Source organism: Lutra lutra, chromosome 5 (genome assembly GCF_902655055.1).
Source record: "Lutra lutra chromosome 5, mLutLut1.2, whole genome shotgun sequence".
Lineage (NCBI taxonomy): Eukaryota > Metazoa > Chordata > Mammalia > Carnivora > Mustelidae > Lutra > Lutra lutra.
Window position 1 is genome coordinate 91,404,006 of NC_062282.1, and position 106,475 is coordinate 91,510,480.

At 39.3% G+C, this 106,475-nt stretch overlaps 1 protein-coding gene across 2 annotated transcripts; it reads right to left on the minus strand.

Moving 5' to 3' along the window:
- Positions 1-29,282: 29,282 nt before the first annotated feature.
- Positions 29,283-104,533, minus strand: ELOVL7 (ELOVL fatty acid elongase 7). Of its 2 annotated transcripts, XM_047731336.1 has the most exons (8): positions 104,326-104,533; positions 55,566-55,663; positions 45,457-45,647; positions 41,942-42,022; positions 41,018-41,074; positions 38,559-38,664; positions 33,707-33,843; positions 29,283-31,177 (listed from the first exon to the last, which is right to left on the minus strand). In XM_047731336.1, exons 2-8 carry the CDS (start codon positions 55,627-55,629, stop codon positions 30,968-30,970), a joined length of 846 nt encoding a protein of 281 aa, XP_047587292.1. In that variant the 5' UTR covers positions 55,630-55,663; positions 104,326-104,533; the 3' UTR covers positions 29,283-30,967. The 2 variants fall into 2 exon arrangements, with proteins under 2 accessions (XP_047587292.1, XP_047587293.1); XM_047731337.1 differs by lacking the exons at positions 45,457-45,647; positions 104,326-104,533.
- Positions 104,534-106,475: the final 1,942 nt, after the last annotated feature.

Consider the following 106,475-nt stretch of genomic DNA (forward strand, 5'->3'; position numbering starts at 1 on the left):
GATTGGGACGGGTAGGGAGTGGAAATGAAGCCCGTGCATCTCCTCTTAAAAGTGGAAGGACAGGGGCGCCTGGGTGGCTCAGTGGGTTAAGCCGCTGCCTTCGGCTCAGGTCATGATCCCAGGTCCTGGGTTCGAGCCCCACATCGGGCTTTCTGCTCAGCAGGGAGCCTGCTTCCTCCTCTCTCTCTGCCTGCCTCTCTGCCTACTTGTGATTTCTCTCTGTCAAGTAAATAAATAAAATCTTAAAAAAAAAAAAAAAAGTGGAAGGACACTGAAACACTGGGTAAGGGGACTTGACCCCACGGAGTGTCAACAGCGTGTAGGAACAATAACGAGCTGGAAACAGTCCCTATTCAGCTTCCTGGTTGTTTTGTTTTTGTTTTGTTTTTTTTTTTCTTTTGGTAGAGTAATCCCTTGAATTCGAATTCTGTGTTTTATATCAGCCTGAAAATTTATGTCTTTTGCCATTGGGCTATGAGTTCTGTTTTACTGCTCAGAATTTTCTCCCTAGAAATTGCTGGTCTGATTTGCTATTTGTTAAAAGGGACAAATGAGGTCACCACTCTATACCTTCAACTCCAGTTCAAAGTTCAAATCTGGGGCCGGGGGGTTGGGGGCAGTTCATATCTGGTCACTTCAGTGAGTATCCAGGATAAGATACCATAATAAAAATCTGGGTAAGAGAAGCCTGGGTGGCTCCGTCAGTTAGCACCTGCTTTCCCCTTGAGGTCATGAGATGGGGGTCCTAGGGTATGCTTCTCCTTATCCCTCTGCCCTTTCCCCTCCCCCACCCCAATTCGTGCTCACTAGCTGTCTCTGTCTCTCAAATAAATAAATAAAATCTTTTTTTTTTTAAGATTTTCTTTATCTATTTGACAGAGAGAGAGATCACAAGTACGCAGAGAGGCAGGGCAGAGGGGTGGGGGAAGCCTAGCAGAGAGCCTGATGCGGGGCTCCATCCTACAACCTTGAGAATGATCTGAGCCACCCAGGCGCCCCTAAATAAAAATCTTTTTTTTTTTTTTTTTAATCTGGGTAAAATATCAGACTCCCACATTCATTCGGTGCATCCTAGAAAGCCCTCCAAAATTCTGAGATGACATGTGTGTATTACTTTTTTAATCAGAAAAAGCAGGGCGCCTCCATGGCTCAGTGGGTTAAAGCCTCTGCCTTCCGCTCAGGTCATGATCCCAGAGTCCTCTCTGCTCGCCGGGGAGCCTGCTTCCCCTTCTCTCTCTGCCTGCCTCTCTGCGTACTTGTGATCTTTCTGTCAAATAAATAAATAAAATCTTTTTTAAAAAGTAATAAAGGTAATATAAAGATAATTTTTACCTTCAAGGAGTGAATCCTTATCAGAAAGGACTCCAATGGGGCATAAGAGAAAGAAAAGTAATTTCAGAACCTTGTCTGTCACCACCACCAACCATTGTGGAACTGGAATCTGATACAAAAGGTTATGCCCTGCTTCCCCAATGTTTTCCCAGGAGTCCATCATGAGCTATAGACAAGATAATTCCTTTTACTGGGAAAAAAGCATATCTCCAAATGATCTGCATATCAGAGGCCACAGTCTCTGTGAATGCATTTTAAATTGGGCTGCTGCTAATCTACCAGTCTTTTGGCATCACATAAAAACAATTGGGAAATTTCTGTGCATACTCTTCCCTGCCATATTTAAGTGTAGGGCCATCAAGATCCTGTAGAAGCTTTGACTCAGCCTCTGAACATCTTTATAAGAGACACTGAGTACTGGCAATGTCACCATCACAAGCTGACTTGTCACTGACAATGGTAAATTCCAAGCTGTGGAGCAAAAAGTAACAGAGGTATCAAAGTTCCTGACTGCTGAATTCAGTCATCCTACTGCCTGGAAAGTCTCCCAGCTGGTTGGATGGGTTATTTTGGAAGAACTTGTCTGCTGAAACCCAAGTCATTCACTGCTTACATTAGACTTTAGCCATTTGGATTGTACTGCAACTACATTAAATTACGTTCCTTGGTATTTAAAGTCCATTTGTTGAGGTTCTTAAAAGTTGTAAAATCTGTGATTTGATTTCCAAAGCTTTTGGTCCATTCTGTCACCACTCTGTTGGGAAATGTTCCCCCAGAAACTGTATTAATACTCTTCACTCATAGGTGCATCATATTCTTTGGAGATATGGGTGACAGAGAAAGGATAAAAACATGTGGAAAATGTAAAACCATACGATTTCATTGAAACTGTTAAATCATATTTTTATTTCAGCATTTAAAAAATAAATACCACAAAAAATAGAGATTTACATTCATTCATTCACTTATTCACTATGTCTGTGTTCCTACAATGTGCTGGGCACTGTTACAGTCACTGGAATATTTTAGGAGAAAAGACAAAGTTCCTGTTCCCAGGAACTGACATCCTAGTTGGGGAGGAGACAGCAAGCCAACTGTACACATAAAAATATATATAATTTATCAGGTGGTAATTGAGTGTCGGAAAGAAAAGTAGAAGAAAAAGGAGAGGATGTTGGAGACAGGAATGCTATTTTGGCTCAGGTGCCCAGCAGAAGTGACATTTGAGTAAACAATCTGAGTCAAACAAAGGAGTTACTGTCTAGGGGGAGGACCTTCTAAGCTGATGGAATAACAACCCACATGAAAGCGTGAGGTGGACACATGATGGCCACGTCCAGGGAACATGGGAAGGAGGTCTGTGTTCTCTAGAGTGGAGTGAGTGAAAGGAAGAAGGGAGGAGATAGGTTTGGACACAAAGAGAAGAGCTCCTTAGGTTTTAGAATTTGGATCTTACTCTGAATTGGCTGAAAATGATTAGAAAGTTTTGAGAGTGTGTCAAGATCTCAGTAGGTTTTTTTAAAGCATCTGGCCACTGTGTGGGTAGCGGATTACAATGGGGGTCGGTGTGGAGTGAAAGCAGGAAAACCAGTTGGAAGCTTGCAATACTCTAGGAGAAAACAATAAATAAATGTGGTTGATAAAATGCTTGGCACATGGTGTCAATCAACAAATACTTGTTGAAGGAATAAATGGATAAGCAAGTAAAACTAAGCTTCATAAGTTATTCATCTCCTAAAGATTCATTCAATCCATTCTGTTTCTAAATATGTCTTACATACATATACTCTGCAGTATAATAGCTTTTATATTTTCAGTATGACCTATAAAATTTGCTACTGAACCTAATACTCTGTTGTTATTTTTTTTTTTTTTAAGACTTTTATTTTATTTATTTGACAGACAGAGATCACAAGTAGGCAGAGAGGCAGGCAGAGAGAGAGAGAGAGAGAGGGAAGCAGGCTCCCCGGTGAGCAGAGAGCCCGATGCGGGACTCGATCCCAGGACCCTGAGATCATGACCTGAGCCGAAGGCAGCGGCTTAACCCACTGAGCCACCCAGGCGCCCACTCTGTTGTTATTTTTAAGAATTATCTGCACTCGCTCCTTCCTTTTAAGTCTGAAAAGACAAAATCCATACCCAATGTCTTGTGCTATAATCACACACACACATACACACACACACACACACACACCTCCCCAGCCACTTCACAATCAAACCATTACAGTTCTAAGTTAGCATAATAAAACATTTGCCAGAGAAGCAGCTGAATGGAGTCTCATATTTGGGCATAGTTCATTTTCTTGCACATCAGGACAGGACTTCTTTGTTGCTATCACTAAGTATAATATCTTCATATCTAGGAAAGCCACTTGACAAAAATTTATTTTAAAGATTTTATTTATTTATTTGACAGACAGAGATCACAAGTAGGCAGAGAGGCAGGCAAAGAGTGAGGGGGGAAGCAGGCTCCCAGTTGAGCAGAGAGCCCGATGCGAGGCTCGATCCCAGGACACTGAGATCATGACCTGAGCCAAAGGCAGAGGCTTAACCCATTGAGCCACCCAAGTGCCCCGATGACAAAAATTTTAACCAGCATTGGTCTGGCCAAGGAATACCGAATAAATTCAAGGAACCAGATCATGCAAACAGGAAAGCCATTTGGAAGGTAGTTAAATAAATACAGACATGAAGATCCATGAGCAGTGGAGTGTTATGAAATCAGCTGCATAATATTGGACAAGCCTCTTCTCCTGTGTGTCAGTTTCTAATTTTAAAAAAATGGAAATAATAGTGGTATCTGTTTCATAGAGCTACTGAAAGACTTACTTAAGGAAGTACAAGCAGATTTCTTAGAGTTCTGCTTTCCTTGTATGGTAGGCAGAATTCCAAGACTGTCTCCAAGATTCCTAGACCTGGTGTCTCTACTGCTCCTCCCATTTTCAGTCAAACATGACCCCAGGTACTGCTGTAAAGGGAATGAGCCTATGCTATAAAGGTTCCAAATCAGTTGACCTTGGAATAGGGAGATTACGTAGATGAGCCTGACTTAATCACATGAGCCCCTGAAGAGAAAAGTTTTCTCCAGCAGAAGTCAGAGATTTGAAATGGAAGTGAATTCTGTCACCCTGAATGGACACAGAAGCAGATTTTCCCCCCCGAGCCTCCATAGGAGAAATCAGCCTGGCTGAGATCTTAATTTCAGGCTTCTAACACCTTTTAACACCTAATACACTCAGCAGAGAGCACAGTCACCCCACCTCAGACTTCTGACTTGCTGAACTGTAAGCAAATAAACAGGTGTTGTTGGTTTTTTTTAAAGATTTAAAGATTTTATTTATTTATTTGACAGACAGAGATCACAAGTAGGCAGAGAAGCAGGCTCCCCGTGGAGCAGAGAGCCCGACATGGGGCTCCATCCCAGGACCCTGGGATCATGACCTGAGCAGAAGGCAGAGGCTTTAACCCACTGAGCCACCCAGGCGCCCCAACAGGTGTTGTTTTTAATTGTTAAATATATTATAATTCTTCATATGACAATAAAAAACATACATCTTATATACATAAGTTCTCAATTAATGTCTGTTCTAGCTACTACATGGCAGAAGACGGGATAGTAGAAACATCAGGACTTAGCAAATGTTCATCTATAAGGGATGAGTTAAAAAGTCAGATGTGGCTCTAAATGTCACCTAGAAGACTGGCAGAAAGATTGCACCATTAGTCACAATGAAACAGGCTTTGTCTGGGTAAGCAAGAAGGAACAAAGAGAAGGGACTTGACTATTCCTAAGAATCACCACAGTAGCTTGTTTAAAATTTAGTTTTTTTGATTCCTCCCAAAGAGGTACCTACAGGTATCTCTACTCCATAGGTTTTTATGGTTTGACTCCTTACCAGTGGCTCCAGAGATCCATGACTTGCACAGATTTCTAGTTTTGATGAGGCAAAACCTTAAAACTCCCATCCCGGAGGCTGGTAGAAGAGTGTGTCATCCAGCTTGGAAGGGAGCCTGGGCCACCACCTAGGATTCGCCACTCGGTATGCCACTGACGTTCTCTCCCCTTCATGTTTATGCACACTGTGGGGAAATACTGACTGGTGTTTGAGAATTCACTGGTGTCACTGGACCTGTTCCTCCTAAACACCAAAGGCCAAAAGAAGTTGGGGTTTAGGAGCACCTGGGTGGCTCAGTGGACTGATTAGGCCTCTGCCTTCGGCTCAGGTCATGGCTCTAGAGTCCTGGGATCGAGCCCCGCATCATCGGGCTCTCTGCTCAGCAGGGAGCCTGCTTCCCCTGCTCTCTCTCTCTGCCTGCCTCTCTGCCTGCTTGTGATCTCTGTGTTAAATAAACAAATGAAATCTAAAAAGAAAAAAGAAGAAGTTGGTTGAAGTTCGGACATGCAGCATCAACTGGCAGTGAAACATCCAAATAGGGTGACCCGTGGTTGAAAATATTAGATCAAAAGGGTGGGGGGACAGACGTGGGTAAGCTGGAGCCCCACAGGTCCCTGAGGACTTCGAGGAAGGAAGAATATAGAGAGAACAGAAGCCTTCTCCACAGTCCCATTTCAGCCCTTTGGGCAGACTACTTCAACTGATCCGTTTCTCTGGCCCTCAATCCTGCTGCTTCACCCCTGAATCTAGGCTTCCCTGCACCCTCCCTCCACTTTCCTTATTTCCCCAGCCTGCCCTGAACTGGTGACAGCTTGATTGCTTCTTGAATTCTCGGTTCCTTCTCTGTAGGCTTAAGCTCTGGACCTCCATCAAAGACCTTCTCTTCCATTCTACTGCCAAAGGCACCAGAATTGAGTTCTAGCCCTGTCAGAATTACAAATCAATACATGCTACTGAACTTTTGGGTAGGGCCCAAGTAGTCAAACGATAAACTCCAGTCTTAGCAGATCACTTGTGTTGCCCCGCAGCACCTAAGCTCGCTTTGAAGAAACGTCTCAACACGAGGATGACATCATCTGCCTTTTAAAAAGATTCATCCCAAATAGCAACTGTAGTTAATATAGCCAAAGAGAATTCAATTTACAAAAAAAAAAAAAAACCCAGAAAAGTGGAGGAGGGGGAGAATGTGTAAAATTTTCAGAAAACATGGCTGCCAGATCTCACTGCCACACACTTGTAAGCTGTGTTCCTGCACGGTAAGCTCTTTGACGGGGTATTTCTGCAGCAGAGGATCCTGGTGGCCGAGGCCTGTGGACCCCCAAGAACACGGGAGCCCATAGAGTGAGAAGTGGGGCAGGACGAGCATTTGGAAGCCAGAGCAGGGGTGAAAATGAGACTGTGCAGCAGGAGCTGTTGGAACAAGGAAGGGCTGTGGCTGGGGTTGGGGCCGGCTGTCTGTACAATTTCAGCTCTCTTGAAGGGCTCACAAAGGCAACAATAGTTATTGTGTTTGCCTGGGACAACGCTGCTCTTCTTTTCTTTCAGAGTCAAGAAGCTGAAACTAGCATGGATACCTATTTTGAAAAATCATTTTAAGCATTTGTCCTTACTAATGATGATGATTTCATATTTCATATTTTTCTTTTCTTCATTCCTGACACAGATCCTCATCTTTCTTCCTTCCTTCCTGCCTTTCTTCCCTTCTTCCTTTCTTCTTTCTCTCCACTTTTTATTGATTGTAACACATATGGACAATTATCTGTAGAGGGTTTGAGGAATGTTCACAAACTGAACACACCCTTGCAACCAGCAATCCAATCAAGAAACAAAACATGGCCAGCATCTGACCAGACATTCTCACACCCACTCTGGTCTCCACCCCACCCTCCAGAATAACTGTCACAGGTCTTTGCTTATGTGAGGAGAAAAAAAAAAAAAGAAACAAGGAGTTTACCCCAGACCAAAGAGGGCACATGAGCCAACCCACAGATTACTAGGAATTTAGTCCATCTACATGATAACCCAAACACCAACTATGAAAGCGGAGGGGGAAGGGATCAAAGGATTTCATTTAGTGGACAAAGCACAGCATTCAGTTTCCAGCTTGACCGGATAATCCATTCATGACTTTTCATTTTAAATTAGAGACTTTCTAGACACTCAAACCTGTTTGACTACATTTTCTTATCTAGCTCTCTCTGGAAAATCTCTCACTGGGTTGCCCCTGGAATTAACAGTGGGACAATGTTTTGATTCCAGCCCCAAGGAGGGAATAGGAGCAAGAGTGTCCATGCAGATTTCACTCTAAAGTGGCCCCCCCAGCCTGTCCACACACCGGAACCCCCAAAACTTAAGAAAACACAGATGCCAGTCCTGACTCCAGGCCCCCTGAAAGTAGCTGCTCTGGGGAGAAGGGACAAGAGGATAGACCACAGAAACACTATTATCTGATTCCCTCCTCCAGGCCAGGTGACCACTGCAGGTAGGGTTCTGCAAGCTCTCCAAGAAGTGTCCCGAGGGCCTGGGCAGCAAAACAGGAGAGAATGCCTCCTGTATGTTCTGTGTTCAAAGCTGAAGAAGTTACCAGAAGTAGTATCCCAAAGGAAAGTTCAATAAAGGCCATAAGCGGCATTCAAGTCAGGCCTCCAAACTGGGCCAAAAAAAGTAAAGAACCCAAGGAGATGGGAGCAGAGGAGGTACAATGAAATAGGCTTGAGGCCTACTTGGGCTGGGAGCTTTGGAAAGAGACAAGGACCACAATACCATCTACCAAGGATTCTTGCCTCCGGCCCCCCAAATAGAACATAAACCTGACCACACCTCATTGTTATGATCCAGCTACCAATTTTCAGGAAATGTGGAGGATGGGAGAATATGTGGGGTTGCAACCAGCAAAATCTGGAATGTGGGAGAGTCTGTAATGAGATGTTTGCAACTGCAAGGAAGGGGGAGAGTAGAGGCTGGATGGAGATCACAGAAGAGATTTAAGAGACAAATGAACCAGTCACAATGTGTAGACATTATTTGAACTATAATTCCACCAACTGCAAAACTAATAAAAACTAAAAAATAAAAATAAAAATAAAAAAATTCAAAAAGCAAGTAGGAGCAATTGGGAGTTGGAACACTGGACAGATAGTTCAAGGTAATCAGGAATTGCAAGTTTAAAATTTTAGGTGTGATCACTAAACTGTAGTTATCTTTTCAAAAGCTCCTTAAACTCTTCTGGGCAGTGCTTGTAGAACCGTAGCATACATCACACCCATCTGGAGGACCTGCTAATCCAGATGAGTGGACCCTCCTCCCAGAGTTTCTATTCTGTAGGACTTTTGGGGGGGCCTGAGAATTTGCATTTCTACCTAGCTGGATGATGGATACATAAGGATTCCTTATTACTATTCTGTCTACTTTTGTTATGTTGGAAATTTCCATTTTTATTTTTATTTTATTTTTTTAAAGATTTTATTTATTTATTTGACAGAGAGAGAAATCACAAGTAGGCAGAGAGGCAGGCAGAGAGAGAAGGGGAAGCAGGCTCGCCGCTGAGCAGAGAGCCCGATGCGGGACTCGATCCCAGGACCCTGAGATCATGACCTGAGCCGAAGGCAGAGGCTTTAACCCACTGAGCCACCCAGGTGCCCCGGAAATTTCCATTTTTAAAAGTTGGATTTTTTTTTTTTAAATAAGGGAAAAGAAAAAAGCATTTGACTATGTCCAACATCCATTCCTGATTTAAACACACACACACACCCTTCAACAAACCAGAGAATAGAAGGGAGGTTTCTCAACTCAATAAGAATCTATGAACATCCTATAGCTAAAATCATAATTAATGATGATAGAGTGAACACTTCCTCCGTAAGATCAGCAACAAGACATGGATGTCTGCTCTCATCATTTTTATGCAATATTGTGTGGGAGATTCTAACTAGTGTAACAAGGCAAGAAATAGAAATAAAAAACATCCAGATTAGAAAGAATAACTAAAACAATTTTTACATCTAGACAACATGATCGTGCAGAAATTCCCATGAGGCCTCCAAAATAGATGCTAAAGCTAATAAGAAATGTTTTTCCCTTCTAAGCCTGCTTCTTATCATAACCTGGGCTCCCCAGATGGGTTGCTTTTCCTTCTCTGACAGATACTGGGAGTGAATACTCCAGTCCTCACTTAATCCTATTTCCACACAGATAGACTTCTTTAGGGTAGTGGTTCTCAACACTGTCTGTACATTGGAATCACCTGGGGAGCTTCAGAAACTACGGATGCCTGGAGCCTCTGGATGGTTCAGTTGGCTCAGCTCAGATCATGATCTCAGGGTCCTGGAATTGAGCCCCATATAGGGTCCCTGCTCAGCAGGGAGTCTAGTTGTCCCTCTGCTCCTCCCACTTGTGCTCTCTCTCTCTCAAATAAATAAATAAAATCTTAAAAAGCAAATAGACTGTTGATGAGTCCTCTTCCATACATGGTGCTTTAACTATTCTGGGAATGAACAGCCTCAGTATCAGATTCTCCAGAGATTCTAATGTGCAGTCTAGTTTGAGAATCATTGCCCTATAGGCATATTTCTAGCCTTGGAACTTCTCTGAACAGTGAGTTTCGGAGGTCAAACAGCAAGCATGGCTCAGGCCCTGCTGGGTTTTCTCTGGGATCTGCCTGCCCACAAAGTTGACCAAATCTGTTCTGTTACCCAGAATCATCACTTTTATAATAATGGGCCCTGGAGCAGGGGGCACAGGGAACAGGAACTGGGAGAAGCCTGTGGTTAGCCAGGCGTGACTAGGACAAGGTAAACCTATCTAATCTAGGGATAAGGAAGTTTCAGCAAGCCCTCTTAGTGACCAGGCTTAAAGCCATCTTATCCTAACACTTACCTCCCCAACTTTTATTTGGAAATATTTCAAACCTACAGAAAAGTTCAAAGATGAGTCCAATGACACCTACATAGTCTCCACATACATTCATCAGATGTTAACACAGTGCTTCATTTGCCACCCCCCAGCCTCCCCTGCTGAACCCCCATAGTTCCTTGGTATCTCCTAAAAACAAGGGCATTTGTCTACTTCACCCTAATACCATTTACCCTCAAGAAGGTTTTTTTGTTTTTGTTTTTGTTTTTTATTTGACAGAGATCACAATTAGGCAGAGAGGCAGGCAGAGAGAGAAGGGGGGAAGCAGGTTTTCCGCCGAGCAGGAAGCCTGATGCGGGGCTTGATCCGAGGACCCCAGGATCATGACCTGAGCTGAAAGCAGAGGCTTAAACCCATTGAGCCACCCAGGCTCCCCTACCCTCAAGAAGTTTAACATTGATGGGCACCTGGGTGGCTCAGTTGGTTAAGCATCTGCTTTCGGCTCAGGTCATGATCCTGGAGTCCAGGGACGGAGCCCCAAATTGGGCTCCCCACTCAGCGGGGAGTCTGCTTCTCCCTCTTTCTCTCCCTCCACTCTTATGCTCTCTCACAAATAAATAAAATCTTAAAAAAAAAAAAGAAGTTTAACAATGATATGTTAGTATTACCTAATCTATAATCCATATTTAAATTTCTCCAGTTATCTCAAAATTTCTTTTATACCTATTTTAAGGACCCCACTCTGCATTTACTTCTCTTGTCTCTTTACTCTCCATGATCTAGAATAACCTTCCTCCTTTTTACAAGACATTGATAAACATGAAAAGGCCAGGGTGTGTTGCCTGTGTTACACCAAACGTAATGATGCTTCCTTATGATTAGATTCATCATATTTAGCAAGAATACCATGTTGATGATATTGTATGTTTCCAACTGCCTCCCATCAGGAAGATCATGTCGGTTTGTCCCATTATCTCTGATGCAGTTTAATCACTTGGTTAAGGTGGCACCCACCTGCACTCTTCATTTTAAAAGTATCTTTTCCCTTCATACTTAATGAATAAATAATCTGTAGCTCAACTGATGAGACCATATGAATATTCTGTTTCCCTACAAACTTATACCCAATGGTTTTAACATTCCATTGGTAATCAGTTATTACAATGGTAGTTGCAAACAGCAATTTTCTAATGCTGCCATTTCTTCTACATGTTTTAGCTGATGTTCCACTATAAATAAGAGCCTTTGTCCCCTCTACTCCACGTCTGGATTTTTTTTTCCCCATCTGCTGCTTTTTTTGAGTATCATTATGGACTCATGAATCTTTGCTTGTTTAACAAATTATGATTCATTATTGTTATTTGTCTCTTTGAAACCAGCTCTTGTGGTTTGTCAATATGTCCCCTTTAGTCTTTAGGTAGCCTTTATTTTTACCGCCAAGATATTTCAAGCTGACTTTGTATATTCTGTACAGGGTTAAGCTGAGCACCCAGGATAAAATCTGAAGCAAAACAAAGGCACTTATGGCTTTCATGGAGCTTACAGTCCAGGGCAGAGAGCAAATACAAACCAGACAATCATACAAATATTTAAAAATACTGTAAGTGTGCTAAAAATGGCCCCCTATTCTAGAATTCTAAGCATACAACAGGGAATCTGATATACTCTGAGTAGTTTGGAAGGCTTTCTTAAACATATGAACTGAAAAATAGGAGGCACTCAGTTCAAGGGGTTTGTGTATGGTGCTACGGTGGTGGCCGTAGCAGAAGGTCAGGGAGGTAGTCAGTGGAGTGGGTTCCAGATAGAGCTTAAGAGAGGAACTTGAGAAACCAGAAGAGGGGGTGGGTCTTTATGCAGCCAAGAGCTGGGGTAAGAGACTATCTGTGCAGCAGGAAGGCTGGGCAGGTGCTAACTCCGTAGGGCCTGAGGGCAAGTCAGAGGTTTTCCTCTTTTATCCTTCAAGTAATGTGAAGCCATTAAAGGGCTTAAGCAGGAGAGTGAGTCATAATTAGATCTGCATTTTCCAATGAATAATGGCTAATCCAGAAAAGATGGATTGGGGAAAGGATGCATGGTAGCATCCAAATGGAAGGCTCTCTGCAGAAGCGCAGGGAGAGCTGCCAAGTAATAGGGCAATGGCTGTGACACAGCACTGTCACTTCCTGTCACTTCCTTCCATTGCAGCGAGCACACACCCATTCTGGGCTCTCTAGAGATTTCTACAGACAGTGGGGAATCTAGTTAATGGGCTCCTTCCTAAGCTCTCCCACCCAGCCGCCATCCTCTCTGCTCCCAGTTTTTCTCTTCTATCTGGTAGGGAAACACAAAGGTGAGATTAGAATTGATCATAGTGAGAGTTTAGGAACAGAAAAGGTACATATAAAGGCAAAAACAAACACTTCAAAAGTAGGGTGGAGGTCTCTGGAGGAAGGGAAGGAGACGGGATAGGGGCCAGAAATAGCTCTTTTGTGAAGAGAAGGGAAGGATGGAGGAGAGGTTAACAGGGGTGCTGAGCACCTTCACCCAACCCTTACTCCACTAGGACCTGCTCTAGGGCCAGCATAAGATGTAGCTTCACCCCAAACCTGGTCTGTCCCAGCTATGAAACAGGGAGCAGGCAGGGGTAATGGTGAAAGAAGAGCAGGAAAGAATGGGGTCTATTGGAAGGTAGAGGCCTGGAATGTATGAGAGATGAATTTTAGCAGTGATGGTTGGGAGGAAGGGAGCCGGAGAGTAACCTGAATGATTCCTTCAAACCACATACAATTCATAAGCTATTTGAAATTGTTGTAAAAGATTTTTAAAAGCTTTCCAGCTCCTTTAAAAACACTAGCATAACTCGGATACCAGATCTGACAGGCATAGTAAATACAAAGGGGAAGGAGGCGACGACGTAAAAGTTATTATCTTCACCATTTTGAGCATACAGTTTAGTCATGTGAAGTACATTCACGATGTTGTGCAACCAATCTGAAGAACTATTTTCATCTTGCCAAACTGAAACTCTACCCAGTCAATAATAACTCCCCATTCCTCCCTTCCCACAGCCCCTGGCAACCACCCTTTTACTTTCTGTCTCTGAATTTGACTATTCTAAGTATACTATATACATGGAATCACACAGTATTTGCCATTTTGTGACTGGATTATGTTACTTACCATAATGTCCTCACAGTTCATCCATGTCATTGCATGTATCAATTTTTTTCCCCTGCCCCTGGAGAGGAATGTACCACCTGGGATCAGCGCCCAGAGTAAGGGCAGACGCTTACCAAATGAGCCACCCAGGTGCCCTCCAAAAAAGAACTCTCTTCACTCTGATTCTACTGAAATTTTTTAGAGTAGCAGCTTTATTCTTCAATTTTACAATCTCAGTATATTAGAGACATGACTTTTTATTAAAAGTTCAGAGCAAAGCAACTAGAACCACTTAAATGCTTATTATTTATTTGATAACACACTAACTTTCCCTTTTTTTGGTGGGACAGAAATAGATGTTGTTTATCACTTATTTCACCCTGTAAAAGGGAATAATACCACATTTGGTAAAACATTACTGTATGATGTTTAAAAAAGGGAATCAGGGGCATCTGGGTAGTTCAGCGGTTAAGTGTTGAACTCTTGATTTATCTCAGGTCATGATCTCAGGGTCCTGGGATCAAGCCCTGCACTGGCTCCCCGCTCAGCAGGGAGTCTTCTCCCTCTCCCTCCACCACACCCCCCAATTCGTGCATGCACGCGCGCATGCTCTCTCTCTCTCTAATAAATAAATACGTAAATAATCTTTAAAAAAAGGAAAAAAGAACAACTCACGGGGGTTTCTGTGTAGGTCCTCAGCTCCAGTCTTGGCTCAAACTGGTTCATATAAGGGATTATAAGGCAAAAAACCTAGCAAGGGACTCTCAGATGTTAACACCTAGCTGGGCCTCCCCTTGGCTGGAACCATTGATTCTACAAAACAAAACACATTCTTTCCTGGCTTTTGCCCTTCTCCTCCTCCCTTCTGCTCAGAGCTTTTAGCCCTGATTTGCATAACTTCCTTACATCCTGGCTCACAATATCATTGTGCAATTGTTAAAATGGCTATTTTCAAAAGATAACAAGTGCTGGCAAAGTAGTGAAGAGAAGAGAACATTTCACAATGTTGATGGGAATATAAACTGGTACCACCATTATGGAAAACAGTACGGAGATTCCTCAAAAAATTTAAAAAAGAACTACCATATGATCTAGCAATCCCACTTCTGAGTATATATTTGAAGGAAATGAAATCATTATCTCAACAAGATATGTGCACACCCATGTTCACTGCAGCACTATTCACAACAGTGAAGATATGGAAACAACTTAAGTGTCCATGGATGGATGAATGGATAAAGAAAATGTGCTGTCTATATATACAATGGAATATTATTGAACTTTAAAACAGGACCTCCTGTCATTAGTGACATGAATAAACCTGGAGGATATTATACAAAGTGAAATAAGCCAGACACTGAAAGATGAATACTGCATGATCTCACTTGTATGCAGAATCTGAAACAGTCAAACTCGCAGATGCAGAAAGTAGAATGGTGGTGGCCAGGGGCCGGGGCTAGGGGTCCTGGGGAATGGGGAGATATCGGTCAAAGGATATAAAGTTTCAATTATGCAGATGAATAAGTTCTAGAGACTTAATGTACAGTGTGGTGATTATAGTTAACAGTACTGTATTGTATACTTGATATTTACTAAGAGCATAGATCCTAAGTATTCTCACCACAGAAAAAGAAAGAAAATGGTTATTATGTGAGATAATGAATATGTTAATTAGCTTGATTGTGGTGATCTATTCATGATATACAAACATCAAATTGTACACCTTAAATAGGTACAATTCTTATGTGTCGATTATATCTCAGTAAAGCTGAAAAAAAGAAAAGGAAAAAATTATACAAGCATACAATAATGAATTAAACAAAGATAGAATTAATTTTAGTACAGGTCTCACAATCCTAAAGTATTACAGACTATTAAGGAATGATGACAAAGACTCCTGTACAAAATGGCAGTGTGATTATGAAACTCAGATAACAAAAGATTCTAAAAGCAGTGGTTATATCAAGTTTGGAGACGTATGTGTCCCCCCAGGAGAGAAGACCAAGAAAAACCTGCATCATTCGTCCACAGTAGTCAGGAGTAGCCCAGAAGGAAGAAACTGGCAGTTACCAAAGTGGTAACAAAGTGGGGAAGGAGGCCACTAGATATGAAAAACAATCACATATCACACCACCACCACCATCCAGTAGCAACAGACCCTCCCTTCCCTCTTGTAACCAGGAACAAGAAATTAAATGCTATTCCCTTAAAGTAACTCTTCGTTTGATTTGACAAGGACAAAATATATTGCAGTTCTATGCAAAAGTGCTCTCCAGTGAATGAAGTAAATAATGACAAAGGGAATGTTGCAAAGATTTGTTAATGTATTAGAGTGAGAGAGCACTTAAGTGGTGGTAGGGAAGGACAGTAAAGAATCTTCAACCAGACTCCCCTCAAGCCCAATCCAGGAGATCACAACTGGAGTGGAAACCAAGAGTAGGACACTCAACCAACTGACCCATGCAGGCACCCCTGGGCATATTTTAAATGAGGAATTGCTATCTAGGCTACGTTGCCTATAGGTATGAAACTGATTCATACTCTTAAAATCACAGTCTTAAAGCATCTTTCCCGGCAACTGTGATTACTCTTGCAATGAGTAGGGGAATTGTGGAAATAATTTACCTTGATTCACCTGCAAAATGGTACAAGGAAGAAAGCTGGAGAGTTACACAGTACACAGGTGAAGAAAAATACCTGGAAAAGAACCATAATGTAAGCAATCAATCCACAGAACACCACAGGGCTATGAACTAACAGAAACCAGAAGAGACTTATTTGAGCTCTCAATCAGTAGCCTCAGGTTTGAAAGCTGATTCAAGACCTTCAAGATGTGAGACCCAGAGCAGTTTATTTCAATAAAATGGAAAAAATAAGACCAAGACTAAAATCCTCTCTGTGAGGACTAGATGTAATTTTACCATTATAAGTCAGACAAGATTCTTTGTCTACAAATTTGTGACTCCAAAAAAAAACTTTAAAAAAAATTTTAATAGTCCAATTTCTAACCCTGACCTTTATTCTTACTGGCTTGACCTTATTTATTTTAACAAATGAAAATATAACCTTAGTCCTTTCCAGGTTTCTCTAGGTATGGGAAGGTGGGCAGTACAGTGGGGAGGAGGGGTGGAAATGCTTTTTGTCATCTGACTATCCAGATGGTCCTTGTGATGTCCATAGACCATCCCTCCCTCTCCCCATGGATTCAACAGCTCCTTTCTACATTAGGACCATTCTAAAAGCCCAGTTCCTGGTCTGTTTGAACAAATGCACCTTGCAGCCATTTCTCCTGGAGTACTACCTCTCTAGAAATACTACAGAAGAAAGGTGAAGGTTCTCTCTGCTCTTAGGAGCCAAAGGTATCTCTCAGTCTCTTCAGAATCATTCCCTACCTGTCCCTAGAAAATTAAAATACCTCCATTCCCCCGAGGATTACTAAGTACATTCCAGGATCTTACTGAGGGGATTTGTTGTACATATACCGGATATTATTCAATGTCACAGCAGGGTTCAGGCAGCATCCCACAGTCAAACATTCACATTTCTGTGGTGAAATATATTAATAGTTTATTAATATATTAGTCCACATAAAGTCCACATAATTTATGTGGACGAATAAAAAGACCAGTGGTCTCTCAATGCCCAAGTCAGGCTTGACCCAAGCTTTGGGTTTCAGGGACTTTTGGATTTCATAATCACAGGAAAAGACTGAATCTGCAACTGAGTGTGAGTAAGTTAGATATGGGATGACTACCTGTGGTATAGCAAAACAAAAATTCAAAAGACGAAGGTGTTGCTAAGAGGGCTGATAAGATCTGTAAAGATTTTGAGCAGGAGAAAGCACTTGAAGAAAGACTGGAGTATCTGTAGAAATTGGCAAAGATCAGAAAATAAAAGGCATCCCATGTGAGGAATAAAAAGAACTTGATTGTATTAAATCATTTATCATGGGAAAAATGCAATAATATAAATAAAATAAAAACAATAAGAAACAGACCCCTTCCTGGGATTGAGTCCCGCATCAGGCTCTCTGCTCAGCAGGGAGCCTGCTTCCCTTCCTCTCTCTCTGCCTGCCTCTCTGCCTACTTGTGATCTCTGTCTGTCAAATAAATAAATAAAATCTTTAAAAAAAAAAAAAGAAAGAAAGAAACAGACCCTTAACTATAGAGAACACACTGAGGGTTACCAGAGGGGCGGTGGAAGGGGCAATGGGTGAAATTGGTGATGTGGATTAAGGAGGGCACTTGGGGTGAGCACCAGGTGATGTACGGAAGTGTTGAATCACAGCTATTCACCTGACACTAATATTACACTAAATCCTAAGTAACTGGAATCTAAATAAAAACTTGAAACATTCCCATTTATATGACATTTTGGAAAAAGCACAATTACAGAGATGGTATAGATCAGTGGATGCAAGGGGCTTAGGGTGGGGAAGGATTGAACCAGTGAAGCACACCTCTGTGTTTTTAGGGCAGGGAAACTATTCTGTATGATACAGTAATGATGAATATATGACACCACATATTTGTCAAAACTCAAAGAGCTTTAGAGCACAGAGTCAAACTTAAAAGACGCAAAGCTTATAAAAATCATTTAGAAAGTGGGAGAGTCAAGGAATGTAGAATGATAAAAGAACCTAACTGTATTAGAAATATATGAAACAACCTCATAGGAGAGGGTGAGGAGGAAAGGTGCTGACTTAAGTAATTGTGGAAATGAGTAGAGTCTGTCAATGAAGAACAAAAGGAACTCTGGTTGATAAAGTGTGCAATGGGTTAACAATTCTGAAATCAGTTTACACGTATATTAGAATTGAACTAGTAAGTAAATTCATGGCACATGTGACAGTCAGGTTTCTCACTACTGGAGTTAGAGGCAAGCAAGGAGCAAGGCTAGAATGATCCATGTGGTAATAGATTAGAACTGAGGGTATCAACATGACCTCAAGTTTACCTTAAGATGGTTACATATAGAAATATTTACAGGTGTGTGTACTAGTTAGTATATACACCTACATTTCTCTGCTGTCAGCTAAGAGGGCCTAGAACCAATAACCCTCCAGTAGCCATGACCACACCTATTGCCAGCTCTGGGCTTCTAATACCATTCCCCTATGAAAGAAATCAGGACCCCTTGGAGAATTGGCTGACTCTAGAGCCAGGGCAGGAAATATGCAAAATGAGTCTGGAGCATCTTACAGTCCTAGAAGGAATTGGAAATATGTCAAAATGACACAGAAACCATGCAGAAGAACTCTCAGTGGCTAAAACTGGAAGGATTTGAGCAATTAAATAAGTAATGTAGTATTAGATTATATTCTAATGTAGCAAATAGATATTCATGAGTCCACACTAACATAAATGGATCATTGAATAAATAAATGGGAGAGAACAGGCAACTAACCTAGGCAGAAGAATTCCAAATAATTTGTATAGATACCTTGCACTCAAAGGGTTATCCTTAAGTGTGACTACAGAGTGACTCCCTTTTAAAGAATAAAGTACAAAAGGAGAAAGAGTAACATTACCTCAACCAGGTGATCAAGGGTTAAAATCAACAGTGAAAAGTCCTATCGTTAGTATATACCCTTGATACGATGTGATAAGATACCTCTACTGTCTTCCTCCTAAAAACTAATAACTCCTACCTGAATTATGAGAAAAACATCAGATAAATTCCAGTTGAGGGACATTCTACAAAATACTTGACCAGTATTCCCCCAACCTGTCAAAGTCATCAAAAATAAGAAAAACCTGGGGCACCTGGGTGGCTCAGTCAGTGAGTGTCTGACTCTTCAATTTCCACTCAGGTCATGATCTCAGGGTTTCAAGACAGAGTCCCACTTTGGGGCCCCGTGCTAGGCATGCAGCCTACTTAAGACTCTTTCTTTCCCTCTTCCCCGGTCCCTCCCCCTGCTCTCCCTCTCTCTCTGTAAAATAAATGAATGAATGAATGAATGAATGAATGAATCTTAAAAAAAAAAAAAAAGGGGAAGTCTGAGAAACCATGACAGCCAAAACAAGCTTAAGGACACAGGACAACTAAATATAATGGCATCCTGGATGGAATCCTGAAACAGAAAAAGGACATTAGGTGAAAACTGAGAAAATATGAGTGAAGTATGGACTTCAGTTAATAATAAAGTATCAACATTGGCACATCAACTGTAATAAATGTATTAGATTTATCTAAGATGTTAATAATAGGGAAACTGGGTATGCATATATGGCAATTCTCTGCACTAACTTCATAATTTTTCTGTCAATCTAAACTATTCTAAAATTAGGTTTATTTTGAAAAAGAATGCCATGCATGCACAATCTAAGATTTTGAGGCTTGTGTCACATTGCTCTTCTCATTATTGCCATCCACTGTCTTCTTGGCTATATACCCCTATTCAGAGTCCTTAATCATCTAGCTCATAAATTCATTCCAAGACTCTTCCACATTCATGTGGATATTCCGTCCAATACCATGCCTAACACTTCATCCATCTGTTCAATTCCAATAACCATCATACACTTTCTGTACCAGCCACTCACTTCCAGAGCCATGTAGTACTACCTCCATACTTTGAATTGCTGACCAGACTACAGCCCCCACTATTTCTATTCACCTCCTTCTTCCAGAATCATAGAATCCCTGACTTTAGCCTGAAAGTCAGCTAGGATAGAATATTACTCCCCTGATTTCCTTCTGCTACATGTGACCCACATGACTAAATTCTGGCCAGTAATGTATCACATTTGTTAGAGGTCCTTAAACGGAGAGAACAGTTCCTTCTCTTACCCTCTTCCTTCTTCATACTGACTAAAATGTGTATTCATGGCTGGAGTTCCAACATCCATTTTGGATCATGAGGTGTCTACAGGAACAGAAGCCACATATGGCAGAACTGTGAGACAATCCCTGGATCTCTGATACTATAGTATACCAGCCCAACTCTGACTGCATACTTCTGGAACCTTATATAAGAAAAGACTTCTATATTAACTGTTATTTTTAGGTTTTTTTCTATCCTGGCTAAACTTAAAAATCAGTTCACTCCCTTATTCCATCAACTTTCTTGGCTGTATAGCATGATGGTTAAGAGCAAGAGCTTTAAAATCAAAGAAATCTGGGTTGACACCCAGCTTTAACAGCTAATAACTTCCTTATCTTGGTCAAAATGTATGTAAATGGTATAGGCATCAGTTTCCTTATCTGTAGCGACCTCATTGTGTCTATCCTGTAGTGATATTGTAAGGATCTTATTGCATGAGACATATAAGGAACTTAGTAAGCACCACTGTCCTTTGAGAGTCTCAGCTCCCATAATGCACCACTGTACCCAGTCTTGCTGGCATTGTCAATGTCCTCCCTTGTCCTGCTGCATCTTCCTTGCAAATCCCCACTTTGAGTAGTGCAAGTCCTCTCCATGCCCACAGGATTATGTGCCTAACAAATTCATGCAGATTGGGACCACTACAAATGTATGGTCTCTAGTCTCACTGGGATTCTGCTAGAAGCTGGGAAATATTTGAAATCCCTAAGTACATCCATTTCCGATAGTTTATGCAACTTTTTCATTCTTCAAGTCATTTCTAGAATAAACATGTTTATGCTCCTTTTTTAAAAGAAAAAAAAAATCCCTCAATCCATTTATCCTGTCCCCTCTGCAATCACCACATACCTTACTCCACCTAAAGTAGACAGAACCATAAATTCTGTTCTCTTTTGAGCTAGGGATTCACCTTCTTTTCCTCCCCATATAAATCTGAGTCTGTATTCTCTAGGCATATGTTAATATTCTTACCAATTACTACATATTTTTACCAATTGAAATACATTATTTCATTTAAGCCACAGAACAACCCAGCAAGGAAAACTTGTGCTATTGTTTTCATTTTATAGATGAAGAAAGAGAAGCTGAGAGAGGTTAACTGGCTGGTCTAAGGTCACCTCACGTAACATCCATGCCTCATGGTTTTAGATTTAGCCCACTTTCCACACCACTCTACTGTTTCCTTGGGCCCTGCTAGTCAACCCATCCATGGTCAGTCTAGATGAGACTCTCCCTTCAGAAGCTCTCTCACAGCCACCTTTCTTTCAAGGCACATATGCTGGCTCTCCTCCACTCATCCTTACTCAACCAATTTAGCTCTGTTGTTAGTGTCTAAAGCTGCCACCCTACCCCACCCCACCCATCCAGATCGCTCTTAAGGTGCTGCCTTAGATCAAACCTCACCTCCCTCAAAAACCACTGAATGCTCTCAATTTCCTGGAGAATCAAGCCCAGATGCCATAGCCACATGCCTCCATGGTCTGAGCCCACCTCCTTCTGGACTCCTCTCTCTGGGTCCATAGCAGGAAGCCTTGCTATAATTTGGTCTATTGGCCATTCCCTAAACTCTCCTTTCCCTAGACCTTGATTTGCTATTTCTTTTCACTTACAACACCTTGCCCACTAAACCACCACCCATTTTGAAGTTCTGTACATCTTAAGTACATAAGTTGTAAATCCTTCACAGTGCCTTCCCTGCTTTCTAAGTGACAGAACTTTCATGTATTGGCACCTAGCTGCTCTGTTACATAAAATCTTCTGTCAGTCTAGAGGAGGAGTCAAGATGGCGGAGAAGTAGCAGCTGAGACTACTTCAGGTAGCCGGAGATCAGCTAGATAGCTTATCTAAAGATTGCAAACACCTACAAATCCAACGGGAGATTGAAGAGAAGAAGAACAGCAATTCTAGAAACAGAAAATCAACCACTTTCTGAAAGGTAGGACTGGCAGAGAAGTGAATACAAAGCGATGGGAAGATAGACCGTGGGGGGAGGGGCCGGCTCCCGGCGAGCGGCAGAGCAACGGAGCACAAAATCGGGACTTTAAAAAGTCTGTTCCGCTGAGGGACATCGCTCCAGAGGCTTAACCGGGGTGAAGCCCAAGCGGGGTCAGTGCGGCCTCAGGTCCCACAGGGTCACAGAAGGATCAGGGGTGTCTAAGTGTCACAGAGCTTACCGGTATTAGAACGGGGAAGGCGGCTACAGAGACAGAGCTGAGGAGTGACTCTCAGCTCGGGGTTACCTTGAACTGGTCACAGGCTCGGTCAGCTCGGAGCGCGGCCGGGGGCCAGGGTGACGGGAGTAATTGGGCACTGTTCTCGGAGGGTGCACTGAGGAGTGGGGCCCCGGGCTCTCGGCTCCTCCGGGCCGGAGACTGGGAGGCCGCCATCTTCATTCTCGCCCTCCGGAACTCTACGGAAAGCGCTCAGGGAACAAAAGCTCCCGAAAGCAAACCCAGCAAACCCAGCACACCCGAGCGGATTACTCAGCCCGGCCCCGGGTAAGGGCGGTGCAACTCCGCCTGGGGCAAAGACGCTTGAGAATCACTACAACAGGCCCCTCCCCCAGAAGATCAGCAAGAAATTCAGCCAGGACCAAGTTCACCGACCAAGGAGTGCAGTTTCAATACCAAGGAGAGTGGTGGAATTCCAGAGGAGAAGAAAGCAAAGCACGGAACTCATGGCTTTCTCCCCATGATTTTTTAGCCTTGCAGTTAATTTAATTTTTTTTCTTTTTCAATTTTTTTTCTCTTCTGCTAAATTTTTTTAACTTTTACCGTTTTCTTTTTTAACGTTTTTTAAATAGTTTATCTAATATATATATTTTTTTTTCCTTTTTATATTTTTTCTTTATCGGCTTTCTTTTTATAATAGTTTCTTTTTTTTTTTTTCCTTTCTGAACCCCTTTTTATCCCCTTTCTCCCCCTCACGATTTGGGATCTCTTCTGATTTGGCTAAAGCATATTTTCCTGGGGTTGTTGCCACACTTTTAGTATTTTACTTGCTCCTTCATATACTCTTATCTGGACAAAATGACAAGGTGGAAAAATTCACAACAAAAAAAAGAACAAGAAGCAGTACCAAAGGCTAGGGACCTAATCAATACAGACATTGGTAATATGTCAGATATAGAGTTCAGAATGACGATTCTCAAGGTTCTAGCCGGGCTTGAAAAAGGCATGGAAGATATTAAAGCAACCCTCTCGGGAGATATAAAAGCCCTTTCTGGAGAAATAAAAGAACTAAAATCTAACCAAGTTGAAATAAAAAAAGCTATAAATGAGGTGCAATCAAAAATGGAGGCTCTCACTGCTAGGATAAATGAGGCAGAAGAAAGAATTAGCGATATAGAAGACCAAATGACACAGAATAAAGAAGCTGAGCAAAAGAGGGACAAACAGCTACTGGACCACGAGGGGAGAATTCGAGAGGTAAGTGACACCATAAGACGAAACAACATTAGAATAATTGGGATTCCAGAAGAAGAGGAAACAGAGAGGGGAGCAGAAGGTATATTGGAGAGAATTATTGGAGAGGATTTCCCCAATATGGCAAAGGGAACAAGCATCGAAATCCAGGAGGTTCAGAGAACCCCCCTCAAAATCAATAAGAATAGGTCCACACCCCGTCACCTAATAGTAAAATTTACAAGTCTTAGTGACAAAGAAAAGATCCTGAAAGCAGCCCGGGAAAAGAAGTCTGTAACGTACAATGGTAAAAATATTAGATTGGCAGCAGACTTATCCACAGAGACCTGGCAGGCCAGAAAGAGCTGGCATGATATATTCAGAGTACTAAATGAGAAAAATATGCAGCCAAGAATACTATATCCAGCTAGGCTATCATTGAAAATAGAAGGAGAGATTAAAAGCTTCCAGGACAAACAAAAACTGAAAGAATTTGCAAATACCAAACCAGCTCTACAGGGAATATTGAAAGGGGTCCTCTAAGCAAAGAGAGACCCTAAAAGTAGTAGATCAGAAAGAAACAGAGACAATATACAATAACAGTCACCTTACAGGCAATACAATGGCACTAAATTCATATCTCTCAATACTTACGCTGAATGTTAATGGGCTAAATGCCCGAATCTAAAAAGACACAGGGTATCAGAATGGATAAAAAAACAAAACCCATCTATATGTTGCCTACAAGAAACTCATCTTAATCCCGAAGACACCTCCAGGTTTAAAGTGAGGGGGTGGAAAAGAATTTAACATGCTAATGGACATCAGAAGAAAGCAGGAGTGGCAATCCTTATATCAGATCAATTAGATTTTAAGCCAAAGACTATAATAAGAGATGAGGAAGGACACTATATCATACTCAAAGGAACTGTCCAACAAGAAGATCTAACAATTTTAAATATCTATGCCCCTAACGTGGGAGCAGCCAACTATATAAACCAATTAATAACAAAATCAAAGAAACATATCGACAATAATACAATAATAGTAGGGGACTTTAACACTCCCCTCACTGAAATGGACAGATCATCCAAGCAAAAGATCAACAAGGAAATAAAGGCCTTAAATGACACACTGGACCAGATGGACATCACAGATATATTCAGAACATTTCATCCCAAAGCAACAGAATACACATTCTTCTCTAGTGCACATGGAACATTCTCCAGAATAGATCACATTCTTGGTCCTAAATCAAGTCTCAACCGGTATCAAAAGATTGGGATCATTCCCTGCATATTTTCAGACCACAATGCTCTGAAGCTAGAACTCAATCACAAGAGGAAATTTGGAAAGAACCCAAATACATGGAGACTAAACGGCATCCTTCTAAAGAATGAATGGGTCAACCAGGAAATTAAAGAAGAATTGAAAAAATTTATGGAAACAAATGATAATGAAAACACAACGGTTCAGAATCTGTGGGACACAACAAAGGCAGTCCTGAGAGGAAAATATATAGCGGTACAAGCCTTTCTCAAGAAACAAGAAAGGTCTCAGGTACACAACCTAACCCTACACCTAAAGGAGCTGGAGAAAGAACAAGAAAGAAACCCTAAACCCAGCAGGAGAAGAGAAATCATAAAGATCAGAGCAGAAATCAATGAAATAGAAACCAAAAAAACAATAGAACAAATCAACGAAACTAGGAGCTGGTTCTTTGAAAGAATTAATAAGATCGATAAACCCCTGGCCAGACTTATCAAAAAGAAAAGAGAAAGGACCCAAATAAATAAAATCATGAATGAAAGAGGAGAGATCACAACGAACACCAAAGAAATACAGACAATTATAAGAACATACTATGAGCAACTCTACGCCAACAAATTTGACAATCTGGAAGAAATGGATGCATTCCTAGAGACATATAAACTACCACAACTGAACCAGGAAGAAATAGAAAGCCTGAACAGACCCATAACCAGTAAGGAGATTGAAACAGTCATCAAAAATCTCCAAACAAACAAAAGCCCAGGGCCAGATGGCTTCCCGGGGGAATTCTACCAAACATTTAAAGAAGAACTAATTCCTATTCTCCTGAAACTGTTCCAAAAAATAGAAATAGAAGGAAAACTTCCAAACTCATTTTATGAAGCCAGCATCACCTTGATCCCAAAACCAGACAAGGATCCCATCAAAAAAGAGAACTACAGACCAATATCCTTGATGAACACAGATGCAAAAATTCTCATCAAAATACTAGCCAATAGGATTCAACAGTACATTAAAAGGATTATTCACCACGACCAAGTGGGATTTATTCCAGGGCTGCAAGGTTGGTTCAACATCCGCAAATCAATCAATGTGATACAACACATTAATAAAAGAAAGAACAAGAACCATATGATACTCTCCATAGATGCTGAAAAAGCATTTGACAAAGTACAGCATCCCTTCCTGATCAAAACTCTTCAAAGTGTAGGGATAGACAGCACATACCTCAATATTATCAAAGCCATCTATGAAAAACCCACCGCAAATATCATTCTCAATGGAGAAAAACTGAAAGCTTTTCCGCTAAGGTCAGGAACACGGCAGGGATGTCCGTTATCACCACTGCTATTCAACATAGTACTAGAAGTCCTAGCCTCAGCAATCAGACAACAAAAGGAAATTAAAGGCATCCAAATCGGCAAAGAAGAAGTCAAACTATCACTCTTTGCAGATGATATGATACTATATGTGGAAAACCCACAAGACTCCACTCCCAAACTTCTAGAACTTGTACAGGAATTCAGTAAAGTGTCAGGATATAAAATCAATGTACAGAAATCAGTTGCATTTCTCTACACCAACAACAAGACAGAAGAAAAATTAAGGAGTCCATCCCATTTACAATTGCACCCAAAACTATAAGATACCTAGGAATAAACCTAACCAAAGAGACTGAGAATCTATACACAGAAAACTATAAAGTACTCATGAAAGAAATTGAGGAAGACACAAAGAAATAGAAAAATGTTCCATGCTCCTGGATTGGAAGAATAAATATTGTGAAATGTCTATGCTACCTAAAGCAATCTACACATTTAATGCAATTCCTATCAAAGTACCATCCATTTTTTTCAAAGAAATGGAACAAATAATCCTAAAATTTATATGGAACCAGAAAAGACCTCGAATAGCCAAAGGAATATTGAAAAAGAAAGCCAAAGTTGGTGGCATCACAATTCCGGACTTCAAGCTCTATTACAAAGCTGTCATCATCAAGACAGCATGGTACTGGCACAAAAACAGACACATAGATCAATGGAACAGAATAGAGAGCCCAGAAATGGACCCTCAACTCTATGGTCAACTCATCTTCGACAAAGCAGGAAAGAATGTCCAATGGAAAAAAGCCTCTTAAATAAATGGTGTTGGGAAAATTGGACAGCCACATGCAGAAAAATGAAATTGGATCATTTCCTTATACCACACACGAAAATAGACTCAAAATGGATGAAGGATCTCAAAGTGAGAAAGGAATCCATCAAAATCCTTGAGGAGAACACAGGCAGCAACCTCTTCGACCTCAGCCGCAGCAACATCTTCCTAGGAACATCACCAAAGGCAAGGGAAGCAAGGGCAAAAATGAGCTATTGGGATTTTATCAAGATCAAAAGCTTTTGCACAGCAAAGGAAACAGTTAACAAAACCAAAAGACAACTGACAGAATGGGAGAAGATATTTGCATATGACATATCAGATAAAGGGCTAGTGTCCAAAATCTATAAAGAACTTAGCAAACTCAACACCCATAGAACAAATAATCCAATCAAGAAATGGGCAGAGGACATGAACAGACATTTCTGCAAAGAAGACATCCAGATGGCCAACAGACACATGAAAAAGTGCTCCATATCACTCGGCATCAGGGAAATACAAATCAAAACCACCATGAGATATCACCTCACACCAGTCAGAATGGCTCAAATTAACAAGTCAGGAAATGACAGATGCTGGCGAGGATGCGGAGAAAGGGGAACCCTCCTACACTGTTGGTGGGAATGCAAGCTGGTGCAACCACTCTGGAAAACAGCATGGAGGTTCCTCAAAATGTTGAAAATAGAACTACCCTATGACCCAGCAATTGCACTGCTGGGTATTTACCCTAAAGATACAAATGTAGTGATCCGAAGGGGCACGTGCACCCGAATGTTTATAGCAGCAATGTCTACAAAGCCAAACTATGGAAAGAACCTAGATGTCCATCAACAGACGAATGGACAAAGAAGATGTGGTATATATACACAATGGAATACTATGCAGCCATCAAAAGAAATGAAATCTTGCCATTTGCGACGACGTGGATGGAACTAGAGGGTATCATGCTTAGCGAAATAAGTCAATCGGAGAAAGACAACTATCATATGATCTCCCTGATATGAGGGAGAGGAGATGCAACATGGGGGGTTAAGGAAGGCGGTTGGGAGGGGGTGTGGGGTTATGGATATTGGGGAGGGTATGTGCTATGGTGAGTGCTGTGAAGTGTGTAAACCTGGCGATTCACAGACCTGTACCCCTGGGGATAAAAATATGTTTATAAGAAATAAAATTTAAAAGTGTGTTTCATGGCAAAAAAAAAAATACAATAAATGCAATAAATAAATACAAATGACTTAAAAAAAAAATCTTCTGTCAGTCTATAAGTTTCAGGAGGCCCCAACTATGTTCAAGACATCTTTGTATCACTATAACATCTAGCAGGGGTTCTGAATATACAAAGGGTGCAACAAATGTGTAAAATGTTTTGGTTAAATGAGTATTCAGGTTAAAACCACCTACCCATGCAAACATATGCAGTTATATCCCAAGATAAAAGACACACATACAACCACACTACCACAAATTTACTATAATGCACACACACACACACACACACACACACACACACACTTTGACAATATCCACAGTTTTCCATAATCTTTAAAAATTTAACAGAAACAAGAGATAATTGAGGAGAAATCTCATAATTTTGTAATTTAGGTAACAATATAGTCCACTCAATTCTTAAATTCAACTCAACTGAATTGAATTATTAAGTTCAATTATTAAATTCTTAAATTTGAATTCTTAAATTGAATTCTTAAATTCTTAAATTGATTTTTTTTCTCATATTGAATTCTTAAATCCAACTCAATTAAGACTGTAAACTGGCAATGTCCCATGGATATTTAAAATGATTCATAGACCCTCATATCATAAACTAGATTTTGTAACTGGTCTCTTTATTTGTTAGGTAAGCAAACCCAAAGGCAATAAAATCTTGAAAAGTGGATGAAACCCCAATAGAAACTCTATGTGACCCATAGAGCCCTTTAATAGCATACTGTCCATGCATATCGTACATCCAGTGATAATACATTTTGATCTAATGATATATATATGAAGGATACTTCTGCTAGTTGTGAATCCTTTTCATGTAACATTCCAGCTCTCCACTTCTATTCACATAATTTAGAACATGGTTCCATCACACACTGTCAGACATTTTAAGCAAGTCAGGCATTTTAAAGGCTATAAGGAGGTTAGGAGAGGTTGCACACTGCTGGATAGACAGTATTGCGAAAACCAAACTCTCCTGTTTCACCTTCTTTTCTTCATGCTTCCTTTTGGTCTTCAGTCTACTTGGGTGTTTGGGAATTGTGTGCATTGTGTAACAACACCCGCTACACCGTCTCGTTTTAGTGCAGGCTAGATGAAAAGAAGCAAAATAGGAAAACAGTTTAGGAACCCTGAGGCCCTCAGAGAAATAAATTATAACTGTTGTTCGTTCTTTCTTGCTGTGCTTTCTTTTTGTTTGTTTGGTTTTGTTTTTGAGGAAAATAAATATTTCCCCCATTTATCAACTCTTATCTTCTCATATTGTAAGCAAGTGAAATCAGTAAAGGTCACTTAAAAGCAAATAACCTTATAAATCTGGTAAGTGTGAGAGAGAAGGCCATGGTATAGATTAAATACCTGGCGTGACACATCGAACTATAAGAATTCACAGTGAGGAAAAACTCAGGCTCTGATGGACAATGCTATCACTGTGTGTTACATAACTGAGACCCATAAGTATTAATTGTTTAAAGTCATATAGGCATAAGCAGTCCTTCAAAATCAAGTATAAATATAACAAGAAGGAAAAACCAATAGGGAAAAATTCAGAAATGTCCAAATATCATTGTTTCTGACACAAAAGTCTATTGACCAGTAGTTTCAGTTTGCCAACAAGAAAATAGGAAAACAAGAGAATTTTAGAAAGCAGTAATTGTGAAAAAACAAAAGTAGGCAAAATGAATTTCAAGTCTTCATTATATAATTTATAGGTTTGAAAAAAGAAATCCAGGCTATTGATTAATTCATAACTCTGGGAAACATTTTTCTATGCAGTGTATCTATACCAACTATTAAACAGGCTCTCTCTTTCTGTCTTTATTGAGGCCCTTACCATAATCATAGATAATCCCTAGAGAATTTCTGTGCAACCATTTTCCTCCAGTTGCTTCACAAACAACTCATCTCTGGAAACTGTGTATAGTGGGAGGTCTGAAATTATTTATGATTTAAGGGTACCTGCATTGTGCTAAGGATTTGAATGTTTACATATGTAACCAATACATATTAACAAGATAATCCTTTAAGCCGTAACAATATGAGAAAGTGACATTATAATACAACAACAGATTTTCCCCACTGAACTACAGAGTACTTATTCCATTGACAAATTTCACCTCTTTCCAGAAATACACAAAGTTAACTGCAAAATAGTAATAGCACAGTGCTCCTTAAGCTACAGAACAAATCCTCTTGTTTTCAAAATATTAACTTAACTTTAGTGTTAAGTGCATCAAGGTACTAACCGAAAGAATTGTTACTTTTAAACAGTATATACGACAAAAGTGTTGTAGGGAAGTCTTATCAGTGAAACTGGTGGTGGCTACACAAAAGATCCATTAAAAATTACTGTTAGCGATGTTAAATGACAACTTACCAAAAATTCACTTAATATTCATCAGTGTTAGCTCTTTAGGATAGGAATTTAACTTTAGAGTAAATACAGTGTCTTCTGAATATAATCAACAGCCAACACTCCCAGTTAGAGGTTTTTAGAACTGGCAGAAGAAATCTATAGTAGGGCATGGATCTCTGTCCACAATCAAAATATCTGATGATATTTTCATCTATACTGGACTTCTTTGAAAAGTACTATACTGTTTCATATCCTCCTTTCACCATAACAAAATGCATTAAATAAAACATTTAGATTAGGTTTAAAAGCAGCTGAAAAACTACCTGCTTTAGGCTCTAATTAGACTCTGTTATCTGGGACCTTGGGCTCTCAAATATCAGAAACCCCAATAACTTATCATAAAAATACAAGCTCTTGGTTTTGAAAAATATACAAAATGCACTTCACATGGATAAAGCTCTTGATTGTCAAGGATAGTAAGGTACCAGTCTCATTCATAGATTCATGTCGTGCTTGCATTTCAGTGATCTTTGCTTTTGCAGATTCCATTTTTCACAGTTTTGGGCAGCCTCTGGCCTTTGGTGTAAGCACGGTACCAAAAATGGAGAAAGAGCAGCAGAAAGATGCACCCATAACTCATGATGATGTACAGAAAGACTGGAAACTGGTACTTGCAATCTTCCATGAAAAAGAACTGGCCTATGTGGATGGTGATAATAATGAATTGGACCTAAAAGATGAAAGAATGAAAAATATTATTCAGATATGCAGTCACAAAGGAGCAATCATTTAATGCATTCTTCGGCTGCTTATGCTTAAACACTCTGCAACCACATTTTAGGCTGCTATTGGGTTGGGGATTTTATCTTTAAATCTAGCCTCCATGGGAGTTAGAGTGGGTGAGACATTGTCAAAATCCAGATGGGAATGGGAAACCACTACTTAGTCCTGTCCAAGTGTACAACTCCAGCAGCCCTACGTAAATGGCCCAGGAGCTGGGCGGGGCAACAGCCCCTTCGTACCCACAGAAAGAACCATCTGAGCAGGTTTTCTTGGCAAGTCTCTGTCTTGAGTCCTTGACTTGATGAAATACACATGGGTGGGACGACTTTCTTATGGTCTCATTTGCTAGAAGAGCTTCAATTTCAAATAATCTGTCTTGTTGTTAGAGAGGTATTTCAATTTTGGGGAAACACAATCATTCTAATTAGAGCCCTAGAAATTTCATAGGAGCCAAAGCATCCCTGAGTCCTGGTATCTGCCACTTGTCACCCACAGTCATATCAGGATAAAAATATATCCTGCCAATGGCAGCAGAGAATCTGTAAGGAGTGAAACAATATTGATGACACTCCTCATGATGTCCAAGGGCTCTTTGTTCCAGAACAGTCTACACAATCTTAAAAGGAACACTCCCCAGGCTAATGTCCACATTTTTTGCATCTCTTTCTTCTCCTGATTAAAAGGCAACATGTGTTCTGTGGGAATGTTAGACAAGTAAAAATTCATAATTAAAAAAAATAACAGTTACCTATAATCTTCCATTTATGACCATAGTTAAGCTTTTCAGTTTCTTTTTTGATCATCTTCAACTTTCCCTGCATTATCTTTTTTTTTTTTTAAGATTTTATTTATTTATTTGACAGAGAGAGATCACAAGTAGGCAAAGAGGCAGGCAGAGAGAGAGGGGGAAGCAGGCTCCCTGCTGAGCGGAGAGCCCGATATGGGACTCGATCCCAGGACCCTGAGATCATGACCTGTGCCGAAGGCAGCAGCTTAACCCACTGAGCCACCCTCCCTGCATTATCTTAAGAAACTTCCATGACATTCCTGTGCAGTAGCTACCCTTATTTCTCTCATTTGGCAGACATAAAGATGACACCTCTGGAAGCCTCGGTGACACGCCAATATCTGATGCAGGCGTGTTTGTGTATAACCAACACATTTGAGATAATAATATCTATTCTTTCTTCTATTTTAGCATTTTGCCACATTAATAAAAAAAAGTTTTTACAACATTTTAGAGTAGATAAGTGGAAAAAAAGCCCAATACAAAATTGTCTATGCAGTATAATGCAAATCATGCAACAGGTATTCACATACATGCGGAATTAGGCTTATTTTTCTTTCTCTTTGCTTAGTTAGATATTCTAATTTCTCAGCGATGAGCATATGTTACTTCACAATCAGAAAAAAAAATACTTAAAAAGAAAGCAATAGTGAATAATTTTCCTGATTTTATAATATTGCAAAGTAGGAATTAAAATAATTTATTTCACTATTTCCTTACACTTGCTTACTTAGAGCATTGTCAATTTGTCAATATATACGGTATACTGTTCCCCTATCTCTTTCATCCGCATGTATGTTTGCCATTTGGAGGAAAACCAGACTTAGAGCCAGGCATACAGGAAGACTCATTATCCCCTCAAAGTTATATTCCCTCCCTCAAAGTCATTTAGATGGTATTTCTTTTTTTTTTTTTTTAAGATTTTATTTGTTTATTTGACAGAGAGAGATCACAAGTAGACAGAGAGGCAGGCAGAGAGAGAGAGAGAGAGAGGGAAGCAGCCTCCCTGCTGAGCAGAGAGCCCGATGTGGGACTCGATCCCAGGACCCTGAGATCATGACCTGAGCTAAAGGCAGCGGCTTAACCCACTGAGCCACCCAGGCGCCCCTAGATGGTATTTCTAACTCCTAATTTAATATTGTGCCTGCTGCAGTGCAAATAACTATGAGATTATCTTTGTCATAAATTTATTTATTTAAGATTTTGTTTATTTATTTATTTCACAGAGAAAGACACAGTCAGAAATGGAACACAAGCAGGGGGAGCGGGAGAGGGAGAAGCATGCTTCCCATCAAGCAGAGAGCCCGAGGTGGGGCTTGGTCCCAGGACCCTGGGACCATGACCTGAGCTGAAGGCAGATGCTTAATGACTGAGCCACCCAGGCACCCCATAACTATATTTATTTTATAGAAAAGTATAAAATAGTACAAAGATAGCCTAAAGATACACATTCTGGTTTAACTGTCTGAACTCTTGGCTACCAAAAATATACTTTGTTTCCAACACAGTTCTTTAGGAAAGTTTAAATAACATGGAAAGGATAATGATGGGATGCACTATAGAGGCCACACACTCTATATTCCTATTGTTTTGTAACTTTTGTTCCTTCGTTAGTATTCTGATTCATAGGGAAGAAAAATTACTCCAGCTTAGTTTTATATCTTGTTTTAAAGAAAATTAATTACTCACAAGCTGTAATGATGTCAAATATTTTTTCCACCATAGATACTTCTGGAAGGCTGGTCCCAGTGCAGAGAGCCCATAGTAGGAATACATGACTACATGTACGGCTGTATTTAGAAAGGCATGGAACGTTCCCAAACCACCTGGAAAATAAAATTATTGTAAATTGGGGGCAATGCTCCTTAAAATGAGATTCATTTTTGTCAACTGAGATTTTAGAATAATTATTTAATTTTGGTAAAAAGAAAAACATATACAACATCAATTTGTTAATCTGCTATCAAATTACAGGGAGCTGGATAACATATTCATTCAGTGAAATATAAGATGCAAACTTTCAAAAACTAATGAGAATGCCTTTATTTATTGTTATATCTTAACCCTAAGATGGTCTTTTGATTTGGGTTCACTTTAACAAAATAAGTTTATTTTTTTGAAATGGTATATACTTAGTAGTAGTAATCAAATTCATTTTCTCAGTGAGGGTTGACATATATAAAGTACACAAATGCACTAACCTTAAATGATGATTGTGTACATAGATATACACCCACATAGCCATCCATCAAAGTCAAGATATAGAATATTTCCAACATCACATACAGTTCCTATGTCCCCCTTCCAAGAATATATCTCTCAACATAAACTTTATGCTGACTTCTATCAACTATTAGCTTTGCCTGATATTAAGCTTCATGTAAATAGAATTATACAGGACAATCTTTGGAGCCTACTTTCTTTCAATCAACATAATTTTTTTTGAAGATTTGTCCATGTTGCTGTGATTAGTAGTTTGCTTTCTTACGGCTGTTAGTATTATAGTATTGCACCGTATGAATGCGTCACAATCCATTCTCTTGTGCTATGAAACTTTGGCAGTAAAAATATATATACACTCCTTTCATTAGGAGGCTATGCTAAGTTTGCTTTAATTATTTAAAGACAATTATTGTTTTTCCAAAATAAACATTCATTAATTGTTAAGCCATCTTTGCTTACTGCTTCCATTTGATTATTATCAATTGTGTCTTCCTATCTTGATTTTCCTCTTCTAATCACTACATCTCCTACTGATTACATTCAATTTAGAGTAGAAGCAAAGAACCCTGGGAGAACAGAAGTAAAGATCATTTCAATTGTCTTTAGCTGGACATGTAGTACCCAGGAAGGGGTAACAAGGTGACTGGCCGATAGCAGGAGAAAAAACCAGAAAACTCTGCCTTAGCATCTTTCCTAGGAGGCACAATCTCAAAGAAGCTGCATTCTTTATGTATAGCCTGATTCAGCTTAGTGATCTTGATCTGGGATTTAAATTCTTCTCCAAAATATTCTAATTTCTTTATTCTAGTACTCTTTAATTCTAGAAATAAAGTGAAATGTCAAAATATAGAACAATTACATTAGAAAAAGGACCACATTCATAAACACTATGTATTACAGAAAGTTTAAAGCAAAATAAAAATTGTTGCATAGTAGAAACTAATTACATTTTAATAATCATTCATAATTACAGAACTGTTAGACACTTCTAGATACTACCACTGCTAAAGTACTCCTTTAAAATAACATGTTTTAAATAATTATTTCTGTGTAATTTAAATATTCTTCCAATGCCTCATTTATGCTGTGCTGTGCTTCATAAACTTTCTACGTAGAATAAATAAAAATGTAGCCAATTCTTTAATTATCATAAATTTCAAGTCAGAAGAAACTGAATTAATGAAGCTTATTACCAACCTCCCACCTTTTATTATTTAGATTTGGATTAGTCTTTTTTCCCAAAAGAAACTGAAATAGATAAATTATAGTGGTGTGAAAACACCTTTTCTAGGGTGATTTAAAAATATAGTATTTGTCTATTTCTGATAGTTAAGGAGTCAAGCTGCTTAACAGGGCATAAGCCAAATACCTCTTATATCCTTTTGTGTCTTGTGATTATATAAACACACAGGAAACAAACTATATCAGAGATTTTCTCACCAAGATACCTGTCCCATTTTTCAGTAAACTATTTTCCATCCAGAATCTTTTATTTTTTAAATGTCCTAAAATGAGGAGCCTATGGACAGGAATTTAACAAAGCACTAGTGTAGCTAACACTAGTGCTAGCTAGTTTAGTAAGGGTTACTAATCAGAATCAGCTATCAAGTAAGATTAACTTGCTGATTTTCTCTAGTTACAATTATTCCCTCAGATATGTTAATAAGTTTGTTCATAGAACAGTCACATTTTAATTAGTAATGTTTTTCACATCTTCTTTGGAAGGCTTTCCTAATAAAGTATTTTCTAAGCCTGCTTTCCTCTTTACAACAATAGTTTTGCAAAGCTAACATCTTGGAATGTTTTGTAATTAGTACCATCTCATTTTATTCCTTTTAGAAAAATAAAGGAATAACCTGGGTAATTGCCACAATTCTCCCAATCTCTGGAAGGGAGTATGTGCATAATGAATATAAAAACCTGCCAGAGAAACATTCCCATCATATTCCAAAGAAAAGTTGGAATGCTTTTTACGCCAGAGAATTGTACAGCAGGCAAACAGGAAATTAAATACTAGATTGAGATCAGCTGTGCTCAAGTTTTTGAAAGAACAGTGTAAACTGGACAGTTTCATTCTAGGAATGAAAGCCAATGCCAGACCACATTTCTGGAAATATCTCAGTTCTTACTGCTGTATCTGTCACTATATAGGTATTAGGTATACAAGTATTTTCTAGATTCCACATGCAAGACTGAACAGAAATGCCAACTCATTGAACATATAAGAAAGTATTTACATTTTGTAAAGCAGAAGGGGGATTAAGGCGCGGACAATGAACCCACTACAAAGTGTTTGATGTCCATAAACACGGTAACATTAAAAAACCAAAGAATTTCATGTTTCAATTTTCATTATTGAAAGTAATGCTTGGGCGCCTGGGTGGTTCAGTGGGTTAAGCCTCTGCCTTCGGCTCAGGTCATGATCTCAGGGTCCTAAAATCGAGCCCCGCACCGGACTCTGCTCAGCGGCGAGTCTGCTTCCCCCTCTCTCTCTTCCTGCCTCTCTGCCTACTTGTGATCTCTCTCTCTGTGTCAAATAAATAAATAAATAAAATCTTAAAAAAAAAAGAAAAGAAAAGAAAGTAATGCTTGTTTGAAAATGGAAGCCAGACTATCCATGGGTCTAAGATAGACATTAGAAAAGTGCTCAACTCTACTCTTCAAATAAAGCTCATTTTTCCCATTATAAAACGTACAGCTATTCAATATAGAAAAATTAGAAAATACAGAGAAGGATAAAGACAGAGAGAGAAAGCACTTTTTGTGTTAGTCCCTCTAAATCACTGTATTTTGGGGTAATGCCTCCCAATCTTTTTCCTATTTACATTTTTCAGTGTTGTGATGTAATATTCTGGTCTCAGAGAAGAAATCTGAATAAATAAATTATAAGGGTGTGAAAGAACTTTTTCTAGCATACTTTAAAATAGAATAGACACCTATGTCTGATAATTTTGGAGTCAAACTGCTTAAAAGAGAAGACGAGCTAAATGTCTCCTGGTATCATTTGCATTTCACAATTATATATACATAGGAATTCATAACCATTTTACTAATGGATGTTTAGGTATTTTCCCATTTTTGGGCAACATGAATAAAGATGTCAATGAGTATCACTATACAGAGAACTGATGTGCATGTGAGAGAAAACAAAAACATATAAAGAGAAGTAAAATAATGGAGATTAAGCAATATGGCTATCCTTGATTTGTAAAATGGACACAGATGAGAGAGACTATTTTTATATTAACATACATTACCAGAAAAAATAGTGACATTTACTTTTAAAAACTCCGACATACAAATGTCAATTTGGGCAAAGAAAACACCTCATATATTGGAAAATCTGATGTTCATAGCCATGGTAGGGACAGTCCTTTCAGCTCCTCTAGATTCTGGTACCTCTTTTATGCCAATGGCTCTTTCACGCCCTCTCATGCTCTGAGACGTGAGGATTTTTCCCCATGCCTAGAGACTCTAAAATTCAAACAAGTGTCCCTCAATTGTATTTTCTCTTTTTTGTCCTACAAAGTCAGAATGCCTCATAGAAATGAGCTATTCAGAGAAATTTTAAGGCTGCAGATCTACTCAAAGACTTCTTAAATTTAGGAAACTCGCATAAATAAATCTCCCAACCAACATCTGCTAATAAGTACATGTCCTTGGGGACATCATTTATTTAACACTTGATGATAGAGTAAAATTACTTAACCTGTTTTTTCCGATTCTAGATGTTCAGAGGCATAAAACCAAAACCAAATGAACAAAAGAGGCTGTTTGCCAAGCTTTTGATTTAAACCAGTTTCAACTTCAAACAACATCCTTCAACCACAATTTGACACATCTTTAAAGAGTTGGTAGGGGATGAGGTATGTATCAGTTATTGGAATTTCGAATGCAAAGACTGGAACTTGAGATAAACATTTTGACTTCCTGGAAACCTATCAGGAATAGATAACTAACTATATTTCTATAAAACTAAGGCTTTTACCATTTTATTTTTTTTACTGTTTATTTATTTAATGATATTTAATAGAACTATATGGGAAAAGAATAAAATCCAAACAAAACAACTAAAGGATTATGGGTAGGAGACTATACCCAAAAATCACGTGTATCTAAAGAATGGAGGGTAGGGGAAGGATCTAGGTTAAAGTCTTACTTTTATGTTTCAGGTAATAATGAAAGTCAGAAGTTTGATCCAAGTAGTCCTTTGATGTTTTAAGTTTCTCCTAAATCACATTTAAGGACAGAATTTGTCTTTACAACATACAGAAATGTAATCGTTTATAACACATGATCCCAACTCTCCCTTGGCTACCTGCGGCAAATTTGACTCCAAACCACCAGGTCCATGGCATGATGGTATGATGGAAGACATGCAGGAAAGTCACTTGGCTATTTTTCTTACGCAGAACAAAAAAGATCTGAAATAATTTTAAAAAAATCAAGTTCATAGAAAATCATGCAATGATTGATCTACTGATTTATCTACAAAAATACTGGCGAAGTACAAACTAGTTCACATCATAATTTGCATTGAAAGGGCTGCCTTAGAGAATGCTGATAGAAGCAGCTGATTCTCCAAGGGGCAGCTAAAAAGCTAATAAGTATGAAGGAACTTAGGTATGATGAATAGTCATGGGAGAATCAATAAAAAGGTGTTAAAGAAGATGTATGTGGATTTGAAAATCAAAAACGCAAAGTGACGAACATAGCCAAATATTATTGAAAGAAATGTTACTGGTAGGAAAACATCCATGTGGCTTTTGAAGTATATGGGAAAGCACAGAGTCTCAATTCTTAGGACAGAAATTACTCTATATTGCTCTCTAAGACATCCTACTAATTTAGATAAGGAATTAAGCAAACTGAAAAGAGAACTTGCAACAAAGCAAAAGTTAGCATATTATTATTAAAGAAAGATGAAATGGAAAAAGTCGAGGGGATTTGAAGAAATAGGATGGGGGGAAAGTGGCCTGCGAAAAAGGAGAAAGGCAACAAAGGCACCATCCAGACTGAATGTATCCACGGTTTGCAGAAACAAAGAAAAGAACACAAAGGCTTTTGCAGGGGCAGATTTTTTTCAAGAAAAAATTCAAAAGCAGAATTAAGTGTTCAAAAAATATTCAAAATTCAGAATACCAGTAATGAGTCAGACTTCTAACTATAGGACCAAGCAGAGCACCACAAACAAAAGTATCCATAGTAATATTTAAGAAATGTGGTTTAGGAAAGGACATAGAGGTAGCAACCGTTTCCTTATGGAACCTGGAAATAAATGAGAACATACAAAGCAGAAAACAATAAAGCCAAAATGCATTTGCTTATGCACATGGAAGATGGCAGCATGATGCAACGAAAAAGTCCCTAACCAACTATCTGGGGTCCCGGTCCCAAGCAATAGTGGCATTCCTCTGGGTGAGTTACTTACCATCCTGGCTTCAATTTATTTTCAGATTGAGAGCTCTGGCCCAGATCAGTGGTTCACAACCCTGGCTGTATATTACAATGTCCAAGATGTTTTATAAAAATAGCCATGGCTAGTCTCTAAGTACAGGCCACCTGGCACCAACTCTCTGAGATGGGTCCCAGGTTTTTTTGGTTTTTCTAATGCAGTTAATGCTCCTGCACTATGATGGCTGGGAACCACTGACTATAACAGGGGTCTCCCAAGTGTAGAGTCTGGACCAACAGCAATAACATCACCTGAGAACTTAAAAGAAATGTAACTTCCTGAGCCCAACACACTGAATCAGAAACCCTAGGGGTGGGGTCCAGGCATCTGTGTATTTAGGTGATTCCAAGGCAAGCCCAAGTTTGAGAACCACTGTATTCTATGCTCACTGAAATCCTTTCCAATTCTAACATTATGTGATTCATCAGCTGAGAAGGTGAAGCATGTTGAGATTTACTACAAGGAATATATGTTCTGTCACTGACCCCTACCTCTGAAACTAGTTAATACATTATATGTTATTAGCTGAATTTAAATTAAAAAAGAAAAGAAGTATATGTTCTCTAATATGGAATTGTAATATGTATCCTGAAGAAAAAGACACTGCTCTTAGATCCAGAACTAGTTCCAGGTATCTGAGACCTACATGCCCCATATATATGATAAATACCCAGCTTTCCTTGGCTACTGTTAAAGCAGAAGAACACAGCTTTCTCCTCTCATCAAGGACCATAATCCATGGCACTTGCTCTTCCCAGACCCCAGTCACCCAAATTCAGAGTTGATCCTCAACAGGATGTTAAGTTGGAAGAGAAAAGATCTAGTAAGCATAAACTTCAGAAAGGCACTTAGAGATCATTTTGATATTATCAAAATTACTGATATCCCAGGGATAATATCCTAATGTAAGTTTATGAATTTTGAAGCACTTATCCTCTTAAAGAAATATGGATGACATGGTGCTTTGGTTTATACTGAAAAGAACCCAAGGTAAAATGTTCTCTGCTCTTTGCTTCATGAACTTGCTTCCCCAAACACCTGTCATTCATCTCATAAAGTTGCACAGTTTTGCAGTGACAGTTACATGCTTATCTTAGTCAGGTGGCAGATACACAAGAAAACCTTTCAGAATTTGCAAAAGACTGAAAAAAAAATGCTTATCCTATTTATTCTCTAAAGTTACTGATAATAAAAGGTAAAAGATAATAGGAGGTCTGCCTGAAGTAGAGAAAATATCAGTTATCAAGACAACTGAACTCTAGCAGTTTACTGCTTCTACTAAAATATCAAACATTTAGCAAATGTGGTAACCACATACTCACAGTATCTAACAGCTCAATAAATTTAGAGAAGTAATAAAGCCAGCAGGTGCGTGCCATCTGCAGAAACACACATAAATATGAATTTATTTTATTTTTTATACGGAGGAAAATTTTATTTTTTTAATTTAGCAAAATATGCATAACCCAATTTACCACCTTAACCATTACTAAGTGTTCAGTTTGATGGCATTTAGTACATTGACATGGTTGTGCAATCATCACCACCATCCATCCGTACAACTCTTCTCATCTTGCAAAAGTGAGACTCTGTGCCTATTAAACAATAACTCTTGATCTCCCTTCCCCACCAACCCCTGACACTACCATTTCACTTTCTGTCCCTGAATCTGACTACTCCAGGTACCTCATATAATAGGATCATACAGTATTTGTGTTTTTGTGCCTGTATGATTTCACTTAGCATAATGTCCTCAAGGCTCATCCGTGCTACAGCACATGTCAGAATTTCCTTTCTAGCTAAGGTTGGATAATATTCTATTGTATAGATATGACACATTTTCTTTATCCATTCATCTGTCCATGGACATTTGGGTTGCCTCCACCTTTTGGCTATTATGAATAATGGGTGTATAAATATATCTCTGAGTCCCTGTTTTCAATTCTTCTAGGTATACACCCAGATGAAATTGCCAGATCATAGGGTAATTCTATTTTTAATTTTTTGAGGACCCAGATATGAATTCATTTTTAAATCCAGGAAGTTAAAAAATAAAAGTACCAATTTTCATTTAACAGAAAACTACGCCCCTGACTTTGATTCTTTCTTATATTTTTTTCTCTCAGTCCATATAATTTGAGAATTGGGTCATTTACGTCTTCTGAGTTCACATTAAGTGTTAAAAAGACAAACCCTAAACATTTGAGTAACATTTGAGTTACAAATTTTTCCAAAGAAAAACTCACCCTCAATGCTGAAGGTGACTGGGAGTAGTCAACAACTTCGCACTGAAGTGAATAACCTGTACCCCAGCCAGACATCACAAACTGTAAGAGAGCACATGTATATTAAAGAAGGAAGACTTTGCTCAACAGCTACAACAATGGTACTTTTGATTGTGTCTCTTTACCACAAGCGCAGCTGACTCAGCATGCAGCATTGAGGGAAAAGCAGGCTAGAATAATTATAAAATGGGAACTCACTTGATAAAGCAACAGGAATTTTCAAAATCATAAGTTATGTATTACTTATATCAACTGTGTTCTGACTCAAATGTCCATTTCTTACAATGATTATTCTAATACAGTGGAGAATAAAACACTGGGAGTGTTTTGCTTCAATAGCAAATACTGGTAGGTGTATGCCAGTATATGTAAATATATGTATATCTATATATACCCATGAATATATTTGTGTACTCTGAAGGGAGTAACAGAGTCTGAAAACAGTCTTTTCTGGCAATTTCTAATCTTCTCAATCAGTCAAGAAATAAATGGACAACCAAAATTTCTTACTGTACTATTAGTGGCTGCCACAACTGGGCCTTCCTGTCCTTGGCTAGTGTGTGTGATATGAAGTGGTAGTCTATGGTTCTTAAAATCAAGATTGAGCAAACATAAGTCTCAGAGATTGGTTCAGTTTGGATTCACATGACAAGTAAGAGACAAAAATGTTGACAATAAGAGTGCATGCACTCTTATTATGCACTCTAATTCCAGCACACCCACAAAATGACCTTAGACCAGTGGTGAGAAGAAAGAGTCTATTGTTTTTATCTGAACCTTAATTCAAACATTACGTTGACATTCTTTTAGTATGATGGTGGGAAGTTCTTTTAAAACAGTATCTGATCCAAATAAAAACTTCAAATAAATTTAAAAAAAAAAACAGTATCTGAAAATGAAAAGCTAAGGGCTCTAATTTTCATTTAATGAGTATATTAAGTGGTTGGCTTAACTGAGTGTTCTGACAATATGACCAGCTCTTCTCTAACATCCTATTCTCACAAGGGCCAATACCTTCCCTGTAATGTCTTCTTTCTCAGTATAATGGTTATATCATTTTCTGCCATTCATGCACATTTTAAATTTCTATTTTTAATTACTATTAAAGCTAAAATGAAAACAACCATAAATTAATTTTTAAAAGCAAAAATTTATGGGGTTTATCAGAATGATATTTTTATGGTAAAAAAAAAAAAACAAAAAGAAGCAAAAGAGAAAGAACAACTGTTTAGACAGTGGCATTTCAAAATCACACTATCCTTTCCTGATATTTGCTCCTAGCTTGATTCACAAGATAGTTAATCCTACTGTTTACTTGGTACATGATGAAATCTTAAAAAAAGACTATCTTAAGATTCAGAAAAGTATGAGACATATTTTATGGGTAAGAAAAATGACTTACAAAACCAAATCAATGAATATTTCTCAAAGGAACAAGGGAATGTGGTAGGAAAATAGCTAATTCTACAAAGACCTGATCTGTCAGTGAGCATCATATTCTCTCCCAGTCAGACTCTCTACTGACTGCTGTAAGGAAAACCTAGTCCACTTACCTAACTGGGATGACTGGTTCTCCACTTTTCCCTACCCCAAATAAGGACTAAGCTGAACAAGAGAAGCTCTGTGACATGGCCTTTGGTTAGGTCTTCACAAGTCACTCTCTCTTAATGTCTGTCTGGTGCCAAGTAACTAGCACATTCAAAATCATCACTATTCAATAAGGCATGTGGGTTTCTTTAGTCTGATGCGCTTCCCTTTCATCTTGTTCTTATTTTCCCCTAACATCCATAAGTGGAGGTGTCTCCTCTGTATATCTGATGCAATTGTGCTCTACCCAACAAACCACGGGATGTGTTCAGTGTCCTGGAGATGACATGATGACTGGCTGCCAAACTCTTTGTTTAAAAAGAGGATGGAAACTAGTGCTTTCCTGATATTAAGTTTAAGAACATTCTAATAGTCTGTGAAGCTTGTGACATTCCTATATTGCCATCAAGAAGAATGAGCAATAATTTATATCTGGCAGATAATAAACCCAACATTGGCATATAAGCAACTCTAGTATGAGTGATTAATGAGAGATAGAAACCACCAAATTCAGATATTTTCAAAACTCCTTTTACATTGTATTTGCTAAAATAGGAACCCAAACTTACTGGCTATAATTAAATTCCTTCCTGAGAAACATATTTGGGGACATTATACTGAATGACATAATCAGACACGGAGCATAAAGGGACATGAGAAACACTTTGGTTTAATCCTGACTCTATAAAAAGAGGGAACTAAGGCCCAGAGGGCTTAAGTAACTTGCTCAAAAATCAGGCAGCTGGTTAGTAGCACAACTGGTACTAATTAGCCCCTAGTCTCCTGGCTTCTAGGTCTGCACTTAACATGATCCGAGAGGCTATTTCCTTTCTGTCATAACTTGGTAAAAGCATGAATTTTTTCTGCTCCCCACCTCTGTTACCCCTTCCCTTTCAGTTACTCATGATCCAAAAGGGACAGTAAGATAGCTTGTAGTTGATTTTGGTAATAAAATAGAAGAACTAGAAGGTAGCAAGGTAAGTCCAGACTTAAGGAGGCAGGTGAGACATGAGGCTACAGCAAACATAAGGTGACTTAATCAGGTGGATTTGCAGCAGGAATCAAGTTGGAGGGATGCATGTGGAGAGGTCATGGTGTCAAGAGAGGCCAGAGGGGTCATGGTGGGTCCTCGAGAGTTCCAGTTATGAGGAAGCACAAGCTATGCTGCAAAGAAGTAAATAAGGAGTAGAAGGTGAAGAAGCCAACCAGTGTTGAAAAAAGCAGCAAGGAATCTCAGAAAAGCAGGTAAGTGAAGCTGGGTGAAAGTTAACAGTACAGTGGGTGAGAGAGAATCCATGAGTCTACTCTTAGGTTCTGAAAGATCCTCATCTCTCTTATTGACAATTAAGGGACAGGCTCCCTATCTACTGCTTTGTAGGAGTCCAAATTCTCTGTGTCCTCAAGGCCCAGCTAAACCAAACCTAAACAGTCTACTATATTATAGTTCATCTGAGGTTCCTACCACAATGATGATAACTCATTACATAATCAAGATGAGCTCCAAGTGTCAGACAGACCTGGACTCAAATATCAGTCCTCCAATAACCAGCTGTGTTACTTTGAGTAAGTTACTTAATTTCTCCATGTATGAGTTTCCTTAAAACTAACATTCACAGATTCATTCAATCATCTACTAAGATTACCTATGTGCAAGTTCCTGGACTTAATGTTCATTTTTCTCACTACTTGTGAGGTAGACTATACTGAAATCCTCTAAATAGTTTAATAGCAGGTCCATACATAACAATTTTGGGGCAAAAATTTAAGATAAATTTCTAAAATCCCTTAAATCTCAGCATTACCATTATAATCATAACAAGAAACATAACAACAGCAAAACAGGAAGAGTCAGGCAAAATCCTCCCACTAGGAATACTGAAGACACTTGCCTCATAACACATATACACAGAAAAGAGAACTATGGAAAAATTGTATGTTATCATCACTTTCTTGAGTTCAAAGGGCTTTCGATTCTCCATGAGCTTTGGTCCTAGAGAAGTGACAAAATAGACATAGAGTCCCAGGACGATGGTTTGTGGCAGAGGTGAGGACATGAGGAACCAGTCTTCGACTCTTGGATCTAAAAACAAAAAGTAAGTGCACATCCATTTAGCCAAGAAATAACTCACAGCAACCAGCACTTCTTAAAGCAAGCACCTAGATCCTAATGTTGACAGCAGACTTATTCAGTCAAGGATCTACTGTCTTTGGGACAGATAAAGGGATATCACCAGGGATAGTGATGGGGCTAGAAAGGGTGGGCTGTTATAACCACAGGCCTCAAAGGGCAAGGGGAAGTAGTGGTTACTAGAACCCAGGAGTCAAATAGAGAAGCCCTCCTGGAGAAGAACTATGACCTTTAGTGGAGGGACTGGGCCAGCACAAGGCAATTCTGAAAGTAAGTGGCTGGGGAATCAATATCTCATTACCACCCCCCACACTCCCCCTGATCTCCTGGGACTCTCCATTGGCTGAACCCAACCAGAAACCAGAGAGTAGGGGAGCAAGCCCATAGTTATAGTCTATACTGGTCATTCCCCAGGGTCCAGCACAGGGTGCAGAATGGATCTGGGGAAAAGAAGACACCTAGCAAAGTTCCACCATGCATTTATCACCACTGGTAACATTTTAGAGTTTCTCTATTCAGATTTTTTTTATATACAAAAATACGTCTGTGCTTGCTGTTCCTTAACTTTCTTCTTTCTCCTAAGGAAACTAGGACATTTCCATATATACTGTATCATAGAATCATAGAATTGAAAGGGACCATAGCATCATCTACCTAAAGTATGGGTTCTAGGTGTCCAAAATAGGCTAATCAACCTGAGCACAAAAAAAAACAAAATAAAAGGAAACAAAATTTAAAAAACTGTATTAGCCTCACAACCATGTCGAAAGAAATTTACCGGGTCACTGCTCATTCCAGGCCAGGAGAATTACATCAATTAAAAAATTGCAACTCAAGATAAAATGTGATTTGGAAATGAAAAGTACAATACAGGGTATATAGTCAATAATGTTACAATAATACTGTATGGTGACACTTTTATGGTGAGTGTTGAGTAATGTATAGAATTGCTGAATCAGTATCTTGTACCCCTGAAACTAATATAACTTTGTATGTTAATTATTCTTCAATAATGAATTTTTTTAAAGTATTTGAGAAAAAAAATATATGCCAAATAAACAGGGGACTTGCAAATACAATAGGTATTCCTGAACAGAAGTAAAATAGAAAAGAAAAACTGAAAAATATTCAAATAAATCATGAAATATTTTTCTAAAAAATGATAATCAAAACTAAATCTTTATATCAAAGTACTTATCATGTATCAGGAAGTAGATACTCATGAATAAGCAAATATAGCTCTATTTATGTAGGTAAAATTCTTGTATTGCAAAGATAAACGGAAATTCTATAAACATGATGAAAGAAGCAACAAATCTCAAAATGGAAAAATGTCAGACTTATCCCAGAAGTCTCTTAAGATCACTTGACCACGAGAAAAGGATCCATGTGTATAGAGACTTATAGAAAAATTGATGTAATCTAGCATTCTTAATATATTTAGAATGTTGTTCAAGTAGAAAAGGAAAAAAAATAAAGTCAAAATTGTTATCAATATTTCTAACATGGGCTATTATTTTATTTATTTGACAGATAGAGATCACAAGTGGGCAGAGAGGCAGGCAGAGAGAGAGGGGGAAGCAGGCTCCCTGCTGAGCAGAGAGCCCGATGTGGGGCTCGATCCCAGGACCCTGGGATCACGACCCAAGCCGAAGGCAGAGGCTTTAAACCACTGAGCCACCCAGGTGCCCCTAACATGGGCTATTTCTATAGGATAAATCATTTGAGTAATTATTTTAATGCCTCAAATATAAAAAGTGACCAAACTAGCAGTTAGAAATACTCTTATGAGGGCACCTGCGTGGCTCAGTGGGTTGAGCCTCTGCCTTCAGCTCAGGTCATGATCTCAGAGTCCTGGGATCAAGCCCTGAATTGGCAGGGAGCCTGCTTCCCCCTCTCTCTGCGCCTGCCTCTCTACTTGTGATTTCTCTCTTTGTCAAATAAATAAATAATATCTTTAAAAAAAAAAATCTACTCTTTAAAAAAGTACTCTTATGAGGTATGTAGGAAAATATGAATACTGGTTGAATTCTTGACGTTGATGTTTTATTTTGGTATGATTATAATATTATGACTATGTTTTAATGTCTGAAGATATTTTTTTTAAAAGATTTATTTATTTATTAGAGAGAGAGAGCGAGCAAGCATGAGCAAAAGAGGCAGAGAGAGAGAATCTGAAGCAGACTCCATGCTGGGTGTGCAGAGCCCCACGGGTCTCCATCTCATGAGCCTGAGATTACGACCTGAGCTGAAACCAAGAGCTGAATGCTCAACCGACCATGCCACCCCTAAAAATATTCTTAAAGAATGACACAATAAAAAAATAAGATGTGATTAATTCTATAATCTTAAGTAGTTCAGGTATAAGTTTACTAAATCGCTTCCTGAAATCAGAGCATTATGAAGGAAGATAGATATGAACAGGTTTCTAGGTATATCTGACTGAAAACTGAGTCCTGACTAATCTGAGGTTGCTAAACACCATCATTTTTGTCAATTGGAAAAGAGGGGTGGGAGGAATACAGCCCTTGCTCATTTCAACTGCTAATGATGTAGCCAATTACCAAAATACTGTGAATACCCTTTCAAGTCTGACATCCTACCCAGTGCAAAAATTTCTCCAATAGACTTCACGGTTGAGGACTCACTTGGCCTCAATTTTATTGCTGCCAAGTTTCACATCTGATACTTGGATATATGGAGGCATGGCTTTAGCTATTAAAGATGATATATTCTATATTTAGATGGGTTTTCATAAAAAATACCAAGAGATGCCCTCTCTTGAAAAAATAAATAAAAAAGCCAAAAGTCAGCTCTAAAACAGACCCCAAGATATTTAGGAATTTAATATATGATAAAGGAAAACCCATAAACAAGCAGGGAAAGGAGAGATTACTCAGCAAATGTTGACAGGAAAAATGAATACTCGGAAGAAAAACGAGTATGTTCCTTACTTCCTATCCTATACAAACTTCCTATTCTATACAATGGAAGCAAGCCATTTAAAACCTGCCCACAGAAGAAGTAGGGTGAGGTTAATGGGAATGCTAAACAAACTCTTTTTCTGCAGGATTTCTTAGTGCTTCGTATTCATTGTGAATTGCCAAGATGAGAATGGTGGTATGCAACATTTCTCAAACTTATTTGGCCATTCCTTAAACTGATATTGTGTAGAATACCATTTAACACCTTGTGGAACGAACACTGTGGAACACAGTTTGCTGAAATAAATCTTTAAGCCATTAAAAATTAGGTAGTGATAAAAAAAATTAGGTAGTGACAGGGGATTATGAGTACACTTATGATCACCGAGTGATATACAGAACTGTTGGGTCACTCTATCGTACATGACACTGATATAACCCTATAGGTTAATTATACTGGAATTAAAAATTTAAAAAGCAGGTAGTGATGAAGATAAATAGGATCTGATCATTTTAAGATATAGTAAGGAGGCAAAAAAACATAAAATGTTATAAATGTTTAAATACAGGGAATGAGAAACAGGTGGAAGTTAAGGAAAAACAGATTTTTGTTTAGGTAATTGTACTATCGCTGAGACTAGGAATGCAGGATATGGAGAAAGACTAGTCAGGGAGCGATGGCTAATGTTTTCAAACATCCTACACTTTGGCCTACCTCTAAAACATGTCTATGGAGACTCCTATAGGCACTTGGAGATTTGAATCTGGAAGCAGGAGAAAGATCTGGGCCAGAGATAGACTATGGGAGATCTTTATCACATGAAAGGTGAACAACAGAGTCATGAAAGTGGCTTAGGAAAGTGGGTAGAGTAAGGAGAGTAAGTGGTTCAAGTCAGAATCTTTAGGACTTAGTCTTTACAGGAGAGACGGTAGATGAGAAAACTGTTAAAAAAAAAAAAAGAAAAAAGAAAAAAGAAAAAAGACCAATGAGTGGCCAGAGAGAGAGAAGGACAACCACAGAAGTGAGCTATTTTGAGGCTAAGGGAAGAGTGAATCTTTGGAAGGAGTCAAAGGATAAAATGAAGCAGAGAGAGAAAGTTAAAATGTAGTCTGAAAAGTAACACTGGCTTTAACAAAAGGAAGTCACCGATGTCTTAGCAGAAACAATTTTAGTAAAGTATCTTGCACAAGACAGAAATTCAACAAAAGTTTGCTGACATATTAATAAAAACATAAAGTTCTCAAAATTAAATCCCCCCCCCATATTAAGATTGTCACAATTTGAAATCAGAACAATTTTTGAAATCAGCTATCCAGGTACACAGCACTGAAGTCTTCTACTGCTTCTGTTAGTTACCTTTCTTCCCTTCCACATGTTCCCTAGGACATCTGGGTGCCACCTGCAGTTTCAACGGCCAAACGGAGCGCGAGCCGCGGGCCGGTAACTCACCAGGGAAGTCACAGTAAATAAAAGTTTGCCACACAAATGGCACAGAACGGAATCAGAACTGCTTCAACTCTGTTGAATTTCTTCTATCAGTGGGTAATCTAAAGTTTGAATATAGGAACATATGAATATGTCTAGTTTTCACTTCCGATGAAATAAGGACTTTCAGCCAGTGCCAAACAAGACCACTGGTAGGATGTTAACTAACATGGTCACCTTTGAATGGTGACAGTATGGATGATTTAAATTTTTTTCTTCTCCTTTTTAAGCAATTTAAAATGTTCCTGTCCTTAACAGACATCATCGGTATGACTGAAACTGAGGTTTTTTGTGTGTGTCTGTAAAGGAATTCCTGAATTAAAGATACATTTTATTTTATTCTTTTATTGACTCAGCAGGGGGAAAAAATATCAAATTACATCACCTTTCTGTTCTTCTTCTGGTAGCCCTATAAAGAAAACAAGCCAGGAAAAGCATGCTGGATTGGCTCAGGACGGAGGGAAAAAAAAAAGCTTAAAAAAATAATTTTTTCCCATAATTTAATATTTTAAGCATACACCTTCTTTTAAAATCCTATGTGTGACTTTCAAGTACTATAAATTAGAAAATACCATTGTATCTTTTGGGAAAAGCTGGCTAATTTCATGTTATTTTCATAAAATAGTATATCAAGTCCTTTCGTTTATTTTTAAAACCTATTTTCAGCAAAGCTTTGGAATCAGCTGGCCTGGGTTCTGGAACTGGCTCTTCCACTGACTCGTGGGATCTGGAGCCACTGACTTCACTTCTCTGTGTTTACTTTCCTCATCTGTGAATTGGGCATAAAGCAGCATGTATCTCATAGGGGATTTAATGAATAACTATATGTAAAGAGCCCAGCACAACCTAAGGACTCAATAAGCATGCATTGCTACTATGACAGCAGATCTGAATTCTGTCAGGATAGCAGAATTCCCTCTGTAATCAAATTAAATTAAATTAAAAATCAAATTAAATTAAAAATTAAAATCAAATTAAAAATCAAATTAAGAAATTTTTAAAAAATGACCCTGTTCTAACTGCATCAGAATCCTAGGGCATGGGTCCCAGGCATCCACAGATACTGAGGTAACCACAATGAACTGTCAGAGTTAAGAACCAGGGCTTCAGGGCTTCGCCCACCTACACTGGGGGCCTCAGCATCCCTCACTAGGTGCTCTGCAGTTGTCTTTTATATGGTTTCCCTGCATCTGTTCCAATCTGCTACACCCTGTCTTCCATACGACTTCCAAATGCACTTTTTAAAAGTATAGCTCTGCCCAGATTATTCCTCTGCTCACATCAGCTCTCCCTACCGAGCAATGAAATTCAAAGCCTTTACTATGATGTTCATGACTCCGGTCATTGTTAATGACTCTGACAACTGTTCGTGTTGCCTGCCTTCTTGCTCAGTAACAGTTATACCTTTCTGAATAGGGAGCCCACTTCTATGTGAGGTAGGGGGACTCCCCTGACAAGATGTCTGCAAGTCACGTGTGGATGGTGACTTGATCTGGGAAGTTGTGGGGAGACTGCTCAAAGCCATTTAAAGTCTGTGATAAAGACTCCCTGTGTGATTCCACAATTTACGAAAGATTTAGGGGTGAAATGAGCTCTTTTTTTCCCAGACACAAGAGGCTGAAGGAAGAGTGTTTCATGTACCTCCTACTTGGCATCAGGGTTGGGCATAAGTGTCATGAGTTGAGCCAAGATGAAATAAGAGGATGGGGAGGCAGGTTGTCTGCAGTCCATACCCTAGTCATTACCGAAGTTCTGACTTACTGCTAGCCTAATGATTCTTTTCTAAGAGTGTTCCAGAGAGAGTACAGGGAAAATAGAAGTGCCACAAAGATAGAATTTTAATGAGCTTTTCCATCAACTACTTGTAAGAGAGTGTTCTCTTCTTAAGTAGCATGTACTAGCTCAAGTACACCCTTTAAAATTCAATGCACCAAGATGAAGACGCTGAGAGGAAAAGCAAACATGTACCTCCAGCACTTTGTGAAGTACCAAAGGTTCAGAATGGCAGCAACTCAACTCACACTCCATCTTCTTGTAAAAAAATCATAACTAGGTTTGAAAAGCCATTGTTACTAACCAAACATAAGGAAAGTTGCTTTTGAAACATTAACAAGTTTCCATTTCTCTACAGTCCAAAATGCTACTAGAGCATGACTTCAGAATTTGACATCTCATATCCGGGAATCATAATAAATCCTCTTATAGCTTAGGTATTAATTAACTATATTTAAATTTGGGTAGCTAAGGAATTTTCCACATGAAATAATTATGCATGCCCACTACTTCTCTAACAATCAGGAAACCAATGAATAACAGGTTTCCCGAATGCCACTCAAGAATAGGGCCAAAGCCAAGAATACACTTGAAAATCTTGGCCCTTGATCATGGGTTCAGTCCTTCCCAGGGTAAGCTAAGTAAAACTGGACTAAGATGGCCAGGAGTGATTTCTAATGGCTCTGTGAGATCAATACCACACTAAGCAGAAGCAAAATACCCTCCTGTTATATCTGATAGTGTTCTCACAAACTTACAAATCTAACACAAAGCATTTTAACCCTCTAGGCCCTGATTTTTAAAAAATTACATATATATATATATATGAATAGACATTTATATATATATATGTATATATATGAACATTTAAAAAAATTTTAATTACAAAAATTTAAATTTAAATCTAATAATATTTTAATAAATTTTATTTAAATTTTTAAATAAAAATCTTAATTAAAATTAAAAATTTTTTAAATAGACAATTTATTTTAAAATTATATATATGCATAGACAAAAAGCATATGCTATATTAAAAGTATTTTTAGATGACAGTACTCTTTCCATCATCTGTAACAACCACCACCATCTGTGTTTAGATACTTCCTAAGTCATAGAGCACTTTTATGCACATTGTCTGGTAGCTCATAGGTACCATCCTCACCTCTGTTTTGCTGAAAAAGAAATGTCTATTTAACACAGACAATAATTTGTTCAAGACCACCTAGCCAGTCCACGGAAATGGCAGAACTTAAATCTAGGTCTTTTCTTCATACATTCCCATACCTCCTCCCCTCTCTCATGACTTCAGATTAGCATAACCATAGATGTAGCACTGCCTGCCCCTCTCTCTCACTTTCCCTGTACTGTCTGCAATGATTTTTCAGGGGCTCCCTTTGTTTCTCCCTAACCACCTCCAACCCTTTATTATTCCCTTTTCTGACCTAAGATTGCTCAGCTTTTCAATGAAAGTATTCCTAATAAAAAGCAGAGAGTCATCCCATGGATAATAGTGGAAATGGAATTCAGAAGTTATTCATTTAAAAACATTTTATACTTCCAGCTCTATATGGATATTAGTCATCATCTAAATCAGTTTGGCTCCTGAGTTAGGATAGTGATTATCTGACTCTCTTGAGCTACCATATTTGGTATAGTAAAGAGCAAGAGACTTGTGCTTCCAAACAGGTCCATTTCAAAAATGCACCCAAATTTACTTGGCTTCCAAGTTCAAATCATGACATTTCAGGTAGCAAGGCATACCTCTACTTTGAAAAGTAGTTAAAATATTACTATTTTTAAAATACAAAAAAGGTGAAAGCCATTAAAACAAGACAAATAATATTTAAATTAAATACTGAATTTATGAGAACTACTATAAACCTTATGAAAGAAGGAACACATCTAGAGAAATCTATATGTTCTCAGAATCATTACATAAGTTAAAAAACTAAAAAAAAAAGGAAGAAACACAGAAACAGTCATTCTCCATTTCCCTACCAGATTGAAGCTTCACTATTTATGGGATACTGAAAAAACCCTTGGTGCTCTTCCAGGGCAAATATGTTGAGACCTTTTTTAGTGAAATAAAATTGGTCTTTAGCAGACTCCTGAGAAAGATGGCAACCACGACAGGGGGCATCTTTGCTGAAATCTGCCTAAATTGGAAAATAATTCCAGTTGTACTCAATGTCAAGAGGCAGCACTTTTTCTTTCTGAATTTGGAGAACATGTGATTTCTGGTTGATAGGAAGAGCTAGGCCAAAGTGGTGATGCTGGTGAATATGTGTCAAATAATTCACATGTGAAATACCAGAAATCTAATCAAAACCAGGAAACACAGGTTCTCGTCTTTCCTGCCAATAACTTGCCACATTCTCAACAAGGTCACATCTCTGGGCCTCAGTGTCTTTAATGCTAAAATGAGTTAGCTTTGATGATACCACTTTTGATGAGGTCTGCCTCAGCTCTACAATACTCTGATTCCTTGTTTATTTAAAATCGTTTTACCTTTGTCATATATACAGATAAGGGGAGGGGCAGGGGGAGAAGGAGAGGGAGAATCTCTTTTTTGTTGTTGTTTTTTTAAAAATAATTTTATTTTATTTATTTGACAGACCAAGATCACAAGTAGGCAGAGAGTCAAGCAGAGAGAGAGAGAGAGAGAGAGAGAGAGGGAGGAGGAAGCAGGCTCCCCGCCGAGCAGAGAGCCCGATGAGGGGCTCGATCCCAGGACCCTGAGATCATGACCTGAGCCGAAGGCAGAGGCTTTAACCCACTGAGCCACCCAGGCACCCCGGAGAGGGAGAATCTTAAACTCGCTCTGTGGGGAGCCCAGCACAGACCCCAGTGAGGGGCTCAATCTCATAACCCTGAAATCATGAGCTGAGCCAAAATGAAGAGCTGGATGCTTAACTGACTGAGCCACGCAGGAGCCCTACCTTTGTTACACTTTTAAAATGTTCTGTGATGGTTGTAAAAGCAACACACATTTGAGTGGTATTAAAAAAAGGACATAGATAAGGAAATAGAAATTACCCATAATCCTATCACATAGAGACAACGCTCTCACAAAAGTAATGTATGTGGTGTTTTATAACCCGTTCTTCATTTAACATATTCCAACTTGACTTGGCATTAAATGTTCTCCTAGAACATTTTTTTTTTTTTTAATGGGCACAGCAAGAAGGCAGACATTTCAGAATTACTTACGGATGAGCCTATGAAACAGTCCCTGCCCTTTCTGATACAGCCCTGAGGGTGCAGCCCCTCCCATTCAAGAACCAGTATTGTTGCCATTAATTGCTATTTCCTTAGAAGCAAGAGGGCAGAAGCAAGCCTAAGTGCACTGTGCCTCCAAAAATCACTTTTAATGACTGGTGAATTGGAATGTACCATCATCTATTAACCAATTTCCTTCACTGGATATTAAAGCTGGATATTTACAATAATATTTTCATTATTATAAACATCATAATAAACACTGGTGTAGCTCTATCTTTGTGCATATTTGTAATGAGAACTTTGATACTTCCTCTTTGTTAACTAGTAATAAAAATTAATATTTGAGGTGTTATGAGGTTGTGTTAAGTTGCAGTCTTTCATTCTGTTTCAGAGAGATCCTATTAAATACTGGAATCTAACATAAAAAGAAAAGATGCGCCTTAGGTACGAAGTTTGGTTACTTACCAGCATCTTTGAGCCAACTATCATACAGACGCACGGTCCTTGATGTAAGATCACTGAAGGCCATTTTCCACAGGATTTACTGGCTCTTACAATGGGTTCTTCAGTACAAGAAAAAAAATAAATGAGTTTATGATCTATAAATGCAAATAAAGCCAAGTTCTAATAAAACAATATGATAAATGCTAAATATTTAATAGGAATACTTGGCAAAACAACAAACTTGTACGGAGGGTAAATGCATTAGAGAACCACATTAAACCCTGATACAGTGGCAAACATTTAAGATTTTTCATCATTATAAGAACAATGCTTACTTTGCTGAAAAAGGCTAACATTCTGTGTACAAGATAAAAAAAGGAATGAATGATCCTAAGAACGTTCATAAGTGCATCTCCCTTTTACAGCAACAGTGCAGATCAGGATAAGACTACCTTCCATGGCAATTCTTGAAATAAAAACCAAGTAGAAGAAAGTCAAGCAGATATACAAACATTCCAAGAAGCTACTCTGAACTAGGACTTACAGCTGATCTCCAGGCATAGTAAGGTCTTCCGTATGCCAAGTCTTTACAATTTAAGTGGACTATAGGTAGAAAGAAGGAAGGAAGGAAGATCTACAACAGCCAAGGAAAAGCTGCCTCGTTTATCTGGACAGATACATAAGAATAGTTGTAAAAAGAAGTCTTGGGAAGAACGACAAAAAAAAAACTAGTGAAAGGAAACTAGCCCTATTATATATTAAAAGATAATCTAAATCTTCAACAATTAAAACAATGTGACACCGACACACGAAGAAGCAAACCAGTGGGATACAGCAAAACATCCAGAAACACACCAGATAGAGTTAGGAACTATATTTTGTAAATTCTCAGATGTACACTCTCCCACATATGAACACCTCTGAAATCAGCATACATCTTAAAAATGTATGGTGTGCCATAGAATGAAGTGTATTTGATTCAAAGTCATAGAGTGGGAAGATCAAATAGCTCTGGAGATGGATGGTGGTGATAGTGCACAACAATGTAAATATACTTAATGTCCCAGAACTTCACACTTAAAAATGGTTAAAATGGTAAATTTTACATCATGTACATTTTATCTCAATAAAAAAGAAATTCTTTAGACCTGCAACAGGAAAATTCAAACTTTCTTCTAGCATTCTAAAAGCCATTTTAGAATATAAGCGTATATATACATATATATATATATGTATGTATACATATACACACACATACACATACACACACACATATACACATACATACATTTATATTTGGAACATAAAATATTTCTTTTTAAGACATATAGTATATGATAAAGGTGGCATCTCAAACCAGTGGACATTGAATTAACAGCAGTTTTTCAAAAAAAATGGTGTGATACAATGAGATAGCCATCTAGGGGTAAAAGTTGGATCCAAACATTATACTATAAACCAAGATAAACTCCAAGTAGATTGAAGATTTAAATAAGAAAAACTGAAAGAAAAAGAAAAAGGAAAACAGAATCATGAAAGTACTAGATGACAACAGAGAGAAAACTTTTCTAGTCTTGGAGTGGGAAAGGACTTTCTAACTTTGACTTAAAATGCAAAAGACATAAGAGAAGACTAACAAATGTAACCACCTGAAAATCAAGAGGAAAAAATTAAAAAGTAAAAAATGACAAACAGGAAAAAATATGTTCAGTTCACACCACAGACAAATGCTACTCTCCTTAATATATAAAGAGTTCTAAGAAATTGATTAAAAAAAAAGACATATAAGACAAGAAAAACATGGGCAAATCATAGAAAAGGAAATACAAATAGCTCTTAAACATATGAAAAGTTGTTTACCTTTAATCATAGCAAGAAATTTACACTATTTTATTACAGTGGATGGGCTAAAATCCAAACATTTTTATCAGTCTGATTGGCACAAATCCAAAAACATGTTGAGAAGACTATGGTAAACTCATACATTGCTGGTGGGAGTACAATAACCCTTGGTAATGCCAATTTGGTAGGAGAAAGTATAAACGCATATATTTTTTTAAGATTTTATTTATTTATTTGAGAGAGAGACAGTGAGAGAGAGTATGAGAGGCAAGAAGGTCAGAGGGAGAAGCAGACTCCCTGTGGAGCCGGGAGCCTGATGTGGGACTCGATCCCTGGACTCCGGGATCATGACCTAAGCTGAAGGCAGTCGCTCAACCAACTGAGCCATCCAGGTGCCCTAAACGCATATATTTTTTTTAAAGATTCTATTTATTTATTTGACAGATCACAAGTAGGCAGAGAGGCAGGCGAGAGAGAGAGAGAGAGAGAGAGAGAGAGAGGGAAGCAGACTCCCCGCTGAGCAGAGAGCCTGATGCGGGGCTCGATCCCAGGACCCTGAGATCATGAGTCCCTCCCTGCTGAGGGACACAAAAGGAGCTACAGGAAGGTACCAGCATAGGGATGGAGGTCTATGGTGGAAATGAGGATAGCAGGGTAAGAACAAAACACCTGACCTTTCTGTGGAAAGCCAAGTCTGCCCGCATAAAGAGGTGGTGGTTTGAAACTTCACCCCTGTACAAAGCAAGGAAGGAGAGAAGGGCAGGGCAAATAAAGCTATTTCATAGAAATCATAATTGCTCATTGGAGAACTGATAAGGGAAACGTGCCTTCAAATGCAGACAGTGTTACAAAGGAGAAGAGCAGAGCCAGCTTAGGAAGCAAAAGGAAAACACACTCAACCCTGACTCATTAGAAGAGGATGGGTGTGGGGGGGTGTTCAGTAGTGAGTCAGAACAGGGCATTGGGACCTGAGGCTACACGGTGGTAAAAGGTCTTCAGGTGAAAAGTGTCAGACAGCCTCTCTCTGAGTAATGATGCTGGAAAACCAGAGTTCACATGGAGTCTCGAGAAGAAAAAATGCTGAGATAAGACGTAAAAATCTCAGGAAGAAATCAAAGACTGCTAGGGAAACCTCCACCTAGATATTAATCTGCAGGTTTCCTGTGTATTCCCCGCCCCGCCTGTTTCCTCCCTGATCCAGTTTCCCCTTCCTTCCCCATCCTCTGTACATAAGTGGAAAGAAAGCCTCAAAGAGGTTGTGAGTCTAAGTGTGAACAGAAGGTTTGGGTGCTTGAGTTTGCTCCATCCCAATGGTTTAGTTAGACTGAGGCTGGGAAGGGGATCAGAAACTTTTAAGCACATTAAAATGTGAGGAATGACTATAAAATAATAACTTATTTATTTAAACCTAGATTTCCCAACCTTGGTTGAACTGACATTTGGGGACAGACAATTGCTAGGTGTGGGAAGCTGTCCTAAGCACTGTAGGATGCTTAGCACCGACCCTGGCCTCCACCCACTAGATGCCAGAACTCCCAAGTTGAGACAACCAAAAAATTTCAAGAAATTGACCAACTGCCAATCCCTAGTTGAGAATCCCTAATTTAAACCAAACGACCAATATTTATTCATCCAGATAAGAGCAGCTGGTTCAAAGTCACTACTTTTGCAATTATACATTTATTTCAGTGATGCTGTCATTCAAAAAAAATTTTGAGCTTTTCTTCACAAAATGATCTTAGAGTTTTTCAGAATGTCATTTAAATAGCTCTAAGGGGGAAAAAATCTTTGTCTACTACTTCTAGAAGTCAGGTCATAACCGATCATAAATTAAGAATGATTCTTGGGGTGCCTGGATGGCTCAGTCAGTTAAGTGTCTGGCTTTGGCTCAGGTCATGATCTCAGGGTCTGAGCCCCACACTGGGCTCCCTGCTTGGTGGGGAGTCTGCTTCACCCTCTCTCTCTTCCATGCTCTCACTGCCCCTCCCTCCCTCAAATAAATATATAAAATCTTAAAAAAAAAAAAAGAATGATTCTGAAGGAAAATGGATGAAGCTGAGTTCCACCTTGTTATGTGGGGTGAGAAGCACAGCAATGGAGAAACTTTACTCATAATTTCCTACTAACATTTTCAACTTCATAACCTTAAGAGAGTTTCAAAAAAAAAATCCGGAAACATTTAGAGTCATAGAAACATTAGTGGAATAAATGTATAGTAAGTAGCCTGAGGTAACTGAGGAAACACTCATTTATACGTATACATTCCAGCATATTAGTTTAAATCTTTTTCTCTATCATCTACTATGAACTCCAATTAAAAGAAAGTGAATTTAGAACCTGAAATAGACTCAGTGAAAAATGATTTCAAATGTCAGATTTTCAATGTTGTTAATTACCATACAGGTATGCGTCAATGTACTACCCACCCCCCCCCCACACACACACTGCAGAAGCAAAAATACATGTTTGACACACCTTCCATACAGGACTTTGCATTTTAAGGTATTTATCTGTTTCCTCTTAGGATTTCCTTTATCAATCCCCTCGACTATTTTTTGCCATTTCTATTCCATAGCTAGGTTGTATAAATTGTTTCTGGAATGAAACAGAACAGCAGAAGAGAAACAGAAAGTCTTATCCTGACTTTAGAATTAGGAAAGCTTAGGCACTTTAGCCATACGGAAGAACCCGAGGACACAAACAAGAGATCTGAGAGGGAACATCTGAGGTTTCTGTGTCTTCTAGCATAGAAGAGCAAGTTTGGGGACTGATGAAGGAGGAGTCGGGGGGAAAGCAATTCGTGCCGACCCCAAGGAGAAGGGCAAGAAGCCCTGGCAAGATGCCAGGTAGGATTATGGGAAGAGAGGGCAGGATTGGTCAGGCTCAGCTGCCCGGGTAGAGGGGGAACAGGCGGCTGATGGGGCCTTAGGCTGGCATAGAGAGTTTCTCTTCCTCTAGCATGGAGCAGGAGCCACAGAAACACTTCTGAGTATCCTCAACAAACCCAGAAGAATTGCAGAAGAGCTGTAGAAAATGAAGCAGTCGTGTAGCTAGCGACAGCACAGACCTGTGGGGACAAGTAGCCAAAGAGTTGATGGGACCCTGGATGTCTCGGGGAGAGCAATGTTGACCAAGGACATCAAGGACTAAAGGGCTCCTCCTTCCAAGTAACCTGATCTTACATAAGCTTGTTTTAACTTGCTGAGGGGGATGAAGTGAAGGAGTAGCCTATTTAGAACAGCATGAAATAGGTTCCTGCCACCCCCCAAAATAAACCTTTATTAAAAAATAAAAACTGAGCTGTAAAGAAATGAAATTTTGTTCTTACATAGCTGACTTTGTCGGTTGAGGTTTTAAACCATTTACTTTAGGTATGGAATCATGTCACTACATTTTTTCTCCTTTCTCTATCCCTTATCTCAGTGGTTGCCAGACGTGGTTGAAAATAAAAATTAGCTGGAAAGAAATCTAGATTCAGTTAGTATATTTGGGGAGATTCTGGTGATGGGCCAGGTTTGGGAAACTTTCTCAATGCTGCATAAGCCATTCTGAGACACAACACCCACAACATGAGGAAATGGCATAAAATTCATGACAAAGGATCCAGTTAATGAATGTCACCTGGCTATGATAAGACATCTGGGTCAAGAAGGGCAGTAACAGGAGGTGCAATCAATACTGGTAAGTTTTCTCTGTTGATGCAAAACATCCCATAAGAGATGTGAAATCTGGGAGACCTTTTAGTCAGCACATACACCCAAGATATAAGGAAACTAACTCCCTATTTTTTTTTCAAATTATTTATTTGAGAGAGAGAGAGAAGGAATGAATGAGAGCATGAAAGGGGAGAAGGTCAGAGGGAGAAGCAGATTCCTCGCAGAGCTGGGAGCCTGATGTGGGACTCGATCCCAGGACTCTAGGATCATGACCTGAGCCAAAGGCAGCTGCTTAACCAACTGAGCCACCCAGGCACCCCTAACCTCCTATTTTGAGAGCGAAATAAGCTTGAAGTTCCCAAACACCTGGGAAAGGGAAAATCATTGCTACATCTTAGGTCTTAGTAAATTACAGAAAAATCAGAATATAAGTCTTGTCTTTTAGGAAAACAAAACTAACCACAAATAAAAAAAAAAAAAAAAAACAAAACAACTATCTAACTTTTTGATTTGCAAATAGGAATGTTATGGTACCAGGGAAGAGATTTTTGTCTGTAAGAGAACACTCAATTTGAAGTGGCTTAAGCAGTAAGAGGATGAGTTCTAGAAAAAGAATCTAAAGGCAGGGAAATGTCTTCTGAGTTGATTATTATCTCTTTTGTCATTCTGGTAAGAAAAAGATAGTGGCAATCATTCCAAAGATCACATTCTCATACACTTTCATCCAGACCAGTAAAGGAGTCTTTTCTTTGTCTCCTTTTTAGGAGCTTCAAAATGCCTTCCCAATGCTCCCCAGAAGCCCTTGAAATGTCCCTTCCCAGAGGTACATCCCAAGCCAATATCTAAGTCAAGCACTGAGAAATGATGGGGACCCCTTTGGTTTCTTTAGGGTAACTGGTACTGTGTTTACCACAACCCCACAGTAACATGGGGAAGCACAGGTCTTCAGAGAGGAAGAGGAGCCTGAAATAAGAGCCAAGAGTGGTTATCCCACAAGGAAGAAAGGGTTTAGCTTTGAGAAACAATGTCTGCTGAAAGTGTGCATTGAGCAAATTTCTCTGTAGTGACATTTCTAATGTGGATTGAAGCTCTGAGACTGAACCCATCCATCTTAGTGCTGCTTGTCCTGCTGAGAAGTGCTTTGTTTGTTTAAGTAAGACGTGGTTACTATGTTAAGCAAGCTTTGCAGTGCCACAGAAGACTTTCTAGTGACTTTTATATATCTGCTATTTAGAATTATCTTGTGCCACAGTCTCTTTGATGATACAGATGACATACTCTAAATTCATAAACACAGGAGAGCATAGGGTTGAACTCAAAAGGGTAATTGTTATGCCACTTCCACAAACTTATGTTTTCCTGACTGGTATACAGCATGTTTAAGTAAAATGGGTCTTTCTCACCCCCAATAACAATGACATGGTAATACATATTAATACTCTATGTGGATAGATTCAGAACTGCCCTTCCATCAAGTTTAAGAGTTGTAATTTCCATGTAAAGCAGGACCTCAAAACAAGTACCATCCACTCCATTCCTTACTATTCCATTATTTCATCTTGATTTCCACTCTCTACTTTCTCTTAATACAGGGACTTTTTAATATTAGATGCCTCTGGAAAATACAACACTATATATGCAAGACCCACCAGACTAATTCAGATTACATTTCTGTTTAGCTTGAGCTCTGCAACTTTATCAGTACTCAAGAGTCTGAGCAAAGAAGCAGGTAAACTTTAGACACTCATTTAACAAATTCAACATTTTACTATGACAAGAAACCAATGATACTAGCAACAGGCTCCAGCAGGAAATGGAAGTCATATAAACCTTTAGCACAATGTTAAAGCACGCTATTTATTGTGCTTACCCTCAATCTTGTGATAACAGAGGGCTTCCCAATCTAAGTAGACCCATTAGTATCCTTGCCAAATCTCTGGCCCCAATGCAGCCTTTATCTCTGGAAACACCAAGCAAATTTAGAGAAGACACAGAGAACATTCGGGGTAAATAAAGAAGATGCTTAAATTATTAGCAGGTGTAAAACTGTGTAAAACTAAGTTCAATGCAGTAGGGAACAGGACAATAAAGATGGGAGCCCTGCCCTCAGCCTCCACATGTGGGAAGAGCCTAGAAAATGGGATGAGTAACTCTGAGACAAGCATCCAAAAAACTGTACAGATGGGAGTGACCACCAGGACCAACAGGACTTGATTCTCCATCCCAAGAAGTAAGGGGTACCTCAAGGACACTTTCACTCCTGTTTGTAACCCAAGTCCTAGAACAATGTCTGGAGTAAAACAGATGCTCAAGAAATATCTGCTGAAAGAATTCCGAAATGTGGTAAACACAGAAGAAGAAAAAAAGGAAGTCAAGGCAAGGCAAGAGGGCCAGACCAAATACCCCACCCCTTAGGCCTTCTTCTCCACTTTGTTCCAGCAAATGCCATATTCCCCTCATTCATTTTCTCTCCAAACCAAAGGTATGTCACTATGCAAGGAAGTGCTGAGTAGGATACAATATTATTTTAAAACCAAGGCCCCTCCATTCAAATAACTTTCTATTTGGCAGGAAAAAGAAATGCTTACACAGATATCCAAAATGCAAAGCAGAACACAGGGTCAGGCAAACAGCTGACAGAGAGTACTACAGCTTCTAGGAACGAAGGCTTACTTCTGGCCCATGTGACCAGGAAGAAAGGCCTGTTGGAGGGGAGGATACATGACCTGAACTTTGAGAATAAGATTTCAATAGGCAAAAATGCAGGCACCTGACAGAGAGGAGGGACACGTACTGCAAGCAGAGGGATCTCCAAGGGAAAACTCATTCATTTGTTTCCTCAACTAATATTACTGCTTTTTTTTTCTTTTTACTGGATAGGATCGATCGATTTTTACTTATTAAGGTATAACTGACATACCACATTATGTTAGTTTCAGGTGTACAACATAGTGATTTGATGTTTTTATACATTGTGTGATGGTTACCACAATAAATCTGGTTATCCTTCTGTCACCTTACAAAGTTAATACGATGCTGACTATATTCCCCATGTTGTACACTATATCCCTGCGACTTATTTTATAACTAAACTTTGTACCTCTTAATCCCCTTCACCCATTTCACCCCCAACTCCCCTCTGTGGCGATGACCAATCTTTTTTCTGTATCTGTTTTTTAGATTCCAGATATAAATGCTATTATGCAGTATTTGTTCTTCTGTGTCTGACTTATTTTACTTAGCATAGTACCCTCAAGTTACACACACACACATCATCTTTATCCATTTACCCGTTGATCACTGATGAACACTTTGATTGCTTCCATATCTCAGCCTTTTTTTTTTTTTTTACTGGATATGATTTTTATTTATTGTGCTATAATTGACATACAATATTATATTAGTTTTAGATGTACAACACAGTGATAAGTGAAGCTGCAGTCAACATATATTTTTTGAATTAGTGTTTTTGTTTTCTTCAGATCAATACCTGGTAGAATTGCTGGGTTATATGGTAGCTCTATTTTTAATTTTTTGAGTAACCTCTACTGTTTTCTATAATGGCTAAACCAATTTATGTTCCCACAACAGTACTGAAAGATTTCCTTTTCTTCACATTCTGGCCAATACTTATTATTTTTTGTCTTTTTGATGACAACCATTCTCATAGGTGTAAGGTGATATCTATTTGGTTTTGATTTACATTTTCTTGATCATTAGTGATGTTGAGCATCTTTTCTTGTGCATAGTGGCAATTTGTGTGTCTTCTTTGTAAAATGTCTATTCAAATCCTCTGTCCATTTTTAATGGGATTGTTCATTTTTTGTTCAGTTGTATGAGTTCTTTACACACTTTGGATATTTATCTCTTATCAGATATATGATTTGTGAATATCTTCTCTCATTCAGTTGGTTGCCTTTTCATTTTGTTGACAGTTTCTTTCACTCCAAAGAAGTTTTTTGTTTGTTTGTTTGTTTTTAAGATTTATATATTTTAGAGGGAGAGAGCCAGGGGAGGGGAAGAGGGAGAGGGAGAAGGGATGCAGACTCAACACTGAGCAAATGCCCAACACGGGGCTCAATCTCAGGACCCCAAGATCACCACCTAAGCCAAAATGAAGAGTTGGATGCTCAACTGACTGAGCCATCCAGGTGCCCCCTGCAGAAGCTTTTTAGTTTTATGTAGTTCTATTTGTTTACTTTTGCTTTTTGTTTTCCCTGCCTTTGGAGTCAGAACCAAAAAACAAAACAAAACATAACTAAGACTGATGTCAAGGAGTTTACTGCCTATATTTTCTTTAGGAGGATTATGGTTTCAAGTCTTATATTGAAGTCTCTAATCCATTTTGAGTTGATTTTTGCATAAGGTTTAAGATAGAGGCCCAGTTTTCCTAACACCATTCATTCACCTTTCCCCATCATATATTCTTGACTCCTTTGAACATACAAGTGTGGGTCTATTTCCGGGCTTTCCATTTTTTATCACTGATCAATGTGTCTGTTTTTATGCCAGTATCATAATGTTTTGATTACTATAGCTTCGTAGTATAGTTTGACATCTGAGAGTGTGATACTCTGGCTTTGTTCTTTCTCAAGATTGTTTTGGCTAGTCAAGGTCTTTTGTGGCTCCCTACAAATATAATTATTTGCTCTAGTTTTGTGAAAAATATCACTGGAATTTTGATAGGGACTGCAATGAATCTGGAGATTGCTTTGATAGTATGGACATTTTAACAATATTAATTTTTCCAATCCACAAACACAGGAAACCTTCCATTTCTTTCTTCAATGACTTATACTTTCCAGTGTACAGACCTTTCATCTACTTGGTTAAATTTATTCCTACATATTTTATTCTTTTTGATGCGATTGTAAATGTAATATTTTCTTGATTTCTCTTTCTGATATTTTGTTATCAGTGTACAGAAATGCAACAGGTTTTTGCATATTAAGTTTGTATCCTGAAACTTTACTGAATTCATTGATCACTTCTAATAGATTTTTAGTGGAGTCTTCAGGGTTTTCTATACACAGTATCATGTCATCTGCAAATGGTGGCAGTTTTACCTTCTCTTTTCCAATTTGGATGCCTTTTATTTTTTGTCTTGATTAGGTGATGTGGCTAGGACTTCTAATACTATGTTGAATAAAAGGGGGATAGTGAGCATCCTTGTCTTGTTACTTAAAGGAAAAGCCTTCAGCTTTTCACAATTAAGTATGATATTAGCTATAGGTTTTTAATATATGGCCTTTATATACTGGGATATATTCTTTCTATACCCACTTAGTTGAGAGTTTTTATCATAAAAGGATGTTGATTCTGTCAAATGCTTTTTAGTCCATCTACTGAGATTATCATATAATTTTTATTTTTCATTTTATTAATATGCTGTATAACAGTGATTGTTTTGTGGGTGCTGAACCATCTTTGCGTCCCTGGAGTAAATTCCACTTGATCACAGGGTATGATCATTTTAATTTATTGTTGAATTCAGTTTGCTAATATTTTGTTGCCAATTTTTGCATGTAGGTTTATAAGGGATATTAACCTGTAATTCCTTGTCTGGCTTGGATATGAGAGTAATGCTGACCTTGTAAAAGGAGTTTGGAAGCCTTCCCTCCTCTTTAATTTTTTGGAAGAGTTAGAGAAGGATAGGTATTAAATCTTTTTTGAATGTTTGGTAGAATTCACCAGTGAAGCTGTCTGGACTTATGTCTGTTGGAAGGTTTTTGGTTAATGATTTGATATCCTTACAAGCAATTACTCTATTAAGACTTTCTATTTCTCCCTGTTTCAGTCTTGGAAGACTGTAAATGCCTAGGAATTTATCTCTGTAAGACTATCCAATTTGTCAGTGTATAGCATTCATAATAGTCTCATGATCCTTTGTATTTCTACGGTATGAGTTATGACTTCTTTTTCATTTCTGATTTTTTTAAATTTGCATCCTTTCTTTTTCTCTTGGTGAAGTTCAAGGTTTGTCAATTTTGTTTATCTTTTCAAAGAACCAGCTCTTAGTTCCACTGGCCTTTTGGCTTTTTGTCTCTATTTATTTCTGCTCTGATCTTTATTATTTCCTTCCTTCTACTAACATTGGACTTGATTTGTTCTTTTTCTACTTCCTTTCAGTATAAAATTAAATTGTTTGAGATTTCTCTTTTTTCTTGAGATAGGCCTGTATTGCTATGGACTTCCCTCTTAGAACTGCTTTTGCTGTATCCCGAAATTTTGGTAGGTTGTTCATTCTAGGTGTTTCATTTCTCTTTTAATTTCTATCACTTCATAGTTGTTCGGGAACATGTTGCTTAATCTGTGAGTATTTACAGTTTTCCAGTTTTCTTTTTTTAGAAGATTTTATTTATTTGAGAGAGAGAGAGAGATAGCAAGAGAGAGCATGAGTGGGGAGTAGAGGGTCTCTGCAATGAGCAGAGACCCTGACATGGGGCTTGATCCCAACCTGAGCTGAAGGCAGGCGCTCAACTGACTGAGCAACGCAGGAACCCCTCCAGTTTTCTTCTTGTGACTGATTTCTAGTTTCACATCATTGTGGTCAGAAATGATGCTTGATATGATTTTAATCTTGAATTTTCTGAGACTTGTTTTGTGGCTTAACGTGATCTATACTGGAAGTGTTCCATATGCACTTGAGAAGAATGTGAATTCTGCTGCTTTTGGATGGAATGTTCCATATGTATCTACTAAGTCTACCTGGTCTCATGTGCATTTACAGCCAATATTTCCTTACTAATTTTCTGTCTAATCTCTCCATTGATCAAGTGGGATGTTAAAATCCCCTGCTATTATTGCATTGCTGTCATTTTCTCCCTTTTGATCTGTTAATATTTGCTTTCTATATTTGGTAATTCTATGTTGGGTGCATATATATCAACCAATTTTCTTAAGAATCTGTTACATGTCAAGCACTGTTTTAGGTGCCAGTGATATAATGGAAAGCAAAACAAAAATCCTGCCTGCATGCTATTATAGAAGAGCTTCTGGTGTATTTCCAAAATGTTTGTTAGTCTATTTTGATATTTGATATTCTACTTGAATATGTAGAATTAAGGAGGGGAACAAAGGAAAGGTCAAAACAGGAATGGTAGATTCCAGGGGTGGTACTTGATCATGGAGGCATCAAAAGCCAGAATAAAGAATTTATTTTGGAGTTAGTTCTGTTGATGATGAGGAGTCATTAGAGGTTTCCCAACCAGGGAATGTCTTAACTAAGGTGGTGCTTGGAAAGATTAACTGGGTGGCAGAGTCCAGGGCTGGGTAACTGAGGGTGTGGTTCGGAAGGAGGGAAAACAACTGTGCAACTATTGCATCCTATTGGGAAGGATCCAGCACAAACATCACTTCCTCTGAGATGTCATCCTTGATCTAATCAGTCAGGATTAGGTATCTCATGGAGGTGTACTCATAATAAATTGTGACAGCACTTATTGCATCATATTGCAAATGTCTGTTTATTAATTCTTATCTTTCCATCCATCAAAAGGAAAGAAACTGAGCCTCACCATTCCTAGTGCCTAGATTAGTGCCTGGCATGTAGCAGATAATATTTGTGGTATAAGTGAAAAATCAAGTGTTATACATTGAACTGAATCCCCTTAAAATTCGTGTGTTGAAGTTCAAACCATCAGTACATCCAAATGTGATCTTACCTGGAGAAAGAAACTTCACAGAGGGCAAATTAAATATATCCAGAAAAAATTCACACAAAAACCTATATACAAATGTTTATGGTGACTTAATTCATAATCACCCCAAACTGTAAACAACCCAAATGTTCTACAACTAATAAGTGTATGAACAAACTATGGCATATCCTTTCAATGAAATACTACTCAGTAATAAAAACAAAGACTACTGATATTCCAGCATGGATGAATCTAAAATATGCTTATGCTAAGTAAAAATATACCACATACTACAGGATTCCATTTATGACATTCTGAAGAAAGCAAGGCTATAAAGAGGGAACATATTAGTGGTTGCCAGGGAATGGAATTTGGAAGAAGGTGTGAATACAAAACACAACACAAGGAAATGTTTTAGGGTTAGAGAAATAGCTGCATCTTTACTCTGATGGCAGTTACATGACTCTATGAGTCAAAACTCACAGGACTATCAACCAAAAAACAGTGAATTTACACAATGTAAAAAGAGTTAATTTCCTGAATATTAATTTAAAAGACTTTAAAATCTCCCAAAAAAGCAAATCATATGCAAAAGAGAAGAAATTCAGGCTGCATCAGACTTCTCTAAAGCAACATTCAATGATATGTGAATTAATGTAACATTTTAAAAGAAACAAAGTATAACCCAGGAATATTATACCTAACTAGAGATCTTGCTCAAGTACAAACACAGCAGAAATATCTCTTTAAAAAATGGGAGAACTTAGGGAATATAACATCAGCTTTATTGAAAAAATTATATGGTAACAAAATCAAGCGATTATATAGATGAATCAAAAAATTCAGAAATAGAGAAGCCCTTTTAAAAAGACTGGTTGGGGGTGGGCAGAATCCATTCAAATATGGAAAGAATAACAGGACTACAAAACAAAATGTAAATATTATAAAGCTCTAAAATATAAAGGCATAACTATAAATAATGTTTACTGAATGCTTATTATACAGTCGCTTCTTTATGTTTATCAACTCATTTACATTCCCCAACAACTCTATCCTTTTCTACAGATGAGGAAAACCAAGACACAGAGTTGAGTGACCTGGTGGTCTGGTCGCTGAACCTAGGTTCTGCTGAGTCAATTAATATGGCCCAAAATTATGACTGTCTACTAAATTTTTTAAAAAAAGAATAACTCAAACCTTTTCATGTTTTTCCTAATCTTTTTTCATAATTTAAGGGCTCATTTAAGAAACCTGTCTGTGTGGATAAACATTTGTTTGAAGTTCTACAATCTCTTCAGTTTCACTTTAGTTTCTTTTTTGCCTCATAAAGTCATGCAGAATTAAACTGAATATGTTTTTACTTACAGGTAGTGTAAATGACCAACTTTGTAAAAATGTAGCTGTTTAGCTGTCCAGCTAGTCAGCCAGAGCCAGCATTTCATCTGCACACACGCCTAGAAAAGATATCTGGAATGATGTTGATATAATAATAATATCTGATAATACTACTACTTCTGTGATTATTATAATACATCTGTGTGGTTGGATTTGAGGTGATTTATTTTTAAAAAAACACATATTTTTCCTTGGGTTTTCTTCCATTGCTTAAATCCTCCAAAATGAATATATACTATTTTATGAGAAAAAGATGACTTTTCTTTAAAAAATGATATTAAGAAACTGGCAAAATGTTGGTAATTTTTGTGGTAGTATGGGGATATTAATTATATATCTCTACTTTTCTGTATATCTAAGAGTTCCACTTTAAAATATTTTTTAAAAAGAAAGAAAAGAGGGGCACCTGGGTGGCATAGTCAGTTAAGCAATGTCTCTTGGTTTCAGTTCAGGTCATAATCTCAAGGTTGTGGGATTGAGTCACATGACAGGCTCTGGGCTGGGTGCTGAGTCTGCCTGAGATTCTCTCCCTCTGCCCCTCCCCACCCCTCTCTCAAATAAATAAATAAGCCTAAGGAAGGGAGGAAGGAAGGAAGGGAGGGACGGAGGGAGAGAGAAAGATAGGCAAAGCTAAACCAACAGCTAGTATCGGTAGTGTGCAAGAAGCCACAAAGGAAAACTAGTTTTCCAGTGTGAGAACAGTTAAAATGAATTAAAATGAAGAAAAAAAAACTAATGAATTCTGAAACTAGCACAAAATTTGGAAATTTTTAAGTATACTGCACAGTTGAGTGGTAAAATCAAATGTAGGTCTCTAAGTGTTAAGGAGAAACTGAAACTAGTTAGCATAAATATACATAAATTTTATCCTTGAGGAAGGTTTAAGCTGGAGGGACCCCCAAGAGTTGGTCCAGTTGTGAAGACTGAAGCTCTGAAAATTTTTCCAAAGAAGAGTTGGGTTCATCTCTCAGGTCAAATAACTTCTGGGCTCTCTCCCACCCTATGCTGCTATTACTCAAGCTATTTATTTATAGGAGAAGGAAGATATAAGGTGGTAGAGTGAAAAATTTATTTCAAACACAAAAATATCCTGAATACATTTGTAGGACCAGGAAAAGTTGGTGGTAGAAGAAAGGCTGGAATTGTGTGAATATGTGTGTGTATATGTATAAGATGAGAATTCAGACCTCACAGGAAGAAAGAACAAAGTGGATAAAAAGGAAACTACAGCCCCAAGTGAAGATGCACTGGCCACATCCGCATGGACGTCAGGCAAGAAGAAGCCTATATTTCAACACCTATATAAATCAACCTGTAAGAAGCTGGGTTTCTAAAGTGTATTTATATTTCAGTTGTTGGGAAGTTCAAAGTATTCCATCAAAACAAAATAGACGCTTAGTTTTCTAGAAAAGCCACAAATACTGACTTAGCCCACAGAGTGAGTAAATACAGTTTTAACTGGAGTTCTGTCTGGCTGCAGAGACTTCTGGTGCAACAGAGGAGAGAGAATCCCTTCCCTAGGTCCTCAAGATAAACCATATTTGGGTACATCTTATGCCCAGAGCATTCTGCCCTAAATCCCCCAGCACAACTATCTACCAGGGTCCTAATCCTACCAAAAATGTTCCAAGTACACAATTACCTAATCCTTTAACAAGAAACAGAACAATTCATTAACTTGCAACTCTTGTTAGCTAGATACTGGAAAGAAAGCAATTTCATTATTTTTTAGAATAATAGAGTAATTCTTGAGACACTTGGGTGGCTCATTGGTTAAGCCTCCGCCTTCAGGTCAGGTCATGATTCCAGGTCCTGGGATCAAGCCCTACATCAGGCTCCTTGCTCAGTGGGGTGACTGCTTCTCCCTCTGCCTTCTGCTCCCCCTGCTTGTGCTCTCTCTCCCTGACAAATAAACAAAATCTTAAAAAAAAAAAAAAAAGAAAGAGAGAGAGTAATTACTAAACTTTAATGTGCCTTAGATTTTTCTTTTCTTTTTTTTTTTTTTAAAGATTTTATTTATTTATTTGAGAGAGATAGTGAGAGAGAGCATGAGCGAGGAGAAGGTCAGAGAGAGAAGCAGACTCCCCGTGGAGCTGGGAGCCCGATGCGGGACTCGATCCCGGGACTCCAGGATCATGACCTGAGCCGAAGGCAGTCGTCCAACCAACTGAGCCACCCAGGCGTCCCTGCCTTAGATTTTTCTAAGATACTTGTTGAAAAGGCGTATTTCTAGGGCTCCCCACCCCCCACCACCATGGCAATCTCATTCCAATGGGCCTTCAATCATATTTAGGTAAACACTGTACTCTTACTTTCTGATTTTAAGATAATGCTTGTTAACACAAATAAATGTTTGAGTGTTTTAGGTACTTAGGAAAATGAAATAAAGCATTTCTTATAGTGTGAAGAAAAATGTTTTAGGACAGAACTACAGAAGCAGGGTGGCCCAGCTGGCCCTGATCCTAGGCCCAGCAGTGTCCCTAGGATTTTCTTCCCGCTTAATACACACCTTCCTTTCACATTCATGGGTGATTCCATATGAAAGGGGAAGGGAGAATATGAGTTCATTCATTCAATCGAGGCTTTTCGCACACATGGGTGTTTCTAACCCTGCTTGCTAAGCTTATCTCAACTTCTGCTTGAAGAGAGTCTAGGGAGAATTCATGATGTTAGAAATACTGTTCTGTCTTAAACTGATGACAGACTAGTTTAGTAACGTATATTATTATTCAGGTGAATACATCACTAAATTTTACAAATTATATGCAGTCCTATAACACAGTACACATAACCAGGTCAGTTTTCCATGGCTTGGCATCTCATCTGATAGGCTGGACATCCATGCCACACTAGTTGTTAATATTCTGGTTCTCATTCATGCATGTACTTCTACATTTAGTAGTCATCATACTGCATTTTATGTTATTATTTGTAAACTTGTCTTATATCACCTAAAACTCTAAGTTCTTGTGGGGTATGGTGTGAGGGATGCTGCCTACAAATTTGTACCTTATACAGAACTAGCTGAGGGGTGGTGAAGCAAGAAATGTCTATGGTATTAATCAATCAATAAGTAAAGAAAACTATCATAGCTGATGATCACATTTTGTTGCACTGGCTAGCAGGAAGACCCAGCTTTCCTTTCCTTTTTTTTTTTTTTTTAATGATTTTACTTATTTATTTGACAGACACAGAGAGATCACAAGTAGGTGGAGAGGCAGGCAGCGAGAGAGAGGGAAGCAGGCTCCCCACTGAGCAGAGAGCTCGATGAGGGGCTCGATCCCAGGATCCTGAGATCATGACCTGAGCCAAAGGCAGAGGCTTAACCCACTGAGACACCCAGGCACCCTAAGACTCAGCTTTCTGAGCTTCAAATTTAAGTTACAAGCACAAGCCTATAATAAATATTTCTCTGTAAATAACTTACATTAGTCAACTTTTCATCATTTCATTGTTTAACTTTTTTGAAAGAATTTATTTATTTATTTGTCAGGGAGAGAGAATTAGAGCACAAAGCAGGGGAAGTGGCAGAGGGAGAAGCAGACTCCCCACTGAGCAAGGAGTGCAATGCAGGATTCGATCCCAGGACCCTGGGATCATGACCTGAGCCAAAGGCAGACACTTAACCAGTGGAGCAACCCCAGCATCCCTTTTTGTTTAATTTTACTCCACTTGTGCTCTTGACTTTTACTAAGAAGTTATATTAGATCTTCTCAAAAGGTTTCCTTTAATAGGATTTGATTCTGAGAAACGTGAGGAATGAGTTTTCATTAAGGTCAGTTGCATTTTTTTTAACTCTATGCATAAGATTAGTTGCATTTTACTCATTTGAATTATCACAACTTAACTAAATTCTCATGGCTTAAAGGGAGAAACAACGCATTTAAATTACAGGGTACACACACACACTATAATACATATGTACTGTATAATTTGTGTATATACTATACTATAATTAGTAATAATTAAACTGTATAACAATAATATGTACATATATAACAATATTCATATACTATAAAGTATATGTATTTAATCTTGTATGCTTAATATTATGTATAACAATAGTCTAGAAGATAGTATTGTTGAGATAGTGTACTAGGAATTCTGAAGTTTCCCTTTATTGGCCTCAGTGTCTGTTCATTTAAATTGGTTCCTGACATATTTATCAGGACTAATTTGAGTTTTCTTTTTCTCTTTCCCACTATACTTTGTTAGAAAGGCTAATGAATAATGAAATACTAAGAATAAAGATCAGAAACTGAGAAACTGGGGCCCAGATAACTTATACAAAGGTAGTTAACCTTATTCTTCATTGAGCTTCATCTTTGAGGTTTACTTACAAAAATACAAAAAGGTACCAAAATCCAGCACTGCTACATGTAGGTTTTATCAAAAACGCATTCCTTCCTATTGCCAAGATAAATTTCCCCCAGATTGGTTGTGTTTTCCCTTTTGGACAGTAAATTTAAAGATAGAGTATTACAAATCTGAAGAATTCATAATTAACCAAATTAACCAATTATAAAAATGTGTCTTTACCCTTTGTTTATTGTATATTACTAACTTGACCAAACATAAATCCAGTATATATCTAAAATTTTTAAAATAATTTTTCTTATTGGGTGCCTGGGTGGCTCAGTGGGTTAAGCCGCTGCTTTCAGCTCAGGTCATGATCTCAGGGTCCTGGGATCGAGTCCCATATCGGGCTCTCTGCTCAGCAGGAAGCCTGCTTCCCTCTCTCTCTCTGCCTGCCTCTCTGTCTACTTGTGATCTCTGTCTGTCAAATAAATAAATAAAATCTTTAAAAAAATAATAATTTTTCTTATTGTAAAATTTTTTAAGTGAAATAAAGTCTATGAAAATAATTTTGGCAAAAATAAGTTACAGAATCTTCAGAGAAACTAAGGCCATATAAGATCTTTTCAGAATAACTTTCTATAGAGGTACTTATCACAATTTTCCTAGTTTCAGATACCCAAATATCACAGTAGCTACTTTTTTGTCATCTAGAACTTCTTTTTCATAGTCTTCAGTATCTCAAATAATCAATCATTATATAAAAATACAGCCCTCCTACTAAGCCACACCACTTAAACTACAAAGGATTTCACCTTTGCTCTTTCACTTTTTTCCCACACAAGGCAGGTGCAGTATTTATTGGATTTCCTCCAAGGTGTTATCTGAGCTATAGGGTTTGTGATTCTTCCAAATAAAATTTAGGAATCTAACTTTGTATCACACTTATATTAAGTGTGTTGATTTTCCTTTCTCACTCAAACATCATTTATGGAGTTCTTAGAAAGCTGAGCTGTGGTTTTAAGGATAGTAACCATGCAATCTTTTCCTCAATTCCATAAAACCCCTTCCCTGAGCCACCACTGTCATCCTACCCTTCTTATGACCCTAGCTCCCCTTTATTCTCTACTGAGAATGCTTCTTTATTTACCTAGTGTCAATCTTAATCTAAGACAAGTCCTAGAAGAAAGCAAAAATGAGAAATACAAGCAACAAAAACTTATCATGAAAGGAAAGGGAAGAGCACGAAGTAACAGAGGGGTCCTTGCCAATAAGCTACACAATGGAGAGCCAAACTTACTGTTCGGTACATATTTACTTTTCATTAGAAAACATGGGTTATGGGGCATCTGGGTGGCTCAGTGGGTAAAAGCCTCTGCCTTCAGCTCAGGTCATGATCCCAGGGTCCTGGGATCGAGCCCACATCGGGCTCTCTGCTCAGCAGGGAGCCTGCTTCCCTGCCTCTCTGCCTACTTGTGGTCTCTGTCTGTCAAATAAATAAATAAAATCTTTTTAAAAAGAAAACATAGGTTGTGACAGGATAGTTTAACTCTTTGTGGCTTATGTTGGTAAATCAATAACAGCAGGGACAAGACCTTCACTGGGTTGGAGCAGCCCAGCTGCTGAATCTAAATGGAAAAACTAAGAATAGGCATATAATGATAAAATAAGGGAAAGGGATTATTCCTGAATAGATCCAAAATAACTGTGATTCATAACAGTGGGGATTCTGGGCCCCCACATCTCTAGGTGGTCCTTAGAGGAGGTTGTGACTGTCGTCAGGTAACCATCTTGCTTGGTTAAATGTGTCCTCTATCACTGGAGTTGTACACAAAGTTAGGGACCTCCTTCTTGCTAAACTCAAAGGCTTTTTCAGAGTTCTTACCTACCCTGATTTCCCTGCAGTCCCACACTGCTGACCTCTCCTTCTTTTCTGAAGCCCTGATTTTGGCTTTTAGAACACAGCACTCCTCTAACTGGCCTCATGCCTGTCCATCAGTCACCCCTTTATCATTTTGTTCTGCTGGGTTTTTTCTTCATACTCCCATACTGGGGGGTTTTCCTCTCAACCTGTGGCATTTTTAAAAATCTACTTGCTTCTACTACTATAGTAACATCCCAAAGCTACGCTCTGAACCCTGACCCCATACCTATATGGAGTCCACCATTCCCAACTGCCAATTATCACTGTAACCTGGATATTCCACTGTCATATGAAACCTAATTAATCCCAAAAGGAACTCTTCTTCCCAGCTCCTCCCACCAGCTGGCTTCTTTATACCACACTGATATTAGTGGCTTGACTTTTCTTCTGATCCACAACATGATAGTCATATTTGACTCCACTCTTTCACCTCTAACCTGTAAAATGCTACAAATTTTCTGACTTTTCTTAGATGAAACATTTCCTCATCATTCTCACTGCTAACAATTAGAACCCCATTGCCTACCTGTATCACTGCAAATGGGCCTGGATAACTCCTGCCTCTACTCTTATTTCCTTTAAATGCATGCTTATGGTTAATATTATTACCAGGGAAGAAAACGTCATCCTAACTTATCACTTTTATCTTCTTTTCTAGAACCTACAACGATACCCTATTATAAATCACATCAAGTCCCAAATTCTCAGTTCCAGTGTCTGAGTCCACTCTCCCCATTCAGAGTTACTTTCCACCACTCCTTTCTACTCTTTCATGATAAAACCCTCTTCTTTCCCTTTTTCCCAGTAAGTTATTTCCCACCTGTCCCTACCTGCCCCTCCCAATGCCAAAAGTCATCAACTGTTTGGTTTTGTTCTTAGCACATTTTTTTCTTCTTACAAAAATGGGGATTTGGAAATTTCAGAGGGTGCCTATTCACAGCCCATGAGCCCAGTTGTAGTAGATGAGGATATGGAAAGAGAAGCAACACCTAACTTGGACAGGCAGATTGGGGCTGAATGACAAAGATTCCAAAGGGCAAGTATGTCACATTTGTTTATGTCACATTTGTTTCTTTTAGAGACTTAGCTCTCAGGTAAAAACACTGATACAATCACAAAATCACAATAAAACACAAACAAGTAAAACAAAAACCATCTCCCTCGTGACCGCTATATATGAGATTGGTACGAACAAACACTTCCTGCCTTGGGAACTTTACCACTGTGTGCCTCAGATGAAAGCAAGCAGTTCCTTTGCTTTCAAAAATTAGCCAAAACGTTCAAAAGCAAGGCAGCAACAAGCTGTACTAGGCGAAGCAGACCTTTTCTCTGACAAAGATCAGAAAGACTTTTCTCCATTGCCCAAATCAGTCTATGGCCATAATACCCTGAACACACCTTATCTCATCTGATCTTGGAAGCTAAGCAGGGTCGGGTCTGGTTAGTCTTTGGATGGGTGTCCATTGCCCAAATCAACCTATGACAATTCGGAATCCTTACTGGGGATTTTTGCAATTAAAAAGTTGCCTTGATTAAAGTTTTAAAATTTGGTGCTCTGGAAAAGAATACCATTTTAATAATAATGAGTTAACAGATGCAAGCAAATCTGTGAAACAGTTCGTTAAAGCTTGAGTAGGGATTAATAAAGAAGAAGCAGAACCAAAGATGATAATCGGCTCTCTCATCAAGCCCTGGGAGTCTTGGAGTATTGCTCAAAAACTGAAGAGGTGTTAACAAATCCTGTGAGGAGGGAGTTTTCTTGAAGAAACTTAGGGAGCTTACCCCACATACTGCTGGCAGCACAACCAGGTACATCTGAAATCAAATGTTGTCTCTATTTCCTGAGGCAAGAGAGAGACAGTGCCACCCAAGTAATCCAAGAGAATAACAGCTCCCACTTATCCAGGGCTCTGTATCAAGTGCTACACTAGGTGTTTCATTTACATTATCTATTTAATCTTCATAGCAACACTGTGAAAGAGATCTCATTATTTCTATGTCACAGATAAGGAAACTGAAGCTCAGAGAAGTTAAGTAACTTACTCCCAATCACACAGTTATTATGTCGCTGAGCAGCTGTTCAGAATTCAACTGCACTGTAGTCTTTGCTCATCCATTACTGCACCCAGCTTTCCAGTGTTGAGGGTGGTAAGGGAGCAAGATGGCAAAAAAGACTTAGCCAATCAACTAACATTGGTTAAGCCCGCAGTAGGCCCTATGCTGGGGATTCAAAAGTGGACCAAACAACCACTTCACACCTACCAGGATGACTGTAATAAAAAAGACAATTAGTCTCGGCAAGGATGTGGAGGTGATGGAACATTCATATCTTGCTACTGGGATTGTAAAATGGTGCAGTCATTTTAAAAAACAGTATGACATAGAGTTACCACTTGACCATACTCCTAGGTATGTCTCTAGAAGAACATGTGTCCACACAACAACTTGTACCTAAATGTTCATAGCTGCCTTATTTCTAACTACCAAAAAGTAGAAACAACCCAAATGTCTATCAACTGAGCCAAAAAATACACTGTGGCATATCCATACAATTAAATATTACTGGGCAATAAAAAGGAATGAAGTACTGACTCAGGCTACAAGATAGATGAACCTCAAAAACATGCTAAGTAAAAGAAGCAAGTCACACAAGATCCATATTACATGCTTTCGTTTACACGAAATGTCCAGAAAAGGCAAACACACAGAGATGGACCATAGACTAGTAATTCGCTCAGCTGGGGAATTGGAGGGGGACGTGAGGAGTGACTGCTAATGGGCATTGGGTTTTCTCTGGGAGTGAAGAAAATGTTCTAAAGTTGACTGCAGTGCTGGCTATAAACTGTGAACACACTAACAACCACTGATTTGTGCCCTTTGAATGGGTAGATTGTGTTGTATGTGAATTATATATTAATGAAGTTATTTTTAAAATGTAGACTAGACAGACTGCTTGCCCTCTTGGAATGCATATACAAGTAAACAGTTATACAGCATATGTTCTACCATAGCAACAAGCCTAGAACGCTTTTTTTTTTTAAGATTTTATTTATTTATTTGAGAGAAAGTGAAAGTGAGAGAGATCACAGAGGGAGAGGGAGAAGCAGACTCACTACTGAGTGGAGAACCCAATGTGGGGCTCAATCCCAGGACCCTGGGATCATGACTTGAGCTGAAGGCAATTGCTTAATCAAATGAGCTACACAGGCACCTCAAGCCTAGAATGCTTTTGCAGCAAAGAGGAGATAGTACTTAATCCAGCCTCGTAGCTAGAGTAGGGGCAGAGATGAAGAAAGTCTTCCTTGAGGAAGTCATGTCTGAGCAGATCTTTGAAAGGGTAAGTAGGAGCGAGGCTGGTGTATCCTGCAGAAACGTAACCTGGGGATATCTAATAAGAGAAAGTTAATACAGACTAGTCCAGCTGAGACTTTTACACCTGACATGGCTTGTGGTTCTCCTTACTGCTAATCTCCCTAGTCCACCATATGGAAAAGTCTCAAAAAGGAGTAAAGGTAGACTCAGGGAAAGAAAGTTCAAGTCCTCTAGTGGGACAAATCTCCAAATTCAGGAACAAAATCCGGAAGTGTTGACCACCCACCCTCAGACAAAGATTAACACAGAGCCAAAAGTCATTACATGAAGAGGCCTTTCCATACAATAGATGGGGAAAGAAAGACAGCCTGCCTATGTTAGCAATTAGGTGCCACCTTTCATATAAAAGAAATAATTTTTTTTAATTTTTTTTTAAATTTTATTTATTTATTTGTCAGAGAGAGTGAGCACAGGCAGACAGAGTGGCAGGCAGAGGCAGAGGGAGAAGCAGGCTCCCCGCTGAGCAAGGAGCCCGATGCGGGACTCGATCCCAGGACGCTGGGATCATGACCTGAGCCGAAGGCAGCCGCTTAACCAACTGAGCCACCCAGGCGTCCCTAAAAGAAATAATTTAAATGTATGTGGTGTGTAAACTTTAGTAGACTGTGATAATTCTGTTAAAATTACACAAGCTGATGTGAGACTGAATGCAAACTGTAAGACAGAAGTCTCTTTAAAATTTCAAAACACAGAGGCACCTGTGTGTCTCAGCTGGTTAAGTGTCTGACTCTTGATTTCAACTCAGGTCATGCTCATGGGTTGTGGGACTGAGCCCTGTGTTGGGCTACACATGGAAGCTGTTTAAGACTTTCTCTCCCTCTGCCCTTCTTCCTATCTCTCTAAAACAAAAAGATTCTAAAAAAAAAAAAAAAAAAAAAAAAAAAAATCTCAAAAACACAGTTGGTTCCTCAGTGGAATTTTCTAGCACTGCACAGAAGGGTGTGTAGGGTGAAGGTTTTAAAAGACAGAATGACTTCTACAGAGGAGAACAAGATTAATCAAGCTCTTTTTGCTTTAATTTCACCAATTTTCTCAGGAGTCCTGGAACTCCTAAGCAGAATTACCTACTTGCAACTTTGCTCAATCTTCACTTTGTCTTACATATGTAACCAGTTTTAAATGAATGACTGGCGGATTCTACTTTATGAACTGGATTCCTGAGTGTATCTGGCCTTGCATTAACTCACTTAGGCCCTAAGTTCCAAGTACACTAAATGCCTTTTGTATCTAGGTCTCCAAATAGGCCAATTTGAGGGCTGTCCATGGAGACAGGCTTCCAAGAAACGTGGGTAAAATTATCTGGAAGACCTTACTTGGGTATAGCGATAATTCTTAACACTTAAGTGGAAATTTCAGAGCTGGAAACCCAACTGCTTTACTTATCCTAAACCCCCTGTCTCGTGAAAAGTATCACATAGACTACACTGCAGCTAACAAGAACCTAGAGGATCTTAAAATGGTGTGTGAGCTGATAACCTTAGACTCAAAGTGCATACAGAATGTTAAGTGGTGGTCTTTAAATATATTCTAGCAAGCTAAAATAACCAAAATTGAGAATACTTTTTATTATACAATAACCATGCCCCATGACTTCTAACAGATGTGATTTTTAATTGGATTAAAGAATTTCTAACATGTTTTCCCTCTAAATAACCCACATGAAAATACTTGTCATTCTTCAAATGCTTTTGTTCACTCCTTCCTATATGAGAACATAAAACTACAGAAAATGCAAGTGAGATAAAAAACCATAGATCTGGAGAAGCATTTAAGAATTATCTAAATCTACCCCCTAAATTCAGACAACCAGATGGGCAAATGAGTATTGTATTTTTCCTTTAGCGTTGTTCAGAGCCAAGTCAGAAAAGCCTTAGAAAAGTCATCTGTCTTTCTCTAAACTTTCCACGAAAAAGGAGGAACTAAAATGGTCAAAGCCTTTAGGTCTGCTAAAGCAGAGATGGGACAGTGGAGTTAAAGCAGTTTTTATTTCATATCACTGGAGTGAAAAGGCATCTCAGGCAGATCTGAGGCACGTCCTAGAATACTGTGTGATCATGTCAATCAAAGGCCAGGACCTATTTGAGTTCTGGCAACTAGCTCTAGGACCTGAGGTCTGGGCAGTTTTAATCTTTCTGAGTCTCTATTTCTTATCTATAAAAGGAGGATAATATACACCCCTCCAAAACGTTTTGTAAGGATTAATTGCATGGTTAACCTTAAGCACTACATAGGGTAAAGGCTTTACCTTAATAGAGTGGGATCAATAACCTAAGACGTACTCCTAGAGGCTAAGAATTGAATGTTATTTCCCTGTACCCTAGCATAACCCACAACACCACAAAGTCAATTCTAGACAAATAGGCCAAATTATACCGTAATACAATTTTGAAGAGGGCCAGTCCTGGTCATCTCAACACAGAGCTCTTGGAAAAATATACAGTGACATTTCAGCTTCTTTGCAACTTGTGGCACTTTAGTTTTTTTTTAAATGACCAGTATACTTAAGAATTTAACACATGATTGGTACATATTCATTTTACATTACTGAAGAAAATATAGATTTTTTAAAAAATATTTTATTTATTTATTTGACAGAGAGAGAGAAATCACAAGTAGGCAGAGAGGCAGGCAGAGAGAGGTGGGGAAGCAGGCTCCCCGCTGAGCAGAGAGCCCGATGCAGGGCTCGATCCCAGGATCCTGAGATCATGACCTGAGCCGAAGGCAGGGACATAACCCACTGAGCCACCCAGGTGCCCCCAAAATATAGATTATTCAGTAAATAATGTTAGGGTAAATAGGTAACCAAGTCGCAAAAAATAAATAGGAATCCATATCTCATACCAAAATAAATTTCAGATGCATCAAGAATTTAAACACAAAAAATAAAACCATAAAAATATCTGCTGGTTAGGGGAACTGACTAAAGAAGAGTACATGGAATCTTTCTGTACTAACTTTACAAGTTCCTATAAATCTATAATTATTTCAAAATAAAAATATGGTGAAACCTGAGGTAATTATTTTGTAATACTGAAATAAGAAAGACCTTTTCAATAATGACATAAAGCACAGAAGACAAAGATATTAAGATTAATTAAATATGCCCACATACAATTAAATGTTTATGCATGACAAAGCCTAAGCATATAAAATCAAAATAAAACAAAGAAAAAATATATACATCTTACATCCCATTCCATATCCTGAAATCTATGCATCCCATCAGCTAATTTCCTTAATAAATAGACTACCAGCAAATTAGTAAGAAAAAAGCCAATACCAATGGAAAAACAGAAGATACAGAGTTTATAAAAAATGAAATAGAAATAGAAAAAAACATATAAAAAAAAGATGACCAACCTTACTCAGCCATGTGACAAATACAAATTCAAACTAGAAAAATAGAAATACCACTTTTTCCTAATCAGATTGTTTAGGACCATAAAGTTTGATGACATATTTTGTTGGCCAAGGTGGAGAGAAATAGTCTCATACATTGCTGATGGGAATGTGAATTGGCACAACCTCTAATTTGGCAATAACTGCTGAGGTACAATTGTTCTATGTGCATGCTTAATATCTGTGTGAAAAGTGCATGTACAAGATTTTTTTACAACAATCTTTTAATAGCAAAAGAAGTAGAAACTATCCAAATGTCCACCAAGGTGAGATTTTTTAATTTTACTTTTAATTAATTAATTTATTTGCTTGTTTATTTATTTTTATTGTGTTATGTTAGTCACCACCAAGGTGAGACTTCTTGACAAGCTGGTATATTCACCCCAGGTAATCCTATGCAGTTAAAAAAAAAAATGAAGCAGCTTTACCTATAAACTGTTACAATGTATAATTAATGCCCAGTATAAGACAAAAACTTCTTTGTTACATGCATAAAATATCTCTGGAAAGATCAATAAAAAACTGATAACACTGGTTACATATTTGAATGAAGTTAAAAATGAAAACAATAATATGTATTTATCGGTGTTTCCTACATTTTATGGCTAAACATGGAGTAAACCAAGCAGCAAAGATCATAATTATATATATTTACTGAATCCTTGGTACAGGGTTGAGGGCACATCAGACTAAAAACAGATTCTTCACTAAATAGGGACAGTAACATCATCCACACAAGTCAAAGTCATCACCAGATCTCACGGATTTAAGAAAACTTGATGGGAGACTCCAAAATACTGAGAATTAGCTGACACAATCAGGTATTATTTATTTATTTTAGTAGCTCAATTTCTTTCTCATTTCCCAAACTAGCACAAACCCTTGAAATAAAGCTTAAGAATGAATGAATGACAGAAAGGATGAATGGATGGGATAGATGAATAGACAGATGGGATGAATAAACAGAAGGGTGATTAGAAGAAAGACTAGAACTGAAGGCTGTGATCTACCTCTGCTCCTATTCCCCTGTGACACTGGGTAAGACTTACCCTCCTTGTACTTCCCTGTACAAATAGGAGGTGCCAGAATGTATAAGTGTTTAAGAACCATGACATCCCTACATGAATTGGTGGATAATCACTAATACAGTTAGCAAAATAATGTTCAAAATAATGCCCCTGAAATGTTCATGCCCTAATCCTTGGAATCCATAACTGTGTTACACTGCAAAAGGGACTCTACAGAAATAATTAAGGTTACAGACCTTAAAGCAGGGAGATTTTCCTGGGTTATCCAGGTAGACCCAAGATAATTACATGGTAGCCCTTACAAACAGAGAACTGTTTCTGGCTGCAAGAAGAGAAAGACGAGAGATGTGGCAGAGGAGAAAGGCAAAGAGATTCGAAGCATGAGGATTTGAAGCACCACTGCTGGCTCTGAGATGTGGGGGCCGATGTCTGAGGACTGGAGAGAGGCCCCTCAGCATATCCTCTAGCTGACAGCCAGCAAAGACAAAGGAACCTCAGTCCTGCAACCACAAAGAACTGCATTCTGCCAGAAACCTGAATAAGCCTGGAAACAGATTCATTCTAGAGCCTTCTGAGAAAAGGCCAGATAGCCAACACCTTGAGAAACACAGAGCAGAACAATCACCCTTGCCAACCTGGACTTCTGAGCTATAGAATATAATAAAGAAATCACATGAGTTTTAAATTTGTGTTGTTTTAATCCACTACGTGCGATGATTTGTTACTACACATTAGGCCCTGTGCCAAGTTTTAGGACAGAAAACAGTAGTTTCTTAAGGAGCTCGCAAATACAGAGACCCACTGACCAACACAATGACAGAGGTTAGCACAATGCACTCCAGGACAAACGGCAGGCACCTAACTGGTGTGACCTCAGACAGTTTGTTTACCACTGCTCTGATCCCTGCCCTATCAAAAAAGCCCTTTCCCACCGAATTATACCATCAACCTTATCACGAGTCAGAAATTGCAAGCCTTCCTAAACTTCATTGACCCCTCAAGACCTGTGGTTTATATCACCCTAATAATATTTCTTATAAAAGTCCCTTTCCCTACTCCTTTCCTCAACCCCTGACTGCTCCTTCCTGACATTGATCGTCTTTTGGCTGGATGAATTACCTCTCAACTAACTTTCCAGATTCGATAGCCATAATTTCCCATAATCCACCTGAGCTATCTCTCCACGAATTAAATTGTTCATGCTGTGCACCAGCTCAAAAATCCTTCGAAGACAGCTTACATGTAAAAGTCTAACTCCTTAGAGACTCTTAGCAATACTCTGAAACTCCAGTAGGGCAAAAATTGTCTCTCCTTGGCTTCTAATTCCCAGGGCCTAGGAAGGATCTGCTACATAGCTGACTCTTAGAAAGTATTTGTTGAATTAATAAAATCAACCCCTGGGACACCTAGGTGGCTCAGTCGGTTAAGTGTCTGCCTTTGGTTCAGGTCATGATCCCAGAGTCTTGGGATCGAGTCCTTTGGGCTCCCTACTTAGCGGGGAGGCTACTTCTCCCTCTCCCTCTGCCTGCAGCTCCCCCTGCTTGTGCTTGCTCACTCTCTCACTCTCTTTCTCTGACAAATAAGTAAATAAAATATTTTTTAAAAATACAAAAAAAAAAAAAAAATCAACGCCTGACTCCAGCCTCATCCCTTACCTTCCAGCAGCCCCCTTGCACTATACACCTACTATGACAGACTCAGCAGTCCCAGGCTACTCTAACTGCCCTCACTCTACGCTCTAATTTTTCCTGATAGCTAAAAAGCCATGTTCCTTTAGCTGGTAAACAGATCTCATTTTTTTTAGATTTTGCCTTCCAGGACTTCTCCAGCCCTTACAGCTCAACCATTCAGGGAAAGTGTCTGGTCTCTCCTGAGCCCCTGGTGTAAGCTGTCCCCTCTTCTACCACTGCACTGACAGCAACCGTCCAGTGCAATGCTACTCAAAGGTGGCCTGCGGACTGGTACAAAAGAACAAATGGCTCCTTACCTGGCTTGATCAAGCCAAGTTCAGAAATCAAGTGTAAGCATTTAGAAATGTTTATAGCAATTGGAATTGCAGTAACATCCAAGTTGGTAATACTTGTCAAACAAGATATAGACCAGTTTGGGTGTTGTTGAATTTGTGTGGTGAGTCACATGTGGCCCAAACTGCATTTTAACCACGTGCAACAAGACCACTTCTTGTTCCATGATAGAGCAAAACCCAACAAACAAAAAACCCAGCTGGTCCACTACCACAGTCTGAAAAGCACAGCTCTAATGCACTCAGGTATGTTCTCATGTCCTACTTTCTGGGATGTTATTGGCTGCCTAAAACAATGCAGTTGTTCAATAAATAGCAGTAAATAAATCAACAAAGACATGAATGATTAGAAGACTTCTGGGAAGACATGAGATCTAAGCTACTTCTTAGTGATGGGGAGGAAGTGAACACTTTGTGGCACCAGGATGGGCAAATACACTGAGAAAAAAGGGTCAATGAAGAATAGTGAGAAAAGATATTGCACAGGCACTGGAAAACTTCCAAAAAGTGAAATATTATGCAGAAGCATAAGTATGTAAAATAATTCAACCAGATAGTTCTGCCAATGTTCTACCACCCTGAACCCCTGCCCCCACAAAAGCTTACCCCAAAAGCAATGCCTCAGTGCTCAGTGCTTAGCTATAGGCAGAGGGAGCCTCTGATGGGTTTTTGTTTTTTTTTTTAAAGATTTTATTTATTTATTTGACAGACAGAGATCACAAGTAGGCAGAGAGGCAGGCAGAGAGAGAGAGAGAGGGAAGCAGGCTCCCTGCTGAGCAGAGAGCCTGATTCGGGACTCGATCCCAGGACCCTGAGATCATGACCTGAGCCGAAGGCAGCGGCTTAACCCACTGAGCCACCCAGGCGCCCTCTGATGGGTTTTAAACCAGTGTTATAACCTAGCAGTGCACAGAATGAATGTGAAGGGGTGAGCCTAAGGGTAGGAACACCAATTGGGATTTAACTACAAACATCCCAATGAGAAATGCTTAAAGGCCTCAACAAGCATAGAAATAGTTGGGTGTGGGGCGCCTGGGTGGCTCAGTGGGTTAAGCCGCTGCCTTCGGCTCAGGTCATGATCTCAGAGTCCTGGGATCGAGCCCCGCATCGGGCTCTCTGCTCAGCAGGGAGCCTGCTTCCTCCTCTCTCTCTGCCTGCCTCTCTGCCAGCTTGTGATCTCTCTGTCAAATAAATAAATAAAACCTAAAAAAAAAAAAAAAAGAAATAGTTGGGTGATATGAGTGGTGGTAGACACAAAGTCAAGAAATATTTACGAGTCAATACAGGAAAGGTTAGGTGATTCACTAGACAATTAAGGGAAAGGGTAACTTGACTCAAGTTTTTGGTTTGGTTTGAGTGACTATATGCATAGTTGTACCACCAGATGAGATAAGGGAAACAGAAAGAGGAACAGATTGAAGCGGCAAAGGATTCATAAATTTTACTGTGACGAACCTATGGAACATTCAGGTGGAGATGCCTAGCAAGCACTGGGGAAAAAGGTCAAGGTGGAAGATACAGACTGTGAAGCTTTCACACCTAGATGGTGATTAAAACCACATTAAAGTATGAATAAGGAAAAATAGTGGTGTAAGGACAAACCAGTTAAGAATACCAACCTTTATAAGCACAAGGAAGATGATATCAGGAGAAATGAGCACATGCAGAATCACAGGACGAGAAGTGGAGAAAATTCTGAAGAAGAACAGTGATGAACACAGCCATGTGCGCAGGGAGGCCCAGGGTGACAGAACTGAATGGTTTCCACCAACTTAAGTCAGCCTGGTAGCCCCCGTGACTTTAGGAAGATAAAGCTGAGTGATGAGGCAGAAACCAAAATATAAAAGCTGTAACAGAAGTCACTGGACAAGCCACTCTGAAGAGGCCTGCTTAAGAGGCCAGAAGAAGAGAAAGAAGATGCAAAACCAAGCTTTACCATTTTGGTAAAACCTGAAGTACGTTTATAAGGAGGGGAAGAAGCCAGAGAGAAACAAGGAGGAACAACCAAAGAAGGTCTGGAGGAGAAATGGAGAGAATGGAGACAAATACAAGATGGTGCCCTTCTTCCACTGGAGCAGGATGACACCTCATCCTCCAAGAAAGAAAAAGAGAAAGGAAAGCAATCATAGAAGAGTTTAGTAACAGGGAAGGAAGGAAGGCTTCCCCACGATCCATGTCTGGATTAGGGCCCTACCTTTATGCTTCAGTAATACCTTAATGCCTCACCATAGCACTTACCAAGTGCTGTAACTGCCTCGTTTATCTGCCTGCACGCAGCCCTAGACCAAACACTCCAGGAAGGCATTGGCTGTATTTGCCCTCTATCTGTACTCAATGTCTAGCATAATGCCTCACACAAACTAGGACCCAATTAAATGTTTACTTGACTAAATGCAGACAGAAAATTCAAAGAGATTCAGCAACAAAAGCTTCAGTTTTTCTAGCAAAACAGGAAGTGAGGCCAGTTGCTGAGAGTTTATAAAATTGGGTTCAGTGGGGTGGTTCTGGAGAGCCTGGGGGGTACAGGATAGCTTTTGAGAGGAATGGAAAAATGAACATCTTGCAAAGACAAATTTAAATCAGTGGTTCTCAATCTTGGTTGCACAATGGAATTACCTGGAGATGAAGAAATACTGATGTTTGAGTTCCACCCCAAAATTTCAGATTTACTAGGCCTTGGCAGCCCAGGCATTTGGGCTTTTTAAAGTTCCCAAAGGTTTCTATTATGTAATCAAGGTTGAGAGTCACTGAGTGAAAGGATGAGGTAATCGGGGGTCAGAGTTAAACTGAGACTGGAAACCATGAACCAACAGATTCACCATCCCACCCAACTTTCTGCAATGCTGTTTAGATGCCTGGATATATGTGCAGAGGATGGCTGCAGGGTCAGTTTGGAGTTGGTGCTTTGCCAGATACATATGAAAGTGAAACAAGTTTATTGTTGAGAAACGGAGGGAAAACTAAGGACTCTCTGAACATGAACAGAGGGAGGTGTAGGATAGCTGAAGAGAGGGTTACTATGGTCGGAAGAGGGGTGCAACAGACATGATCACAGATGGGTCAGACAAGGAACTGACACACTGGTATCATAAAGGATTCTTTAAGTCCCCCAGAGTGACAGTAGGTTTGGGGATAGGGAGGTGGGCAAGTCAGATGTCAAAATCCACAATACATTATTGGACTGAAGAGGAAAATGATAAACAAAGAGGGTTAGGAAATACAGAGTGCAGAGAGCCTGAGAGGGAGACATTCAGAAAAGGCGAGTGTTATTTTATCATAGAAATGGAAAAGTAACAGTTTGATTCAGACGTGGCAATGGGAAGAGAGGGGAATTCTGGCCAGTCTCCCTTAGTACGTTTCAATATGGGAGAAAGTCTCCATTTCTCTCACCTCCATAACAAACCCATCAGGAAATCCTGACAACCTTGTCTTCTAACTATATTCTAGAATCCAGCCACTTACATTCCAACTGTCATCCAAACCACTGTTGTCCCTTATCTGATAGCCTCCCCAACTGGTCTTCCCAATGTCACCTTTGTCCTTCTTTAATATATTTTTCATACTAGAGAAAACAAAACAAAACAAAAAATACCCAAGTCCTATCATTTTTCTGCCTAAAACATACCAATGTCTCTCTACCTTACAATGGGCCATACAGCCCTCCACAATCTGGGCGCTGACAATCTCTCTGACCTTTCCTCCTTCCCAGTTCTTTTCTTAGATTCAGCCACATTGGGTTCCTTGCCCTTCTGTGAACACGTCAAGAATGCTCTTGTCTCAAAGCATTTGAAACCACTATCCCCACTACCTGGAATTCTTGTCTTCAAGATATCTGCCATGACTGTGGCTTTACTTCCATCAGATCTCTGCTAAAATGTCACCTTCAGCACCCTACCACTATGCACTTCCCTATCTTTATTGCTTTATTTTTCTCCCTAGCACTCTTCAACATTATTTATCTATATTATCTATATCTCACCAATGTTCTATATTTATTTGTTTGTGTGATTCCCCCTACTCCTCCATAATATTCTAGAATATAAGCTCTTCAGAGGCAGAGATCTTTATCCATTTTTTTAAAAGATTTTTATTTTTTTTGACAGACAAAGATCACAAATAGGCAGAGAGGCAGGCAGAGAGAGAGGAGGAAGCAGGCTCCCCGCTGAGCAGAGAGCCCAATGCAGGGCTCAATCCTAGGACCCTAAGATCATGACCTGAACTGACTGAGCCACCCAGGCGCCCCTCTTTATCCATTTTTTTCATTGCTGCCTCTCTAACACCAAGATAGCACCTGAGATATGGCAGACACTCAAATATTTGTTGAGGGGATGAATGGATGAACCTTCTCATAAGCAGTGTATGGACATGGGGTGGGGAGAAAGAGCCATATTCAATTATACATAGAAGGTGATGGGACAGAGGACCGAGGGGAGTTTGTGAACACAATGGAAGATGGGTTCAAAGGATAGAAGACAGAGATGAAAGTGTGGGTAACAGTAGGAGACAAGAGAAAGGCTGTAACCAAGAATTACAAGAATGAGAGGAAGAGTGAGAGTCAACTGGTCTCCAATACCCTGCCTTTCAGACAAACCAGAATTTGCAATAACAGATTCAGTCCAGGTAGGAAGAGGAATCAGGCAGGAGCTACATTAGGGGAGGGAGATGGTACCCAGAGGTGGGCCGTGTGGATTGATGAATCCTAGAGAACACAATAATCGAAAACATGGGGAAAGTATTATATAATACATAATAATACACATCCATGAAAGGTACAGATAAGCCCATAAAATGAAGAAAAACAAGTGGTCCCAAAGAAAATTGTGAATAAGAAAATTAACCAATAGTAAGATTAAATAACTTCATCCTGCTTTTCTGTTTATGGGTACAATTCATTTATTCAGCCTTATCCATTGGAATGCAGTGTTCCATGGAAATAAACATTTTAGATAACAGAAATGCTTATCTGTAGGTATAATTACTTTAAAAAAAGTACTTCTGAAAAAAAAAAAAAAAAGAAAACATCTTTTGAAAGATTACAATCATCTTATACCCTGCACTTGCCTAGATGATTTGGGGATATTACTGAAAGCAGTGCACTCTGTGACTACCAGAGCTAGAGCTATGACCTTTGCCCTACACTAAAAAATTCCAAATTGCCAAGCATTTCAAATATCTGCATCTGCTTTTAATAGATTCCCTGTCTCTCCCCATCAGCTGGTTAGCCACCACACTTGGCTTGTTACCAGCATTCCCATTTCTATAAGATCATACTTTTTCTCATTTGATGTCCTTAATCTGCTATGGGACAGGCAATAAAATAACCAAGGATGTTGGAATATTTAAAATAATAGTATACAGTCTACAATTAAACACGAGAGGCTCTCCCTATGGATCAAATACAGATTTACTCAACAGACTTCAGGACACAGTTTTTTTCTGCTTGGGGATGATTTCTCTGCTTTCTTACTGATTTCCAACAGCATTTTAGGTACCGAAACTTCATGATAAATGTCTTCTGAGTTAGCAGGCTGTTCTTGTATCTACACAACCTTCTTCATTCAGTTTTAATAAAATAGTTATTATTAAGGTGTCTCAGTTTTGTTTAACAAATTAAAAACTAATACAATGTTGAGACAAGATTTGCATTTATTCCATGTCTGCAAAAAACATCTCCAATTGAAAATGAAATATATAATTTGGTTATTTTAACCAAAGAAAAGATTTTCCAAAGAAAAGTGCAGTTACATTCTTGGGCTAGTAAACATATTGATTTAATGCATAATGTATATAAAATGTATTTGTAATACAAGATAGTACTGCTAAATAGCATTAATTAATTTTTAGGTAAGATAATTTTGGTATGAAAGATTCCAGAAGCAACAACTTATACTAATATTTCCCCCCACTATTTATCTGGAGAGAAAAATATAGCATAGTTCAATATTGTCTCAGTGTGAGTCTCTCCAGCTACGGCCCTTCCAAACAATAGGCCAGCATCTGCAAACAGAAATGGCAGGTAACACAAGATAAGAACAATGACTGCCCTATAAAAGGGGTCATGGCGAATATTTACAAATGTATTTCTAGGTAAACAAAGAAAGACTTTTCTTCCTAGAGAGTTTTACATGAGATACTTAAATAACTTCCATGGATTCTCCTCTTGGTGGGAGAGGAGAGAGGCAAGAGAGAAAGTCTAGTTCTTCTCGCTTCAGTTACCATTATGAGTTTTAATTACCTGATTTGTGAAATATCTCACAAGTACAAGGCCACCTTGGTTAGAAGTCTCGAGTTCTGGGGCGCCTGGGTGGCTCAGTGGGTTAAGCCACTGCCTTTGGCTCAGGTCATGATCTCAGGGTCCTGGGATCAAGTCCCACATTGGGCTCTCTGCTCAGTGGGGAGCCTGCTTCCCCCCTCTCTCTCTGCCTTCCTCTCTGCCTACGTGTGATCTGTCTCTGCCAAATAAGTAAATAAAATCTCTTAAAAAAAAAAAAAAAAGAAGTCTCGAGTTCTACAAATGAGCTTGTTTACTTAACCTGCAATGATTATCAAGGAATAGAAATGAAGAAATTTCCAGAATCTCAAACAAAGCATTTTCCAACCCAGTTTCCCCAAGACTGATTTGGGCAATCTACCCATGTTTCTAGGCTTGGAACCTTGACCGCCAACTTTCCCTCATCCAGACTTTCTTCACTTTTCCTGCACTGTCCCTGCCCTTCTCAGTCACCGAGGCTTTGTGCAGCTTCAAGGGATCAACCTCCTCCATTGTAAACCCTACTTTTCTCTCCACTGACAGTGCAACCAGCCAGCAGTCTGAATTGCCCAACTCAGAACACTCTGACCAGGTCTTTCCTCTTTTCAGAACCCTCTAGCAATATATAATGGAGTTTTGAATCAAGGGGGAATTCCTGATCATAGACTAACTGGACCCCACCCAACCTTGACCCTCCCCTCTTACTCTGATTCCTGATCAAATACCCTCTTGGCCAAATAGATGTTCTTGCTGTTCCCCAAATTCTCTTTGATATACCCTCACAATAATTGAAACAGATATTAATTATTCAGAGATTCTCAGAATTTTGCCCTTTTTTTCTTTATAAATTATCATGTACCTTTAAGAGCATAAAAATTATTTTTTTATTGCAAGGTATAATAATTGTAGTAACTTTTTTTAAGGCCTTATCTTTGGAAGACATACTGGAATATTCACAGATGAAATAAGATTAGCCATGAGCCTGGGTGATGTGTTCATCCAGTTCATTATATTATTCTCTCTACACTTATAAATATTGGAAATTTCCTTAATATGAGTTTTCTCTAAAGGAAGAAATAAAACATCCATGTTGCAAATGCTTGTAAAAAATTTTTTTTAAAGTATACTAGGTGACTCTTATTCTTTTTTTTTTTTTTTTAAAGATTTTATTTATTTATTTGTCAGAGAGAGAGAGGGAGAGAGAGCAAGCACAGACAGACAGAATGGCAGGCAGAGGCAGAGGGAGAAGCAGGCTCTCTGATGAGCAAGGAGCCCGATGTAGGACTCGATCCCAGGACGCTGGGATCATGACCTGAGCCGAAGGCAGCTGCTTAACCAACTGAGCCACCCAGGCGTCCCGGTGACTCTTATTCTTTACTTAAATAGTTGTCAATTCTTTTCCCTCAAGAAAAACTTCAACATTTTAAAAATGACTTTACAGGCTGCAGAGCAATTTATCAAAATGTTAGCAATGGTAATTTCTGGTTGGTAGGATTCTGGGTGAGGTCTTTTTTTGTTACAAGTTTTTCTGTTGTTGTTATTTTTTGTTAGCTTTCCAATCTAAAATTAGCATATACTATTATCGTAGTCAAAAAAATAATCTGATTTTTCTGATTATGTGAAAGTATGATTTTTTACAGTAGGCACAGAAAATGTGTCCATATCATATTTCTTTATACTTTTTTTTATATTTGCCATGAAAAATATTAATAAAAAAACATGAACATAAACTCCAGTTATCTACAAAATGGCTTGTAGTTTGACAGCAGGATGGAAAGTGTAAATTTTGATCATCATTGGGGAAGTGTGTGCTAGAGAAGATAATTCTGGAATCATAAAAAGATTGGTAAGATTATGGATTCATTTTGGCAGGACAGTCTTATTGACTAATATAACTGAAGACACATAATGGACACTCAAAGAGCAAATGGTCCAGAGGAATCAAGCATTTCTGGGAATGTGATATATAATATCATATACAATTTTCATTTTAAGCTTGGTTTGGGCAGGGTTCATGCCTGGATACTGATATATAGCTATAGTTTTGTTCTCTCTTGTGCTTTTTTGGTTTTGTTTTTAGATGTTTGTTTTGTTTTGTTTTTAGATGAAGAGGGAGATAGAAGAGATGACAAGTTTCTCTCTATCCTTGAATGAGAAAAATTAGTTCGTGTGTTTTTTACTCTTTTGGCCCCAACATCATTCTCTCCTCCTCCTTCCCCACATCATTTTGCGCAGACCTAGCTGCCCATTCTTTATGTGAGACCTAGTTGAGACGCTCTCAAAGACCTTGCTCAGAATCACAACTGAGACTGAGAATCAGTAACAGAAACTGCAAGGTCCTTAGGGGAAGGGACCATATCTCCATTCATTTATTCAATAAATATCAAACAACCTACTATGTGCCAAGCACCCTTCTCCACACTAAGGATACAGCAAGATCTCTACTCTCATGCAGTCTACTTGTAGGGGAAGATACACAAGTAAACAAACACAAACATAAATAAGACAGGTAGTGGCAAAAGTTCAGAAGAAAATGAAACAGAACATAGTGATAGGACAGGGTCACCCAGGGCAGAGGGCTGCAACAGTACAGGGGTAGTCAGAAAGAGCTAGAACATTGAGAAGATCTGGAGGAAAAGTGGTCTTGGAGAGGACAATAAGGGCAAAGACCTGGAGCCAGGAGCAAAGTCACTAAGTCAGAGGAACAGAAAGCAGAGCACAAGGAAGAGAGTGATGGTGGATGCCTCAGGGACATGGAAACACAGGATCTTGAGGCCTCAGTTAAAGAGCAGGGGTTTTATTCTAGGTCCATCTGGGGAAACCACCAGAGGTTTTTGTTGTTGTTGCAGATTATTTATTTTCCTTTTCTAAACTTATGGTAAAATACTCATAACATAAAATTTATCATCCTAACCATTTTTAAGTGTATTGTTCAGCAGTATTTGATATATTCATATCATTGTGCAAACATATCTATCTCTCAAAGTCCACATCTTACAAAATGGAAACTCTCATTGGAGGCTTTTAAACCAAATAGTTTAAGCAAAGGAGTGACAGGACTTATGTTTTTAAAAATTAACTTGGGTGCTCAGTAAAGAATTGACTGTAGTGAGACAGAACGCTTAGGAGTTACTGAAGTAGAGAGATTCAGTATAGGCTTTGTGGACGTAACTGACACAATTGCTGCAAATTTGGATGTGGGCATAAGATAAAGACAGAAATGAGGAGAGTGACTTCTATATTCTTACATCTCCAGTGTCCAGCCCATAGCAAATAGGCAATGTTTAGTTCAAAAATAAGTAGAGGCCTTTATTCCCAGAGAGTTGGGACAATGGAAATGAAAACTTATCATGCATGCAGGAAATGATATCTTCCTTCGAGGGTCCAACTATTTGTACTAATTGCATCCTTGTAACATGGATAAAGCCTACAGAGTTGGGGCACATCGGCATTATATGCTTAATTCCACATTTACATTAAAGGCAAATCCTTTTCCATGTACACAGTTAAATTTTATTAAGCATTTTACTTATGAAATATATTATATCATGTCTTTCCTAAATCGATAACTTTTATCCTTTGAGACTCAAGTGCTATAGGGCCATCTTTCTGATCACATGTATACATAATTATATCTGATGTTTTGGACAGTTACGGACCCTCTGAATTCCATCCATAGGCCAGCCTTAGATTAAAAAGCCCTGCTCTACCTCATGTGAGGTATAATTGTCTATCATTATGAGAATCTAGACTTTTTTAGATGGTTTAATCATCTTTGTTAATATAATGTATTTTTCTTCCTTTACATTTCATTTACACTTTCACGTCCTTTACAAGTCATAGCTTGGGGCTGGGTTTTATAATACATGGGCCTGAGGACATCACTGTGTTGCTTTGAGCTTTAGGTTTTCCACATGTAACACAAGGGGAAACATGACCCTTGCCCCTTTCATATTCTACAGTAAGATACATGGAGTTATCAATATTGTTACTTGTAGACAAAGATGGGGTGGGGTGATTCAGGTACTTCAAAATTCAGTAGTAAAGTCGTGTTCAGAGTAAGGCTAACGAAAAAAAACAAGAAGGTTAGAAAAGCACTGGACTCTGATAAGAAGAATTTGTTTCTGACCCCAGTATGACCAACAGGCCTGTGGTCTTGGCTAAATGACTTGGTTTTACTGGGTGTCAGTTTCCTCACCTGTCATGGAAGAGGTTGGCCTAAATGATCATGGAGGTCCTTTCCAGGTCACAACACTTTAACATGTTAATAATAATCCATATGCTTATGTCCCAGCAAAGGCTCTACCTCTTCACCCCTTAGGTGCAAGGACAATGATGAGGCATAACCCGGTGGGAGTGAAGCAGGAAATGGAAACAATATAACCTTCCCAGTAGGGCTCCTATGAAGATTAAATGAGATAAGGCATATGTAAAAGTCATTCTAATGCTTGGCATATAGCAAGTATTCAATAAATGTTATTACTCTAAAAATGTACTTTTATTTTTTCTATTTTACAAGTTTCATCTTTTTTCACTAACTTGTAATTCTTCAGAAAATAATTATTATACCTCTAAAATGAGTATTTAAATCTAGAATAAGTTACACCCTGTCTAGTTCAACTGGTCTAGCTTAGTAACACTCAGAAATTTATTAAGTTTAATAGACTCTAGCTAATACTATACTATGGACTTTTTTTTTTCAATTTTTGCTTTCAGTTTTTACAGAAGTCACTTAAAGGAGACAGAAATCAGCCCTAGGATCTATATACTGGTACACATTATTAAAATAAACTTGAATGTTATATGGTCGCTAAATGTCTACTTAAAAATAAGAAATATGGGTTATGTGCCATTAACATGATATGGTAAGCAAAGAAAAAAATTCTCCATGTGCCCTGCTTTTCATACTCCCAATGCCAAAGTTGTCCTTTGTTAATGTAGGCCCTTGAAGTAACAAGAGAGGCAAAGGCTGTGACTGTTTACTACGCGATGGCATCAACTGTTAGAGTCCGACTAACAGCAGCAGCAATTTTGACTGGTTCTAGTTGGTTCATCAAAAAAATTGTTTGGGCCTGAGCATCTGATTCTTGGTTTTGGCTCAGGTCATGATCTCAGGGTTGTGGGAAAGAACCCTACATCAGGCTCCATGCTCAGCAAGGAGTCTGCTTAGGATTCTCTCTCCCTTTCCCTTTACCCTTTCCCACCAGGCATGCACTCTCTCTCTCAAATAAATCAATCTTTAATTAAAAAAAAAAACTTTGAAGAATCAAAAAATTGTGTATACCCATAAATGTTTACTTTACCTTAAGGTACATAAATATGCATTAATTCCCCAATTTCCCAAAGTAATTCCAACATTTTTCTCGAAGAATTCCTCCCCCCAATTTTTCTTACAGAAAACACAGAATTTATCTTCTACAATTTCCAGTTTTAATTTTCTAAGTGGACTAAAAACTAAAAAAACAAAGACAAAACAATAAACTTGTAAAGCAAGGTCACGATATTTTCTTTTTTTTTTTTTTTTTTTTTTTAAAGATTTTATTTATTTATTTGACAGAGAGAGATCACAAGTAGACGGAGAGGCAGGCAGAGAGAGAGAGAGAGGGAAGCAGGCTTCTTGCTGAGCAGAGAGCCCGATGCAGGACTCGATCCCAGGACCCTGAGATCATGACCTGAGCCGAAGGCAGCGGCCTAACCCACTGAGCCACCCAGGCGCCCCACGATATTTTCTTTCTAATGTTTACAATTTTCTCTCTAATCTTTTACAGTTTTCCTGACCACTTTTTTGTCGCTCACTTTTTATTCTTTAGAAAGAATTCAATATTCCTTTCACAGAAACAATACCCTTTCCTCTTGCACTGGCATCTCATAAACTGACGCAACTATTACTGGTATTTTAATGATCTCATCACAATAACAAGTGTAACTGGCACCAACAGGTTTTTTTTTTTTTTAAAGATTTTATTTATTTATTTGAGAGAGAGACAGTGAGAGAGAGCATGAGTGAGGAGAAGGTCAGAGGGAGAAGCAGACTCCCCATGGAGCTGGGAGCCCGATGTGGGACTCGATCCGGGGACTCCGGGATCATGACCTGAGCCGAAGGCAGTTGTCCAACCAACTGAGCCACCCAGGCGTCCCGGCACCAACAGGTTTATGATAAACACAATAGACTGCTGCTGAGCCAGTTAACCCAGCAGCTGGATCAGGGAACAAGCTACCAGCAGCCTGTGTTCACCAGACCTGGCCACACACAGACTGCGTGAAGGGGAAATGGAGTATAGGCTCAGCTCACTGGGTCAACCTGTCAGATGTCAAGAGAACTGTTTTTCATTAGGATAAACCATATGCAATTGACAACATCTTACTGTCTTTTACCTAGAGAAATGGCAAGTGCCTATGCCCAACCTAGAATTTTTTAAGAAACATGAGCTATATTCAATGTTAAGTATTATCTACTACCTATTTATTTTTCTCCCTTTGAACAATGAATAGTACTTCCTACAACATTATTTTTTTTAAATTCCACTCTCCATTTACACAGGAACTCACTCTAAACTACTGAATAATCGGTATCTGGACTCTGGTTTCCAAGGAATGTCACTTCTACCTCCTTCCTTTAATTTCCTCAAGTTAACGTCACACCTGTTAGAATTTCAGAGGCCAAAGGTATAAGCAGGTGCCTTCTGGTTAAGTGAAGGAAAAACAGCAGAGGAATTAAAATGTGAGGTCAATACTAGTTTGTTTATTTGCTTGCTTCTGAGATGCAAATCTTTTTAACCCACAGAAGCCAACACTGCACTGTCTGCTCTGAGAAGTCAGGAAAAAGATAAGAAGGGGAGTGGGCAGATGACTTGTCCTGGACAGACACAGGATAAGTCATCCTTAAATATGAGCACCCTTTACTGTCCTTATTCTGTCTCTGTTGTATCATTTGATTGTAATAAACAAATAAGTACATCACAAATGTGCTATTAAGACAAAACCCAGAAATTTGGGACAGGAATGAGAAGCGGCTATATTTACATGAGGAACTACTAGACAAACCCTCTTTTTCTAGTTCTCCCATTTCTACCACTGACCCTAAAAAAATCTAAATCAGGTTTATCTTTAGGGTTGCCCTTATGCCCTCACCAAACTACCATCCGATATCAGAACCCCAGTGGGTCCTATATCCTCTAAATTTTCAACCCACAGAGTTAGTATGCAGAGTGGGAAGCGCCTAAACATTGTAGTTTAACCTGGGTTCAGATCCTGACTACATACTTCCAACAGCGTATCCTGAGCACCCTGTCTGCTTTCTTGACCTGAGCACCTTTCTTCACTCTTCCGCACCCACGTGTACTACGAGAATCATGGTACAGACCTTGCCAGCCTCAGTGGATTCATGAGAAAACGCATGTAAAATGCCTCATTGCCACTATCATGAGACCTAAAAGATGCCAAATTTTTCAGCAATAGAAGACTGAAAACTTAAAGGCAAGCTTGAGCATTTCATAAACATGTGGCACAAGGACGGTCATAAAAGCTTATTTTCTGTTTCAAAATTGTTATGCCAACAGAGCATAATCAAGATATCTAACATAAACACTAAAGTGGTTGTCCTTCCCAAAGAGAAACAACTATGAGCTGGTTATCAGGTAGAGAAGAGAGAGAGAGCGCCTCCACCTGGAAGAGCAGAGGTTTCAGAAAAGTGAAGATACAAATGTCAGAGGGATGCTTTTAAAATTCAAATGTGAAGGGGTAGCTCGGTCGTTAAGCAGCTGCCTTAGGCTCAGGTTGTGATCCCAGATCTGGGATTGAGCCCTGCATCGGATTCCCTGCTCAGGGGGAAGGCTGCTTCTCCCTCACCCACTCCCGCTGCTTTTGTTCCCTTTCTTGCTGTGTCTCTGTCAAATAAATAAAGTCTTTAAAAAAAAAAAAATTCAAATGTGAACAGGCCTTTCACTTTCTTGCCTGTCTTCAATGGCTGCCCACAGATTTTAGGAGGAAATCCAAATCCTTCAGGTCACACGAGGCTCTCAGCAAACTGCAGGTCTCTGCACTTGTGCCACACTGCTTCTACTCTTCGCAAGGCATCTGCCTTCTCTCAGCCTCAATCTGATTTCCTGCCCTCCCCTCATTTCTCTGCTGCCCTAACTCCCACTCTTTCTTCTTCTGGCTCAGGAAGACAATGGCGTCCGCCTTCTTCCACTTGGCTTCCCCAATTCTCTGTGCTGCTCATAGTTGATCGCACTGCACTGTAATTGTTTACCTCCCTGACACCCTGCCCTGGCTCTAGCATTGTGCCCATCACTTTCCTTGACACAGATGGGCACCCAATTAAATATTTGTGGAATATGTAACTTCTGAAACTCCCTAATTTCGGCTACATTTAGCTCTCTTACGTATATCAGAGAGGACGAAGAAGCTAGGCTACTGTGTTCAAAGCCTGTGAGGCTGCTTCTCAAGATGGATGAAGATGTGTATTTCACATGGCAGACCTGTATGTTATATGTGATATGGTAACTTAGTTCATCTGAGTAATAGCCTGTTTAGAAGTGTCTATGATGGTGCGACTACTTCTATCATTAACCAAACAATAATTTTACTTCCCAATGTAGTAATATGTGCTTTCAATACATTTAAAGAAGGTATAACTGGAAATCTCAATTTTTTAGAAGATGAGTCTTTAAAAATGCCAAATTTGCATTCATTTTCAACTTCTTCATTAACTGTGAGTGGTCCAAATTGGATGAGTGACAGAAACACATCTAGGATATACTCCTCTCTCAAAATGTATTTCTGGCAGGCTTCTTTCCATGCTATATGATGTATTAGATTAAAATTCAAGATTAGTTATCAATTTAACATGTAAATATACATACAAAGTCTCCAAAATTATTTGTTTGGTAAATAGCATTCTTCTATATCCTAAAACTGATGTTTGCATACATAGCACACCAAGGAGAATAATTAAACAAATTAGAAAAAGTCCTATTTCTTCCACTTAATTACAAATTATTTGAGGACAGGGATTTTCTTTTACATACATTCCAATGTCTGACATAAACAAACCCTGATTCATAAAGTGATGTAACTGCAAAGGTAAATATTACTGTAAGAGGTTTTGTATAATTGTTGCTGATACACCTGTTAAACAGTAGAGGATTAGTTTACAAAATCACATTTACAACTGCTGGAATATAACACAAACAGTGGGAGTTTTGGAAATGAGATTTGGAAATCAGATGGAAACATTAGCTAATAGTTAGAAAAAATGGAGACAAAGGCAAAACTGCAAAACATCCACTGTGGTAGAATTATGCTCAGTGAGTTAAAACTCTCTTTGGTTCCCTAGTCTCACTTTAGGTACCTCCTTGGTTTCCTTTTCTCCTCACTTCAAACCTCTGCAAACCTCCTGACACTTCCTCTTGGGACTAGTCCAGGCTCACATGACCTTTATAGAGCTTTTGGGAAAAGGTTTCTATTAGGCATATCTATAGTCTCATCCAGCTATCATCACATCTCCTGCCAGAAGAAGACAGTCATTCTACTGCTAAATATGTCTACTGGGGTCATCTCTTCATTTATGTTTTATGGATTTTAATGTATGTGTTATATTTTGCAACAAAAGATGGCTTCTTTTGGTAAGTTACTACGTTGGTTTCTTGTCTTGTTTTGCTAAGGTAGGATTAGGATTCACAATTATCCACCGTTATGGTCCTACAGCTATATAACTAACTGTAATGCTTAGCCAGGATAACTGGATTCCTCTCTGCAGCAACGTAGCCAGCAGAGGCTTTTCTCCTCTTCCACAATGTCTGCCAGCTCATCTATGTCTACCAATGTTAATTCCTTAACACCCTTAAAACCCAGCTTAAAATTTTAAAAAAAGTTTCTACCATCATCAAGCGCATCTGTGCACTACCTTAATTCATACTGCATCATATCCTGCAAACATTTACCAAGCGACTACTACACGTAAGGCCTGAAGATGTAATGTCCTACACTGTTTACAATATTTCCATGGACATGGAACATTTACAAGAGAAGATACCCAACAGGAGAAAGTGACAAATGATAGGTGATAAATGAGTGTTCAGAGGTAGGGAACAGGGAGACAGGGGAAGAAGGATCAGAGAGGGGTAAGGCTCGATGAAAGCTGGAAGAAGAGACAAGGTAGAAGTTGAAGAGATACCATGATTCGGAGCGAGGTGACAGGAGACAGGACAGCCGAGTTTTGCACCTGAGTGACTAGGACAATGACAGGCCCCCAGACATAAATGATGTTAGCTAGAAAGGCTTTGAGGCCAAAGAGGGCAAGTCCACGAGGAATATTACAATATAAACTGACAGATGCTACTCTAAAACTAAGTAAGACACAGGAAAAGCACAGAATCTTAACTCACATAACTAGAGGAGATCTCCAAAAATAATTGATAAAGAAATAAAAATTAAAAAGAACCTAAGCTAGTACAACACCACACAAGAGGGATCTGAGAATAGGAACCTGGTCAGTGATGCTTCAAAGCACTCAGGTCAGAACTGGGGGAAATAAGGAGGAAGCAAGGAATGCTAGGTGAGGCAGCATGTACAAGGTTGGGCTGGAGGCCTGAGTTGGAATCCCCTCCTGCTACTTGTGTGATCTGGGGCAAGTTAGGAGGTATAACAATCCTTCAACCTCACAGGATCGCTGCTAGGATTAGGAGTTACTGTAAGTTCTTAGAACAGTGCCCATCCCGTAAACACTAAATAAATGCCTGCCGTTGAGAGGAAAAGATTTTTCTAGTCCTCGGTGACCTTGGGGAGAACAATTTCTGGCCAGTAGTAGGAGCAGAAACTACAAAGTAGGGGAATTAGTAAGCAACTGAGCAGTAAGAAGGCAGAGGCAATCACAGAGTATGGATGATTCTTTCACAGCCGTTGAACCATAAATGGGAAGCTGTGAAACAAAAAGTAACCTGCGAGTACCGGGTTAAGTAAAAATGCTTTCTGAGGGGACAGCTCTGCAAGAAGGGAAAGGCTTGGCTCGCCAAAACTATTCTTAAGTCGGCGTGGGACATGTTTCCCCAGCCCCACAGGGAGCTGGACCGGGGAGAGACCGGATCCTTCCTGTCCCGGATCCCCAGGGAGCTCGAAGGAGCGCTCGCTGCGCATCCGGTAAGTTTGAATCAGCGCTGACTGATTAGGGGTGAAAGACCAGTTTCCTAACCAACAACAGCTTGTAAGATGAAACAGGCGTTCCCATCTCCATCTCCAGCACGACCCGTTCTACGGCTCAGTCCTCTTCACCCTCCTCAGCCAGGGGCAGTCGCCGGAACACAGTGTAGCTCAGGGAGCCAAAGAGGCAGCGCCACGCTGCGAGAGCAGCCCCCCAAGTTCATTCCGGCCTCGAGGACACAAAAGCGCCCCAGAGGGGAAGGAAACAGAAAGAAAGGCACTCGGGAAATTGGGGGAGTTGCCGAGGGGGGGTGGGTGGTGGCTAACGAAGTAGATCCCGGAGCTGGGAAAGTGACCTCGGTGGCCAAGGTCGAGCAGGTCCTTCTCCCAGTCCCACCAGCAAGCCCTCCCGCCCGAAGGAGCAGGGTCCCCACGCCGCCGGAGCGCTCCGGGTGGCTCAAAGCCCCAGGGCGGCCCGGGAGCACCGGCCCTTTGGGAGGGTGGGGCGGCGGGGGGCTCCCAGGGAGCGCACAGGTGAGCGCGGCGTCCCGCTCTCCCGCAGGAAGGGCCTTCGCCCTCCGCACCCACAGGCCGTGGTGCGAGAACTTCCGAAGCGCCTCACCACAGCTCACCGAGGGCCTGGCCCGGCTCCCCGGTCTCCCGCACCCGGATCCCGCTGCCCGCGCGCCGGACCCAGGTCCCTCCATCTGACCGCTCCGGATCCCGGCCGACCGAGGTCTCGCTCCCTTCCCCCATCGCTTCTCTGCGCCCCGGAAAAGTTTGGCCCCAGCTCACGGGCTTGGAGTCCCGCACTCACCCGCGACGAGAGGAGCCGAAGCTGCCGACACGCGGGAGCAGAGGGCGGTGGCGGGCGGCGGCAGCGGGCGGCGGCGCGAGCGCAGAGCTCCTCACAGCGGCCCCTGCTGCCCCTGCCGCCGACTGAGCTGTAAAAGGGGAGGAGGCCGCCGCGGTGTCACCTGCCCGCTCCCCCCCCCCCCGCCGCGTGACGCCGCGCAGCACCGCCCCCGCCCGCCGCCAGGTACCCGCGAGGGGCGGGAGGGAGGAGCCAGCCGCTCGCCGGGGAGCTAGCGTCCCACCTCCGCGCGCCTCCGCGCCCGGACCCCTGGAGCGTGGCCCGCTGCGAGGGACTGCGGGCCACTTTGGGAATCTGGGTTCTGACCTTTGGACTGTTAAATTTCTTTCTGGTCACCCCGACCATGACCTGAGGTTATATGGAGGCGTAACGTAAATAGTGAGAAAGTTGTCGTCATGCATGACTCAGGAATGAATTGTAGAAAAATGCGAAATGGGGAAAACCTGGCCGAGGTGACGCTGGAGTGGAGAGGGGAAAAAAGGGGCGGGGGGGGGTGAAGGAGAGTCCCTGCTTCTGATAAAGCTTTTCGGAGGGTTAACTCATCTAAAATGGAGGTCAGACCCAACCAAGGAGAGAAGCCCAATTTGGGCTCCATCCCTGCTTAGTAAGAAACTGGACAAAATTTTCTGCAAATACTGGGGCGTGGGGGGGGGGGCGAGGTTAGAACAGTGAAAACAAATGTAAAATCTAAGTTAACTTTTTTCGTTATCACACTAGATGCGGCAGAGAACAAAGTCTAACGAACTGATTTCTCTTTATCTGCTACTGTGGGCTTGGGGAGTGGAGCGAGGATGAATGTCAGGTATGTGCATCCATTATTTTTTAACTTACCTGGCCTTGTGTCTAGTTATGATCCTCTTTAACCTCTGTTAAATGTTGGGATCATGGCACCAATAGCTGGGAAGCAAAATAGGAGTCTGAAGAAGTTAGTGCTTAGGAAGCAAAACCAAGAACTGGAATTATCTTCTAAAAACTTGAAAAATAACCTGGCAGTTTGCAGTTCTGACCCAGGCTCCTCACAAGGGTAGCCTCTGGGTTTGTGCTCTAAGTTTCAAGCAGGGAATCCTGACAAAGGATCCAGACGACCAGGTGTGGTGGATAGGAAGGACGTTCTGTGGGCCAGAAGAGTATTTTCTGCGCATACATAGTTTGCTTCCTCACCTGACCCTATTGCATTGAACAAGAGGCTTTCAATGTTTTGTGTATGATGTTGAGAGCCTACATAGTAGCTATTGAAAGGAATGCAAAACACATGAAAGCTCAAGTTTAAGAGAATGTTGAAGTCAACGAAACTGAAGATTTCCCCCTCCTTTTAGGTAAACTCTGCTTTCATAATAAAAACATTTAAAAAGGGGCACCAGGGTGGCTCAGTGGGTTAAAGTCTCTGCCTTTGGCTCTTGTCATGGTCCTGGGGTCCCGGGGTTCCCGGTCCTGGGATCGAGCCCTGCATCGTGCTCTCTGTTCAGCCAGGAGCCTGCTTCCCTTCCTCTCTCTCTGCCTGCCTTTCTGCCTACTTGTGATCTGTCAAATAAATAAATAAAATCTTTAATAAATAAATAAAATAGTTTAGTAGATTTGGAAGATCCTTTGTGAATTGGAGACATTTACTTAATTGTATTTCCCTTTGAGTCTATCTCTCTAATCCATCTCTAAATATCTATGTATACTGGGATGCCTGGGTGGCTCAGTTGGTTGGACAACTGCCTTGGGCTCACGTCACGATCCCGGAGTCCTGGGATTGAGTCCCGCATCCGGCTCCCAGCTCCACGGGGAGTCTGCTTATCCCTCTGACCTCCTAGCTCATGCTCTCTCTCACTGTCTCTCTCTCAAATAAATAAATAAAAACCTTAAAAAGTATATATCTACGTATACTGATGAAATTTCAAATATGTAGAATGTCAGATGGCTTCTTTCACTTAATAAATGTTTATTAAGTACTGCCATATTCCAAGCCCTTAAGATTCAACAGACAAGAAAACAGATGAAAAAAAATCTCTCTTCTTCTAGATGTACAGTCATTCTAATTGGAGACCATAGATGAATACATAAAATATGTGGTGTTTATGTTGTGGTAACTGCTATGAAGAAATTAA

What these genes read in the sequence shown, in the direction of transcription:
- ELOVL7 (XM_047731336.1), bottom strand. Translation starts at nt 55,629, where the DNA reads ATGGCCTTCAGTGATCTTACATCAAGGACCGTGCGTCTGTATGATAGT. An exon ending in CTGTGTATATGTGTTATGAG is followed by an intron (nt 42,023 to 45,456) that starts GCAAGTGTCTTC and finishes GCTCTCTTACAG; the next exon opens with TTTGTGATGTCTGGCTGGGG. An exon ending in TGGAGTCAAATTTGCCGCAG is followed by an intron (nt 33,844 to 38,558) that starts GTAGCCAAGGGA and finishes TTTATTTTCCAG; the next exon opens with GTGGTTTGGGAACGTTCCAT.